The following is a 144,179-nucleotide window of genomic DNA, read 5'->3' on the forward strand; positions in this document are numbered from 1 at the left end:
GAAAATACTGTCTACATAAATAATGCAACCACCGTAGATGGCTCAGTAACAAGGGGCCACAATAAGCCTGGGAAATAGGATGTGTTGTATGTGACATTTAGGTTAGGGGGTCAGGGCTGGCCCCTAGTGTACAGGTATTGGAGGATTAGTAGAGGGGTTTGTCGGGTGGGTTTGACGAGTGGGAGGACTGGAGAGCTTTGCCGGACTAGGTTACAACACAGAGCTGAGGGTGCGAAGGGAGGGGAGAGGGACACAGGATCATCAGCAGTCATTAATCTGGGCTCAGACACGGGCTAAGAGGCCTCGCGAGCAGCGCGACTCACAACTGGGTCACTCACAGGGGGAGGCCACCCAGACCATCATGTGGCGAAGCGTAGGCAGACGGATGGAGGGGGAGAGAAGGGGGGGCAGCTGGGAGTTCAAATYAATTTACACTAAAACAGGTGTTTAACATCATCTATGTTTCATAGGTAATGTTATGACCACAGAGGTTTCAGTATGACTGTCATATTGGAGAGTGCATGTGGCAATGGTTTCGGTTACAGACATTTCTGGTCTAATGGCAATATTTATGTTTTATGATCCCTGGCAGAGGGCCTTCCAATCTTCCACTAATAAGGCATCAGGCAGCCCGAACACACCAGAAATATCTGGACCATCATACAAGGCAAGGAAATACCCCTGGCATACATTCTCAAGCATTAGTTCAACACAAACAACTCTAGTGTTATTTACCACTGTTGGTTATTTAGAAGCATTATCAGTAGCCCGAGCAGTGTTGTAGACTAGAGACTATAGTTGCTTATTTGCAGGCTTAGACAGTAGCCTGAGCCCAGTGTTGTAGACTAGAGACTATAGTTGCAGGCTTAGACAGTAGCCTGAGCCCAGTGTTGTAGACCATCTCACTAGCCTGGGCTGTCAGTTTGCCTGAGTGAGCAGAGGCCCTTTGCGTGCGTGCGTGCGTGCGTGCGTGCGTGCGTGCGTCCGTCTGTGTCTGTCTGTCTGTCTGTCTGTCTGTCTGTCTGTCTGTCTGTCTGTCTGTCTGTCTGTCTGTCTGTCTGTCAGAGAGCTGCTGGAGCAGACAGACAGGGTGGTGAGTGGGTGAGCATTAGTGTGGGGAGACTGTCTGTCTGTCTGTGGGCTGTGAAGGGGAGCAGAATGAACACTCACCGAGGACGGCAGGCCAGGGGGCTTGCGGATCTTCTTGGGTTGGGTGTCTACAGGGAGACAGAGAGAAGGTAAATCACATGGCTCGCTTCATCAAGGTCGACTGTTGTGTCTAGTTTGAAAATAACATCCTAATGATTGTGTATTGCTAGCGTTTTCACAGTTAGAGAATCATGCTACGCCTATTACTAATACCCTTGCACAAATCATCCGACAGAGAAGGCAAGAGCCTGGAAAACATTACAGAGAACTAATGTGGGCTTCTTCCCGAACCACCGTACCTAGCTGGCCATCGGGAGGCCTCCTCCTGGGGTTGTTGGGGTACGATCCGGGGTAGAACTGAGAGGTAGACTTTAGCCCAGAGGGGGACATGGCATCTGGACTGGGCATGGCGATGTCACTGGGTAGGAAGCCGGGCTGGCAGAACAACACAAAGAACAAGGGGTTAACAAACAACACATGCAGGAATGCATACAAAGCACACATGAATGCACAGTTCTGGGAAATCCAGAACGCTCTAATTCAATGTGTTTCGGATGAAAGGAGAAGTGAGAAAACGGGGTCGTCTTTATACTGAAACCAGACTTTAGCTCAAATCAAGTTAGAATTGGTGACATGGGAAACCTAAACCATGATCTTAACTAGGTTTAATAAGCAAAGGGGTCAGAAGCACTCTTACCTGGCCACCAAAGGAAGAGTATGGTATCCTCTCATTTTTACCTGTAAGAAGAAATTGACAATTATCGGGTTCCTTATGGAATGGTAGTTAAACATCGGGTATTTGGAGTATACTTTAACAATGACAAAAAGTCAAAATCAGTAGCTGTTTAAAATACAAAGTAGTGATACAAGTGCCCCCCCCCCCTTTCAGAGCGCTCAGCTGCTGGCCAGACAAAACCCAAGGGAGCATTTCTGCTCCAGTGCTCTTAACATCCAACACACACACGCTTCCTGGCACTTTGTCACTCAGATCATTTCATGGTTATAACAAAATACGTGCACACCAACAGTAACTCCACTACTTATTTACAACCTATCCCAATTACAACACTGAAAGACACAGAGACAAGCCATCAGAGACTCTGAGCGTAGCCTACCTCCGATTCCTGAGCTGAGGAAGGGGGATGACAGGCCCTCGTGCTCATTGTAGTGGGAGCCATCTCCGTAGCCCTGTGGGAAAAACACAGAGGGGAAGACAACATGGTAAAGAGTCAGTCAGCAGAGTTCAYTGATCAGTAATGAGTCCTTCCATGCCATGGCCAGTGCACTGGTTCATCCCTGTCTGTAAACTACCATGTGAGCTCAGGAAATGTGTACGGGAMCCAGTCTCTAGCAATTTCTTAATCATCAAGTTGTGGTAATAACAGTTTGCTGCAGACAATCTTCACCCCCTGTACACCGTTCCTTATATTTACAATGAGACGAGCCAAGACAGTTACCGTGGATGTGAAGCCGCAAATTACCGTTGGGCTTCCACAGAGGTAAAGACTAGTGCAGAGCCTGCCAACGCCTGACTCTGAGCCAGGCTATTAGGTACAAAGTAAAACTACCAGTCTGAATCAAATGCACAGTTTGCCAATGCACTGAGCTGTTGTGAAGTGAGTGTATGTGAGCCTGTGATGAGCCCCTGGTAGTGCTTACCCTTCCCTGGTTGAAGGGGGGGCTGTTTTGTTCTCCTGGGCCCCAGGATCCAGAGCCATTGCGCTCATCCAGAGCTGGGAGAGAGAGACATGAAAGGGTTAGACTCGCACTGACTGGCGAAAGTACAGAACGTCACCATTTATATGAGGCCAGGCTATTTTATACTTATCTGTTTTACCTTTTAGAAATGAAAGCACTTTCTGCATTTAGTCCCCCCATTTGAAGAGGTCATAGGTCATATCATGCTAGGAATATAAGACGAAATACTACAAATTTGACTACTTTAATATACAAGTGAATTTGTCCAAATACCTATGGACACCTTCAAATGAGGGGACTAGATACAAAGTGCTTTAATTTCTAAAATGGTAAAACATATATGTATGAAAATACAATCAAATAAAAGGTGACATTCTATACTGTCGCATCATATGAAACATTTAATCTCAAATCCCAAATGGTGGAGTATAGAGCAAAATTCTGTTTTAGCTTCACTGTCCAAATAAATATGTAGGGGTATATGTGTAGAAATGTAGCCATAATGCTAGCACCCATCACTCAGGTGAACTTGTCAGCACTGCAGGGTCCCTGAGCCAATGCATGTCATTCACAGGTCTTAAATGGCAACACCATTGGGACAACAGATCACCTTTAAGAGAATCTGTCATTGTCGCATTAAGGAGGGACCATTCCATACATGTCCATGTGAAAACCTCAAATGGAAGAAGCAGTGATGGGAACTGCTGTTTTAAAATCACCAGTCTGAAAGAGGGGGCATTTCACTGATTCTATAGTGGGCAATGATCCTGTCGTAGTTGACTGAGAAACCAAACGATAACAGAATGTGTCATTGTCCAGCTTCTCATTGCCATTTGTTTCACAGCAGTTGTGCAGATGCCATAATATCGTAAGCCATAAAACACCAAATAACATACATATTCAATACACAAATCATATATGAATATGTTAAATCATTTCACGAGTGGCGTCTGTGCGGCTGAGGAAAAACAAGCATTCTAAAGATTGGTGGAGCAGAAATTCCAAAATACCCCCATCACCCCTTTCTCCTTGTCTTATCCGTTAATGCTACCAAGCCTCTCTGGAGACACAGGGCTTAATTGCATACTGATTTGCATAATTGTGCATATTAATGCAGTTTCCTTATGAATATTCATATTTATCCTTTGATTTCTGCCTAATTAAAAAAATGTGTGAGAGAGAGTGAGGGGAGGGAGAGAGGGTCTGGGCGAGATGAGCGGCTGACGACTCAGAATGAGTGATGAGGCTAACAGAGCGGTGCAAGCACCTACACACGCCATGACAGCCATGATCTATGGAGCTGATGCCACTGGCATGGAGAAGCAGGGGAGCAGAGAGAGAGGCACCTCCAAATATCAGCCTTACTCAGTCACTGTCAGTGAGCTGAAAGGTCACACTGCTAAGACAGTCACATTTAGTCACAAGGACTGATGGACACAACTAAATATGAGCGACAGGCTTTGCATGGACACCACTTCAACAGCCCTGCTGGCAGAGTTAGTCCACTCAATACGGAAACACGATCAAATCCACATAAGTGGCACCCCAGGGCCATAAAATAAGGCTTCTTAAGAACCTTCTCCATTATCCAGTGTCTACAACGGCTTCGTTCCAACAGCCAGTCAATAGTAGTATTTGATGCCCACATAGACCTACGGCACTTAATAAAAGGCCTCCATTTGGCGAGCGGGTACTACATGAGATAGAGAGAGCATCGCCTTGCAGAGAAACTCTGACAACATTGTTTCACACTTTGTGGAGTAATTAACTTGGAGGCAATTAAACAAGGTGGGGAGCTGCTGAGGTGACACCGACGCACAGCCAGCTATATTGAGAAGTGAGAGCCAAACACTGAGGAGCCTACTGCCACAATGGAAGAGGGGAGGAGAGACGGAGGACGGGAGGACAGGGGTGAAGGAAAGAGGAAAAGGCATGGGCGATAAGAGGGGAGAAGGACAGGGCTCGGGGACTAAAGACAGACTTCATGCTGCAATAATTGTTTCATGTTCATTCTTCACGCTTTTACAGAAGATCTTCAATTTCATTGTTTATGTGTAATGATGTTATAAGTGTGGTTCCATTCTCTTCTCCCACTTTCTACCTGTTGAAACGTTGCGCTCCAACGTCTAACCTGATTCAGTAGATGAGAATCTAGTGAAGGCCATGGGGGCGATATTAACACCGTACAGGGCAGCCAGCCGCTGAACAAATAATCTGATTTTGAGGCACAAAATCTTCTCACTGGGCAAAATCGAATATGCCTCTGAAAAGGCAGCCTGGATCATTTCTTGCGTACGTGTTAAAACCACAAGCTATAGGCTAGGTCTATTAGACCAGCCATTTTCTAATGCCACCAGTATAGGACATATTAGATAGAAGTTGGCTGTTCAGATCATAAGGTGACAAACATCCTATGACAATCATCTGAAATAATATTTGTGTGGGAGTGTGTGCGCACAAGCATGTGTCTCTGCCTGTGAGAGAGGGTTGTTTGTTGTTGTTGGGGGGGAAATGTGGCCTGTCCTGGGTGGGTGGGTGACGGGGCCAGCAGCTGCAGAGGTGAGTGAGAGGATGCCTGGTGGAGCCCTGTGGGTGTTACTGCTCCCACAGCTCCAGCTCCCCTCTCCACACGCTCTGGGCTATGGGCTCTGACGAGGAGGGGAGGACGCCTAATGCAATTAGCACCCCTCCGAGTACTTTTGTGTTGGTGAATAGAGGCGGACTGGTAGGCCACAACTCCACCGCTGCCTTTCCCGCGCTGAGTCAGTCACCTACTAGTAGAACAGAAGCAGTGATGTCACAGGCTACAGTTGGGCCAGTCAAACAGGAAGTTGACCTGTTTGCAGGAGAACAATACAGAACAAACAGGCTGCTCTTTGTTATGGCAATGTGATCTTATCATAATGGAGGACTGAAGTCAAGTTGTCATTTCAGGAAAAAGTGGAAGAGGTGCGAAATACACATTTTTCACATACATTGCCTACTTCAACAGAAGTCTATTCTTCTCAGGTGAAAAACTGACGTAAAAACTGCTAAAGTGTGTAATTTAGACCTGTACCGATGCTACTCCCTGTTGATTGTATATCTAGTTATAACAAGGGATTTGGTGCAGCTTCAGAGTGGAAAACAGGAAGAAACGTATCCACAAGTCTGAATTGTAGCTTACGGATGCCCTAATCTCTCACTGGATTGATAAGCTTGTGTCATAACCTCGAACAGAATCTCTAGAGGTTGGCGGTGTGGCACTCGTGCTATTACGAGCTACCTGGAGTTCTCTGAAAGTTAAATGTGACATCTTGAAGTATCACATTCGAATGGTGTCAATGACCAAGGGGCACACTTAGGACAGGGGCAGGAATTAACTTCTCACTGCTAAGTAATTGCCTGCTGTAATAGAAACAAACTGAGTCCTGCCACTGATCCCCATTCAGAGGGTTCCCACTCTGGCCAACACTCCATGCTGGGCCAGTTAAGTGTTCCAGAGCTCGGGGTGAGGGGTATTGTCTCCGGCTGAAGCCATTTCCTGTGAGCCAAGTGGGGGGAAGAGCCCTGTGCCGAGTTGGGGGAGGAGTGTTTTATACTTCAGGGTGGGGGAGTCGTTTCAAGTCCATAAGCCCTTTTCTGCCTTTGTTCCTCTGCGGCTGAGTTCTTACTCTGGGGGCCGCACAGAGTGTGACTCCATTTCACACTGCAGGTTGGCAGGGTGACAGAGGAGGGAAGGAACATGTCTTACTAATAACATTCAGCAAAAGCTACTCGCACATTTCAGGTGTTCCGGGGTGGGAAAATACAAGCCATGTTGGTGGTAGAAGAAGATGCATCAGAAATATTTGAATTCGCTAAATAGAGACATATTGTACATCTAAACGGCCACCAAGATAGTTTTCTTCATCACCCCACCAAAAAACACGTTGGGTCTCATTCAACAACCAAAAATAAAGAAGACATTCTTCTGAATTACAGAGATTTTGTCATCCAACACACAGCGTTCAAAGGCACCAACGACGTTCTGAAGCTTTAGCACAGATGAATCATCTTGGTTAGATAAAAAGAGCGGGGGTTAAAAAGGGGAAATGTGCACACGGAGTGACAGAGCAGGCTTGAATATTACCACAGGAGAACTAGGATCAAACTAACCAGATCTGGACAACTTACTACCAGCAATAAAAGGTGATGAAATACCGTCCCACACAGCGGAAGTAGGAGGTCAATCAAAAATATATACAGTATCTTTAATTCTATTGCCAAGTGAATGGGTGAAGGCATAATGCAATAGAACAAAACCACTACTGCACCACTGCTCTAGTACTTTAAACGTATTATATAAGGACAATTAGCAATGTTGCAGCTACATATAAACAGCCATTATCCATTATTTACTGACCTTACCAAAACTAAAGCTTGATACAATAGAATTGAGGTGTAGCCCTGCAGGGTATTTAAGGCTCAAAAAGACAGTTTTACAGTATTCCGCATTCAGAACAGAATCTTACCTGATCCGCCAAACTGACTGCTAGCGAGTGTCGTCGGTCTGTTCTTCCCATTAGCCACAGGTGGTGCAAACATCTAGAATAGAGAAGAGGTGGGAAATAAATACTGACGTGAATATTCACATAGGCCACACCTTCTTTGAACATACAGTAAAGCTAGCTCATCGTCTGATGTGAAATGTGGGCTGGACACGGATGTTAGGAGTGATCTAGCCTAATCCCTGGTCACAGGTGCTTGCTTAACATGCCATCTCATGAGCCACTGTGTGCTTCTGCCTCTTGGCATCTGGGCCAGCAACAGCCATACTGTAACATTATCAGCCAATCCTGGCACAGAACACACACACACACACCTTTGTCTCCAATGGGTTTAGATTCCATACATAGCTACTGCTTACAGGACCATGGACACATTTCTGATTTGAGTGGGTGGCTACACAAATGGATGTGCATAGCAAACCTAAGTCTTGATTGAGGGCATGATATTTGATGCTCCACACACACTAGTGGCCCATTAAGTAAGAGAGGGAATAAAACCAATGGAATTTCCCTACACATAAGGCTTCAATAACACAGAGAGGAAATCAAATACCTGGGCAGATCTTATATTAATTAGTAAGCTGTGGTTAGTGGAGGAATATCAATGCGTGGGACATCAAGTCCGATGACAAGCGTTTACTTAATTAGGGTTCCTGGTCTTGAATCCACAGATATTTCTCCACGTATAGTAATTATCCATAACAATCAATTTACAGAGGCTCAGCTATTCAATTTATCCAGTGAAAAAAAAACAGACATGAATGTCAACTTAAAAGCCCAACAGAAATCATACGGTAAAAATGAATGAATACACAGGCTGATGCCAGCAAGTAGATGAAAATCAAACCCAAAATCTCCTATTAATCTGACCATTCATAAACACCTGCTATTCAAGAGACATAAACGACAGGGTTACCCCATTCCAAACAGCATGTATTGAGTTGAATATGATATGGGGTGTTTCAGCGCCAGAACCACTCAAAAGTATGGAGCGTCCCTTCAAACGCTTCCCATAAGTTATTATCAGCCATCAAAATATTGCAAGGTTGTGCACAAAATAAGAAAAACCAAACTCAGAGCAAAAATAAACATTACGGCAAAATAGGAATCAAATACATCTCGCTTMAATAAATCTTCAGGATTCAGGTCAGCCCAAACAATAAATCAACCTTACTGATGATTTTTCATGTTCAAACATTGGTTTAAAACCAATGAATAAACACCTAGGACTTGTGGTACATTCAGGTGACCTTGCTTTGATTTACTGAGGGTGGGGTAAAACAAAACAACAGTATTCAAATCAAATAACTTCTAGGAGGGATGAAGCTACTTCTGCCATGCTGGAGTTCAAGGATGGAAAAGAACATGGGGTAAGCAATGTGGAAAAATTATAACCTGCTAATGAATCGGGAACAAGGAGAACTGTTTAACGGTTTTGCTGTCATTATATTGGATATGTAACGGGCCCGTCCCTCCCCATTCAGCCGCTCTCTCTCTCTCCCACCCTCCCGGTCCAGCAGTCTATGTCCTGGTCCCAGACCCCTAGCCCACTCTCTCTTACCGCACTGAAATCCAGGAGGTCGTTGAGTTCCTTGTCTTGTGTTCCCACTGCAGTCATTCTCTGCTGCTGCTGCTCGTTCATGCCCCTCAGTCACTAACAACCCTACGAGAGAGATTCGCAAATAAGATAGACTGACTTTTAGTGGAACCAGACTAGAGAGCACAAACACATTGAATGTGACTGAAAAAATTAATAAAATAATTTAAAGAAATCAGGCTAGATATTACTGGCTGATATGCCTGAGGAATTTATGAGTTCTATCACTTGAGAAAATGAATGAACATACTGCTTTTTTCTGGCCATGTAATTCACTCTTACCTACCACTCACTATGAACACGGATGCGTAAAAAGTTGACGAAAGTTGAGCACCCAAACTAATAGTTCAAGATCCTTCCCCTCTTATTGTTGTCTAGATTATTTCCCAAAGGCACTACAACCTTAGGACTTCTTCATGGTAATAATAGTTGTCAGACATGGGTATTTTGGCATATGGGACACGGATATTCAAACAATATTCCGGGATAAAAAAATGGGCAACACTATTTTGTTATTTTGTTGTAACCGAGTTAAAATGGGTAGCACCATTTCCCTTGTRATATATAGGCCAGTGCAATAATTCATTGGGAATAATCACATATGAACAAATACAACATAAAGAAAGACCAGAGAGGGTCATTAACTCCTTTGGGCATGACCACATAGGTTACTAATAGTGAGGCATCACTACACAGGCTGCAAAGAAGGGAATCGGACACTCCATGTGAAGAATATAGGCCTGCCTAGTTAATGTATCCCTTATTCAACCTTTACCAAGACTAATCACTTCTCTTAGGCCATGTCTTCCACAACAAATCACATGCACGTTGATCATCCATTTCTACATGGAAGTAAAGTATATTAGGTTTACAATTAGACATAATTGGAGCTATTGTTAGACCTAGGCAATAGGGGTGAAAGGCAGAGCTAATGGATGTATGCAAACATGTCATTACCAAATTACCATATGTCAGCACAGAGGAACCTTGTCAAATGGCACAAAAAGCATGAATACTGGATTTACCCTGTGTTTTGCATTCCAACGGGAGCCTGAGGCAAAGAGGCAGAGCTCAGATGCTCAGCAGCACTACATGCCTCAGAATAAACTGCCAGTGCAACAGAGAAGAAGCACTAGGGCGCCAACAGGTGGTGTACTTTTACAACCTCCTTTGTAATCCATTTCTTGTGCAATTTGTTGTAAACAACCATTTGAAGGTTTGAACCACAAAATAAATGCAACTTGTCAGGTGTAAATGTAAACACCAGATTTGTAACAATACATCAACTGCCAAACGAAAGCTATTCTTACTTTCTTCATATGTCACACAACAACACGCTTATCACCACAAACACACACACACACACACACCCACACCACACAAGGCTAGTAGATCCTTTGAGCCCAGAGTGAATCAAGGAATTTCGTTTTTAAATACAAATTACGCTTTAGTATCTTCAACGTTGAATAAATTCCTTGGAGAAGACGTGTGGGGAAAAAAACACTTAAAAAATGCCTATAAACCATTCCAAAGGAGCCATCAGGATTAGGCCTTGGTATGAAAGTGAAGGCAGGTTTAGGCCTACATGACCTGACCCTTGAAAACAAGGACCCCCCCCCCCCCTTAAATATATTCAAATAGGCCCAATTTGTAAATATGCCTAATGTTGTCTTGTAACACACTTTGGATAATTTTTGGTGGTTAGCCAGGAGTCACACACTCTTGGGCTCAATAACAATAGGCAACCACCAAAAACAATTGTGTCCCTCCAAATGTGTCTCTTGGATGGTACATGACTTGAGGATATTTAAGGGAAGGGACGCTGGCACTGTGAGTACACACTTTTATTTGTAACACAATTTGTGTCTTTTGCTACCCAGTAGAAACAATATTCGGAAGCAATAGATTAGGGCTATGGTCGCCTTGTAACGTGAGCCCAGGACATTAGGAACCAAGGGCAAATTAGACGTCCTCATGTGCAAAACTATAGTCTGTATTCCTAAAAGGAACATATTTTAACGACAACTTTATGTTATTTAAATTAAACCAAAAACATTTTGTACAGTGGGCCTACTCTACCCATCACCTTGCTATATACAGCCTCTGTTGTCTGGAGCTAATACAAATCCAGTTGTGTGATGCCAACTTCCCAAAACCTGAACATATTGGCACAAGCACCACCAAAAAAACTAGTAGTAGAAATGTGAGCCATTGCGTCAATGTGTTGTTTCCTTTGAATAGACATTAACAGAAAATGTAAATATATGTCTTTGAGGTTTGAAAAAAACTCAAATACAACTGTTGCTTTCTCAGCAAGGCGAATATAAGTGTCTGGCTACAATCAGGATCCAACTAAAACGTTTACTATTATTGTCGGGAACATCATCGATGATCAACGATGTATTTCAGAAATTCTGGCTGGTTTGCAGAAACGATATTTTCGTTCAACTTAAATGTTTCCTATCGTTAAGGGTAGTTTCCCTAAACTAAAACAAGGTAAATATGTTATTCCTGGTTGCAAATCATGTCTTACTCCGCTCGCTAGCCGTTTCCAAAATACATAGGCCACGTCTAGGTCTATAGCCTACTGAAAGGGATGCTTTCCAGGCCGGAGGAGTATTGTCAGTTTCTCAAGGTTTATATGCTCGGAATGAAGAATGGGATCTCTCGCTACAAAAACGTAAAATAATTCCCATAACCATTGAGGAAAAGCAATAAAACAATCTGAAAAGACTGAAAAAACAGAATAATGTGCCCGTCTTGAAATCAACTGGTAAAGATAGGTTGAAATCAATTGTTAAATACGTTATTTCTTTTGAATAACGACACAACGTCAAGCGTTGAAGTTTGCATTTCAGTTCGTCCAAAGAAGGAGATGCGTGGGGGGGTGGGGGGAATAACGGAATCCTGCCAATGTGTAAATAAAATAAATTGAAAGTCTAGCCTGTGACCAGCCGCGCTTAACCACTTTCATAAAGAGTGGTTGTTTGTGTATTAGTGGTTATTGAAACGTCTCGTGTAGTTGCTTATACATTTTCTGATGAACTCTTGAAATGGCAGGGTGAACCAAATGAAAGTACAAGTTTATAATGCCACTCAACATTACTTGGCTATATAGCCAATTAGATTTAGTCGTCATTCCCATTGATCAAACATTAGGCTTCTTTATGGAAAATTGAGGACTAGTAAACACACAAAGTGAGTCAAATTCAGAATAACTATATCTTTATGGTGAACAAAGGACTAACCTTCCCCACTACACGGTTGGTGCGGAGACCATCACACACTTTAGGGCTGAACTCACCACCTTACTAGAAAACCAGACAAAAACTTGCATCCCCCGCTCCAAACCAACACATTCCCAAAACTTTTGAATAATCTGTAGAAGTCAGACGTTCTACAATTGGCACATCACACCTAATGAATTCGTGCAATTTTCCCGACTTATAATGCAGTCTGAAACAGAAGCATTTTTACCTTTAATCTTCAAATGTCTGGCATCCAGACGTAAATAAAACAAAATGAAGTGCTGTCTCTCCGCGGGGAAAAAACATAAACTTCAAGAGAAATTTCAACCTCAGCGCGTGAAACAGTTTGGGATCGGCTGTAGGTCTTCCTTTATTCCTCCTGAACCTTGCTTCGTTACACTGTCCACGTCATTAGTACAATGTAACCAGTTTGCATCCAAACAAATATTGTTATTAATCTCACGTCTTCCCTTTTTGTTGTTACAATTGAGATGATTTTCATTCTTCTAGAAGACATCTTAACCACCTCCGTCCACTCATTGTCAGAAGCAACAACGTATCCTTCCGCATAAAGAAGAGGGCCTCAAAGCAGCGGTGTCCAATTTCAAACGCCTATTATAGAGACAACCTATTTTGCTCCTCGGAAAAGAGAACAACTATAAGTTGTAACGAACTTAAATTGGATGTAACCGCCGCATATGTTAAATCGTTAGTCAACAGTTTTAATGTGTACTCTTCAAAATAAAGGAGATCTAAGGACTACGCCTTTTAGCGGAAGTATAGTAGGAAAGTTAGCTGCGATTACAACAGCAGCTTCACGAGATGAATGAATAAATCCGTAAAAGCATAGCCAATAGAAAAACAATATATGAGTGACAAGCAGACACGGAAGCCAATAGCTGACCGCAAATACATATTTGAACCTCCCTCTTCTTGACGCCTGGTTTGCTGTGTGCTCAGGGAGGCTGTGAGGGGGCTACAGTGTAGCCTCTGACATCATTTTAATGCTGTGGTTAACATTTTGCTCGGTCTACATTTTGTAAGCGTAGCCTAGGCTACTCCAAGCAGAAGGGTGAAATTGTCAAATAAATAACATTCATTGGCTAACTATATCACACTACTAATTGTACAAGGCTTGGCTACAACTATGTGCACTGTAGTGCCAACAGAGTAAGCATCACTAAATTGTTAATTCAGACTAGCCATAAGATCTAGCCTAGGAATAGGCTGTTTTTACCAGTTAGACTTTTACAATTTCTTGATAATCAAAATGTTCACCTTAAAACTGGTCACACCGTTGAGTATATCCCATTTTGGCAAAAATATTTTCTAAGAAATAGATAATAGATCATCAATAACTATTTTATTATTCGGGGCCTGAGTTTTTTAGACCAGGTGATATGACCAGGGAAACCTCAAGACTAGGTTGATTGGTTATGTTCATGCTATTTTCACTTGGACATAAAACTAAAGCGTCCTCTGTCTTTCTGCGCCTGATACATAGACCTGGGGTGGAGAGAGAAGGGAAAGGAAAGAGTATAGTATGGGATCATAACAGAGCATGAATGTGGGGGGAGGGGAGAGGTCTGGCTGCAGAGAGAGAGAGAGAGAGAAAAAAAAAACATGTGTTGAGAGAGAGAGAGCGCATAGCGAGGTCTAAGTTTGTTTGATGACGATATCCATAGTGATTAATCAATCAATCAATCAAATGTATTTATAAAGCCCTTTTTACATCAGCAGATGACACAAAGTGCTGTACAGAAACCCAGCCTAAAACCCCAAACAACGCAGATGTAAAAGCACCGTGGCTAGGAAAAACTCCCTATAAAGGCAGGAACCTAGGAAGAAACCTAGAGAGGAACCAGGCTCTGAGGGGTAGAAAGTTATCTTCTGGCTGTGCCGGGTGGAGATGATAAAAGTACATGGCCATTTAAGGTCAGATTGTTCTTCAAGATGATCACAGTGGTTGTAGAGGGTGCAACAGGTCAGTACCTCAGGAGTAAATGTCAGTTTGCTTTTCATAGTCAAGCATTCAGAGGTCAAGACAGCAGGTGCGGTAGAGAGAGAGAGAGTCGAAAACAGCAGGTCCTGAACAAGGTAGCACGTCCGGTGAACAGGTCAGGGTTCCCTACCCGCAGGCAGAACAGTTGAAACTGGAGCAGCAGCATGACCAGGTGGACTGGTTATAGCCAGGAGTCATCAGGCCAGGTAGTCCTGAGGCATGATCCTAAGGCTCAGGTCCTCCGGGAGGGGAGGGAGAGAGAATTAGAGGAAGCATACTTAAATTCACACAGGACACCAGATAAGACAGGAGAATTACACCAGAAATAACAGACTGACCCTAGCCTCCCGGCACATAGACTAATGCAGCATAGATACTGGAGACTGAGTCAGGGGTGGGTCGGGGGACATAGTGGTTCCATTCAATTGACTGATTAAGAGAAAGAGAAAAGAGAAAAGAGAAAAACTATATGAGTTAATAGCTTGATAGTTTGTATTTTCCATAAATTACCACAAAGATCCTTCGAATGATTCAATGATTTTAATAATCTTCACCTCCCCTGACAAAGGGCAAAATATTTGCAAACTAAGTGGACCGCATCTGTTATAGACAGCTTATATTCTTCATATAGCATGTCTTTCTGACGGCTAGCACTATGATGTTATTCTTTTTTTCCTTTTACCCCTTTTTCTCCCCAATTGGTAGTTACAGTCTTGTCTCATCGCTGCAATTCCCACACGGACTCGGGAGAGGCGCAGGTCGAGAGCCGTGCGTCCTCCGAAACACAAACCAGCCAAGCTGCACTGCTTCTTAACACAATGCCCGCTTAACCCGGAAACCAGGCGCACCAATGTGTCGGAGGAAACACCGTACACCTGGTGACCGTGTCAGCGTGCATTGCACCCAGCCCACCAGTAGAGCGCGATGGGACAAGACCATCCCGGCCGGCCAAACCCTCCCCTAACCCGGACAAAGCTAGGCCAATTGTGCACCGCCCCATGGGTCTCCCGGTCGCGGCTGGCTGCGACAGAGCCTGGACWCGAACCAGGATCTCTAGTGGCACAGCTAGCACTATGATGCAATGCCTTAGACCACTGTGCCACTTGGGAGGCAGGTTTTATGTTATTCTAATGTCAGTTTTATAATTTCTACTGAACAAATACATAAAACACAACATGTAAAGTGTTGGTCCCATGTTTCATGAGCTGAAATAAAAGATCCCAGAAATGTTCTGAACGCACAAAAAGCTTATTTCTCTCCAATTTTGTGCACACAAAGCCACTCTAAAATGTGCAGGTTTGTCACACAACACAATGCCACAGATGTATCAAGTTTTAAAGGAAGCGTGCAATTGGCATGCTGACTGCAGGAATGTCCGCCAGAGTTGTTGCCAGAGAATTGAATGTTAATTTCTCTACCATAAGCTGCCTCCAACGTCATTTTAGAAAATTTGTCAGTACATCCAACCTGCCTCACAACCGCAGACCACGTGTAATCACGCTTGCCCAGGACCTCCACATGCGGCTTCTTCACCTGCGGGATCGTTTGAAACCAGCCACCCGAACAGCTGATGAAACTGAGGAATATTTCTGTCTGTAATAAAGCCCTTTTGTGTGGAAAAACTCATTCTGATTGGCTGGGCCTGGCTCCCAAGTGTGTGGGCCTACACCCTCCCAGGCCCACCCACGGCTGTGCCCCTGCCCAGTCATGTGAAATCCATAGATTAGGGCCTAATGAATTTATTTCAATTGACTGATTTCCTTATATGACCTGTAACTCAGTAAAATCGTTGAAATTGTTGCATTTATATTTTTGTTCAGTATATGTGAGAGCCGCTGCCTTAAACCTTGGCATAGCACTTGCTATGCCAAGGAATGCTATGACCACCATTAATGAATTCAGGGTGGGTATCATATGGATGACCATAACTGATGACGACTATCTGTGTTTATGGTATAAGTTGTGACCAAACAGGGCAGTTAGAAAGCAAAGATTTTGTATGTAAATTATTAAAGGCGTTAACCAAATATCTAACTCTCCATTCAGAGAAAGAGGGATGGGCTGCCAATAGGAGATATAGGTAAATAATCATGTGTGTCCCCTGGGTAGGAGAGCCTCGGCAGCACAGTCTGCATTAATTAGTCCCAGAGACAGTCTGTGGAATGTAGTAGGGTTATTGCCTAGAAAAAATGCACATATGGGTCATAAATACCTTTACTAACACACTGAACACATTGACAGAAGACAGGATTTTTTTTTTATCCCGCTGTCAAAGAACATCTGACTCACTTATCTGACAACCACTTGAACAATCCTGTCTTAAGGTATCTATTAATCAAAAAGAAAAATTCTAACAGATGGAAACATCTGTTTGAAAATGAATTGCCAGAAAAAAAAATATTTTTCCAGTATTGGGCCCTGGGTAAGAATAGTGCTGTTGTCAGTGTTAACAATGAGATTTGTAAGCCCTCCAAGTAGTTTGTAGTAACAGCTGGGCCTGACACGGAGAGCATGTACAAGGGCAGCCAGAGAGAAGAGGGAGGGGGTGGAATAAAAAAAATAATATCTGAGAACCGTCAACTAACAGATAATAAACGTGAATTCATAGAATATTGAGAGTGGACAGTGAACTCCAAGAATTATAGGCGGAATGGAAGGGGRATTGCATAGAATTGTACATGGAGTATACATTTTTGTCAAGAGTACCTATAAATGTTTTATCAATATTGTGTGTTGCAGAGAAATAGAGCAGCATGATTTTAAATCACATAATTTAACCATCACTCATATTGCAGTGAGTTGTTTATGAGTAATAGGTTATATAATGGTATCACGACAGTCCCAGATTATTATCATCATATCATTGTCACTGTAAGAAAAAATGGATACCAAAATATCCAGTATATAATATACAATTTTAAAATAAATTAATAGTACAATAGATAGACCACATAGAATGTATTTGGAGAGGGAGACTGCCTTATTTGCCCCCATAACTTCCTTTAAGCCATTCCCCGCCTCCTCTCTGTAATTAACGACAGATGCACATGGAACATTTGCATATGTCTTGCACATTGGTGCTAATCGGTCATATATTTGTGCACATGTATCAAATATTAATACGTGTATGAATCTTTGAATATTGATCAATTCATGTAAGTAATAAGTGTGTACTAAGTGTACTAATTATGCCATTTTAGAAATATTACAGTACAGAAACGAATAAAGATAGGGGAATTATCCACTCCTGGMACAACATGGAATGAAGCACTGTATCAAATCAAATTTTATTGGTCGCATATACATATTTAGCAGATGTTATTGCGGGTGTAGCGAAATGCTTGTGTTCCTAGCACCAGCAGTGCAGTAATATCTAACCATTCACAACAATACACACATATCTAAAAGTAAAATAATGGAATTAAGAAATATATAAATATTAGGATGCCACTGTTCTTTGTTCCATTTTACACTGAACACATGGTAGCATTTACCTTTCCTTTTTATGTTCTGTGGTTTGGTGCTACCTGTCTCAACAGTCTCTTACATCTTTTGTCACATCCAGCCCTCTTCCCCAGCATCCTCTCTGTTCAGTCTATAGGAAGCCACTCATGCAAACCACATCACCTGGTTATATCACACAGCAGTGAGACAAGCTGCTCACTACCTTACACACTGAGTGCCTCACAGCCAATGGCTGCGAAACGGTAGAGGCTTTGGTTTGGGTGTGGGGGAAGGGCAGAGGTGCATAGGGTTCTGATCACACAAGAAACTAGGCCAAAGGCGACAACCCCTCAAACTCTAGCTCCTCCCATCACTGCAACTTATTACAGTCTCATGACAATCACTTGCAAAAATGTAATTAACCAGACATAAAAAAGTATTTGATCCACAACACGTGTGTTTAGAGAATAAACCGTACCTATTTTGGGGATGATTCATAATTTGGTACCCCTTGAAAGCCATGCTCCAATGAAAGGGCGGATGGTAGCAGGTTATATAGATTGATAGCGTTGGCTGGGTGCCCGTGTTCTGAGTCTATCTCTGCAGAAGGAAGGGGAGGAGAGAGGGACCTATCTGTTGTGCTCTCTGTGTTCATGGTAAACAGAACCCCACAGAGCCGAAACTGTCCAAACTCAGACTCCCACCTGTGTAATACCAGCAAGGTGCACAGAGAAGAGCAAGTGTTTAAAAAACTACAAGGTCAGCTAGCTATGGGGAAACACACAAGGTTAACATTGAATGTGATGTGAAGACACCTCAAATTAAAATAGTTGGTACATAATGTAACCTCATGGTACACAAAGAACCCTCATGTGAACKCAAATGTGTTATAAATTTTATTTCTAATAAAATACTGGGGCAGAGCTCCATAGAGCAGAACATTTGTTTTGTGGATTGACCTTAAAATGTATCTCACAGACATCCCAGAGCTAAATTGAACACAATGTTGAATGTCACAGACAAAAACAAATCAACAGTGTATTTACAAAAAACACAAACCCCATTGCCCTCCCCGTTTTCAGATGAGGTGGTTTCCTGACCACTGTATTTCTCTTGTGATTTCTATGTCACCCCTTCTGCCATCTTGGAATCCCATTATTGCTCAGTAGTTTCTAGGGTAGCCCCTGTTCTGCCACCCACGCCTTCAGGTACAGTTAACAGAACACTGGCTTCCTGTTTACAAAACCAGGCAGGCACATCAGAACCCCACCACGGAGCAGACTTGCAGTCGCATGAGCAAGAGCAAGAAGGAGAGCAAAAATGTGGCAGTGTAATGAAAGAGGGAGAAATATAACTGGGTTGAGAGAGAAAGAGAGGTCCCTGGCAATATCAACACTGCCCAATCTTTGGTCTCTTGACATTTTGTAAATATAATGTAATAAATAGTCAGATACTGAGTAGGAGGTGTAGGAAGGCAAAGTCATATAATTACAATCAGATCAAGGTTTGAATTGACTTAAAATCAATTGTAGCAGGCATGTCAGGGAGAGGACAGAAGGAGGAAAAGAAGGAGAGAAAGGGAGATGGATGGGAGCGAGTGGGGGAGGGAGACAGAGATTGTTGGTGTCTTGGGAGCACTGGAACAACAATAACAGCAGTGTGTGTGTGTGTCTGTGTGAGTGCCTGTGTGAGTGCCTATGTGTGTGTGTGTGTGTGTGTGTGTGTGTTGGTGTGTGTGTGGTGTGTGTGTGTGTGTGTGTGTGTGTGTGTGTGTGTGTGTGTGTGTGTGTGTGTGTGTGTGTGTGTGTGGTGTGTGTGTGTGTGTGTGGTGTGTGTGTGTTAAAGCGAGAAAGTGGAAGTGGGGGGTATTATTGCTCCAAAAGTGATGAAATGACATCTCCTCTACTCCACAACACAGCTGCTGCAGGCAGTAGAACACATTCTGACAAGATACCTGACCTTTTTTTGTTTTTCCCTGACACACGTCAGGTCATAACTGTGTTTGCCAGTGTATTCGGATCCGCTTAACTATGTCTATTGTTCTCCCATTACAAACACACCATACTGATACTCTATTGTTGAACACAACCTTTTTCAGTTCAAAACATGACCTTTGTTTAGGTTAAAATTACATCAGCAAAATATAACAAAAATGCTTAGGGCTATATTTAGTCTATCACTGAAGAGTTACAGATTGCACAATGAAAATGTAAAGGTAATTTTCGATCGAGCCAACATATTCAGCGTTTACTGTGAATCCAGTCCTCCGCTAACATGGGAACATTGCCTTTAAATTTCAATTACGCTGTAATGCTGAACTTCTGCGATACGGATTGATAGAGCCCTTAGTTTATCTTTCTTTGATCAAGTACATTTTGCTATTCTCCAAAAATGTTGTAACCTCTATGTACCATTTTGTTATTGGATAAAATATCAGAAATAATTCTCAGGTGTATGACCCAGGTAATAACTGATTTATAAAGTTAAATGAATGTAAGTAATTCAGGTTTTGGGCTTCTTTTCGTTGTTTCTCTATATTAGTTCATACTTTTTGTATCCCTCACCCTTTCTTTGCAGATTAGAATTAATTAGCAATCAAAGAGCCTCCAGAGAGCTCAGGCTCTTAATTACCTCCTCATTTGCATTTTTGCATATTAATGACTGCAGAGTTTTGGTGGGGTTTTTGCCGCAGTGGTTTAAAGGCACCTCAGTCCTCTCCTCTAGGGAAGGGAATGGCCAGAGGCGAGGCTCCAAGCCTCTCCCGTCCCCCAGAATGCTTCCTGGTGGGAGTTGGGTAGAGTGGGGGTGGACGTGGAGCTGGGCGGCAGGGTGCAGGGGTTAAGGATCAATGTCCCTGATCAACATAAGAAAGAACATATGTCTTCTGCAGCGCCTAATTATTGTTATATTGAGGAGTTAGGCACCTGATCTGAAAAAAGTATACCCTGAGAGGAAAACTGTCTGGGCATGTATATCACAGAGATACATATCTGAAAGAACTTAGAACAGTGCTGACTGTATCATGTTCAACCACATGTAAAGGACGGGGAATTTMTATGGCCACAGAACAAAGTGTCTATGAGGAAAATGAAGATAGCAGGTTTCCCTGTTTCTCTGTAAATGAACAACATTTCTAAGTGTTCATTGTAAAAACACCAGGGAGCCCAACTACCTCGGGTCATAACGAAGACGAAACACAAACGCACACCAACGCACACACACATATGCACGTACACGTGCGCACACTCAAAGTGGTGTCACCAGAGACGCTAGACAACAGCTCCCAGGCATTTCTTACCCCCCAGTGTTGCTATGCCTCTTATCCAATATGTTTAGACTATAACACATGGGCCTGAACATGGAAAATAACACCATATCCTATTGTGTCGGAGATACCTTACTCATTTCTTAATCGTGTCAAGCCTAAAGACATTCTGCACTTCGTTATAGTCATGAATTGGTTTTAGTATAGTGTACTGTAAGTGTACTCCATTCATTTTTTGTTATTTTAATATAGATTATGTAAGCTTCAAGTATTCCTGAAAAATACTAGATTCATTATGTGGCGGCAGGTAGCCTAGTGGTTAGAGCGTTGGTGTAACGGCAGTCTAAGTCGTCGTCCTCCTCAGACGAGGAGAGGCGAGAAGGATCGGAGGACCAATGTGCAGCGTGGTAAGTTTCCATGATTTAATAACATGAAAACAAATACACAATACAAAATAACAAAAGAACTAACCGTCACAGTCCCGTGTGGCACAAACACTGACACAGAAAACAACCACCCACAAATCCCCAACACAAAACAAGCCACCTATATATGATTCTCAATCAGGGACAACGATTGACAGCTGCCTCTGATTGAGAACCATATTAGGCTGAACACAGAAACAGACAAACTAGACACACAACATAGAATGCCCACCCAGCTCACGTCCTGACCAACACTAAAACAAGCAAAACACATAAGCACTAAGGTCAGGACGTGACAGTTGGACTAGTTACCGGAAGGTTGCAAGATCGAATCCCCGAGCTGACAAGGTAAAAATCTGTCGTTCTGCCCCTGAACAAGGCAGTTAACCCACTGTTCCTAGGCCTTCATTGAAAATAAGAATGTGTTCTTAACTGACTTGCCTAGTTAAATAAAGGTAAAATAAAAAAAATGTAACCTAAAAAATCTCAGATACTGTCGATGTTATCAAAAATCTTTTACAAATCAGAAGAAATTGTCCTTGTCCCCTAAGATCATGAACTTCTACAAATGCACCATTGAGTGCATTCTGTCGGGCTGTATCACCGCCTGGTACGGCAATTGCACCGCCCACAACCGCAGGGCTCTCCACAGATGTGAGGTAGAGCTCGGTTTGTGGTTTTGGAAAGTATTGAAAGTCTCTATAGAAAGTCTCAATAGAACACTCTAAAAGTGTTCCATTGACAAAGTTTAGTTACTAGCTAACTTACTAGCTTTTACATTTGGATCCCATGACACGGTTAGCATCAGTTGCTGGGATCGCTACGATCTGTCCAGGGATCCTGCAAACCAAAAGTCTGAAGATCTGCTTGGCATAGCAGCTAGCCTAGCTGCTAACTAGCTATCAAGCTAGCAAGGTTTTCTTGAAAGCTTGAACACAGCCCACAATGCGATTAGCCCTTGTGACTGGTACTGCTAATTGTCCTGTGCTTGTGGCTGTTTAAATCCCTGCTGTTTGTTGCTGTTTCCATCTGCGCTGCGACCTGCCCTGTCTGGAACTGCATGGAGTAAAATGAAATCAAATTCTATTCGTCACATGCTTCATAAACAACAGGTCTGGACTAACAGTGAAATGCTTACTACCAGTGTTAGCCTACTTTGCTACCATGTAATCCAAAGCCAAAGCCGGTGGGAGTAATGTGTTTCTCTATCACAGGTGAAGGATCTTTTAAATGAACAAAAAGGGTTCTACAACCAGTTGTTACAACAACAGCTAAATAGCTTCAAGAGCTTTGTCCAAATACCGATGGACTAAACTAATAAAAGAACGGACAATCTGACCAGATCTAATGTGTTATATTCTCCTACATTAATTTCACATTTACATAAACTTCAGTGTTTCCTTTCAAATGGTACCAAGAATATGCATATCCTTGCTTCAGGTCCTGAGCTACAGGCAGTTAGATTTGGGTATGTCATTTTAGGCAGAAATTGAAAAAAAGGGGCTGATCCTTAAGAGGTTGTTAAGAACAATTTGCAGTTCTCACAGAGGGAGGTGGATGTCCTGAAAGAGACCTGCAGCAAAATGACAAGAAACTATAAGTCCACGTGAGATGACAGCACTATCTGTGAATTATTATTACAGATTACTGGGAAAACAGACTATCTAGAGGGGCAATGCAGGAGGAATAACATCATTGTGGATGGCATACCAGAGTCCTCACATGAGAACTGAGCAAGTCTGAGGATAACATTTAAAAAAGGATCACTGAAACGGTGACAGACTCAGGCTGATAGGGGTCAAGTTCCAAAAGTTTAAGGACAAGATGGCTGTTCTGGAGAGAGCCAAGAACTTCAGAGGAACCATCTTCCTTATTAAAACCTGTTATGGACAGGTGGCAGTGTTTCCACTTTGAACAAATTGCGTACCCAAACGGAATTTCCTCCTACTCTGCCCCAGAAGGTAATACATGCATATTATTATTACTATTGTATAGACTATTGTATAAACACTCTGAAGTTTCTAAAACTGTTTGAATTATGTCTGTAAGTAGAACAGAACTCATTTGGCAGACAAAAACCTGAGAAGACTTCCACACAGGAAGTGAGAACTCGATTTTCAAAACAGTGCCAAATGATACCCCTTCTAGTTATTGATAAGCAAACACTTCCTAGGGCTTCCACTAGATGTCACCGTCTTTAGATTTTYGTTATATGATTCTACTATAAAGGAGGGGCTCATAGGAARTATTTTAGTGAGTGGTCGTCAGAAATCTCAGTCTCGTTTTGCGCGCGAGAGAGAGTGCTCTCGTTCCAATGCTCTTTCTTCAGACAATGAAATTCTCCGGTTGGATCCTTATTGATGATTAATGTTAAACACATCCTAAATATGGATTGCATACATCATTTGACTTGTTTTTACGACCTGTAACAGAACTTTTTGAGTTTTTGTCTGGAGGGATTGCTCGTGCGTCATGAACAAGTGGCTAAATGATGGGCTTTATGGAACTTTTCAGTCATTTCCTGTCGAACTGGGAATCCTGGGAGTGCCTTCTGATGAAGTTATTCGAAGGTGGCATATTTATAGTGTTTTTGTAGCTTCTGTTGACGCCAAAATGGCGACTATTTCTTGGCTGGATTGTGCTCTGAGCGCCGTTCTCAGATAATTATTTCAGTTAAGTTTATTTTGAAATCTGACACAGCGGTTGCATAGAGGATAAGTTTATCTTTAATTTTGTGAACAACACTTGCATCTTTTATCAATGTTTATTATGAGTATTTCTGCAAATCACCGGATGTTTTGGAATCAAAACATTACTGCACATAACGCGCCAATGTAAACTGAGATTTGTTTTAATATATATATGCACATTATCGAACAAAACACACAATACATGTATAACATGATGTCTATGACTGTCATCTGATGAAGATAATCGAAGGTTAGTGATTCATTTTAACTATATTTCTGCTTTTTCTAACTCCTATTGTTGGCTGAAAAAATGGCTGTGTGTGTTTTTGACTTGGCTCTGACCTAACATAATCATATGTTGTGCTTTCACTGTAAATCATTTTTGAAATCGGACACCAATGGGTAGATTAACAAGATGTTTATCTTTCATTTGCTGTATTGGACTTGTTAATGTGTGAAAGTTAAATATTTCTAAAAAAATATTTTTGAATTTCGCGCGCTGCCTTTTCAGTGGAATGTTGTGGGTGTTCCGCTAGCGGAACCCCGGGGCTAGAAAGGTTAAAGAAGACTACTGTGAGCCAGAAGAGGAAATAACTTATCCCAGCCATAAAGGCTGTCGGAGAGAGTGGGGACATTGCTTACATCCACTAAGACAGGCTCATTGTCCACCCTCCCTCACAAAAGACAGGGAGGAGTGAAGGAGCCTAGCTTCCGGGTCAGTAGCTTCAGCCCCACATCACACACACAGACATACACCAACTGACACTCACAAGTGCCTGATTGACTATTACCTGGAAAATGTTCTTGTCATGCTTTGTGTGTTTTTTTCTTTTTCCCATATTATGTTTTTTATTCTTTTTTCCCATATTATGTCTATCTCCAATAAGTTACCCAGGAAATGGCTAAAAATAGCCCATATTAATATATGTAACCTCAGAAATTAGGTTTAAGAAATCAGTAACTTCCTAACAWCAGATAACATTGATATACTGTATTTGCCATCTCAGAGACTCACTTAGATTGCCAGAGAGAGTGGGGACATGGCCAACAGTATGTGGACATCCCTTCAAATAAGTGGATTCGGATATTTCAGCCACACCCGTTGCTGACAGGTGTATACAATTGAGAACACAGCCATGCAATCTCCATAAACAAATATTGGCAGTAGAATGACCTGTAATGAAGAGCTCAGTGACTTTCAACATGGTACCGTCATAGGATGCCACCTTTCCAACAAGTCAGTTCGTCACAGCCCTGCTAGAGCTGTCTCCTGGCATCCGCCAAATCTGGGTTTGGTGGATGCCAGGAGAACGCTACCTGCCCAAATGCATAGTGCCAACTGTAATGTTTGGTGGAGGAGGAATAATGGTCTGGGGGCTGTTTTCCATAGTTCGGGCTAGGCCCCTTAGTTCCAGTGAAAGGAAATCTCAAAGCTACAGAATCCAATGACATTCTAAACGATTCTTTGCTTCCAACTTTGTGGCAAAAGTTTGGGGAAGGCCCTTTCCTGTTTCAGCATGACAATGCCCTTGTGCACAAAGCGAGGTCCATACAGAAATGGTTTGTTGAGATTGGTGTGGAAGAACTTGACTGGCCAGCACAGAGCCCTGACCTCAACCCCATCGAACACCTTTGGGATGAATTGGAATGCCTACTGCGAGCCAGGCCTAATCGCCCAACATCAGCGCCCGACCTCACTAATGCTCTTGTGGCTGAATGAAAGCAAGTCCCCGCAGCAATGTTCCAACATCTAGTGGAAAGCCTTCCCAGAAGAGTGGAGGCTGTTATAGCAGCAAAAGGGGTACTGACTCTATATATAACATCTACAGAAGAAACAGGAATGCCTATGGTGGAGGTGTTGCTGTACATGTTCAGAGCCATATTCCTGTACAGTTTAGAGAGAATCTCATGCCTAATGCTGTTGAAGTGTTATGGTTGCAGGTTCACCTACCTCATCTAAAGCCTCTTCTTTGGGGGTGCTGCTATAGGCCACCAAGTGCTAACATTCATTATCTGGATAATATGTATGCAATGCTTGATAATGTGTGTGATGTTAACAGAGAGGTCTATTTTCTAGGTGACTGGGTTTCATCAAGCTGTCCACTCAAGAGGAAGCTGCTCACTGTAACCAGTGCCTGTAATCTGGTTCAGGTTATTAATCAACCTATCAGGGTGTTTACAAACAGTACAGGAAGTATATCATCCACATGTATTGATCACAATTTTACCAATGCTGCAGAATTCTGCTCTGAAGTTGTATCCATACCCATTGGATGTACTAACCATAATAAAGTTCCAAAGGCTGGGCCTAAAATAGAGTTTAAGAGATAATACAAAACCTTTGGTACTAATTGTTATGTTGAAGATACAAAAAATATTTGTTGGTCTAATGTGAATAATATAGAGCATCCAGACCGTGCACTTGATCAAATCAATTTTTATTTGTCACATGCGCCAAATAAAACAGGTGTAGAACTTACTGTGAAATGCTTAATTACAAGCCCTTAACCAGTAATGCAGTTAAGAAAATAGAGTTAAGAAAATGTTTACTAAATGAACTAAAGTCAAAAAACGTAATAAAAAAAGTATAATATAAAGTAACACAATAAAATAACATTAATTAGGCTATATAAAGTGGGTACCGGTACCGAGTCAATGTGCGGGGGTACAGGATTGTCAAGGTAATTTGTACATGTAGGTAGGGGTAAAGTGACTATGCATAGATAATAAACAGTGAGTAGCAGCAGTGTAAATACAAAGGAGGGGGGTGTGTCAATGCAAATAGTCCAGGTGGCCATTTGATTAATTGTTAAGCAGTCTTGTGGCTTGGGGGTAGAAGCTGTTATGGAGCCTTTTGGACCTAGACTTAGCGCTCCAGTAACGCTTGCTGTGCGGTAGCAGAGAGAACAGTCYATSACTTGAGTCTTTGACCATTTTTTGGGCCTTRCTCTGACACCACCTAGTATATAGGTCCTGGATGGCAGGAAGCTTGGCCCCAGTAATGTACTGGGCCGTACGCACTACCCTCTGTAGCGCCGTACGYTTGGATGCCGAGCAGTTGCCATACCAGGTGGTGATGCAACTGGTCAGGATACTCTAAATGGTGCAGCTGTATAACTTTTCGAGGATCTGGGGAACCAAGCCAAATCTTTTCAGTCTCCTGAGAGGGAAAAGGCATTGTCGTGCCCTCTTCACGACTTTCCTGGTGTGTTTGGACCATGATAGTTTGTTGGTGATGTGAAACTCAGTCCTCCTTTTCCCGTAGTCCATGGTCATCACCTTTGTCTTGCTTACGTTGAGGGAGAGATTGTTGTCCTGGCACCACACTGCCAGGTCTCTGACCTCCTCCCTATAGGCTGTCTCACCGTTGTCGGTGATCAGGCCTACCACCGTTGTGTCATCAGCAAACTTAATGATGGTGTTGGCCACGCAGTCGTGGGTGAACAGGGAGTACAGGAGGGAACTAAGCACGCACCCATGAGGGGCCCCCATGTTGAGGATCAGCGTGGCAGATGGGTTGTTGCCTACCCTTACCACCTGGGGGCAGCCCGTCAGGATGTCCGGTATCCAGTTGCAGAGGGAGGTGTTTWGTCCCAGGGTCCTTAGCTTAGTGATAAGCTTTGGGGGTACCTTGGTGTTGAACACTGAGCTGTAGTCAATGATCAGCATTCTCACATAGGTGTTCCTTTTGTCCAGGTGGGAAAGGGCAGTGTGGAGTGCGATTGAGATTGTGTCATCTGTGGATCTTTTGGGGCGTTATGCGAATTGGAGTGGGTCTAGCATTTCAGGGGTGATGGTGTTGATGTGAGCCATGACCAGCCTTTCAAAGCACTTCATGGCTACTGACGTGAGTGCTACGGATCGGTAGTCATTTAGGCAGGTTACCTTTGCTTTCTTGGGCACAGGGACTATATGGTGGTCTGCTTGAAACATGTAGGTATTACAGAKTCTTAGGGAGAGGTTGAAAATGTCAGTGAAGACACTTGCCAGTTGGTCCTCGCATGCTCTGAGTACACGTCATGGTAATCCGTCTGCGGCCTTGAGAATGTTGACCTGTTTAAAGGTCTTGCTTACATCGGCTACGGAGAGCACGGTCACACAGTCGTCCAGAACAGCTAGAGCTCTCATGCATGCTTCAGTGTTGCTTCCCTCGAAGTGAGCATAAAAGGCATTTAGCCCATCTGGTAGGCTTGCGTCACTGGGCAGCTCGCGGCTGAGTTTCCCTTTGTACTGCGTAATAGTTTGCAAGCCCTGCCACATCCGACGAGCGTCAGTGCTGGTGTGGTAGGATTCAATCTTAACGCTGTATTTACGCTTTGCCTGTTTGATGGTTTGTCTGAGGGCATAGCGGGATTTCTTATAAGTGTCCGGATTAGTGTCCCACTCCTTGAAAGCGGCAGCTCTAGCCTTTAGCTCGTTGCGGATGTTGCCTGTAATCCATGGCTTCTGGTTGGGATATGTACGTACGGTCACTGAGGCGACGACGTCGTCGATGCACTTATCGACTGTTAAACAGCTTCAATCTCCAGGTCATCAGACTGGTAAACAGTCATCACTAGCCGMCCTCCGCCCAGTGCAATGCCCTGAAACTTAGACACTGTCACTAGCCAGAACTTTAGAGACTGCGGCTCTATGTACATAGTCATTGAACACTGGTCACTTTAATAATGTTTACATACTGTTTTTCCAACTTCATATGTTTATACTGTATTCTAGTCTTGGCTCATCCAATATAACTACTGCTGCACATACCTTTTCTACTCATATACTGTCCATACACCCCATATATACATTTATATAACATACTATGACATTGCTCGTTCTGATATTGCTCTTTCTGATATTTCTTCATTTATTTTTTGTTACTTTTTGGATTATGTATGTATTGTTTTGTAATCATAGGAATCATAGAGGTGTGGGGGCTGCCATAATCGACATCCACGTCTTCGGCGCCCGGGGAACAGTGGGTTAACTGCCTTGCTCAGGGGCAGAATGACAGATTTTTACCTTGTCAGCTCGGGGATTCGATCCAGCAACCTTTCAGTTACTGGCCCAATGCTCTAACCACTAGGCTACCTGCTAACATCTATAATTCTATGTACATGACCAATACAGTATGTAGGAAATCAAATAAAAAGTATGACATCATGGGCTAAAGCTAGGAAGCATATACTGTATATCCACATGAATAACACAAGAGAATGCAAACGCACTCACACTCACACATTCGCACAGTGGGCTCTTAAGCCTTGTTCACATTGGTTTGAATGACTCCAATCCAATTTTTGGGGAGTATGTTCTTTTTCCTGCAGTCTGAACAGCCAAAAAGCACATGGAATCGGATATTTGAAGCCACATTTCAAACCACCTTCGAAGGTGGTTTGAATTCTAATACATATCTGATTTCTGGCCATGCGACTTGTGTCTGAACGGTCAAATCTGATTTATTTGCTCTGAAGTGGTTTTTAGACTGTTACTTGGTATATCTTGTTGCTTGCTACTCTGTTGACAGTTTGACAAGAACATGTGGTAGCTAAACTAGCTTGACAATTGTTTACAAACAAATGAGCGAATGTCCTAGAAAGCTGAACAGCTACCTACCCAGTTGACTGCTGAGGCTAGCCAAAAATGACTCCTTATCCTTTAAGGCTTTAAAAGGTGTTCTGACACTTTGATTTTGAACATTCAAAGCAACTGGGAAACATCCATGGCAGGTATTGTTGTCACCTTAGCTTGCTGCATAACTTCTGAGTGATAGGAACCATGAGCATCACCACCAATCAGCCTACACCACTGTCCACCCTTCGTAGCTATGACAACTTGTGAAGCCATGCCAGCAAATGACTGCTGTCTGAACACACACAAATCCGATTTGGTCACTTGTAACTTGCAGTTTGGACAGTCAGTATTCCAAAATGGATTTGAAAAACAAAACTGATTTGAGCAGTAAGGCCTGCAGTGTGAACAAGGTTTTAGTCTGCTTAACTGTCATTAATGGAATATTAGATGTGTGTTAGTGTGTGTGTGTGTGGTGGGCAGGGCCGGGCTTAGCTGGGCCTGGGGACTGGATTGGGGCTGTTAGGGTGGGGTTAATGAGCTGTCACGTAACCCGCTCACACCACAGGACAGACACAGACAGACACACAAAGACAGAGGACAGACAGCAGGACTGTGTAAGCGGACATGGCGGAGTCCAAGACATTAGCAAACAGGGAGGAATGAATGTTAAACAAGAGTCAAAGTGCACACACTTCAGAATGTAAGAATACAAAGCATCCAAAAACATAATGGTGGTGTGTTTATGTATTTGCTTAAGTGGGTAAAAATACAGTACTGTATTTGAATGTTCAGCATGGCTGGACCTCCTTCCGTTGTGGTGGATCCAGCAGAATGAAAAGCAGCATGTTCGTGTATGCAGTAGCAAGTACTGGGATCGAGCGATAGTTTTGGTACTCATGTGTGTCATTATAGAAAGTATACTGCCATCTTGTGGTGGGACTGATGCCCTGAGTACTGCATTTGGAAACTAGTTGAGGTGAGAGCTCTTCACACCAGAATAAAATATAGTAATAATTTCTCTGATACTACATTGATAGATTAGGTACATGTGTAATTTATAATAATCTGAATTATTTTAAATTCACAAACATGTTGGATGATTCTGTATTTTCTAGTGGGACGATTTTAAAGTGACTAAATTTTGATAATAGAAATATCTTATTTTTTTAAAACCCGGACGCCAGACATTTTAGGATATATATATATATATATAAAAAAATAAAACAGAACAAAAACTGAAACAAATGGAATTATATGGTTTAGACTTTAAATTATTTGGATTTGTAGTGGTCTCATATACAATATATTTTTGTTGCCAAAAGTGCAAATCTCCAAAACCACCTATCCCCTTATAGCTTCTTCCAACAGACACTGACGGCCATTGTTAAGGAAAACAAGTTTTCAGGAATAAGACAGAGTTTTTAGCGTCCAACCTTGATAGACAGATTGAAATACTCGGATGTAAAATGTTGACTGACCCTCTCCCTCCACGTCTCCCTACGCCAAGACTCAAAAGTGGGAATTAGAATCGTGTCAAGCCTAAAGACATTCTGCACTTCATTGTATTCATGCATGGGTTTTAGTGTAATTTACTATGAGTGTTCTCCATTCATCATGTTTTGTTTTAATATAGATTATGTTAGCCTCAAGCATTCCTGAATAACACTATCATCATTATACTCAAAAATCCCAAATAGATGTTATCTCAATGAAGATGAAGAATAAGTGGACATTTGGACATGTTCCTACAGTATTAAATCACGAGCTGAGGCTAGGATGCATACAATGCATTCGCCAAGTATTCAGACCACTTGACTTTTTCCAAATTTTGTTACATTACAGCCTTATTCTAAAATGGATTAAATAAAAACAATTCCTCATCAATCTACAAATAATACCCCATAATGACGAAGTGAAAACAGTTATATATATATTTTTTTGCAAATGTATTAAAAATACACAAGTATTCAGACCCTTTGCTATGAGACTCGAAATTGAGCTCAAGTGCATCCTGTTTCCATTGATCATCCTTGAGATGTTACTACAACTTGATTGGAGCCCACCTGTGGTAAATTCAATTTATTGGACTTTTTTATTTAACTAAACAAGCCAGTTAAGGACACATTCTTATTTACAATGACGGCCTACCCCGGACGATGCTGGGCCAAATTGTTCGCCGCCCTATGGGACTCCCAATCACGACCGGATGTGATACAGCCTGGATATAATTTGGAAAGGCACACACCTGTCTATGTAAGGTCCCACAGTTCACAGTGCATGTCCTAGAGCTGGCCTCCCGGCAAAACTGAGCAATCGGGGGAGAAGGGTATTGGTCAGGGAGGTGACCAAAAACCCAATGGTTGCTCTGACAGAGCTCTAGAGTTCCTCTGTGGAGATGTGAGAATTTTCCAGAAAGACAACCATCTCTGCAGCACTCCACCAATCAGGCCTTTATGGTAGTGGCCAGATCCTCAGTAAAAAGCACGACAGCCCGCTTGGAGTTTGCCAAAAGGCACCTAAAAAATTATCTGGTCTGATGAAACCAAGATTAAACTCTTTGGCCTGAATGTCAAGCGTCACGTCTGGGGGAATCCTGGGACCATCCCTACAGCATTGGGGCAGGTAGCGTTCTCCTGACATCCACCAAATCCAGATTTGTCTGTCGGAATGCCAGATGGTGAAGCGTGTTTCATCACTCCAGAGAACGTGTTTCCACTGCTCCAGAATCCAATGGCGGCGAGCTTTACACCACTTCAGCCGACGCTTGGCATTGAGCATGGTGATCTTAGGCTTGTGTGCAGCTGCTCGGCCATGGAAACCTATTTCATGAAGCTCCCGACAAACAGTTGTGCTGACGTTGCTTTCAAAGGCATTTTGATACTCAGTAGTGAGTGTTGCAACCAAGGACATACGTTTTTTACGTTCTGCACGCTTCAGCACTCGGCTGTCCCGTTCGGTGAGCTTGTGTGGCCAACTACTTCTCAGCTGAGCTGTTGTTGCTCCTAGAAGTTTCCACTTCACAATAACAGTACTTACAGTTGACCTGGAAGGCTCAAGCGGGTCACAAATTTGCTGAACTGACTTGCTGGAAAGGTGGCGTCCTATAACGGTGACACGTTGAAAGTCACTAAGCTCTTCATTACAGGCCATTCTACTGTAAATGCTTGTCTATGGAGATTGCATGGATGTGTGTTCAATTTTATACACGTGTCAGCAACAGGTGTGGCTGAAATAGCCAAATACACTAATTGAAGGGATGTTAACATACTTTTGTATATATAGTGTATATAGCCACATGGGCCTTTAATCAAATACATTGCTCACCTCCTCCGTCATCTCTCCTCGTCCTCAGTCAGCGAGGAGAGTGAACGTGGCTGGAAATGCGCTTGCTTGAAATGAGAAGGTCCTTCTCCACTCAAGCGTCATTAGGAAAATTATGTTTACATGGGTGGATTCCAAATAGATGTGTAAAGTGCTCAAAACAAAGTTAGTTGTGCAATACATTTTATAGATAAAACAATAGGTTGCATATTGTTTTTAACGTGTGCATGTTTTTCCTCCTCTGACAAAACAAAAGCTGATTCAAAGAGGGTGTGGCAGATTTCAAAACACTTCCGCGGTAGGATAAACAGGAGTATGCTCGATGAAAGGTGGCTATCGAGGTGGGGATCCCTCCGTTTGGATACTAACGAATTGACATACTCTTCGACCACTTAGCCCTTTCCGGGTCACAGAGGAGAGAGGACCGTCTTTTTCCTAACGAGAATTTCCTCAAGTGTACCCTAGCGGGGCCGTTTGGGTCGGGATAACGACCTGTCACGTGACCCCGCTCACTCACCACAGGAAACCCTGAGGGAATCAGGCACGGAAAGACAAGAGAAGTGTTAGTGGACACTGCAGGGTCCAAGACCATAGCAAACAGGGAGGAATTCATGTTAAGAGTCAAAGTACACACTTCACTTCAGAATATGTTAGAAAGTATCAAAAAACGTAATGGTGGTGTGTTTCTTTCTTTGCTTTAAGTAGCTAAATACGGTAAATTATTTGAATGTTCAGCATGGCTGGGTCTGCTTCCGCGGTGGTGGATCCAGCAGAATGAAAAGCAGCAGTTTGTGTGTGTAGTACAGGTGCAGTAGCAAGTTACTAAAGGTATCTAGTTTTAGTACTCGTGTTATTTTAGAAAGTATACTGCCATCTTGTGGGGGGACTGATGTCCTAAGTACTGCATGTGGAAAAAAGTTGTGGGAGTCCTTCATACCAGAATAAAATATTGTAATAATTTATCTGATACTACATTGATAGATTAAGTACATGTGTAGTTTATAATATTCTTAATTATTTGAAATTCACAAACAGGTTGGATGATTGTGTATTTGTCAGTAGGACCGTTTTAAAGTGAAACAGATTTAAACTAAATATTGACATGTAAGACATTGTAAATGTACACATGTATGTAAACTATTACAGTACTTTGAACTGTTTTTGATCATATATGATGAGAAATTAATAATTATGAAGGCTACTTGATGTGGTTTTAGTGTGTGGGCATAACAAAAGAGAAACAATTTGCCTGACATTTGACGTGACAATAGCCAGAGACTTGCACTTGAATGCATTCTCTGCCTTTTCTTAGTTATAAACAAACACGAGCATGCACACACAAAGTCGCAACCATTGTTTTTTTTTAATAGAAAGATCTTATTTTCTTTAAACCAGGACAACAGACATTTTTGGATATATTAAAAAAGAAAAACAACAAAAACCGAAACAAATTAAGTTATATGGTTTAGATGGTATGGATTTAGTGGTCTCATATACAACACAATTTATTTTCGTAGCCAAAAGTGCAAATCTCCAAAACCACCTATCCCGCATAACTTCCAACAGACACTAACAGCCAATGTTAAAGGAAAATGACTTTTCTGAAGAGGACAGGGTTTTTAGCATCCAAGCCTGACAGACAGGAAATAATCTGCCTCCCCCAAATGTGCAGCAGCGTTCTAAACTAGTATGGATGATTATTGTCATTTTTTACAGTCAGAAATCATTCTACAATGATAACAACTCGTCTCCCTCACACCTGCTATATGTCTGCATACTATATTTTGCTGAAACTAATTTTGATTTGACAGAAAAAAACTCTATCAAGGCCAATCAATTAATCGATTCTGTAAAAAACCTTAACTCCAAAGGTGACAAAAATGGCATAATCATTTGGTTGTGTCTATTTTATACCAGATCCAGCAATTTACTTTAACTACACAAGGATCACCAGTGTAGGGCATAGACACCACATATATTAATGAACCAGAATCAATATGTGGCTACTACAGTATGTGTAAATGATGCGAGGGATACAAAATAAAACAGCTTTAAATCTGCATGTTTGACATTAAGTAGTACAGCACAGTTCGCCTTCTCAGAAAGCTTATGTTATGGATGTTTCTGTGCAATGCAACTCCCAATGAGATTATATGACTTGTTTTCCAAATATATTTGAGATTGTATGTGGAGATAGGGAGACCTTGCCTTTACCCTTCCACTCTGAGTATCTATCTATCAGCTGAGACGGTGTGTGTGCCAGAAATGTATGTATGGCCTAGTGGGGCGGCAGCTCAAATGGACCTAAACCCAAATATCAAATATTCAAGTTTTCATTTTTTCATGTAGCTTTTGCATTTAAATAATCATCCATAATGAGAACAAAAATATAAACAATAATAATAACAATWGTAATAACCAAAAAACAACAGCACACAATATTCTGGATGGCCTTTTGCAAAGTGCTTTGTTACAATAGCAGAAGCTGAGACAGACAGGCAGTTGGATGGCCAAGTCTGGAGAGGCCCAACTCACTGCCTGTCTGTCAGACTGGGGGTGGTAGAAGGGGGGGACGGACAGATTGAAACACTCGGCTGTAAAACGCTYACTGTTCCTCTCCTTCCACCCCCTCCGTCTCCCCACGCCAAGACTCAAAAGTGGAAATTACAGTATGAATTTATGGAATGTATCCTCTATTGGTTGGTGACTTTAAACCACAAGTCTCTCTCCCTCTCCCACCTAACTTCCCCTGCTGAGGGCCTGTGATCTGTAATCAAAGGCCAGTCAGTAGAGAAGTGGACACCAAGGTCTGGAGAGAGAACCCCCCCCCCCCCCCTGTGCTTTTTATACCCAGCTACTTTTATACATTTCAACCTGATTAACACACACTTCTCAGCACTCTCCCTCCCACAGACAAGCTATTGAATCAACATTAACAATAGTAACAGGGGGGGGGGGGTCACAGTCACATGGCAATGGGGAACCAACCGTTTCCGCACTCCGTGTTTTGAAAACCATTTCTTTAAACATTGGTACAATTTGCCAATTGTACATGGAAGGCAAAGAAAGAGATGTTAACTCTGAATCAAACCACAAACTGAACAGAAACAGGAACACAATGTATTTCAGTGTTGTTTTCCAACTTAGAAGCACAGAAAAATAGATCAACATTCCCCATCACCAGTTCTGTGACTCCCCTATGTCATCCACAATTTTGCTACATCATATCATTCCCAGTGAAACACAACAAGATGGGGCAACCTGAACCATTGCACCCTGATCTGGTCTCTCCCATGTCGTCGCTGCTGACCAATTTGGTCCCGTCCCGCCCCAATCCTGACACTCCCACGTTGTGCAAACCATTGTAGCCCACTGACGTAGAGAGACTCCTAAACTGGCCAACCAACCAGCCAACAGCCTCTCTGGCCCCAGGGATGGCTGTGTAAGTGCCAGTGCCACGCTGTGCATTATGCCATACTACATATGTCATCCTCAGCTTGCTGTGCTTCACCAGCCTGGACATTCAGGTGTGCAGCACCACTAACAAAACACACTCCTCCAACCACCACCCACTCCTGTACCATGATTATTACAATTATCATTGTTATCAAATGTTTTGTCGTTTTTAATGCTTTCAGACATTTTATTTTGTGTCATAGTGAATTAGGAACAAAACATCTGGTGGATTTTGGATTAACCCCAACGATACGTCTTCTCTTTAAGGAGCTGTGAGACATCTTCTCAGCGTAACGTGTTGGAGAACCGGTGGTCTGGGGCGGAGGCTGGGATGTCTCAGCAGGAATGGGAGCATAGGGCCACGAAGGAGGAGAGCTACACCACTACATCACCCAGTTGTACGTTTCTCTCACAGGGACACTTCTCACAATAACCAATTCATTCAAGTAAGTCATAGTAGTTTGGTCAAACACTACAGTGGGAGTTGGATTGAGAGTGTGGCTCACTAGAGATCAGCTTACAGACAGTTTAGTATATATTGTCTTTTGATTCTGTCCCCCACCTGCCAATCGTCCCAATGTTCAGTATGGAAAGGTTTACAGCCACATTTTAAACTCTAACTATGTGGAAGTTAGAGTAAGGCGCTCTAAAATTAGAATGAGGGAGAGAAAGGTTCTTCCATTCCTTCCATTTTAAGTCACGTTCTTGCCCATGACCCATGTCCACCTGGGAGCTAGACGGAGGCCCAGCCTCAGACTTCTACTGGACCCATTAAACAAAGCTTAGTCCTCAGACAAGGCCAGAGAGTCCCAGGGACACTCGCTCTAACTGAAGGACACCTGAATACATCTAGACCCTGAACACACTGCTCAGAGGGTTGTCATACCACCTCCCAGAGGCAGCATATATATATATATATATGGCCTGAATGTGTACAATATTTCAAACATGTAGTTTCAGATTCGCTGTTACAATAGTTTAGTCTCCTCTGTGTGTACCATCCTAAAACTTTCAAAGCACCTTCAGGTTTTGATGTATTCAAATCCCATACATCCAACATGTTGTGACGACTTATCAAAGTCTTTTTCTCTTTTGGTTTGGTTAAGTAATGTTGGTACACTTCTCAGAAGAACCTCTACATGATTAAGTCTGTTGGTTAGGGGAATGGATGGACTGTGTTGGACAGTTGAGTGTATAACACCCTGTGCCCACAGAAACTCAAGGGCCTTGCTGAGGTCTCACGCCCTCCTTCCTTTAGTAGTAGGACAAGGACTTTAGTGCAAACTCTTGCTGTCTCAGCTAAAGCACTATTTCCAGTGCTATCAGGCTTTATATCCCGGACCAAAACACCCCTTTAATCGAACTCAGAAAATACCCTACCCTCCCTAAACCCCGACCCACACACAAAACAGCCATAAAGTTGATTAGAAAAAAGTGAAGCTGTAGGGACACCTTTTTAAGAAGATTTGAACATAAAGACATAAAAGAGAAGCTATTCCATCTACACCATTGATTTTAGAGTCCACGGAAATAAAGAGAATGTGAACTGATTCTACACAATTTCCTGCATACATATCGGGGGGGTGGGTTTTGTTGACGTGTGGCTTGGTCAGAGGTGGTCTCATTCTGGATATGTTTACAATTACTTTCATACCTTTATATCATATACAAGACATGAATAGCAATTCAGGGAGAACTCTATAAGAGTGTACTATGTACAATCAGGGTAACTTTGGCTTAACCAAGATTAAAGAAATAAAATAGGAATACAACTTGAAATCACAATATTAAGGCCCAAGAACATAAGTTTTGATGGCTACATATACTTGAGTGATAACTTAGAACCCCTAACAGATCACCTGACTACGGCTTCTTTCATCAGACCTATTCATATACATGACTATACCCTGAGCTCCTGGCTGTCAGGCTATACATATCAACCCCTCTCATCTACCTCCTTGTCTTTTACTTGATCTATGTATATCAATACTGACAGACTATTGATTTGCATTCTTCTAAGAGAAGGAGTCAACATCCCAGGGAAATAAAGATTTCAACAGAATACAAAGCAGTGAAAAGCTATGGAAAAGATGGTTGAGGGTGTGTGGAAGTTTCAAGTATACTCACACACACCGTTAGTTAGCCACTACTTGGAAAAGGGACTATCTGTGTATGATTGAACTGCCGTGCAGTTGGTCTGAAAGCGTCTGACTGTGTTCTCTTCTCTGTGATAATATGTGGAGCTATGAAGGGAGCTGGTGAACAGATGGGTGAAGATAGAGTTTGTTTATCCAGGCTTGCCCTGAGACCCTCCAGCCATGCGCACACACTCACACTCCGTCCTCACCCCCCCCACCCCCCGCTCTGCATTAAGACATGAACATAGACAACTCACTAGAGCTTGTTTTACCAAACCTAACTTCAAGTGCAATCAGTTACATGGGGTTATTTTGTCTTTAAAAAAAAAAATTTAAGGTCACAAAACATTTTCGTTTTTTGAACCCGCCTGACTTCTCTTAAGAGACCCGAAACACGCATACATCTTTCTTTTTTGGCAGCTTGTCGTCAAAAACTGAACAAAACCAGAGAACAAGCTTAACGGAACCACTTGCGATGGGGATATTAAGCTAATTCGCCTTAGTTTGTTTCAAAGTACCCGTTTCTTTGACAAAAGTGCCTTTCTCAGTAACAAAGTGCATTCAGAACCTGCTTCTTTCCCATTAAGGTGCAAAGGACTGATACTCAGGACACAGCATTGCAGCAATGGCAGGGGAATTCAYTCTACAGTCACCGGCACGGCACACTCTCCTTTGCCCGAAAACCAGTGTACAAGTATGGTTAAAAACACAGAGTTGACTAGCCAAGCGACTCAAAACACAAAGACAAACGTGTTCAGATCTATGTGAACCAGTGGCCGTTTCCAAACACACGTCATAAGTCTGTGGAGCAACACCTCAAGATCTCTGGTGGCTGCACTCATGTTTTTTACCCACTATAAAGGCTGCCTGGCTTTTAGTGCACTGGCAGTTTGGGGGGCATGTTTCAACGTGTCCACAACTGGAGGAGCTGCTGACACTCCCAGCCCAAGTCTAGTGAGTGAGTCAAAGAAAAGACCCTGGCTGCCACACACCAACACCTAGCAGCAGTCCGGTCAGCCACCGACCAGACCTCCTCTACCCAGGGCTCTATAATACCCTGCACTCCACAGGCTGGTTTTGGGGCGTTGAAGAACTAAAGTGAGAGAGAGAAAACGTCTGATTTGAACCCGTTCTGCCTGGAAAAGTGGCTGTGCCGGGGAGATTATATTTTGGAATGCAACAGACATTGTGAAATCCCCCTCCCCTCAACCTGCCTCACCCTGCAGCTGTGTGCTTATTTGGCCTCCCAACTTGGACAGGTATTTATTGCTCTCTTCATCACACAGGTTGCCTCATGGTTTCGTGGTCCCTAGGGCAAAAAAGATTGGAATAAGCACTAATACACACCTTTTCTCAACAACCTCCTTTAAATATACCTCTCTCTGTTGGATATCTTTAGTGAAGCTGTGCAAACGTATATATCTCGGTCTATCCCTGCTTTTCGTCGTTCAACCTGCTGTTGGTTAGAGGGCAGATCCTGTCAGAACTGCACAAAGTTAACCACATAGTATCGCTTCTACCTTCAGGCAGGAACTCTATATACATCTCAATCAAGTGTTAAGTTTAGGACCAATGGGTTTCTAAATTCAATATATTCTAACATTCATATAGATTATTTTCTCTTTTACCCACAAGCTTCACTCTGTGAGAAATCTGACGTCAAGCCGAAGGAAACCCCGATTGGTAAGCTAATATACCTCAGCATTAAATCATCACCACGCATGTATACAAATGTAAAGTGTCAAGTACCCAAAGCAGTCACTCAAAAAGGGACAAACAACAATAAAGACAAATCAAAAATAAAATAGAAATGAAATGTCAGGGTTGTGAGGGCTAAGAGTCAACGACGTGGTCAAGCCGAACGGCACCATGGTAGTGCTTCAGAAACACACCCCTCCTCCCCTCGCGTTCCCTACCCCTGCAATGGAAGAGCCCCCCAAACGTGGATTCGACTCGACATTTAAAAAAGATGATCCATAGATTTTTAAAATATATTTTATCGAGTAAGTAACACTTAAATCAAACCCTTGTCTGATTCTTTCTGAAGCCTTTAGAAAAAAGGATGCTGCATCAGAGGTGTGGGTAAGTTAATCTTGCATATATTGCCATATTCTGACAATACTGTTTTTATGGTAACTGTACATTTTAGAACTGCAAAAGAATAGAAAAAGATTGGTTGCTTTCCATCTGAATATGAGAGATTACACTCAGTTCACCCCTGCAGCAGCCGGTAGGTGTGGGACACCTCATCGTTTGGCTCTGAATTCAAAACCTATTTTAACTGCATAGTTTGCTCAGGGTTTTCTGTTGTTTTGTTATGCATATAAAGCATTTTTGCCAAATGTATAAAAACCCAGATCAGACAGAAATGACCCAGAAAGGAGACATCATGGGTGTGTGATTTGAAGCGTTCCTTGCTCTTTAACAGAACACTGACTCATGTTTGTCTGTTGTGTCTACTGTTTCCTAAAGCAAAGGGATAAAATAAACAGAAAATATTAGATTTGTGACACCCTGATTTGGTTTATAGAGAAATAGTTAGTTTTTTTTTTTTTTTTTTTTCTCCTCTTGTTTCGGCAGCGGCCCCTTAAGGGGCCAAGTATGACTATGGCGTCCAGCGTCCCTCCCTGTCTCCCTGCCTCAGTGCCCCGGCTCCTCTGGGCTCTCCTGGGGTTGGGGACTGTGTGCATGGACCCTGGAGGCCCCCTCTGCCGAGGCTGCCTCCATGCGCCGTCTCTCCCTGCCACTGCGAGGGCCGGGGCCCACCAGCCCCATGGAGGCCTCCAGGAGCCCGGGGTCCCGTACCCGAGGCTTGCGGCCCCGGCGGGAGGGAATACCGTTGCAGCCGTCCTTCTTGAGATGGCGGTGCAGGTGGTCTGAACGCACAAAAGTCTTAAAGCAGCTGGAGCACTGGTAGGGCCGCAGGCCTGTGTGCACGCGCATGTGGTTCTTCAGGTCGTAGTTGTGGGCGAACGCAGCACCACACTGCGTACACAGGTAAGGCTTCTCTCCCGTATGCTTACGCATGTGAACCTTGAGCTTGTCCTGCCTGCGGAGGAAGAACACAGAGGCTCAGTCCAAGACAACAGAGAATTGATTAGTACAGTAGGAACTCTGATAGCAACAAAGGTAGTTAAAGTACTAAGCAAACTACTACTATTAACCAAACAATAAGAATCACAATCTTATACACATTTTCATAGCCATTTCTGTCTATTATATTTCAGAAAAACAACCATTTCAACCATGTCTGTGTTGACATTGATAAAAAAGTATAAAATGTTCCAAAACGTAGCTATTTATCTTTGCAATATATGACACAGTACACATTGTTATATTGAGGAACGTGTGATCTTAAAGGTATTTGCCTTGGGCAGGGTTCCCCAACTGGTGGCCCGCGGGTGATTTTATTTATTTATTTCTGAGTCCATTTAAAAAAAAAKWTTGTTTATCGTTGGACATATAAGACTGMAAAAACACCAGCAAATCAGCTCCAAGTGATTTTCATTTTTGGAAATCTGTTCCAAAGTATTCCAAAGAGAATCTATGTGATCGTATACAAATGTAAGCAAGGTTTGAAATTATTATGTTTTAGTCTAATATTTTATGTTTGGGCTTCTTGCGGTCAATTTGCAGTCTACAAATGACTTGCCATTATGTTCCGGCCCCCTGACCCTCCGCTCAATAACAAATTGGCCCGTGGCTGAATCTAGTTGATGGTCCCTGGCCTTTGGAGGTAGTTTGTCTCCCTGTGTCTATCTCCTTCACTATAACAGCTGATGGACCACTCCCAAGTATTTATTTTTTACTGCACTAGGGATATTATCGCTTGGATAACCTTACCTACTATTATGCATTGGGCACCCGAGTGGCACAGCGGTCTAAGGCACTGCATTTCAGTGCTAGAGGCGCCACTACAGACCCTGGTTCGATCCCGGGCTGTATCGCAACCGGCCGTGATCGCGAGTCCCATAGGGACTCCCATAGGGGAGGGTTTGGCCGGGGTAGGCCGTCATTGTAAAATAAGAATTTGTTCTTAACTGAATTTCCTTGTTAAATAAAGGTTAAATAAAAATTGTGATTATTGTTTCTTTTTCATTCTTTATGCAGAGTGCACTGCACAGAACACCTGAATAATTATCACTGTGAAATATGACTGAATTAATGTAATGCTTGTCTGTGTCAATTAATCCCCTAAGGGGTGGGTTGCCAAATGGCGAGATTGACACAGATTTTTGTATTTATTCATTCAGTCATTCATTCATTCCAGGTTGTTTACTCTGCCATGGCAGCCAGGTCATCTGAGGATAGACCATAAACTTCACGTCTTTATCTACACCATTTCTCAAAGCACACGTAGAGACCCGGCCCAGAGCTCAACGTTCAGTGTGGCTAGGTTCAGGGGAAATCRATTTCTGGAGCAGATACCTTCACACACTAATACCTGGAAAGTGGAAATCCAATAAATAAAAAATGCTGGTGAACGAAGCACGTATAGGCAGATGCACTCACTGACCTTAAACTACACACCACACACAGGCCACCCACCCACCCCACCTCTACACACACAGTGACACAAAGTAGCACAATGACAGAGGTGGATTATTTAAAGGGCAGGAGGAGTGATTTATTAGTGCGAGAGCAGCACACTCTTAACCCTGATCAAACAGGATTAAGATTACAATACCACCTTCCCTTCTCAGTGCACTGCCGAACGGCTGAATTTAGACGCCACATTTAGATCAGGCCCGCCCACCCGCCCGCCTGCGCAAAGGGTCCTGGGTATATCCAGTGTGCATCTATTTCCAATGCAAGTCCCTTGATTAATTAATTAAGGGGATGGTTTCAAGGAAAAGATGGTGCTCTTAAATACGGGAAAACTACCCTAAACCCCTCCCCTCTATCTCTGAAGACCATCCAGTTTGATTTCTATTTGCCATATATTTTTAACTGTGCTGTTTCACAAAAGGATGGGAATAAAAACAAACAAAAAATAACTATTGAAAAAAAGATTATATAGTATGTATAAACTGGAAGTAGAAACCTAAGTGTTGTTGTCAATTAGTTACCTCAAATTAGGGCAGGGGTGAAAGGGTTAGAGGAAAATAATAGAGGAACGTATATTTACAAAAAAATGTATATACAGTTGAGGTCGGAAGTTTACATACACTTAGGTTGGAGTCATTAAAAATCATTTTTCAACCAAACCACAAATTTCTTGTTAACAAACTATAGTTTTGGCAAGTCGGTTAGGACATCTACTTTACCATGACACAAGTAATTTCTCCAACAATTATTTACAGACATATAATTCACTGTATCACAATTCCAGTGGGTCAGAAGTTTACATACACTAAGTTGACTGTGCCTTTAAACAGCTTGGAAAATTCCAGAAAATTATGTCATGGCTTTAGAAGCTTCTGATAGGCTAATTGACATAATTTGAGTCAAGTGGTGGTGTACCTGTGGATGTATTTCAAGGCCTACCTCCAAATGCAGTGCCTCTTTGCTTGACATCATGGCAAAATCATAAGAAATCAGTCTGGTTCATCCTTGGGAGCAATTTCCAAACGCATGAAGGTACCACGTTCATCTGTACAAACAATAGTACGCAAGTATAAACACCATGGGACCACGGAGCCGTCATACCGCTCAGGAAGGAGACACCTTCTGTCTCCTAGATATGAACTTACTTTGGTGCGAAAAGTGCAAATCAACCCCAGAACAACAGCAAAGGACCTTGTGAAGATACTGGAGGAAACAGGTAAACGTATCTATATCCACAGTAAAACGAGTCCTATATCGACATAACCTGAAAGGCCGCTCAGCAAGGAAGAAGCCACTGCTCCAAAACCGCCATAAAAAAAAGCCAGACTATGGTTTGCAACTGCACATGAGGACAAAGATCATACTTTTAGGAGAAATGTCCTCTGGTCTGATGAAAAAAGAAATTGAACTGTCTGGCCATAATGACCATTGTTATGTTTCGAGGGAAAAAGGTGGAGGCTTGCAAGCCGAAGAACACCATCCCAACCATGAAGCACGGGGGTGGCAGCATCATGTTGTGGGGGTGCTTTGCTGCAGAAGAGACTGGTGCACTTCACAAATAGATGGCATCATGAGGGAAAAAAATTATGTGGATATATTGAAGCAACATCTCAAGACATCAGTCAGGAAGTTAAAGCTTTGTCGCAAATGGGTCTTCCAAATGGACAATAACCCCAAGCATACTTCCAAAGATGTGGCAAGATGGCTTAAGGAAAACAAAGTCAAGGTATTGGAGTGGCCATCACAAAGCCCTGACCTCAATCCCATAGAAAATGTGTGGGAAGAACTGAAAAAGCGTGTGCGAGCAAGGAGGCCTACAAACCTGACTCAGTTACACCAGCTCTGTCAGGAGGAATAGGCCAAAATTCACCCAACTTATTGTGGGAAGCTTGTGGAAGGCTACCCAAAACGTTTGACCCAAGTTAAACAATTGAAAGGCAATGCTACCAAATACTAATTGAGTCTATGTAAACTTCTGACCCACTGGGAATGTGATGAAAGAAATAAAAGCTGAAATAAATCATTCTCTCTACTATTATTCTGACATTTCACATTCTTAAAATAAAGTGGTAATCCTAACTGACCTAAGACAGGCAATTTTTACTAGGATTGAATGTCAAGAATTGTATTTGTATTTGGCTAAGGTGTATGTAAACTTCCGACTTCAACTGTACATACAGTACCAGTCAAAAGTTTGGACACACCTACTCATTCCAGGGTTTAATTTATTTGTACTATTTTCTACATTGTAYAATAKTAGTGAAGACATCAAAACTATGAAATAACATATGGAATCATGTAGTAACCAAAAAAGTGTTAAATCAAAATATATTTTACGTTCTTCAAAGTAGCCACCCTTTGCCTTGATGACAGCTTTGCACACTCTTGGCATTCTTTCAACCAGCTTCACCTGGAATGCTTTTCCAACCGTCTTGAAGGAGTTCCCACATATGCTGAGCACTTGTTGGCTGCTTTTCCTTCACTCTGCGGTCCANTCTTGAAGGAGTTCCCACATATGCTGAGCACTTGTTGGCTGCTTTTCCTTCACTCTGCGGTCCAACTCATCCCAAACCATCTCAATTGGGTTGAGGTCGGGTGATTGTTGAGGCAAAGTCATCTGATGCAGCACTCCATCACTCTCCTTCTTGGTCAAATAGCCCTTACATAGCCTGGAGGTGTGTTTTGGGTCATTGTCCTGTTGAAAAACAAATGATAGTCCCACTAAGCACAAACCAGATGGGATGGTGTATTGCTGCTGAATGCTGTGGTAGCCATGCTGGTTAAGTGTGCATTGAATTCTAAATGAATCACAGACAGTGTTAACAGCAAAGCACCCCCACACCATCACACCTCCTCCTCCATGCTTCATGGTGGGAACCACACATGCGGTGATCATCCTTTCACCTACTCTACGTCTCACAAAGACATGGTGGTTGGAACCAAAAATATCAAATTATCAAAGGAAACATTTCCACAGGTCTAATGTCTATTTCTCGTGTTTGTTGGCCCAAGCAAGTCTCTTCTTATTATTGGTGTCCTTTAGTAGTGGTTTCTTTGCAGCAATTCGACCATGAAGGCTTGATTCATGCAGTCTCCTCTGAACACTTGATGTTGAGATGTGTCAGTTACTTGAACTCTGTGAAGCATTTATTTGGGCTGCAATTTCTGAGGCTGGTAACTCTAATGAACTTATCCTCTGCAGCAGAGGTAACTCTGGGACTTCCTTTCCTGTGGCAGTCCTCATGAGAGCCAGTTTCATCATAGCGCTTGATGGTTTTTGCGACTGCACTAGAAGAAACTTTCAAATTTCTTGAAATGTTCRGTATTGACTGACCGTGTCTTAAAGTAATTATGGACTGTCATCTGTCTGATTATTTGAGCTGTTCTTGCCATAATATTGACTTCGTCTTTTACCAAATAAGGCTATCTTCTGTATACCACACCTGCCTTGTCAAAACACAACTGATTGGCTCAAACGCATTAACAAGGAAAGAAATTCCACAAATTAACTTTTAACAAGGCACACCTTTTAATTMAAATGCATTCCAGGTGACTACCTCATGAAGCTGGTTGAGAGAATGCCAAGCGTGTGCAAAGCTGTCAAGGCAAAGGGTGGTTACTATGAAGAATCTCAAATAGAAAATATATTTAGATTTGTTTAACACTTTTTTGGTTACTACARGATTCCATATGTGTTATTTCATATGTTTGGTGTCTTCACTATTATTCTACAATGCAGAAAACAGTACAAATAAATGAGTAGGTATGTCAATTTTGGACTGGTACTGTATATATTTACCAAAAAATATATGGGGGACTGGAAATGATGCAGACAGTTACATTGATGGAAGCTACAATCCATTTGCAATATTAAAGCTGATCTACCCCCTACATTTTTTAAATAATTATCATACGGGGAAACCAGTAACACAGCACTCTGGTCTAGTAGTCCACACTGGCCTGTAGCTAGSTGGGCTGTCTGAGCAGGGGCAGATTTCATTAACTGGCTAGGGACTGGGAGAGAGAGAAGGCCGGTCGGTTCTGCCTTAGGCAATAATCAACAAACTCAGGGATCAGTAAGTCCAAAACAAATTACGGCATTGGCACAGATAGGGCACCACTCTGCTTTTAACCCCACTGCCTGTATCAGAACAGAACATTTTATAGCAGCCTCCTCCTAGATAGCCTGTTATACCACCCCCTGTTAACATTCCAGGACTTTGCCATGAGCCCCGTCTCTATAAAACACATCTTTATGACACTCTGTCCCCATTCACTAGATGAAATATGAAACATGTTCATCTCTGACTAAAGTTTTCCAGAAAGGTCTTGCCAAAATTATCCATATTTTGACATGGGGCGGGGGAGGGACATCTAGGAGATAATTTGTTTCCTATGCTATTAACAATGTTTCTCACTTTGTTTTCAGGATAGTGAATTAATTAATTGACATATAGCAAACATTTGGCTAACGTAGCTATTGCCTGCAGGAGTGTCCTTGGCTGTGGGACAACAGTGGTCTTGTTTTTCCTCCAGCCCTCTTCCTGACCATGAGTAGGTGTGACATGGGTGGTCAGTGCATTAATTGTGGCGTACCTGGTGAAGCGCACTTTGCAGATGGCACACTCGTAGGGCTTCTCTCCCGTGTGCGTGCGGATGTGGCGGGGTAGCTTGCCTGCACCCTGGATGACCTTGGAGCAGATGGGGCACTTCTGGAAGGCCTTGGAGCGCATCTTCCTCTCCCCTCCGCCCCCTCTCTCTTCTCCTCCCTTTCCTCCCCTCTCTCCTCCCCCCCTCTCTCTCTCTCGGCTAGAGCTGCCCCGTGCCGTCCAGAGGGGCAGCAGTCCCTGTGAGACGGCGGCAGCGGCATCTTCGTGCTGCGTGCTATTAAAGTAATTCAAGTAAAACTCCACGTCCGGGTCCTCCCCCTCCCCCGGGTCCTCCCCGGCCGCGGCCCGCTCCTTCTGCCTCTCGATGGAGTCCATCATCTGCTGCAGGAGGGCGCTGGCCGAGCCTCTCTCCCCATCCCGCATGCCATCTTCCTCCTCTTCCTCCTCCGGCTCCAGTTTGGGCTCCGTGGGGAGGTAGAAGTGGCCGTTCTGGGCTGGGGRGTAGAAAGAGGCCCCTGGCCCCCCTCCGTTCCCCCTGGCCCAGGTCAGCATGTCCCTGTGATTCTCAGAGTGCTCCACCTTTACTTCGTCCTCCTCGTCCTCCTCCTCATCATCATCTGGGTCCTGTGTGGGGGCCTGGGCAAGGTCCAGGGGAGAGCAGTACTCGCTGGGGCCCCCGGGGGCCCCGTTGCTGTGGGCCCCGTTGCCATGGTTAAAGTGCAGGTGTGTGGGCATGTCCCTGAGCTCTGGCGTGCTGCAGCTGCTGCTCCAGTGGGCCCCTCTCTGGAAATATTCTAGATACTCCCGGGCCCGCAGTCGATTCCCCTGCTGCCCCCATCCTCCTCCACCCTTCCCCTCATCATCATCATCCTCCTCTTCCTCTCCTCGCTCACTGCCCGCCTATGAAAAATCAAAAACAGGATTTCATAACTCTCATACACTCACAATCATACTCAGACACACACAAAACAGAAAGACACATGACCATGAATATGACCACGCTACTTCTACATTTTAAAGCGTAGTATTTAACTGCAATATGCTTTGTCTGTATAATGCAGCTTGTGAAAGAGCACGCTGTCCTGAGACTCAGAGACTGGTGTTGGCCCAGCATGGTTAAGTGTTAAAAGTTCAGTGTTATTGTGACCCCAGGGTGTGGATATGTGTTTGGCAGTGTGAGAGTGAGAGCGAGAGATTAATGAAGAGCATGATGTAAGCGTGCTGACTATGTGATGGCCAAAGACTGATGATGGAGTGTTTGTTTGGTAGAGTGACGCGATGACAGAGGTTGTGTGGTACGTGGTCTGTGGCGGCGCAGTTGGATGAAAATCAAGAATGGCATTTTCAACACAATAGTTATAACTCAAAACAAGAGGTGTGACTGATTTCCACATAGGCCATACTGAATACATGTATTTTAACTGTAAGTCTTTGGATAAAATAGTTTGCTAAGTGACTATATTTCGATGCAGATCTACCCGCAGGGAGACATACTAGTAAAGGCCATGTGATGGGATGTAATGATAGGACAGAGACTGTTGACGGAATGTTAAGATAGTGTTGTCATGATGACCAGCCTACCGGCGGGGAGAGCACTTTGGTGTCCAGCAGGTGAGTGCAGACTTCCTGGACGGGCGGGATCTCCAGCAGGCGGGCGGCAGCCAGGATTTCTCCCACGGAGCTGTGACTGACCGTTAGCGTGGCTGTATAGGCAAAGTCCAGCAGGGCGCCCAGGGCCTCGGCCGCCACAAAGTCTATGGTGTAGACGTTCTGCTGGCTGGCGGTTGGGCCCGAGGTGAACAACTTGTGGAAGTAGGAGCTGCAGGAGGCCAGGACCGAACGGTGGGCAGTGAACTCCCTCTCCTGGGTGATCAGGAGCACGTCGCACAGCAGGCCGCTGAGGCGCTGCTTGTTCAGACTGCCAGGATGTCTGCGCTGTGCTCGGGGAAGGGAGCCCACTGGACCTCCTCCGCCGCCTCCCTCCCCCCCACCCTGAGCCGCCGCCCACCCCTCCCACCGGCTCCCGACGACATCTTCCACCAGCCTGCCGCAGAGCCGCCAATCACAGCCGCCGCCCGCGTGTCCGTCCTGCCGTCTGTCCGTCTGCCTGTCTGAGGGAGGAAGAGAAGGAGAGGATCAGTTCTCAGTCTTTAAGACACACATATGCCCAGTTCAATTCCTAGGCAATACTCCTTGGGATTGGGTAGGCACAGTATTACAGTAGCAATGCTAGGTGCCTCAGGGTAAGGGCTGGGGGTTATTTTGAAATTACAGTAATTTCAATGTGCTCCGACAGGCGACAATGTGCTCCGACTGGAGACCACATGAAAATAATATTGTCAAGAGTTGCATGTGGGCAATTTCACAGTAACGGAATTAGTCTGACTCCAATTTTATACTTTAAAAAGTTAAACAAACTGTAAAACTCTATGCGCAAGGACTACTTTGAACAATGTACACAGAACATTTCACAAAAACATATTTACTGGAAGAATTGAATTATGGTAAAATCCCCCTTTTTATGAGACTACGTTTTCCAAAAACTCAGAATTAAGATTCAAAGATGCCTGCAGAAAGAATGGGGTGTCAGCTATGTCATCTTGAGTAAAAAAAAAAMAGGTATATTTTGGTTATTCAACTACAGTAACTACAGTGGATTTACAACTGTTAATGGAATTACGGTAACAGAATTAGATCATGGGTCCCTGATCTGTACTATACAGAAATACATCATTCTGGATATGAATATAATTCTCTTCATTGTGATGTATCCAGAATAGGTACACAAAAGGTAGAAATATGCAATATCCTTCTTTTGCCTATTTGGTTGTTATTCTAATGAGCTCCTCCCCGAAATAAGACCACATTTGGTTGGTCCGGACCAGACTAAATCTGAACCAGTCATAGATATCTATGTTTCACAGTACAACACAGTAAAGTACAGTAAATATGTTCAGTACAGTACATTATATTCTACTCATGTGTTCTACTCAACTGTCTAGTACTGTACAGTGTTGGTTAGTGCCATTCAGGATTAGGTAGGACGATTTTTATTKCAGCATATTGGATGACTGTCGTTCATATTCCATTCACCAGTTCAATGTAACATCGATAGGTTTAGACTACTACATGATACTCTAATTTGCCCAATACCCATGAGGTTGCTACAACCTAGCCTATGAATTAAAGTTTACAACGTAAGTGCACAGGTCAAGAGACAAATTAGAGTAATCAAGGTGAAAGACAGTGGCACATTCAATACCACCTTGCACACTCTCACCTGCATCTAGCTGATCTAGGGTGTAATCATTAGCCCAAACCGTTACAAAACGTTCCGTTTCTATTGGATAAATTATTGTAGGTTCCTCCCCGTTTCGTTTGCTTCCATTTAAGAAATATTTTGCAACAGAATCGGCATTATGACTACACCTCTGATCACCCTCATACACAGTTGACTTTCATAGAGCCACATGATCACTTTGCTTGCTGTAAAATTCCTTCTAGCATCTACGCACTCTTTTCCTCTGACCATTTCACTCCGCTTGTGTACTCTACTTTTCTGTACTGTTCTCTGTATTGGTTGGTTCAGCTTTGGTCTGGCCAGAGCGGACCGACCAAATTTCAACTACTTTTCAACGTCCATGGACATCCGAGATCGGTCGGTGCTCAGTGGTTGAGGATGCTTGTTACGGAAAATGGAAAGAGGGTAGGTGGTAGCTGTAATGGTAGCTGTCAGTAAGAYCTGGGAGAGGTGACATTAACTGGAGAGAAGAGGCAGAGAGAGGTTGTCCAGACTGTTTTCACAGTCTTGCTTTGACCACCAGACGACAGTAAGAAAACAGTTATGAGCTGAACATAACAGTATGCCAGTGGAAGGGAGGACAGTAGCAGGTGAACCAACTGTGGTTTTTGGCAACTATGATTTCCCATTGTAGCCAATTCAATTGCAGTAATTCCGTTACTGATTTATTATTAGTAAAAAACAATTGGTAGGTCTACCTTTCCTTGTTACTTCTGTGGACTTTCATTGTCCTCCCTCATGAGGGAGAGAAATTACAAAATATCTTAAAGATATGTAGGTTTGTGGTAACGGAATTACAAGACTCAAGGCAATGTTTAAGGTAAATGATTTCTCCAAAATGAAATATACAGTAAGTGTTCATATTAGTTGGCAGGGGTCTTTTCGTCAACATTGTGTTTTAATGTAGAGTTGAAGTCGGAAGTTTACATACACTTTAGTTTTTCAAACACTACACAAATTTCTTGTTAACAAACTATAGTTTTGGCAAGTCAGTTAGGACATCTACTTTGTGCATGACACAAGTAATTTCTCCAACAATTGTTTACAGACAGATTATTTCACTTATAATTCACTGCATCACAATTCCAGTGGGTCAGAAGTTTACATACACTAAATTGACTGTGCCTTTAAACAGCTTGGAAAATCCCAGAAAAGATGTCATGACTTTAGAAGCTTCCGATAGGCTAATTGACATCATTTGAGTCAATTGGAYGTGTACCTGTGGATGTATTTCAAGGCTACCTCCAAATGCAGTCCTCTTTGCTTGACATCGTGGGAAAATCAAAAGAAGTCAGACAAAAATTGTTGACCTCCACAAATCTGGTTCATCCTTGGGAGCAATTTCCAAACGCCTGAAGGTACCACGTTCATCTGTACAAACAATAGTACACAAGTATAAACACCATGGGACCACGCAGCCGTCATACCCCCAGGAAGGAGACGCGTTCTGTCTCCTAGAGATGAACGTACTTTGATGTGAAAAGCGCAAATCAATCCCAGAACAACAGCAAAGGACCTTGTCTTCACAAGGAACAGGTACAAAAGTATCTATATCCACAGTAAAACAAGTCCTATATCGACATAACCGGAAAGGTCACTCAGCAAGGAAGAAGACACTGCTCCAAAACCGCCATAAAAAAGCCAGACTACAGTTTGCAACTGCACATGGGGACAAATATTGTACTTTTAGTAGAAATGTCCTCTGGTCTGATGAAACAAAATAGAACTGTTTGGCCATAATGACCATCGTTATGTTTGGAGGAAAAAGGGGAGGCTTGCAAGCCGAAGAACACCATCCCAACCGTGAAGCACGGGGGTGACAGCCTCATGTTGTGGGTGTGCTTTGCTGCAGGAGGACTGGTGCACTTCACAAAATAGATGGCATCATTGAGGAAGGAAAATTGTGGATATATTGAAGCAACATCTCTAGACATCAGTCAGGAAGTTAAAGCTTGGTCGCAAATGGGTCTTCCAAATGGACAATGACACCAAGCATACTTCCAAAGTGGTGCAAAATGGCTTAAGGACAACAAAGTCAGGGTATTGGAGTGGCCATCACAAAGCCCTGACCTCAATCCCATAGAAAATTTGTGGGCAGAACTGAAAAAGCGTGTGCTAGCAAGGAGGCCTACAAACCTGACTCGTTACCCAGCCCTCTGTCAGGAGGAATGGGCCAAAATTCACCCAACTTATTGTGGGAGGCTTGTGGAAGGCTACCTGAAACATTTGACCCAAGTTAAACAATTTAAAGGCAATGCTACCAAATACTAATTAAGTGTATGTAAACTTCTGACCAACTGGGAATGTGATGAAAGAAATAAAAGCTGAAATAAATCATTCTCTCTACTATTATTCTGACATTTCACATTCTTAAAATAAAGTGGTGATCKTAACTGACKTAAGACAATTTTTTACCAGGATTAAATGTCAGGAATTGTGAAAAACTGAGTTTAAATGTATTTGGCTAAGGTGTATGTAAACTTCCAACTTCAACTATGCCTTCATTTCTCAAAAATATAGACTCAGCTCTAATGAACTTCCCGTCAGTGCTCATCGGTCCTTATAGATGGAAATACCCATGTGTTGAAATGTTGCTCACTAATATCACAATAAAGTGGCTTGTCATTGCAAGTAATGGACCGGTTGACTCTGCTCACCAGCTCTATGGGCTGGTTACTGTGAAGAACCCAAAGTTCTTCACAGTATGACACACTGTTTTTTATGAACTCAATCCGGCTTTCAACTTACTCTTGAAAGTTGTAATAGTAGAATGCCATTTCGAAGTTGGGTATAATCAGCTTACCTCATGTCTGTCACTTTATACCTTAAACACCAGGCCCCAAAGTCCACTAAAGAGCCTGGAGGTGAGACATGTTGAAACATCATCAACGTACAACACTACAGTTACCATGATTTCACTGACGAACAGCTATTGGCAGACTTACTGTATTTACAGACCAATCTAATAGAACAAAAACAGTATAGCTATGGCATACATCCTTCAGTGTTGAATTAGCTGTATCTGGAATGCTGGATATATTGGCCCACTGCTGAACCTATTACCATGAGAGAGAGTGGGGCAGTTTAAGGGAGAGCAGGGAGGATCAGAGTGTATGCTGGGAGGAGGAGCAGAGGCGGGGCTGTGCAGCAGCGTGTGCATCGCTCTGTCAGTTAGGGTAGGGGGAGGCTGCCGGTTACAGACCCCGTGGAAAACCCCCCCCGGAGGACGACACGCACAAGCTGCAAGGGATCGCTATTAAAAAGGGAGGTTGTCAATCCAGTCTGAGCCGGTTACCCCACCCTGTATACTGTGTGCCAAGTTTCAGGAAAGGCTGTCCCCTCGCTCACGTGTGCAGGGGGGATTAAAATTATAGACTGCAGCTTGCCTGCGTGGGGGAGGCGGGGGGCTCAGCAACGCAAGCCCTCCCTGATTTGTCCATTTACACACATACACACAAAAGCCAGCCCCTCCATTCTCCATCTGCCAGGGAGACCCAGCAGGGGGTGAGGCCAGGGGGATTATTCTCTATAAGAGCAATGCATTCAAATGACATTCCTTCAGATCAAGCCTCTTGGTATGTACACTAGACCTGCTCAACCTGGCTGCCTCTCCTCTCCCCTGCTTGGCTCTTTCCCACACCTCCTCACAAAGCTCCACCTCTCTCCACACCTAGATCTCTGGCACTGTGTCAGCACTAACCACAGGTCATACTTAGGTAATTGCCTTCTGAGAAGTCAACTCTGGGTAGTGCTACGAACATAACTGCCCTTACTCTGCTATTAACTCCACTCCAACACTGTTGACAAAGGTTCAAATCCTTAAAACAGACCTGTCAGTCATGTCAACTCATGTGTGACATACATGCAGTGGCCAGTTTATTAGGTACACCACCCTGTTTAAGAAAATGGTTTGCTCCTACAGTGAGTCACGTGGCCATGGCTTGCTATATAAAGCAGGCAGAAATGCATTGAGACATTCAGTTACTGTTCGATTGAATGTTAGAATGGGCAAAACGCGCGACCTAAGGGACTGAGCGTGGTATGATCGTCGGTGCCAGGCACGTCYGATCCAGTGTCTCAGAAATGTCCGGCCTCCTGGGATTTTCACACACAACAGTGTCTAGGGTTTACAGAGAATGGTGTGACAAAAAACATCCAGTCAGCAGCAGTCCTGTGGGCGAAAACAGCTCCTTGATGAGAGAGGTCGAAGGAGACAGGCAAGAATAGCGGAAGCTAAAAGGTGGGCCACAAACAGGCAAATAACAGAGCAGTACAACAGTGGTGTGCAGAACAGCATGTTGGAACGCACAACTCGTCGGCCCTTGTTATGGATGGGCTATTGCAGACCACACCAGGTTCCACTCCTTTCAGCTAAAAACAAGAAGAAGCGGCTCCAGTGGGCACAACATCACCCACACTGGACAATTGAGGAGTGGAAAAACCATTGCCTGGTCCGACGAATCCCAGATCCTGTTGCGTCATGCTGATAGTAGTCAGGATTTGGCGTAACAGCAAGTCCATGGCCCCATCCTGCCTGGTGTCAATGGTACAGGCTGGTGCCGGTGGTGTAATGGTGTGGGGAATGTTTTCCTGGCACATGTTCGGTTCCTTGATACCAATTGAGCAAAGGTTCAGTGTCCCGAATAATTCAGGCTGTTCTGGAGGCAAAGGGGGGTCTGACTCGGTACTAGATGGGTGAACCTAATAAACTGGCCATTGAGTGTATAAACACTTTTCTAAGTATGGAAAACCGGTCCATCTGTCTCGTGGTAATCTTAAAACAACAAGCTTGCAGCCTTGCACATGCAAATAATACTGTCCCACTTGGTCCCATTCAGAGTAGTGTGTGTCTTTTATTCATGACACAATGGCCTTTCATTTTGGCTCAACCCCAGTTAGCCTACTCTTTCTCCTTTAACCCTCTACCATTTTGATATGCAACTGACCACACCGCCACTACAACCTCTCCCATTGTCTTCCTGATAAAATTGCCCTGTCTGACATGGGCAAATGTTATTATCCTCCAGCTCTCATCTGAATATGCTGTGGGAGGGGAGTGAGGGGAGAGAGAGAGGGATAGGGAGAGTCAGAGAGGGCAACGACAGGGATAACGGTCACGTCCTTCACAGTGTGGAAATAGATCCTGGGTGAGCCTACAGAGACTCAAGCCGAGTCAACCTGCTCTCACTGATGCTGCTGTTTACTGCACCAGGCTGCTGGGCTGGTCCCTGGTGCAAACCTGCTTACACATTATCCCCGGGACATGTATGCCTGACCCTGGTCACACACAGCTCTGTGGAGGGGAGAGGAGGCTGAAAGGAGTTAAAACAGCCCAGCATACAGTCCACTGAGGCATCCAGCTGCTCTGTCATGTCCTTTAACACAGGAGCTATAGGGAGAGTAAAGGCCCAGGCCAGGAATAACCCACAAAGATGACCCAAGAAAGAAAGAGGAAAAACTGTGCAAACAAACCTGATCCTGACACCTTCTCATGGCTTGAAACATTCCTTATCACTTATTCATGGCTGTGGGTGAGAGGCTGCAGCACCACACCGTCTCAGTTCCCAGGGCCGCCACCGACCAAGAGCTGCCTGCCTAGTTCACTGGGTCCCACTCCGCACGCACAGAGCGCTGCTTTGCAAGTCAAACCACTACTTACTGCTGCAGATCCCACTCCTCCCCCACCATCACTCAACACTAACCCTTGCGCTTGCGCCAAGTAAACGTTGAGAGCCGCTATCAAGATTAGATTTCGGGGATGATCCAACGCAAGACTAGGACAGGGATCATCAACTAGATTCAGCTGTGGGCCGATTTTTTCTTGAATGGTTGGTCGGGGGCCGGAACATAATTACAAAATATTTGCAGACTGCAAACTGACCGCAAGAAGCACAAATCGATATATTTGACAAAAACAATCATTTAGAACCTTGCTTACATTTGTATATGATCACATCTCTCTATTCTGTGTGGGAATACTTTGGAACACATTTCCAAAATGTAAAATCACTGAGACAATTTCTTGGTGTTCTTGGTCTTATGTTCAACAATGAAAACAATGAAAATTCTCAACAATGAAAATTCTCAAAAATATTAATTCTATATTTTTGCTTTTGCTCAGAACACTTGGTGGGCCAAATAAATCCACCGGGCCGCAAGTTGGGGAACCCTGGACCCGAACGTCAACTTTGTTTCAGTTCAATTGGGCTTTTCTTAAAACCTGTGAGAGATAGATGGGCTTCTCCCCTAGTTACAGTAGTTCCCTTCTTATTTAATGACCAAAACAGTGAAATGTTGTGGTTAAACCGGTAGTTATAAACGTGGTTATAAACTGGGTGGTGAGTTTCACTGGAAATATCATCTCAGGTCAACTGAAACCCGTATCAAAGGATCTACAGTCTGTCCTACACATACCATTCAACCTGGAGTACAATGACTAWCAACCTTACCCAGATCAACCTCAGGTGTTCCTTACATGACAAAAATGTATGTCACTTAAACTAAGTTCTTTACTATGATGCTTTAAAAGAGTAGTSAACACCACAATACTTTGTTGCTCTGCTGAAGGGAGTAACATAGAGCCCAGAAAACGAGCATCTTTAGCAGTGCAAATGTGTGGGGGATAAGTAGCATATCTGTGAATAACCAAACCAGAGTGAAACAACGACAGCAGACGCCAGGGTCTAACTCCTAGAAGCATAGATTGAGTAATATAGATGGACAACAGAGTTCAAGCAGGCTGTCTCTCCCTGGCTGACTGTCAGGGGATAAGCAGAGCCCCCTGATGATTAGTGACAGGAGTGCATGCAGCCCAGAGAAAGGGAATCACTGGATCGGGTCACAAGGGTTCAAGGTCAAGTCACAGAGGATATTACAGGATAATCGGAAAAGCTATGTGGAGAGGTGAGGGGGGGGGGGGGGGGCTGGACAGTTCCAAGAAGAATGAGATTCTGACTGAGGTTGAGCCTGCCTGGTCTAGTGCTAGTGTGGCTGTGTGAGTCATTACTGCCATGCTTGCTAGGATAGGAAGCTTGATTGGTCGTATTGGGAGCAAGCAGGAAGAGGGTGAGCAACTGATAAAACTGGAGTTGTGGGGCTTGGCTACTCGACTTGAAACACGTCCGACGTCTGCCAAAAATCAGACAATGCCCCTGACTGAAAGGTATTGGGTGAGGCAGTCTTAAACTCACAACCTTGACATCAGACCACGGAATACTGTAAATTGAATGTGTTTCAAAAGTGTCTCAGACTTGAGAAACCTTAGCCACTGTAAGAAACTAACCCCTCACTGCAGGAAGGGTTTGACACCATTATCTTAAATCTTTATATCATGTTTGTCAATAAAAGTTTAGTGCAAGGGGAAGTGGGAGATTTTTATGATTTAATTTCAAAGGTCTAAGTTCCTTTAAGGGTACCATTACCCCAGAGATCACGAGATAGCTGGTGGAGAGCCACTGTCGGGAATCACTGACTACTGTATGGGTTTACTGTACCATCCCCCTCCTCCTTGCAAAGTAAAGTAAACCAAAGTGAAGGCTCTACTTGGCTTTCCTTGCCTCCCTCCTCCAGCCTGACTTAGCTGGTCCAGAAACAGCCGTGCACATCTGGCAGCAGTGTTACAGAGACACAACTTCTGCTGCTGGAGCTAGACTTTCCTAACGCTGCCATGCTGTCAGTCAGGAAGTAGCGGATCCAAACTCCCACGTGGCACCAGAAACAGAACCCCTAGTAGGCCGTAAGCTACACCCATAGTGCCAAGTCCAGCAGCAGCTCCTCCCCTGAGCCCTGTGCCAATCTGTGAGTGCTACCGTGCATTGTGAGCAGAGGACTTCCTGTGTGTCTGTGACAGGCGTGTAACAGAACCTGCTCTGTTATCAGATGACCATCCCTCCTTCTCCCTCTCGCAGACACCTGTCTCTTATACACATCTAGATGTGTATAAGAGACAGGATTCGCTGTCTGTAGGAGCAATCCATTTTTCGTGAATGGGGTGGTGTACCTAATAAACTGGCCATTGAGTGTATAAACACTTTTCTAAGTATGGAAAACCGGTCCATCTGTCTCGTGGTAATCTTAAAACAACAAGCTTGCANAGACATCAGCCCACCACATTGCCCACTTCCCCCTTCAGCTTGCTGAGGAAGCTGAAACACTCACCCACCAGCCCACGTCTAGAGATGAGATGGGAACTCACCAACCATGAGATTGTCATATGGTACCCTCCCATGATCACAGGAGAGTTTGGCTAACTCTCTTTGATCCCTACGTAGTGCCTTAGGTCAACGTGGGATTACTCACTCAAACATCTGTTTTTTCTGACAACTATTGTCTAAGGTTGTCTAGAGTCTAATGTATGAAAACAACGACAGCATCCAGCAAAGCCAGAAAAAGGTGTGACATCTTGGAGACCCACCACCATGAAAGTAAACCATGTAAGTGAAGTCAGACTCACAACACAACGGCCTAGTCTAACCCAGGGCTGCATCTCAGCCTCTAATTTGATCAGGTTGTGTGAACTGCTTGCTTCATAAACCAGCAGGCCCAGAACAGCCCCTATGACTCCCCCAAGACAACAACACACAGAGCCCTGTCTGTCTGTTTGTCAGCTTGGGCCAGGAGCAGTGGGACATTTAACTGCTGACAAGGGGAGTTCACCCTTAATAACGGGGTAGCTTATAGTTTAGCGCACCACCCAAAAGCAACACAACCCCAAAACTAGTCCTTCCAAGGCCTGGCAGTGTAATAGCACGCAACCTGTCTCCTCCTGCCGCTGTGGACCTGCTAGTTTGGGGCATTATGGTGCATAACATACAGGAATATCAAACTGTATTCAACATGCTCACCGCCAAATTGATGGGTGGTGTCTAAGGCCTACCCACAGCCACTGAAGTCCCCTACAATTCCCCTTGAGTCTATTGTGAGTAGCATGGAGTGTCCCAACTTAACCTCTTAGTGGAATTTACTCAGGCTGAAAGTACAGCCTTCTGCAATTGGCACTCAGGAGTGGCACGAGTAACATAATGACATCAACACTGACATTTGACAGAATGAATAATGTTTCAAACTCTGCATCTGAAAGCTAACCAAACACTTCCCTGAGTCTGGGCGTCTGACAATAAAATACTCCCATCCCTCTCTCGGTCTACCCGCACGCTTCAAAACAAGTCCAACAAGTATGTGTTGCCAGGAATACGCATCTGTGAATTAGAAAAATAAGTTACGCTCCTTTAACGTCTTTTGACAAACCACCAACGTACGGACAGATACCGTAGACTAAATGATGTTGTGACGCAAATCACACAGTGCCATAGGGGCTACTTGAGGCAAGAGGGATGTAGAGAACGACAAAAAGGGTGTGGGCAGCCGTGGAGAAGAACTGAAAGTTAATAAACGAATAAAGGAGTTCCCGAGGGCAGAGGGTAAAGTTTCCAGTTGCTCAAGATTCCATGTGCTATGATTGTGTTATGGCAGCTCGTTTACTACACCTCACTAACGAGGTGAAATTGTCCACAAGAGGTGTCACATTTTCTTCTATCCAGTCACAGTCGAGCATTGGGGGTAAGGATATATAAAGGATCTGCAGTTGGCTCATTTATTCCTAGTTTCCTATATTAATAACAATAACTAACATTACACACAATAACAACAATTCAGATGATTAGATTAACAACTGTACTAATTTTAAATCAAACCAGTAAGTAAAGGGTTAAAAGGGCACAGTGTGTATAGCCAAAACTTTAAGACAACAGTTTCTCTAAACATGATGTGCTCAACCTGCTCTGAGCAGTGCCCCATTTGCCATCTATTTTTTATATGCAAGTGGGTCAGGAACTCTGAACTCTACCAAGCCCCATCTCCCTCGCTCTCTTACACACGCAGGTCCTGGTATTTATTTCCTAAGCTCTCCCCTCTTTCACTCTCCTCAGTGTCAGGAGAGAGTGCAGTTTGAGCTCTTACCAGCTGGGCAGAAGCGTGTCCCTTCCCCAGGCCCTATCCGGCTCTCCTGCCTGCTCTCCTGTCTTCGTGTCTGAGCAGGGCCCTGCCTGGTGCCTCAGTACTGGAGCTTTGCAGACAGGAAACTTCCGAGTGGCCCTAGTCATACAGGCAAGCCCTTGCCTGATCCCAAACAAGCAGACACCTACCACCCCCCTCTATTTTCAGCCCACTGCTCCGCTCTGGCATCTCTTCCCCCTCTGTGATTGGCTTGACAGCTGCTCACTCACCACACCTCCTTGCTGGGATAGGCTGGTAGGTGTTCCCTTTCCTGTATGGCCAAGGGCAAGGCACTCTGGGATGTGGAGTCCTTAAATGCTATTTGACCTGCTTCACAGCCCCTGCTGCGAACTACGAGTCCCAGCTTTCCGTCCCTCACCACCCCCACTTCTCCAAGCCTGTTCCAACGTAAGCACTCAGGGCAGAATTATACACTTCAGTATGTTGCTAGCAGAATGCCAGGTATTAAAAGTACAGACCAGCCATCAAACAGGGTTGTGCTGCACARGAAAAAAAGGGTCTCGACCAAAACTGTCTAAGCCACAGCCAAACACTGGGGTAGCATTCTGTGACAACCCCTCTGTCTATGTTTTAAACCCACTTCAAGACTCCTGACCTAAATTAAGACATTCTTATTCTGATAAATTCCAAACCAGTAGGAAAGAAWGAACAATGCAAGTGGGTCAGGAACTTTTCCCTCCAAGCATGATTTCTTAGTGAATGACACCATCCCAAAAAGTAATTCGCTTGTCATCGTACCTTGTCCTATAAAATTAGTTTTGGTTCCTCCTTCCTCTTCTTCAGAACCCACCCCCCCGAACGCCCCCATCCTCCTCCTCTAAGTTCTTCCACCTGCCCGTAAAGTTAATGCCTCAAACACGGCAAATAAAACAATCATAGCAAGCACAAAAGGTAAAAGCAGGAATCAGAGAAGTAGTTTAGCAGGAATAAAAACAGAACCTATTTCACCCCCCCCGCCAAGTATATCTCTGTCCCCTTCCCTCATTCTCCTCTCCTCCTATGCTTGCTCCCTCTTGTCGACAGGCCCTGGGTGGACAGTGGGGGGTATGCGGGGGTGCCTTTAGCTCACCTGCGATGGCCGTGATGGTGCTTGTTGTGGGTTAGCTCAGCCCTCCTCCTCTCTGGAGCTCTCTCTCTCTCTCTAACTGTCGTGCTGCTCAAAGCCCCATATGCGCTAACCAAGCAGCAGCAGATCAACTCAATTCCCTTCCTGGTTTCTGGAGGGCAAAGAGGTCCCTCCCTTTCTCTTGCTCTCCCTCCCTCTCTCTTAAAGAAACAGCATTCCCCTCYATGTTTCTCTTCCTCTCCTCTCTGGGGGAGCAAAGTAAAAGAGATATTCACCTGCGATCAAGAGTGGACATTCATCATATCGATCACATAAAAAATGACAAATGAGTACTTGACTTCATCCTCTTGCTTTTGAAAGTATATGTTGATACAGTTGTAAACAGCATTCAGATTAATTGGTTATGATCTGATTATGGTTGTTACTCTTGTCTTTTCTCTTCTCTCCTACTGTATCTCTCTCTCGTGCCTTGAGATGAGTCGCACCCACCCATCCCATAGCCTGAGGTCCTAGTGTCCCACCCCAAAAACAAGCCTTGGCACATTCCAGGACACAGGGGCTGCCAGCAACCCCCTCGACACCCATACCTTCATCTCTCCCCCTTCTCACGTTGTACAGCAACACCTTTACCACATGCCTCACCTCTTCATTCATACCAAGCCCACTTTTACCAATGTTTCTTCGGCGGCGTGTAAGACACCAGTCAAAATCAATCAGCTTTATAACACTTATAAGAACTCATTTTGACTGATTTCTAACACGCCTACGCACTTTACATTTTCTACACTGTACACCTGGACCGTCACGCTGCAGTGGACTGGGGTGGAGATCTTCCATACTCTAAACGATCTTTAACAGGCCTACACACAGAGTAGGAATGCATGTATCATATATGTAGTGAAACGGCTTACCTTGGTGTAATGTGATGAAACAGCTAGCCATGAAAGGTGTCTCTTCGGTCTGACTGGAAGCTGATGCACCCCATTGTGTGGCATGGCTTGGCACTGTGGGGAGAACTAGGCTAGGCATGCTCTGACAGCATGGGGAGAGGCAGTAACACACACCCAGCCTAGAGGGCAGTGTCAGCACTTCAGTAGGTACCAGAGGTAGTTCACGATCAGAAAAAACACATACTATAAAAACATTTTAACTGCAGGATCATTTCGGTTGATCAGGATCTATGCTGTACATGTTCCACACTTATTAGAAACAATTTTCACGGCAAAAAAAAACATTGTTTCAATAAACAAATAAATACAATTCTACTTTGCTTAAAAAGACAGCTACAATACATAGTTTTCATACAAATCTGAAATAATTAACAAACCGTCAAACTGGTTAATTTTCCCTTCTGGTAGCTCTCCAGAGGATGTCAGCCATGTTTATTACAAGTCTCAGTCCAATATAAACTAGTTCTCCCTCCACCAGACACCCACCAACTACTCTGCTTTTGTAATTTGTGGCTGAGCCATGGTTTTGATTTAATTCAGGCCCAAGGCGAGAGAAACTTCAGTCAAACTATACTGAAGAACAATGCTGAGATAAATATCCTAGAAGAGGTTGGTTTTAATAGAATTATCGAAAGCAGTTATCTGGGTGAAAGCTATTGTAATAGTACGTAGATCGACTTGGGAAATATGTAGACATGCCGCATAGATCTGCCTTAGAGGATGTGTAGCATGTTTTAACCTGAGTAAAGTACATCCTCTGGCACTTGTTACCTCCAGTCTTTCCTCGGTAAGCCTCAGGTAGGGTCCTCGGAGTGCTTGCTACACGTCTCTTCTAAAGGAACGCTCCTGCAAGGAGGGCAACGCCATTCAGTTCTCCCAATAACTAACCACAAAATCCTCCAACATAAAAACAAATTGCCATATACATTCAAAGTTTTATTTTTTACATTAACCGTATCCAACACATTTTCTTAAAATAAAAAGAGATCTCTTCCACTTCCCCCTAAACGAGTCAAAAACATGTTTTTCTTAAGACTGCTAAATAGTACTTGCGTACTGTTTATATAGCTTTATACACATACAGGCGACAATGCATCCACTTTGTTACCAACAAATGCAAGTCTGTTGAGAATGATCAAATCAGCCAGAAGCAGAGAATACATACAGTACATGGGCTCTTATAGTCGACAGGCTAATACATGTTACAACCACCGCCTGCTCAAAGCCAGTCACCACGCTGGGGCTTCACAAAGAGAACGCTTGAGTGTAGGTTACACTTACTCACGCAAAGAAAAACAGTGGAGCAGAACCGAAAAACACTCTGGGGAATAAATTGAGTAGACTGGCAAAAATCGGAACCTTTCAGAGCATCTGCAGTCACGGTTTGCGCGATTCTAACTTGACACTTGAGTTTCAGGCAGTTGATACAAATACAAGTAAAAAAAAAAAAAAAAAAATGGCCTCAGGTGTCTGGAAAATATATGGTAAATCATTCCATTTTGTAAAATGAGCACATTTGATGTTCATTTTACAGTGTTTAATGACCATTAAAATCAAATCAAAATGTCAACATTGAAAGTACTCCTCTCAAAAATGTACTGGTCATGAATGTACAAAACTAAGTACTTTGCTCAGGCATGATATCCAAAACATTAGTAGTCACGATGAGAACCTTCTTTGGTTTGCAGTCCTCCTGTACCTTCAAAGCACTTAACTTGATTTCTGTCATGGACACTTTCATTGTCAAAGATAGCTCCTCTACAGCCTACACCAATATGCTGTTGCACAAACCATGAACATAATACAGAACTTATCAATACAAGTGGTAAGTTGATATCAATGGCAATTCATGAAATGATAAACTGGCAGTCCTTCCATACTTTGTACCTTATCTTTAATATGATAGGAGAAAATAGCATGTGTGTGACTCTACCATGACACTGGTATGGGAAACCTGTGGTCATACAATGAGTAAATGGGCCCTGTTGATGATAAGTATACTTAAGAGCTGAAACCTCTTAAGAGCAAGACGAAAGGGGAGCCAAAGTGTGTGTGTTTGTGTGTGTGTGTGTGAGAGACAGTGAGGCACTGGGGATCCTCGTGTGGGAAGCAGCTGGCGTTGGGTTTCTCATTCAGTGCCACGGGTGGGGGTGCTGGGTTGGTTGAGGCCCATTGTTTTACACATCCAGCCAGCAAAGTCCACCTCCTCCACCTCAGCACGCTTGATAAACGTGTGGTTCTAAACAATAACAAACAGTAAACGCAAGTTAGTAAACGCATCAATATTAGTCCATGGCTGATATTGAAAGGGCATGTACAGTAGGGAACATAGCCAATAATAAATATAGTATAATACGTCATCTAGGAGGCGCTTTGATTCAAAGCGACTTAGTCWTTTATGGATGCATACGGGTGGTCCCGCGAATATAACCAAATTATCCTGACGTTGCAAGCGCTGTGCTCTACCAACTGAGCTAGAGGAAGATGAGCTACAGAGGACCAATGAACAATCAGAGCTGAACTGTCCAACTACATAGATGCACTTCAAATAACAGTCAACAGCGATAACAGTTAATAGCTACTCACCATCAGCATCTTCAGGTCAGCTCGCTCAGCTGGATTCTTGATCAGACTATTAACACAAACAGAAACATTTGATAATCTCCATGACTCCAGAGAAATCATTAGCCCCCCCCCCCAAAAGAAGAATAGAAAGGAAAGCCTTGATTAAGCTGCACAAGAAATCTCATTCTGCTGACGTAATTTTCTCAACCCTTGAGAATGATGGCCACCTTTAAAATGTACGTTTGCTCCACATTGCTCTACGCTGTGCCTATTGCCTACAATAATTCACAAGACATGTGTTGAGTCCACACACAGCCAAAAAACAGAGAAAAGTCATGGTAAAACAACAAAAGGTGCTGAGGTAATGGGCACTATTCTTATATGATGAATGCTTGGGCTCACCATTTTGTCACAAACTCGTTGAAATCGTTGGTGAAGACACCAAGTGGCAGCCTGGGAGGAGGCTGGGAATGAGTAAAAAGGTGTGTAAGACAAATGTTWTATCAAAATCCCCAGAGCACACAGACAATGAGAATTGGTAATAAGGAGAATAATATGTGGAGTCAGCAGTTCATCTGACCTCATTGACAATGTAGTCCAGCAACTCAAATATCGCCATGGCTGGTCGACTGTCCATCCCATGTCCTGAGGAAGAGGAGAATATGGAGAGATATTTAGATATCATAAATAAAATACTTAAATGTTTTATTCTTTTTGATTCCAGTTACTTTTTTATTGAGAAGCAAAAGGAAATCTGTTTGAAAAGCACTAATATCATCTATATTGTATTATGTGTGAGGAGGAGGGGATTCAGGTCAGTTCTCACCGCTGACTGGTCGCCCTCCTGGTGGTCTGGGGAGGCGGTTGGAGATGGTGTGTGGTTCCCCCTCGGCTCCGTCCTGTACGGGCCGGCCAAAGATGGCCTCCAGCTCCTTGGCATCAGGCGGGGGGATGGGGTAGCGGCCGATGGCCAGCTCCACCAGGGACAGGCCCATGCTCCACACGTCCGACTGCACAGAGTAGTGTGTGCCCTGCAGTCTCTCCGGCTGTTGAGGAACACACACGTACGTCACACCCAGGCAGAGCTGGCCAAGTGGGCGGGCGTCTCTGTGCACTGCACCCTCCAGGTGTCTGAGGGGAGGGGGAAGGGCTGGCAGAGCCTGCCTCCGTGCCACACGGCCCTCTACTGGGCACGGCCTCAGCTCTTGGCAGGGCGTCCTGGGCAGGGAGGGAGAAGGAGAGCTGACTCACCGACATGTAGGAGCGCGTTCCCACGAAGGAGTTGGCCATGGAGTCGATGAGTTGGCCACTCACGCCGAAGTCACACAGCTTGATCTCCCCGCGCGAGTTCACCAGGATGTTGGAGGGCTTGACGTCTGCGTGGCAGATCAGGGAGGACAGGTGAGGTCCCAGAGAGAGAGAGGGCTGAGGTCCCAGAGAGAAAGAAGGCCGAGGTCCCAGACCCAGCAGCACCAGCTGCCCCTTCCCCACGTCCCTGTCCAAGCCCCTCTACCATGCCAGACACCTCAACACTGACACATTTCACAAAGCTACTCTGTGGTAGCTAGAGCTTAACACTAGTTACAGTTGAGACCATACAAACAAGCCAAATCCTCCTCAATCCCCCTAGTCACAAACAGTCTGGAAAATTGAAACTGAATAATGGGGTTGTAGACCTGACATCCATCCTCTGTGGTGACCCCCTCCCACTTCAGAGGAGACACAGGGGCGAGTATGAGAGAGGGAGACAGGGGCGAGAATGAGAGGGAGAGACGGAGGGGGCTGCAGGGCGCGGCTGCCATGTAATCACATCTGAGAGCCTGTAATTACCGCCTGGGCTCCCGGACAGCTCTGCCTCAGCCCTGCCACAACACACCACAGCCCAAAACACTGTACCATGGACCTCAGCTCCAGAACAACACTATACCACGACACACCAGAGCCCACCCATCGGCTCCACATACAACCACCACACACCAGGGCCCTCAATTCAAAACACTGTAAACCATCACCCTCAGCTCCAGAACACTATTATACACCAAACGTTAAACGTTACATCCCCTCAACTCAAGATACACCCAAACACACTATTTTACTATGTCCAAATAAAACACTACATCAATGGTCTTAAATCATATCGTTTATGTGCACAAAAACACAGTACAATCTATATGGAAAATAATAGTCCATATGGAGAGCTGTCTTACCTCTGTGCATGATCTGGTGCTTCTCCCGCAGATAGGCAAGTCCTCGGAGTACCTTTAAGAGTGATATGCAAACATTTTATTTAACACAACATACTTTGACAGCGTATCATCCACACTTCCTGGACCTGAAATCCTACACAAAGACCAGCTGAGACYTTTTACCCTGCCTGGGTCCATAGTTATATCCATACAAGATATCACACCAAAACACGCACTGACGCCCACAGTGTTAATGGTGAGAACAGTGAGAAGGCCTTGCATGTTGAGCTTCCTGTGACTCATGATTATCACAATGACAGGAGAAAAAGCAGTCCATTGAGAAACAAAAAAAAACTCCTTAACCACAAGGGAAAGGAACAGAGTGCACTTGATCACAGTTGTGACAAACTGCCAAGTTGCGTTTAGATCAACAATAGCAAATCAAATATTATTTGTCACACGCACCAAATACAACAGGTGTAGGTAGACCTTACAGTGAAATGCTTACTTACAAGCCATTAACCAACAATACAAGCCCTTAACCAACAATACAGCTAAGAAAATACCAAAAAAAGTGAGAAAAGTAACAAATAATTAAAGAGCATTTTATATTATATAATATATATATATATTTTTTTTTAACTCATCTAGTCATAATAAACTTACCTTGGGTATTTATGAAAAAAATACCAAATGAATGCAAACACCAAACAATTAAGGACAAACAATTAATTGAAATCTTAATTAAGTTGAGTAATACTTACTGCTATGCTGACTTTGCCCAAGATCTCCTCAGGGATTCTCCTAGCTTCCTTCAGCACCTGATCCAGAGAGCCTCCATCCTGTACCCAACAGGCAACGGTTTAATGTCTGTACATTGTACGCATTTTGTAATGCACAATTGCTCCAGCTGCATGACATGATTAATATATCATAACCACTGCAACATTTTAACTTGTTAAAACAAAGTTACAACTGATTTGTTAGTGTTACGCCACAGGTCCTTTAATAAGCACCATTGCAGTCTCAAAACCACAAACAAATATTCCTACTCCCGGCCAAAACTCAAATTCACACATCAGCTTTTTTGCCACTGACCCCCAATGTCTCCGATATTCCAGCACAATGCTAGTCCTACGACTGATCCACCCCCTCAACTCAAACCGGTCTCTATCAGAAGCTCACCATGTGCTCCATACAGATACTGATCTCTCCGTCGCTGTAGAAGGCCCCGTAGAAGCCCACGATGTAGGGAGAGTTGCACTCATGCAGCACCTGCAGCTCTCTGATGATCTGGTTCCTGATGGCAGGCTTAATCTCCAGGTGGATGAGCTGAGGGGGAGGGGATCAGATGATAACAACATAAGAATAATCAAGTGCTCATCTAGAATAACAGTTTGAGCCATAAACCAGAATTAAAACAGACTTGTTTGTGTGGACCTGGTTTCCTTCAACGGCTATATGTCTCAGCCTAGAAGCCTGGCACCTAAGGATAGTAGTGTAGCGTGGATCTACAACTGAGTTATTAAGGGAGAAATATCAAAAATTGATACAAGGGTAGACTCACCTTTCGGGCCATGACCAGTCTGGAGGGTTTGTGGCGGACCTTGTTGACCACTCCACCGTTGCCAGCGCCCAGCTCACATATGGGGTGGAAATCATCATCTTTCAGCTCGCCCACTTGGGCTTTCTGGGTGAGGAAAGCCTCCAGACGTTTCCTCTGCTGTTCGTCCAAATCTAGTTCTCCTAGCTTCTTTTGTAAGGCCTCCAGATTGGCTCTGAGAAGTGGAGATGCATTGAGGGAGCTTGCCATAGATCAATATTAAACAAACATACTTTCAATCCTGGTCCTGTGGACATATGGGTGCACATGGATACGACTAATCACTGAGCCCATGATTGGTTTGAATCAGGCGAGTTAGGCTAGTGTTATATAGGTAAGTGTTCGACTGGAACAAAATTGTGCATCTAGTCCCCAGAACCATAATTTACCGGATATCAGTACAGTACACAATAGACATGCTCTCGGCCCTCCCGAGTTACTCACTCGGACGCAGCATCGATGGTTGTGGAGATGGACTGCCCCTCTCCAATGGGCGTGATATTTAGGGGAACGGGTCTTCTCTTCGGAGCCATATCGAAATATTTTACAGTGCCCTGGACGACTTTCCGAAGCAAATCAGTACAAGGAACTGATAATTCAAAGTTGTTCTAAAACAGCAACAGGGGTAAATGTTGCTGGTTGTTAGTGGCTTAGCCAGTTACTTACTTTGCGAGCATGACAGATAGATGTTTGTAAGGACAATCACACGTCACCATCAGGTCAGGTGCATTTGACTATTTTAGATATCTAACGAGTAAGGTATATATATTTTTTTAAACTAGCTATAATAGTACACTAGATTTGTACACATTACTGTTCCTTTCGCTTCTTGTCCAGCTAGCACCACCTCCCCTACGGAAATCGTGTACTGCGTTCCTCAAATCAGAGCGGCCCTCGCCACAAGGACAACGGCTGTGGTTGACAGGACTGACTGGTCACTGACCGAGGATTGTTAGCGTTCGAGGGTTAAAGGGATACACTTGTAGACCTTCCCCTGTATGGAGCCGGGGTGTGAAGCTTGGTTGCAGACTGCGGAGACGGAATTCGGTGTTTCAGTACAGGAAGCAGCAACATGGGGAGTCTTCCAAAAATCGCGAGTCTGAGCCATCATGCCATGGCAATTGAACTATCGCGGGATTTTAACAGCCATGTTTAATGGTAGCGACCTCCAATGGCACATTGTAGAAATTACTATCAAGCAGATTTCTACAACTAGGCCTAGCTACTCAACTACTACGTAAATTACTCTCCTAAATTTACAAACATCAGTTTAAGAGGTTTGACTTGATTAATGTTTAATTTTAGTATTTAAACTTGAGGGAAATCTACCCATGGGGAAAAACTGGCAAAAGTAATTTGATCATGATTTCGGTTTTGAATAACTTTATTTTTCCAGAAGGAACTTGTTACTTTTCAAGCTAACATGACTTAGCAGACAATTCGATAAAAAAAGAAAAAAAAGGTTTAATTAATTCCACAAGTCAATAACAGGTGTTAGAATATGATTTTGAATTGTACAGTTCTTTTTGAAAAGGAGACAAATGTGTCCCTGAGGCCCCAGCATCAGGTAAAGGATGTCACACCAATCTACACCTCAACCATCTGGTTGTCACTAGTTACCACAGCCAAAGTCAAATGGCTATACAGTAAAAACTCATGAAAACAAACATTTGCTTTTTGGTCTTAAGGTTAGGCATAAGGTTAAAGTCAGATTTTAATAAGTTAAATTGTAGAAATAGGCGATGATTAGCCATAATTGACTTTGTGGCTGTGGTAACTAGTGACAACCCAACCACCTCTTACCCCTAAAGTGGCATCAGTTCCAATACTGGTATTTGTGATTTTATTGTGTCTGACTTTTGTAACAACTGGAGGCGATTCGAAGCTTAATAAAATATTTTAATTGTATTGTCTTTTAATATGAAGATATAAAAGACAAACAAAACATTTACATAATGGATTGCAAGCCCTGCCCATGCTACCTTAAGCATTGTTATAATAAGGAATGCCACCATCAAGACCTGATCCACCATTTGCTTAAAACCCACTCTGGACCCTAACCCAGATTTCACCATCTGGCTCAGTTCCTCAGAAACAACCTGTACTTCAACTCTCTCTCGCAATATGAAAAAGCTTGAGGAAATCTATCTGCGCAGTGATGTTCTACACTTATAAATTAAAACAACGTGATTCAAATCTGTGGAGTAATTTGTTGGATAGATTGGCTTAGTTGAAGATGAAATTCTGCTAGACATAATAAGATGTTGCTTAAAATACATGAATCATACAACTATGGTCATATTCAGGGACAACGCTACAGTTTGGGGTTCTTTGACAYAAAGTGCCATCAAACAATGCGGGTTACCTATAATTGTTTCAGAACTCACCTAAATCGGTATAACATCCGCAAGCTAGAAATATATGGAAATGTCATGAGTACTGCAGAAAAGTGGAAGACAAGATCCCATACGTTTCCCCAGTCAATACCATCTCATTATTAGATTAGGTATACTACTACATCTTCCACAAAATGGCTTACTCATACAGTACTGAGTGTCTATGCAAGTCTGAATTCAGGATGATCACAAAATGTCAATATGCTTACGCTATAGTCAAATGCATGTATTACCAATGCCATTTGAGAGATTCTAGGAATTTACAACAGACTCTGTTCTATAAAATCCTGAAAGTAGACAAATGCCATAAACAGCACAAATTTAAAAAAAATGGGGACTATCGCTGGGGTGAGGAATCTAATGACCAGGAACGAAAATATTAAAACATTTGTAAGTCTCAGCAACCGTTGTAACCCAAAAGATGAACAATGTTTACTACAATTTAAACAGTGCCTGTGGAAAAAGCTAATCTGAAGCAGTCATTACTGATGTCTTGTTTAAACTACCTGTAGAGAAGACATTCATCTAGGGCCTATGCAATAATAAAGGCTAATTTGAGTGTAATATCGTTGAACTGGGAAGAGGCAGAATGTGTTATTGGTTAGAACTCAGTTTACTCAGATGGAAAGGGACATGTCTAACGATGGCAGTGAGCCTGGATCATTCAGTTTGCCACGTATTCATTCACAAAAAAAGTTCCAGCTTCGTAAGTGTTCTGCTACCCCTTACTGGGAACTTGTGCACAGTACAAAGCCATATATAAATGGCTCTGGTACAGCACTCTTGATTGCCACATATGTACAATTTAATACACACTGCCTTTCAAATAAAACAAAGTTGTGACGCAATCAATTATCAATAAATACTATACTTTAGACAAAGACAATTAAGTCAAAAGGATGTCGACACTCACAAATCGATATCATTCCGCATCTGGAGATACATCCCTCCTTAAGTCCCCCACTCTGTAAAATAAAAAAAAACAGTAAATAATGACAAATCGTCTTAAATAATGTATTTTCTTACTGGGACTTCCTGTGTAGACCAGGTCAAATAGCCAAACAACTGTGGGCTCCAGCCTCCACCAATCTAAACTCAAAACAAAAAAAGGCACCCAAATCTGACCTTGCAACAAGAGATAATTGACACAAATCTGCTTTGGCACAATTGCCTCAACATGGTTTTGACCAGTTTTGTGTAGATACTAATATTTGTGACATTCTTTAGTCAAGTGCCTTGTTCAATAAAAAAAATTATCAACAAATGTAAGAAACTGAAAGAAAAACAAATCTGGTTCAAAACACTGAAGCGCTCATGATTTAAGGGGAAGAAGGTTGAATGCAGCAGTGTTTAGTCTCAGACTATCCAACTGTTAAACTGACAATAAATGGGCAGGTGAAAATAATCCATGCTGTATTAGTTTCCTTGATCAATCTGAACAACACTGGCAACACAGAACATTGGGCAGAATCTGAAAAGATTATGTTCCAAAACCTCAAATGATAACTGCTGGTCTCTGCTTACCCGCCACTATGACAATTGCTTGTCATACTGTGTAGCTATTCAGACACCAACTGAAATCATATATTTCAATGCAGTGGGGAGTACTTACAAGAACTTCTCAAAGATACAGCACCCCTGGGTCATATTCAGCACAAAACAAAAACACTCAAACGGAGTGAAACAGGGAAGTACTCGTTTTCCATTACAAACCATAAAATAAAAAGAAACATGTTGCTATTGTGCCCTAATGAACACGACCCTGCTTCCCATAACCTATTCCCTATTTGGGCCGTACAAGTTGTATAAAATGTTTAATGGATTTCTTTATTCTTTTAAGTGACGCGAGCGAAAAAAAGAAAAAAAAAGTAGACCCTCTTGTTAAAATACTATAGCCACCATAGTTCAGGTGCTACTCTCTCTGTTCAAGCAAGTTCGCTATGTATGACTGAGGTAGGTTGTCATCATCTAAGGACAAAATTAAATGGGGGAAGTATCAAACCAATAATTTTTAGGGATTTTCTGACTTAAACAATTTGAAATACTAAGAGCCCATTTTCTTTGTCTTCATTGTCTGAATGAATTAGAAACAAAGTTGGGGTGTTCAATTTCATCATATTCCAGAAAAATCTAGTCTGTGGCTCAAGTCACAAATTCTTCATATAGGTTATCTTGACCTCTTACTACTGAACAACGATGATGCTCCATATCTCCTTTTGCCTCCAATCACAAAAAGTGGCGAAACACCAAATGCTTGTGGCTTTGAGAGCCTTAAATTCAAGTCAAATACAAAGTACAAGGAGATGGAGGGGGAATAGTTTGAGAGGAGGTTACCATTTTAAATTGTCTCTAAGGAGGCAGGATACAGAATGCTGGGAGGGGTGAGCCACAAGTGTTAGGGAGTTGTTGTTTCCAGTGGTGTATAGATGAAGCCTAACCACTCCAGAGGTTGACAGTGCATGTATGAGAGTGTGCCTGTGTGTGGATAAACGCCAGAGAAGTGGGGGCAGGTGGGCGGGCTGGGGATGCAGTAGGGACTAATGATTTCCTGTCCTCCAATCAAGCCCAACCCTCTCTCTCAGTTTGTGGGGTCAGTCCGCCAGTCAGTAGGCAGTGACCAGGTCCTTGTCATAGTCGTATCGGCCCCTCTTGGGGGCGGGGCTGTCCTGGCTGTCCTCAGTGTCGTCGCTGTCTCCTCTAGCCCCTCCCCCCTCCTCCTCCTCAGAGTCCAGAGTCAGATCTACCACCACTCCTCCGCCCGTTCCCCCCGCCGTGGACCCTGCTCCTGACTTCCCTGTCTGGCTGGTGCTGCTGTGGGCTGGGGAGTGGCCGTTCGCCTCAGGAACACCTGGGAGGGGGATGGGGGGGACAAGTGAACACTATTACAAACCAATGCTATAAAAAAATATATCTAAAATAAATTACCTACAAAGCATGGCGTCTAAATTACAGAGCATTATGAAAGTATTCAGAAACCCTTGACTTTTTCCACTTAAAAGTTACACCCTTATTCTAAATAGTTCCCCCCCCCCCATCAATCTACACACAATATCCCATAATGACGAAGCAAAAACAGGTTTAGAAATTGAAATATCAAAAATAAAAACGGAAATATCCTTCAGGTGCCTTTTGGCAAATTCCAAGCGGGCTGTCATGTGCCTCTGAGGAGTGACTTCCGTCTGGCCACTCTACCATAAATGCCTGATTGGTAGAGTGCTGCAGAGATGGGAGAACCTTCCATAAGGACAGCAATCTCCACAGAGGAATTCTAGGTCGACCATTGGTTTCTTGGTCACCTCCCTGACCAAGGCCCTTCTCCCCGATTGCTCAGTTTGGCCGGGCGGCCAGCTCTAGTAAGAGTCTTGGTGGTTCCAAACTTCTTCCATCTAAGAATGATGGAGTCCACTGTGTTCTTGGGGACCTTCAATACTGCAGAATTATTTTGATACCCTTCCCCAGATCTGTGCCTCGACACAATCCTGTCTCGGCGCTCTACAGACAATTCCTTCAACCTCATGGCTTGGTTTTTGCTCTGACATGCACTGTCAACTGTGGGACCTTATATAGACAGGTGTGTGCCTTTCCAAATCATGTCCAATCAATTGAATTTACCACAGGTGMACTCCAATCAAGTTGTAGAAACATCAAGGATGATCAATGGAAACAGGATMCACCTGAGCTCAAGTTTGAGTCTCATAGCAAAGGGTCTGAATGCTTATGTAAATAGGGTATTTTTTATTTCTTATACATTTGCACTTTGTCATTATAGGGTATTGTGTGTAGTTTGCTGAAGATTATTATGTTTATTTAATCCATTTTAGAATAAGGCTGTAACAAAATGTGGGAAAAGTCAAGGGGTCTGAATACTTTCCGAAAGCACTAAGTATCAACATCAGTCTGCAAGAGCTAAAAAATGGAAATATTTGACATTAGGGCTGGGCGGAATACCATATTTTACTATATACACCGGTATTGATGCACGGACCGGTTTGGGTTATTACTTTACCTTCTATAACGGTATTTCAATGTTTGGTTTGTTAAATGTGATACGCCACCAGTTTTTATAGTTTACTCCATTTGCTACTTGAGTTGTTTCTCACCCTACTCCTGCTGCACGTACACACCAAGCCCTTCCCAGCCACTCGAGACACGTTTTTGCTCGACCACAGTCACGAGCACTTGCTGCATGGTCAGATGTTGGTGACAACGATACGGCGTTACGCTTCGCTTCTTAAAATATAAATCCACAAGCGTTCTATAATTACAAACTGATAGTGTGTCGTACTGTCTGCAAATAGCTAGTTTGTCTTTTCTTCGTCTTTTCAGTGTCAGAGCAAACGTAGCTAACTAAAACAAACGGATAGCAGTGCTGGTGTAGGCCTAGATCAGCATTTTTGTGCAACAGTATCTAGCTACATGAAGTAAGAGAAACCATGTAAAGTAACATCTAAATTAGGGTCTCCTGGGAAACACTGAGCCTAACTTGGTTACTACCCTGTCAAAATAATTCCTCCCTGGCTTTATCATTTTTCATTTCATTCGTTGTCATTTCAAACACTGTATTCAAAGTACTGCCCACTATAACATTAGAATAATTATTTTATGGCCATGATTCCAACAGTTCACTCAAGTGTTTTGATCTAAATTGCAAAGTCAAATCGCAATATTAGGGCTTGATTTTTTTGCCAATATCATGCAGCCCTACGTGGCACAGTGTGGAAATGATAACAAATGAGTGCAGGCAATGTAGAAATTGATGAAAATGCAGACATTGTTGGCGGTTGAAGTTAAATTGAACAGTATAAAACAAATCAGAATGGAGAAAGACCCATGAAATCACTTAGAATGTATGTGTTGCCCCCCTAGGGTCATGGACTACTCAAATAATATTTAGAACTTTTATAATTCAAAAACAAAATGCAGACATACCTTTTTTTCCTACAAATATTGTAATGATATTTTGCCCATACCACCCAGCCCCATTTGACATGCACTTACATATATCCACTACAGGATAGTCAGGAGTGTTGCTCCGTTCCCTCTCCCTCTCCTTCTCATCTCGAATGGGTCTCCATGAACCGTCAGTCAGATATTCAATCTCCTCAATATCCTCATGGGTCTCCTTTAAGATCTCAGATGCCAGCCTGGACAGACGGAGACAAAGAGTCAGTCAAATAAGTACATATCATATCAGGACACACAAGCAGGGATTGGAGGTGTCCCATAACACACAACTCTCAAATATTAGATATACATTTAAAGGAAGTTTGTGGAAATAAGCTATATATAGTTTCTATTTGTACTGGACATTGACTCAACAAATCAAAAGCAACAGTATCAAACGAGATGCTCTATTGATTGTTTCCTCGTGGCAGAGTCTGCACAGGGCTGACTGTTCAATGCCCCATATATTGAGCATTACTTTGTGGCGAGAAATGTATATAATAGTTTAAATTGAAAAGAACGGATTGATGAGTCAAATACATTTAAAAAATCTGATAAACCCGATGCCATGGTATTGGGACATCAAATCGGTTCCTAACTATCTTGAATTTGATGCAGTATAGTTGTCAAACCTGTCGACTTTAAGTGGTACTGATACATTTTGCGATTTATACTAGTCATTTTTAGCCATGCATGTTTTTTGATTGGCGGCAGACAAACATTCATTCTTTTCTCTTTTGAGTAAATGCCTCTTCCATGTTTGTGGCAGAGCTGTGATGAGTTGATTATACTTTTGTATTAAGTATACATCTCCATACCTGAGGCGTACAGCAACTCCCCAGCCCACAGCAGCACCAGCCAGAAGGGGAAGTCAGCAGGGTCCACGGCATGGGGGACGGGGTTGATTGTGTCTAAATGATGCATGTCTATGGTGTATGTATTATGTAGGAACGTGAGCTGAGCCATAAGGCATTTACCACCCTACTACCAGATTAGGGGGGGGGGCGGGGGAATGTAGCATATGTTTTTGTACTCCCACTTTGGTTGGAGAATTTGTGCAGATTGTGTTTTAGCTACTAATGTATCAATATTTATCATTCCCAAAAATGACCTATGACCTAGCCAATGAAGACATAGCACAACTTTGGATTTCACCCCCCAATATCAAATGTTTTTTACAGTTTGGAAGTTTACAGAAAACTTCTCTTCTCTTGCTTCAGTAATTTGCAGTGCGCCTTGCAAAAGTGATTGCTGTCTTCAATATGAAATTATCAACTTCACCCTGTATATATAAAAATGACCATTTAAACAGATTCTCTATAAACTATCAAACCTATTGCTGAACCTGAACCATCAAAATAAAATCTATTGTAAGCCCTCTTTAGCAGCTATAGGCAGATGAGTTGTCTCCAGTATCTTACCGGAATAAAAGTAAAACACATTTTCAACAGCGGATAGATAACATTAACCTAGCAAATTACACAGGTTGTTACTCAACTAATAAAGCCTAATATCATGCAAGCCATTTTAGCATTTGAATGCTGAAGGTACCGCGCAGATGTGCTAGATCAGGAACAGGCTGCCTACCTCGTGTTGGTCAGTGCGCAAAGCTGGGCACAGTGCGCAGTTTGACTAGGCCTGGGGTTGTTCGGCATGCAAAATGACTTAAAGATCAATGACTGTCTACACAGTTGAATGGAGTTTGACACTGAATGAGAGAGGACGCATCAGTTGTCACAAAAGAGGAAGTATTTTCAGAAAGTAGAAATAATATGACATGAGCAAATCATTTTTTTGTGAACCGGCAATTCATAACGTTTGAATAGATCAGATTATTTTATTTGTTTTATTGGTTTGGGTCCGCAGATCGATGCACTTGTATCTTAACTTTCTCTAAATATAAAATCCCCCGTTTAGGTGACCTGCATGGTTCTGGTACTAGTTCCGTTGTGACACCGTAGATCGAAATGGCTTTCATTGAGCGGTAGCTCTGATTCTCACGGACACAGGAGTATATCTCATCCGCCTATGTGAAGTAGGATGTAAAATTTAACACCACTTGAAGCTGGGATGTCCCTCTTACCATTTAATTTGCTCTTCTGACTGTCCAACTCCTTGCTGAACCCTACGTCACATCGTAGCACAGCAGGAAAGTGGTTTCGTCCCTCTATCACATTCGATTTATAGCCAACTTTATCAAATGTAGAATTAATCGATTTTAAACAAAAACACTGTCATAGACGGACAAGATCAATATGAGATGAAAGGAGAGTTCCTAACGAGTTCAGGTACCCAAGCTAGAGCTATGTGTGACGTTCACAGCGATAGGGCCAGACATTTTGATCATGGGAGACCTTTAGAAAATATGTACCTTCTAACACTAAACATACAAATATAAATAAGTATGTTACAGTTATAAGGAAGGTGAACTCTTATAATTAGGTCGTTTTATAAATTTGATTATATTTAGAAAGCACAAGTCGTTTCAAGCCTTAATCAGTTGTTAAAAATGAAATATTTGATGTATTTCCTATTCATCACATTTGTACTGTGTACTTGAGCTTGTCCTCAAATGACTACACTACACTATTTTTACCAGAAAGGTGAGATTTTAACCTTTCTTGGAGTATGCAGCATTACTAGTTATAGTTTATGGCCTTCTAAATAATTACCTTTGGGTATTACGTAGATTACATTTAACCAGTTAAACATTTGAATCGGGGACCAATGCGCATTGGTGATATTACATWAAAAAAATATATATAATTTTAACCAGCGTTGTAAACATTGTAATTAGGATAAAACTTCAATTTAAATACATTGACTTAAGTGTTTTCCATTAGCGCCGGCTAATCAGTGGGTTACATTTTCTACTTCATATTAATTAGGCTACATTTCATTTAAAAGTTTAATTCGCTAATCCGTCGAGCCCTTCCGCTGGAATGAATGATATGCATCTTCTAGCCATCTATTGATAGGATAGGCGCCTGTCTGTCACATAGCTAACGATGACAAAGAAACGCAGCAGAGAGGAAGAGGCGAAGCGAGAGATTTCACTCTCGCCAAAATCTTTCCAAAATAAGCCCAATGTGTTTCTATTAGCTTTATTTTGGACCTAAACTTGTCGCCTGCCTTCGGGACAACGACTCCCATTGCTTGGGCAGAGAAATGAGTATCTCGTCATTATATACAGAGCTCTGGTTGCTAAAGTGAGTGACTCATTTTGTCAATCAGTGTAGCCTACCAAATTGCATCGGTGAGTGTCGTTCATTTGGCAATCTAATTTGCATAGGCTACTGGTAGGCCTAGGCTTTAGTGGTGATTAGCTGCCGATAAATTATGAAAACATTTGACGAAGATGGTGAATCACTGCAGGAACAACAGAGCCTCATTCTGGTTCAAATATGATAATTAGCACACTCACGGAATCCAGGCATTAAAACGGAATTCGAGAATATATATATATATATAATTTTTTTAGCAGGGATTCAACTAAATGTAGTATTAAATTACATTTGCCCAAGTTTATCATAATACATGAACAGAATGCATTGCACTCAAAGTATGAGACTCCTTTACTTCTTCCACATTTTGTTACAGCCTTATTCTAAAATGGATTAAATTGTTTTTCCCCCTTATCAATCTACACACAATACCCCATAATGACAAAGCAAAAAACTTTTTTGTTGTTGAAATGTTTCAACATCACATTTACATAAATATTCAGAACCTTTATTCAGTATTTTGTTGAAGCACCTTTGGAAGCGATTACAGCCTGGAGTCTTCTTGGGTATAAAACTACAAGCTTGGCACACCTGTATTTGGGGAGTTTCTCCCATTCTTCTATGCAGATCCTCTCAAGAGCTGTCAGGTTGGATGTGAGCGTTGCTGCACAGCTATTTTCAGGTCTCTCCAGAGATGTTGGATAGGGTTCAAGTCCGGGCTCTGGCTGGGCCATTCAAGGACATTCAGAGACTTGTCCCGAAGCCACTCCTGAACTGTCTCGGCTGTGTGCTTAGGGTCGTTGTCCTGTTGGAAGGTGAACCTTCCCCCCAGTCTGAGGTTCTGAGCACTTTGGAGTAGGTTAATTGAGGATCTCGCTATACTTTGTGCCGTTCATCTTTCCCTCGATCCTGACTAGTCTCTCAGTCCCTGCCGCTGACACACATCCCCACAGCATGATGCTGCCACCACCATGCTTCACCATAGGGATGGTGCCAGGTTTCATCCAGATGTGACGCTTGGCATTCAGGCCAAAGAGTTCAATCTTGGTTTCATCAGACCAGAGAATCTTGTNAAAAAAATATATATAATTTTAACCAGCGTTGTAAACATTGTAATTAGGATAAAACTTCAATTTAAATACATTGACTTAAGTGTTTTCCATTAGCGCCGGCTAATCAGTGGGTTACATTTTCTACTTCATATTAATTAGGCTACATTTCATTTAAAAGTTTAATTCGCTAATCCGTCGAGCCCTTCCGCTGGAATGAATGATATGCATCTTCTAGCCATCTATTGATAGGATAGGCGCCTGTCTGTCACATAGCTAACGATGACAAAGAAACGCAGCAGAGAGGAAGAGGCGAAGCGAGAGATTTCACTCTCGCCAAAATCTTTCCAAAATAAGCCCAATGTGTTTCTATTAGCTTTATTTTGGACCTAAACTTGTCGCCTGCCTTCGGGACAACGACTCCCATTGCTTGGGCAGAGAAATGAGTATCTCGTCATTATATACAGAGCTCTGGTTGCTAAAGTGAGTGACTCATTTTGTCAATCAGTGTAGCCTACCAAATTGCATCGGTGAGTGTCGTTCATTTGGCAATCTAATTTGCATAGGCTACTGGTAGGCCTAGGCTTTAGTGGTGATTAGCTGCCGATAAATTATGAAAACATTTGACGAAGATGGTGAATCACTGCAGGAACAACAGAGCCTCATTCTGGTTCAAATATGATAATTAGCACACTCACGGAATCCAGGCATTAAAACGGAATTCGAGAATATATATATATATATAATTTTTTTAGCAGGGATTCAACTAAATGTAGTATTAAATTACATTTGCCCAAGTTTATCATAATACATGAACAGAATGCATTGCACTCAAAGTATGAGACTCCTTTACTTCTTCCACATTTTGTTACAGCCTTATTCTAAAATGGATTAAATTGTTTTTCCCCCTTATCAATCTACACACAATACCCCATAATGACAAAGCAAAAAACTTTTTTGTTGTTGAAATGTTTCAACATCACATTTACATAAATATTCAGAACCTTTATTCAGTATTTTGTTGAAGCACCTTTGGAAGCGATTACAGCCTGGAGTCTTCTTGGGTATAAAACTACAAGCTTGGCACACCTGTATTTGGGGAGTTTCTCCCATTCTTCTATGCAGATCCTCTCAAGAGCTGTCAGGTTGGATGTGAGCGTTGCTGCACAGCTATTTTCAGGTCTCTCCAGAGATGTTGGATAGGGTTCAAGTCCGGGCTCTGGCTGGGCCATTCAAGGACATTCAGAGACTTGTCCCGAAGCCACTCCTGAACTGTCTCGGCTGTGTGCTTAGGGTCGTTGTCCTGTTGGAAGGTGAACCTTCCCCCCAGTCTGAGGTTCTGAGCACTTTGGAGTAGGTTAATTGAGGATCTCGCTATACTTTGTGCCGTTCATCTTTCCCTCGATCCTGACTAGTCTCTCAGTCCCTGCCGCTGACACACATCCCCACAGCATGATGCTGCCACCACCATGCTTCACCATAGGGATGGTGCCAGGTTTCATCCAGATGTGACGCTTGGCATTCAGGCCAAAGAGTTCAATCTTGGTTTCATCAGACCAGAGAATCTTGTTTCTCATGGTCTGATCAAATCTTATTTGTCACATGCTCTGAATACAAAGGGTGTAGACCTTACCGTGAAATGCTTACTTACAAGCCCTTAACCAACAATGCAGTTTTTGTACATGTTGGTAGGGGTAAAGTGATAAACAGTGAGTAGCAGCAGTGTAAAAACAATGTAAATAGTCCGGTGGCCATTTTATTAATTGTTCAGCATTCTTATGGCTTGGGGTAGAAGCTGTTAAGGATCGCTTGCCGTGCAGTAGCAGAGTGAACAGTCTATGACTTGGGTGACTCGTGTCTGACAATTTTTGGGCCTTCCTCTGACACCGCCTAGTATATAGGTCCTGGATTGCAGGAAGCTTGGCCCCATTGATGTACTGGGCTGTACGCACTACCCCCTGCAACTGGTCAGGATACTCTCGATGGTGTAGCTGTAGAACTTTGAGGATCTGGGGAGGTGTTGCCATGCCCTCTTCACAACTGTCTTGGTGTGTTTGGACCATGATAGTGTGTTGGTGATGTGGACACCAAGGAACTTGAAGCTCTCAACCCGCTCAACTACTGCCCGGTCGATGTGAATGGGGCATGTTCAGTCCTCTTTAAAAAGGTCTTGCTTACGAGAAGGTAATCACAGTCGTCTAGAACAGCTGGTGCTCTCATGCATGCTTAACTTCTCTAGGGTAGGGTTGCAGCATTCGGAATTTTGGATGAAAAGCATGCCCAAATTAAACTGCCTGCTTCTCGGGCACAGAAGATATGATATGCATATAACTGGTTGATTTGGATAGAAAACACTCTAAAGTTTCCAAAACTGTTAAAATAGTGTCTGAGTATAACAACTGATTTGGCAGGCGAAAACCTGAGAGAAATCCAGTCGGGAAGTATTTTTTTTTTGGTTTTGTAGTTTTCTATTCAATGCCATTACAGTATCTATTGACTTAGGACTTAACTTGCAGTTCTTATGCCTTCCACTAGATGTCAACAGTCTTTAGAAATTGTTTCAGGCTTGTATTCTGAAAAATGAGGAAGTAAGAGCAGTCTGAATGAGTGGACCCTAAAGTGTCACAGAGCTTTTTCATGCGCGCGACCTTTTATATTGACGACGTTATAGTCCGGTTTAAATACTATTGATTATTTAGGCTAAAAACAACATGAGGATTGAATATAAACATCGTTTGACATTTTTCAATTAACTTTACGGATACAATTTTGATTTTTTGTCTGCGTTTGAGCCTGTGGATTACTGAAGAAAACACGAACACAACTGAGGTTTTTGGATATAAAGAGACTTTATCGAACAAAAGGAACATTTATTGAGTAAATGAATGTCTGCTGAGTGCAACCATATGAAGATCATCAAAGGTAAAAGATGAATTTTATCTCTATTTCTGACTTGTGTAACTCTTCTACTTGGCTGGTTACTGTTTGTAATGATTTGTCTYCTGGGCTATGTTCTCAAATAATCGCAAGGTATGCTTTCGCCGTAAAGCATTTTTAAAATCTGACATCGTGGTTGGATTCACAAGAAGTTAGGTTTAAAGATGATGTAAAATATGTTTTGTTTTCAGAATTTTTATAATGAGTATTTCTGTATTTGAATTTAGCGCCCAGCAGTTTCACTGGCCGTTGAAGAGGTGGGACGCTAACGTCTCACGTACCCAAGAGAGGTTAAGTGTTGCATGCCTCGAAGTGAGCATAAAAAGGCATTTAGAGTGGTAGGCTGGCGTCACTGGGCAGCTCGCGGCTGGGTTTCCCTTTGTAGTCCGTAATGGTTTGCAAGCCCTGCCACATCCGTCGAGTGTCAGAGCCAGTGTAGTAGGATTCAAATCTCAGTCCTGTATTGACGCTGTGCCAGTTTGATGGTTATTTTGAGGGCATAGCAGGATTTCTTATAAGTTTCCGGATTAGTATCCCGCTCCTTGAAAGCGACAGCTCTAGCCTTTAGCTGGGTGCGAATGTTGCCTGCAATCTATGGCTTCTGGTTAGGATATGTACGCACTGTCACTATGGGTATGACGTTGTCGATGCACTTATTGATGAAGCCAGTGACTGAGGTGGTATACTCCTCTATGCCATTAGATGAATCACATAACATATTCCATTCTGTGCTAGCAAAACAGTCCTGTAGCGTAGCAGCCGCGTCATCTGACCACTTCCATATTGAGCGAGTCACTGCAACTTCCTCCTTTTGCTTGTAAGCAGGAATCAGGAGAATAGAATTATGGTCAAATTTGCCAAATGGAGGGTGAGATTTGTATGCATCTCGGTGTGTGGAGTAAAGGTGGCCTAGAGTTTTTCTTCTTCCCCCCTCTGGTTCCACATGACATGCTGGTAGAAATTAGGTTAAACAGATTTAAGTTTGCCTGCATTACAGTTCCCAGCCACTAGGAGCACCGCTTCTGGATGAGCATTTTCTTGTTTGCTTATAGCCTTATACAGCCCATTCAGTGCAGTCTTAGTGCCAGCATTGCTTTGTGGTGGTAAATAGACTGCTAAGAATAATATAAACTCTTGGTAGATAGTCTGGTTTACAGCTTATCATGAGGTACTCTACCTCAGGCAAGCAATACCTCGAGAATTCTTTAATATTAGATGACATCGCACACCAGCGGTTATTGACAAACAGACATCCCTACCCCTCGTCTTACCAGACTTAACGGTTCTGTCCTGCCGATGCACGGAAAACCCAGCCAACTGTATATTATCTGTGTCGTCGTTCAGCCACGACTCAGTGAAACATAAGATTACAGTTAATGTCCAGTTGGTAGGATAATCTCTAACGAAGATCAGCCAGTTTATTTACCAGTGATTGCATGTTGGCCAATAGAACGAATGGTAGAGGCCACTCGCCGACAAATTCTCACAAGGCACCCCGATCTCCTCCCCCTGTATTTCTGTCTTTTCTTGACGCGAATTACGGATTTGGGCCTGGTCTCGAGGAAGCAGTATATCCTTCACATCAGCTGCATCAGACAATTAAATAAATAAATATTTGCCAAGTTCGAGGTGAGTAATTGCTGTTCTGATATCCAGAAGCTCTTTTCGGTCATAAGAGATGGTAGAAGCAACATTACATACAAAATAAGTTACAATGCGAATAAAAACTAAATTGCATAGTCGGTTAGGAGCCCGTAAAACTGCAGCCATCACCTCCGGCGCCATTATCAGAGTGAGCCGGAGCCATTATCTGATAGTCCTTTAGTTGCCTTTTGGCAAACTCCAAGCGGGCTGTCATGTGTATTTTACTGAGGACTGGTTTCCTTCTGGCCACTCTAACATAAAGGCCTGATTAGTGGAGTGCCAGAGATGGTTGTCCTTCTTGAAGGTTCTATCTCCACAGAGGAACTCTGGAGCTCTGTTTGAGTGACCATCAGGTTCTTGGTCACCACCCTGACCAAGGCCCTTCTCCCCCAATTGCTCAGTTGGGCCGGGCGACATCAAACATGATCAATGGAAACAGGATGCACCGGAGTTCAATTTCGAGTCTCAAAGCAAAGGGTCTGAATGCTTACAGTACCAGTCAAAAGTTGACACACCTACTCATTCAAGGGTTTTTCTTTATTTTTACTATTTTCTACATTGTAGAATAGTGAAGAAAAACTACAAAAACACACATGGAATCATGTAGTAACCAAAAAAAGTGTTTAACAAAACAAAATATATTTTTATATTTGAGATTCTTCAAAGTAGCCACCCTTTGCCTTGACAGCTTTGTACACTCTTGGCCTTTTCTCAACCAGCTTCACCTGGAATTATTTTCCAACAGTCTTGAAGGAGTTCCCACATATGCCGAGTACTTGATGGCTGTTTTTCCTTCACTCTGCAGTCCAAACCATCTCAATTGGGTTGAGGTCAGGTGATTGCCGGTCCTCATCATAGAGCTTGATGATTTTTGCGACTGCACTTGAAGAAACGTTCAAAGTTCTTGAAATGTTCCGGATTGACTGACCTACATTTCTTAAAGAAAAGATGGACTGTCGTTTCTCTTTGCTTATTTGAGCTGTTCTTACTATAATATGGACTTGGTATTTAACCAACTAGGGCTATCTTCTATATACCACCCCTACCATGTCAAAACACAACTGAATGGCTCTAACGCATTAAGGAAATAAATTCAACAAATTAACTTTTACCAAGGCACACCTGTTATTTGAAATACATTCTAGGTGACTGCGTTATGAAGTTGGTTGAGAGAATGCAAAGCTGTCATAAAGGCAAAGGGTGGCTACTACCTCAAATATAAAATATATTTTGATTTGTTTAACACTTTTTTGGTTACTACATGACTCCATGTGTTGTTTTATAGTTGATGTTTTCACTATTATTCTACAATGTAGAAAATAGTAAAAACAAAGAAAAACCATTGAATGGATAGGTGTGTCCAAACTTTTTAGTGGTATTGCATGTAAATAAGGTATGTTTMTATTTTATTTTTAATACATTTGCAAACATTTCTGAAAACCTGTTTCCGCTTTGTCATTATGGGGTATTGTGTGTAGATTGAAAAAATTTAATTCATACAGTTTGTATCTTTTAGAGACTCCATCCGTAATATACCATAGTTGGGTTTTAGTCCAGAGAAACTGGAGAAATTATCCAATTATAAGGCTCTTTTTTCTTTTTTTTTGTCATTTAGCAGACGCTCTTATCCAGAGCGACTTACAGTAGAGTGCATACATTTTATTACATTTTTTCTTTTATTTATTTTTTTACATACTGAGACAAGGATATCCCTACCGGCCAAACCCTCCCTAACCCGGACGACGCTATGCCAATTGTGCGTCGCCCCACGGACCTCCCGGTTGCGGCCGGCTGCGACAGAGCCTGGGCGCGAACCCAGAGACTCTGGTGGCGCAGCTAGCACTGCGATGCAGTGCCCTAGACCACTGCGCCACCCGGAAGGTTGTACTCAAGATAACTTAGCGTGCATCGATACTTTTGTCTCTAAATCATACATTTTTAGCCCCATAATATCCTTAATGAAAATGAATTGAGACCGACTTATTGAACCTGCAATAGCCTTATTGGGACAATAGCCTTATTGAAAATGTAGTCCAGTGTAGGTAGGCCATTGCAAGTTTTAGGAGTCAAAGAAATTGCTCCAAAAAATTCTAACCCATGCAAAGACCCGTAAAAGGAAGAGTGGTTCTCAAATTCCTGGAGTGAGTAGTAGTGGTGCTGTTGGTAAGTGACAAGCCTCAGCATGCCTTACTTACCCATCGATGGTGAGCAGCTCAAAGGGAGCCTGTTTGTCACACACAGGGCAGGTCCACGTGGGCTTCTTTTCATTCATTTGCAGGAAGTAGATGGCATCGAAACACTGCAAGTGGGCACAGGTGAGCACCCGACACGGCACTCCTATCCGCATCTTCACTAGCTGAGAGGAGGAGGAGGAAAGGGAGGTATGTTATTAGCATTAGGCTGTAGACAAATGGTGGGTGGTAGCCTGTTCCTCGTGTTGTGGTTTTCTTTGTTTTGGTCAGTAACAACTGAAAGGTTTGAGACTTTAATAAGAAATTAAAGCATGACTGGGTGGATATGGCTTGTGGTGAGAGTGCAGATCCTCACAGGACAGATGAGGGACACCCGTAGCCCTGTGGTGGCGATCTCGTTCTCTGGATCAAAGCGTAGCTTGTCCTGGACTGGACACAGCAGAAAGAAACTAGTTCAACATCACAGGTGTAAAAATTACTAAAACGCAATAAAGCATGAAAGACAGAAATGCTGAGGCCACTTACTGCGTTCACGACAGCGTTCTGCACTCTCCACTGAGCAGTGTTTAAGTTGGCTGAAGAGCTCTGCTGATGTGAAGACCCGCACTAAATACACTGCAACCGAGTAGCGCTGCACACAGGACAAGAGGACATGAGTGAGCACTGAACAGAATGAACACACTGGAAATAGCAGCAGATATCATCTGAAGCTGTCAACATTTAGACAGCTGCCAAAAACAACCAAACCATTTCAAATACTTGTCATGGAAATTAATCAAAACAGCTTGCAATTACATTGCGTACATCACAGAGTTTACTTTAGATGTGCAAAAGGTGTCGCCTCTTGGCAAGGTTCTAAAATAACAGTGTAAAGTTTCAACCAGAGACTGACCTTGCCGAAGTTGCCCCATGTGACAGTGGCCCGGTTGGTGGCAGTGGAGAGGTGTAACCAGGGTGTGATGTTGACTGGGCGACAGGGACGACGCGGTTCCACACCTGGCTTATTAGACGGGTAGTAACCCTGTACAGAACAAATATAGACATGTTTAGCAACAAAGATATAGGCATTTTCTTCTGATTTGTTGGTTGGTTGGTTTGTTTGCCTGAGGGCATGGGATTCCCCAGCTTGACTACTTACTGGTACATGACAGTAGGACTGGTTGACTTTGACAGCAATATTGGGAGGGTACTGATCTTCCTGGACACCGATGGAGTCTGTATAACAGATTCTGTAAAGGATCATAGCAACAGCACAGGAGGTTATCAATGGTTATCAGTGTTAGATGGCAACATATGTAATCCTCTTAAACACAGACATTCTCAATGAATGGTTGTGGTGGTCAGATTTGTCCTTCAATACACACACAAAATGTACACTGTTTTGTTGGGACTTGATAAAGTTGATAAAGAACACAGTAGAGGAAACTTTCCAAATGTTGACAGAACAAACTACAATAGACGTGTGAATAATTTTTCTAATCTGTGAAATAGACCATGTGACAAATGCAGTAGAAATGCTTTGATGCACATTTTTTGATAGAATAACCATGTTGCAGTCAAGAAATGCTACACTATATATACACACACAAAGGTATGTGGACACCCCTTCAAATGAGTGGATTTGGCAATTTCAGCCAAAATTGTTGCTGACAAGTGAATATGGCAGAGTAGCCACACAAGCCTAAGATCACTATGCGCAATGCCAAGCATTGGCTGGAGTGGTCTAAAGCTCAACCACCATTGGTCTCTAGAGCAGTGGAAACGCGTTCTCTGGAGTGATGAATCACGCTTCACCATCTGGCAGTCCGATGGACGAATCTGGGTTTGGTGGATGCCAGGAGAACGCTACCTGCCCCAATGCATAGTGCCAACTGTAAAGTTTGGTGGAGTAATAATGGTCTGGGGCTGTTTTTCATGGTTCGGGCTAGGCCCCTTAGTTCCAGTGAAGGGAAATCTTAATGCTACAGCATACAATTACATTCTAGACGATTCGGCGTGTCCAACTTTGTGGCAATGCCCTCATGCACAAAGCGAGGTCCATACAGAAATGGCTTGTCAAGATCGGTGTGGAAGAACTTGACTGGCATGCACAGAGCCCTGAACCTCAACCCCATTGAACACCTTTGGGATGAATTTGGAACGCCGATTGCGAGCCAGGCCTAATCGCCCAACCTCACTAATGCTCATGGCCGAATGGAACAAGTCCCCGCAGCAATTTTCCAACATCTAGTGGAAAGCCTTCCCAGAAGAGTGAAGGCTGTTATAGCAGCAAAGGGGGGAGCAACTCCATATTAATGCCCATGATTTTGGAATGAGATGTTGGAAAAGCATTCACAGTGCAGTGTATTAGGCTAAATATTTATAAAGCTATGATGAACTTCACAGAATGGTGAAAGTGCACGAGCTTGATGCTCTAGAGTGGCACAGCAGTCTAAAACACCGCATCTCAGTGCTTGAGGCGTCACTAGAGGTGTACCGATAATGATTATTGGAGGACCAAAAAAGCAATTACAACAATACTGAATTACCTTAATATAATACATCAATAAAATCAATTTATCCTCAAATAAATAATGAAACATGTTCAATTTGGTTTAAATAATGCAAAAACAAAGTGTTGGAGAAGAAAGTGCAATATGTGCCATTTAAAAAAGCTAACGTTTAAGTTCCTTGCTCAGAACATGAGAACATATGAAAAGCTGGTGGTTCCTTTTAACATGAGTCTTCAATATTCCCAGGTAAGAAGTTTTAGGTTGTAGTTATTATAGGAATTATAGGACTATTTCTCTATATACCATTTGTATTTCATATACCTTTGACTATTGGATGTTCTTATAGGAACTTTAGTATTGCCAGTGTAACAGTATAGCTTCCGTCCCTCTCCTCGCCCCTACCTGGGCTCGAACCTGGAACACGTCGACAACAGCCACCCTCGAAGCATCGTTACCCATCGCTCCACAAAAGCCGCGGCCCTTGCAGAGCAAGGGGAACAACTACTCCAAGTCTCAGAGCGAGTGACGTCACCGATTGAAACGCTATTAGCGCGCACCCCGCTAACTAGCTAGCCATTTCACATCGGTTACACCAGCCTAATCTCGGGAGTTGATAGGCTTGAAGTCATAAACAGTTCAATGCTTGAAGCATTGCGAAGAGCTGCTGGCAAACGCACAAAAGTGCTGTTTGAATGAATGCTTACGAGCCTGCTGCTGCCTACCATCGTTCAGTCAGACTGCTCTATCAGACTGCTCTGTCCCGTGTGGCTCAGTTGGTAGAGCATGGCGCTTGCAACGTCAGGGTTGTGGGTTCATTCCCCACGGGGGGACCAGGATGAATATGTATGAACTTTCCAATTTGTAAGTCGCTCTGGATAAGAGCGTCTGCTAAATGACTTAAATGTAAATGTAAATCATAGACTTAATTATAACATAACACACAGAAATATCAATAACCAAATAGCCTTTGGTTATTGATATGGTCGAATCCGGTAACTATCATTTTGAAAACAAAACGTTTATTCTTTCAGTGAAATACGGAACCGTTCCGTATTTTATCTAACGGGTGGCATCCCTAAGTCTAAATATTGCTGTTACATTGTACAACCTTCAATGTTATGTCATAATTATGTACAATTCTGGCAAATTAATTACGGTCTTTGTTAGGAATAAATGGACTTCACACATTTCGCAACGAGCCAGGCGGCCCAAACTGCTGCATATACCGACTGCTTGCACAGAACGACAGAGAAGTGACACAATTTCCCATATTATAAGAAATTCATGTTAGCAGGCAATTTTAACTAAATATGCAGGTTTAAAAATATATACTTGTGTATTGATTTTAAAGAAAGGCATTGATGTTTATGGTTAGGTGCAACGGCAGTGCTAAATCATCACCCGTTTGGCGAAGTGCGTTGTGATTCGATGAGAAATTAACAGGCACCGCATCGATTATATGCAACGCAGGACACGCTAGATAAACTAGTAATATCAACCATGTGTAGTTAACTAGTGATTATGTTAAGATTGATTGTTTATTATAAGATAAGTTTAATGCTAGCTAGCAACTTACCTTGGCTTCTTGCTGCCCTCGAGTAACAGGTAGTCAGCCTGCCATGCAGGCTCCTCGTGGAGTGCAATGTAAGGCAGGTGGTTAGAGCGTTGGACTAGTAACCGGAAGGTTGCAAAAACGAATCCCCAAGCTGACAAGGTAAAAATCTGTCATTCTGCCCCTGAACAAGGCAGTTAACCCACCGTTCCTAGGCCTTCATTGAAAATAAGAATGTGTTCTTACCTGACTAGCCTAGTTAAATAAAGGTACACTATTTTTTTATTTTTTTAAATGCTCCTTTCCAATAAAGAGGGCCTTAAATGTTATGCTGTTGGCATGATGATTGATGCTTGACTGTCAATTGACACATAAAAAAAATTAAAACTCACTGTTCCATAATCTCATAATGAAGCCTACCCTCTGTGCTGTATCTGCAAGCTGTTGGCTAGAGCGCATGTGCCAAGACCAAAGTGGGCACACTTGCTGTGTATTGCAGACTTTTGTGCCAAAACCATCTAAAGTGTTAAAAATGGGATGGAAACACATCATACTTCTGTTTTTTATTCTCTAAATGAACTTACAGCGTAATTACGCACAGCTTTTAACAAAAACATTTTTTTGGGGGGGGGGTTATAATTGTCCTGCTACACGTTTGTATAAATGTGTAATGAAAATGTGTTCTTGCATATTCCAACTCCCACTGAGACACGCGTAGGGAATGGGATCATGCCACAGTCGCCATTGTCCACCGCCCCTGGAACAATTGGGGTTAAGTGCATTGCTCAAGGGCACAGCAACAGATTTTTCACCTTGTGGGCTCTGGGATTCAAACCAGCGACCTTTCAGTGACTGGTCCAACGCTCTAATCTCAAGGCTACCAAGAAGACAATTTGATGGAAAACCACTACTGCAGGTAAAATGTGCATATTTTTTGTTTGAATGTTAGAATATTCACCTGAATATCATTGAACAAATTGATGGAAGCCTAGCTACTGATCTAGAAAAGGCTTCAACTGTATGTACCGGAAATTACCTATGCAATTGTGGGATTAGTGTGCTGTTATGTGTAGAACAGTTGAACTCTTGTAAACTCACCTAAGAACCACCTGGATTGCCTTCATTCCTGGTCGAAGCTCACTAAAACAACAAGGGAGGGAATGTTATGGTACCCCTCAGTGTCCATTCAAAGTCACAAGCAGTAGAATAAACACAGTTAACTTTGAATAAAAGTGTTATGCTCACGTTGCGTTTCTGACTTGGTCCGCTTGGCTCTGTGTTAATTCAAATATGCATTGACTGTCCTGCAGTTTCTCACTGTTCTGGGCAACTACAAGGACAGATGCAGAAGAAAAAACATACATACACATACCACAACTTCCCTATGCTTCGCAATGTCCAAAATGTCCTTAGCACTTAATTGTAATGTCATGTTTCTGTCATTAATATACAGTGTCATCAGAATGTATTCAGACCCCTTAACTTTCTCAACCTTTTGTTAGGTTACAGACATTTTCTCTCATCAATCTACACATAATACCGATAAGGACAAAGCAAATACAGTATTTTAGAAATGTTTGCCAATTTATAAAAAATGTCAAGTGTAAATATTACATTTACATAAGTATTCAGACCCTTTACTCAGTATTTTGTTGGCAACGATTACAGCCTCGAGACTTCTTGGTTATGACGCTACAAGCTTGGCACACCTGTATTTGGGGAGTTTCTCCCATTCTTCTCTGCAAATCCTCTCAAACTCTGTCAGGTTGGATGGAGAGTGTTGCTGCACAGCTATTTTCAGGTCTCTCCAGAGATGTTCGATCGGGTTCAAGTCCAGGCTCTGGCTGGGCCACTCAAGGACATTCAGAGACTTGTCACAAAGCCACTCCTGCGTTGACTTGGCTGTGTGCTTAAGGTCGTTGTCCTGTTTGCAAGGTGAACCTTCGCCCCAGTCTGAGGTCCTGAGTGCTCTGGAGCAGGTTCATTGAGGATCTCTGTACTTTGCTCTGTTCATCTTTCCCTCGATCCTGACTAGTCTCCCAGTCCCTGCCGCTGACAAACATCCCCACAGTATGATTGCTGCCACCACCATGCTTCACCGTAGAGATGGTGGCAGGTTTCCTCTAGAAGTGACGCTTCACATTCAGGCCAAAGAGTTCAATCTTGGATTCATCAGACCAGAGAATCTTGTTTCTCATGGTGTGAGAGTCTTCAGGTGCCTTTTGGCAAACTCCAAGTGGGCTGTCATATGTCTTTTACTGAGGAGTGTCCCCTGTCTGGCCACTACCATAAAGGCCTGATTGGTTGAGTGCTGCAGAGATGAGAGAAACTTCCATAAGGACAACCATCTCCACAGAGGAACTCTAGAGCTCTGTCAGAGTGACCATCGGGTTCTTGGTCACCTCCCTGAACAAGGCCCTTCTCCCCCGATTGCTCAGTTTGGCCGGGTGGCTAGCTCTAGGAAGAATCTGGCGGTTCCAAACTTCTTCCATTTAAGAACGATGGCCACTGTGTTCTCAGGGACCTTCAATACCTCAGAATTGTTTTGGTACCCTTCCCCAGATCTGTGCCTCAACACAATCCTGTTCGATTGGGTTCCTTCGACCTCATGTCTTGGTTTTTGCTCTGATATGCACTGTCAACTGTGGGACATTATATAGCCAGGTGTGTGCCTTTCCAGATCATGTCCAATCAATTGAATTTACCACAGGTGGGCTCCAATCAAGTTGTAGAAACATCTCAAGGATGAACAATGGAAACAGGATGCACCTGAGCTCAATTGAGTCTCATAGCAGTGTCTGAATACATATGTAAATAAAAAGGTATGTTTTTCATTTTTAATACATTTGCAACAACTTCTAAACCTGTTTTCACTTGTCATTATGGGGTATTGTGTGTAGATTGCTGGGGATTTTGTATGTATTTAACACATTTTAGAATAAGGCTGTAACATAACAAAACGTGGGAAAAGTCATGGGGTCTGAATACTTTCCAAAGGCGAGTTTTTTTTACTGACCATAAAAGCTGACCAGGAACTTTTTGGCCTCTTTTTACAAGAACTTGACTAGACCGAAAGCTCTCTACATCTCACTGACAAAAATCACTCACTTAGCTCTGTTGGCGGCAACAGAGTCTCCAGAGTTTGGTAGAAGGGCAGCGACACCAGCTTGACCTCAGCCGCAGGTGTGGAGGACAGCTTGGGGATGCCATTGAGGTAGTCTGCGCCCTGAGTGCCTGTGGGGGACGAGCTGAGGGAGGAGTAGGCCACCGGAACCCCCTCCGGGCGCCGAGCAGCCAGCCAACCCGACGCCTTGGGGAAGCGTGACTCGTACAGCTGCCGCACGTTCTTCAGCAGCTCTGGGCTGTACTCTGTCTGCACCAGCCTCAGCGCCCGTCCCACCAGGTCATGCTTTAGACCGCTCTTACTGCGGCCCATGGAGGCCAGCAGCGTCTGCAGGTCAGATACCCGGAAACTCTTCACCATGTTCTGAAGGGAAGACACAAAGGAGAGAGTGATAGGAAGAGGGGAAGTTTTGGATTACCATCTGGATTCCTTGAGCTAGGCAAGTGCCAATAACTTAAAAAGGTAGCCTACACTAGTTACTCAACCCTGCACGTTAAGAGGCTGCTGCCCTATATACATGAAATCACTGATCACTTTAATAATGTTTTACTCATTTCATATGTACAGTTGAAGTTGGAAGTTTACATACACCTTAGTTTAAATGTATTTGGCTCAGTTTCACAATTCCTGACATTTAATCATAGTAAATATTTCCTGATTTAGCCAACTGCATTAAAAGGTTAAAGAAGGATTTTTAATCCTTGAGACATGGATTGTGTATGTGGGGCCATTCAGAGGGTGAATGGGCAAGACAATATTTAAGTGCCTTTGAATGGGGTATGGTAGTAGATGTTAGGCGCAGGACTGGCTTAATGCAGGGGTTTACCGGGGCTGAAGCCCCTGGGCCCAGGAGGCAGCAAAAATATATAGAAATAAAGGAACTATATCCAGTATATATGTACAGTATATATTACACACACATACATATATATAGATTTGAAGTCGGAAATTTACATAAACTGAGTTTAAATGCATTTGGGTCAGGTGTTTCACAATTCCTGACATTTAATCCTAGTAAAAATTCCCTATCTTAGGTCAGTTAGGATCACCACTTTATTTTAAGAATGTGAAATGTCAGAATAATAATGAGAATTATTTATTTTAAGCTTTTATTTCTTTCATCACATTCCCAGTGGGTAAGAAGTTTACATACACTCAACTTGTATTTGGTAGCATTGCCTTTAAATTGTTTAACTTTGGTCAAACATTTTGGGTAGCCTTCCACAAGCTTCCCACAATAAGTTGGGTGAATTTTGGCCCATTCCTCCTGACAGAGCTGGTGTAACGGAGTCAGGTCTGTAGGCCTCCTGGCTCAAACAAGCTTTTTCAGTTCTGCCCACAAATTTTCTATAGGATTGAGGTCAAGGCTTTGTGATGGCCACTCCAATACCTTGACTTTGTTGTCCTTAAGCCATTTTGCCACAACTTTGGAAGTATGCTTAGGGTTATTGTCTTGAGATGTTGCTTCAATATATCCACATCATTTTCTTTCCTCATGATGCCATCTATTTTGTGAAGTGCACCAGGCCCTCCTGCAGCAAAGCACCCCCACAACATGATGCTGCCACCCCCATGCTTCAGGGTTGGGATGGTGTTCTTCGGCTTGCAAGCATTCCCCTTTTTCCCTCCAAACATAACGATGGTCATTATGGCCAAACAGTTCTATTTGTTTCATCAGACTAGAGGACATTTCTCCAAAAAGTACGATTTTTGTCCCCATGTGCAGTTGCAAACCGTAGGCTGGCTTTTTTTTTAATGGCGGTTTTTGAACAGTGGCTTCTTCCTTGCTGAGCGGCCTTTCAGGTTGTCGATATTGGACTCGTTTTACTGTGGATATAGATACTTTTGTACCCGTTTTCTCCAGCATCTTCACAAGGCCCTTTGCTGTTGTACTGGGATTGATTTGCATTTTTAGCACCAAAGTACGTTCATCTCTAGGAGACAACGCATCTCCTTCCTGAGCAGTATGACAGTTGCGTGGTCCCACGGTGTAGATACTTGCGTACTATTGTTTGTACAGATGAACGTGGTACCTTCAGGCGTTTGGAAATTGCTCCCAAGGATGAACCAGACTTGATTCCACAAGAGCATTAGTGAGGTTGTGCGATTAGGCCTGGTTCAGTCGGCATTCCAATTCATACCAAAGGTGTTCGATGGGGTTGAGGTCAGGGTTCTGTGCAGGCCAGTCAAATTCTTCCACACCGATCGACAATCCATTTCTGTATGGACCTCACTTTGTGCATGGGGGCATTGTCATGCTGAAATAGGAAAGGGCCTTCCCCAAAACTGTTGCCACAAGGTTGGAAGCACAGAATTATCTACAATGTCATTGTACGCCGTAGAGTTAAGATTTCCCTTCACTGGAACTAAGGGGCCTAGCCTGATCACACCAGAGAACATGTTTCCACTGCTCCAGAGTCCAATGGCGGCGAGCTTTACACCACTCCAGCCGACGCTTGGCATTGCACATGTTGATCTTAGGCTTGTGTGCAGCTGCTCGGCCATGGAAACCCATTTCATTAAGCTCCCGACAAACAGTTCTTGTGCAGACGTTTCTTCCAGAGGCAAACAAGGACTGACAATTTTTACGCTCTACAGCACTCGGCGGTCCCGTTCTGTGAGCTTGTGTGGCCTACCACTTCGCGGCWGAGCCGTTGTTGCTTCTAGACGTTTCCACTTCACAATGACACCCATCAGTTGACCGGGCAGAAATTTTACATACTGACTTGTTGGAAAGTGTGCCATTCTAATACAAATGTTTGTCTATAGAGATTGCATGGCTGTGTGCTTGATTTTATACACCTGGCACCAATGGGTGTGCCTGAAATAATAGCTGAATCCACTCATTTGAAGGTGTCCACACACTATATTTACACAAAGGTATCTGTGCACTTGCTTCAAGTAATATTTTCCTCCCTCCCCTCTAGAATTCAGTAGCATGACCTATGAGCCCCTTCTGTTCCTAACACCATGCATAGAATATTTTTCCTGCAAACAAAACCTAGACTGGTCCCTCCTTTAAGTAGTGTAGGACACAACACCATCGGTGCATTTGAAGACCCAGCAATGCATGTAGCTAGCTAGTCACTATCTACACTGAACAAAAATAGATGCAACATGTAAAGTGTTGGTCCCATGTTTCATGAGCTGAAATAAAAGATCCCAGAAGTGTTCCATACGCAGAAAATACGTATTTCTCTCAAATTTTGTGCACATCTCTGTTAGTGAGCATTTCTCCTTTGCCAAGATGATCCATCCACCTGACAGGTGTGCATATCAAGAAGCTGATTAAACAGCATGATTACACAGGTGCACCTTGTCCTGGGGACAATTAAAGGCCAATAAAAATATGCAGTTTTGTCAAACACCACAGATGTCTCATGTTGAGGGAGTGTGCAATTGGCATGCTGACTGCAGGAATGTCCACCAGAGCTGTTGCCAGAGAATTTAATGTTTATTTCTCGGAGAGAAAAAAAATAAACCCGCACACTGCTCTTGATAGCATCAGTGCTCTTTAATAAGCTTTACGTATCGGCCTCAAGGCCTTCGTCAGAGCTTTTGTGATTTATTTCAATCTTTTTTTTAATTAGCACCCTTATGTAGACATAGCTTTACCCACATCCATTCCATGCATCAAATGTGGTTCGAGTCGAGGGAAAATAAGTAAGTGTTACCAAATATAACATTGTGAATTTCATAAATATTCTAATATTTATTTCAATAAAACATATCAATAAAACATATTAAACACGTCTGTAAAACCACAATGAGGACATCAACCCACCAAGCAAGTTTTCATAAATCATTGGTTACAGCGCAATAAAAAAAGAGTAATCTGAAATGTGAGCATTCATTCATGTTCAAAACGGTTCCCAATAAATGACATTAATACGTGCTCCACCACCCATGTTATCTACATGATTAAATGTCCATGTGGATTTTGTTATGTAGGTAAAACCTCTCGTTCTCTCAAACAGAGAATTTGTGAACATATAAATTAAAAACCAGGACAAACGACAGGGATTATCCAGTCCCAGTAGATTTTAAATGACCAAAAATATGACATTTCTACCTTTAGATTTTGTGGCATTGAGAAAGTCAAGATATCAGACAGGGGAGGTGACATAAATAATACTCTGAGCAAAAGAGAATGTTTTTGGATTTTCACCCTCCAGACATAATTTCCAAGGTGTCTTAATGATGAAATGCCAATGTATGTTACGTTGTAAATTTGATCAATTAATGCCCACATTTCAGATAACTCTGACGTCACACTATTTTAATATTTATCAAATGCACATTGTTATTTTTGGTAACGCTTACTTATTTTCCCTCAACTCTAACCCCATTTGATGCATGGAACGGATGTGGGTGGAGCCATGTCTACATAATTATTGTGTCTTTTTTTAACTCAAAAGCTCTGACGAAGGCCTTGAGGCCGATACGTAAAGCCTATTAAAGAGAAGTGATACTATCAAGAGAAATGTGCGGGTTTCTTATTTTTTCCCTCATCTTATTCAACTGTTACCATGCACCTTAAAAAAAAAAGACAGCTCAGATGTGCGAGTGCCCTTTGAATTTTGAATGTTCATTTCTCTATCATAAATCGCATCCAATGGTGGTACATCTAACCTGGGTTGCTCCTCTTTTCAGTTCGCTGCAGCTAGCGGCTTGGACGAGCTGCAAAAAAAAAAACACTCAAACTCCACCGTTTTATCTCCATCTCTTCATTCAAAGACTCAATCATGGACACTTACTGACTGTTGTGGCTGCTTCGCGTGATGTATTGTTGTCTCTAACCTTCTTGCCCTTTGTGCTGTTGTCTGTGCCCAATAATGTTTGTACCATGTTTTGTGCTGCTGCCATGTAGTTATGTGTTGCTACCATGCTGTGTTTTCATGTGTTGCTGCCATGCTAGGTTGTTGTCTTAGGTCTCTCTCTTTATGTAGTGTTGTGTGACTTGCCTAGTTAAATAGAAGGTTAAATAAAAAATAACCAGCCTCACAACCACATGTAACCACGCCAGCCCAGAACCTCCACATCTGGCTTCTTCACCTGCAGGATCATCTAAGACACGCCACCAGACAGCTGATGAAACTGTGGGTTTGCACAACTGAAGAATTTCGGCACAAATTGTCAGAAACCATCTCAGGAAATCTCATCTCCGTGCTTGTCATCCTCACCTGGGTCTTAACATGACTGAATTTTGGTATTGTAACAGAGTGGGCAAACGCTCCCCTTCGACGGCCACTGGCACGCTGGAGAAGTATTCACTTCACGGATGAATCCAAGGTTCAACTGTACCGGACAGATGGCAGACAGAGTGTATGGCATCGTGTGGGTGAGCGGTTTGCTGATGAACACTCTGTTCACAATGTTGACATGGTGGCGGTGGGTTTATGGTATGGGCTGGCATAAGACAGAAAACGAACAATTGCGTTTTATCAATGGCTATTTGAATGCACAGAGATACCCTGATGAGATCCTGAGGCCCATTGTCGTGCAATTCATCTGCCGCCATCACCTCGTTTCAGCACGAAATGCACAGCCCCATGTCGCAACGATCTGTACACAATTCCCTGAAACTGAAAAATGTACCAGAATTTCGATGGCCTGCATACTCACCAGACATGTCACCCATTGTGCATGTTTGGAATGCTCTGAATCGACAGCGTGTTCCAGTTCCCGCCAATATCCAGCAACTTCGCAGAGCCATTGAAGAGTAGTGGGACAACTTTCCACAGCCTGAACAACTATATGTGAAGATGTGTCGCTCTGTATGAGGCAAATGGTTGTCACACCAGACACTGACAGGTTCTGATCCACGACCCTACCTTTTTTTAAAGGCATCTGTGACTGACAGATTAATCTGTATTCCCAGTCATGTGAAATCCATAGATTAGGCTTTATTAATTTATTTCAATTGACTGATTTCCTATATGAACTGTAACTCAGTCAAATATTTGTTGCGTCTATATTTTTGTTCAGTGTAGTTAGAAAAGTCTTGCAAACTAATTACATCAGTCAATCTCATCAATTCAGGTTCATTTCTACAACTAGTGTATCAGGCTTACAGCGTGTAGAGGTGGACAGCGGCATTGACAATTGCCTTGTCTGACAAGAAGCTAGGCTAGTGGGTAAGCTAACGTTACCTCCACTTGCTTTGTTGTTATCCCAACAGTGAAAATACGTCCATTTGACAAGTCAAAGTGCCAGTGGATGGACCGAATGTGTAATGCAATCTCCCGCTTAAACATTGAATGATACAATTTCGCACTGACTCCCTGCTGGCGAGTGTTTTTATGGCCTCATCATTCATTTTCCATGTCCCTGCTAGCTAACGTTAGCTAGACGCACTTAGCGACGAAGAGAAACCAGTTTCAATATAGCTACCAATTAATCAACCATCACTAAATTAAACACTTTTATACAGTATTCATGGGAAACATTTACAGTTTCCCATACTAACCGGCCATCTCCCACGCAGGCCCTTTCCTATCAAACCGGTCGAGCGGATCTCTGCTTACCATCGCTTCCACCAGTTCGCCCGCCATCTTTGTACAGCAGCCCCGCGAGAGGCAGAGCCGAAAGGTAGTCCTTCACCAGTGAGAAGCAGACGGGTCGCTCGCTGCTCGACGCTTCTCTGCTTCCAATCACAGCGCAACCACACTACGAGCTTCAAGGAGTACGTTGAAAGTAGGCGTGTCATCATTGTTTTAAAGTGACAGTACAACTTTTTTTAAACACTCAGAGACAGGCCTCCCATCTATGTAAGGCCTCACTTATAAGAAAACATAACCAGCCACTAAGTAGCTGAACGCTTGAGTTTGCTGAGTTTTATACTATCGAATCAAAGAGCATATGCATTGTGAAAATAATTCAAATTCAAAACAAGAGGAACGCATGACCTGTTAAATGGGGAGGAGCGCATGGCCCAATCAACTCCTGTCCGAGTGAAATATTCCGCTTCGGGAAATGCAACGAACCATTGGATATCGAATAAACTCTTTATCTATTTTGAACAATAATCTAAATATTCACAGGGAGCCAAGTCAAAATGCAGTACACAGATGTAGTGCACTGAAGTCACATTGGAAGAGAGGTTATACATGCTTCTCGATTTTAAAATGCAGTCCAATGAATAAGAGCAGTCCTGTGTTAATTATTTTCTCTTGATTTCACACCCTCCCCTGGTAATCCATTTCTGGATTTCCAAACTTCTTGATTTGTGCTGAAGAACAGAGCTCGTAAACCAAAACCATTTATGTTTAAAATCAAATGAAAGGATAATATAAACTCTAATATATAATCTTTGCATGATTTGACTTTCACCCCAAGTTTGCATATTAACTGTGATAAGTAACAGATAATTGGAACAATATATATTGTCCCAGCTCTGCTCTATGTTGGCCTACTTTAATACCATTCCTGTGTGCTTTATCATAAGTTGTTTGCTTGCACACATACAAATTTGAGCAAAAATTATATTCACAGGACAGTCAGTGTCTTACAAAACCTCCAGTTCTGTAAAATATCAGCTCCATATTATAATCAAACAGTGTTGGCTCTAAGGTTGACAGGCTACTACATGATGTTGGTATTGTAAATTAAAATAGAGGTGTATGTTCTCTTGACAATGACATAATTATCTTCAGTATTTTTTTATTATGGAATAATTTCTATTTAATGATACATTTTACCACATGTCTCATTCAGGCTACTTGGATGGTGTAGGCAGGGTGTAGTAGTAGTTCTTCAACTTGGACAGACGAGGGCAATATAGTCCACCGGGGGTTCATTTCTCTCATTCTTGAACAGCCCCAATTCGTCTGGACATGGACTTTACAAGGTGTCGAAAGTGTTCCACAGGGAAGCTGGTCCATGTTGACTCCAATGCTTCCCACTGTTGTTTCAAGTTGGCTGGATGTCCTTTGGCACTCACGAGAAACTGTTGAGTGTGAAAAACTCTGCAGCGTTTTTATTTTTATTTTTAATTTTTTCACTTTTATTTAGCCAGGTAGGCAAGTTGAGAACAAGTTCTCATTTACAACTGCGACCTGGCCAAGAATAAAGCAAAGCAGTTCGACACATACYACAACACKGAGTTACACATGGAATAAACAAAACATACAGTCAATAATACAGTTGAAGAAAATCTATATACAGTGTGTGCAAATGAGGTAAGAAAAGGGAGGTAAGGCAATAAATAGGCCATGGTGGTGAAGTAATTACAATATACCAATTAGACACTAGAGTGATTGATGTGCAGAAGATGAATGTGCTAGTAGAGATACAGGGGTGCAAAGGAGCAAGATAAATAAATAAATACAGTATGGGGATGAGGTAGTTGGATGGGCTATTTACAGATGGGCTATGTACAGGTGCAGTGATCTGTGAGCTGCTCAGACAGCTTGTCCTTAAAGCTAGTGAGGGAGGCAAGAGTCTCCAGCTTCAATGATTTTTGCAATTCATTCCAGTCATTYGCAGCAGAGAACTGGAAGGAAAGGCGGCCAAAGGAGGAATTGGCTTTGGGGGTGACTAGAGAGATATACCTGCTGGAGCGCGTGCTACGGGTGGGTGCTGCTATGGTGACCAGTGAGCTGAGATAAGGCGGGGCCTTTACCTATCAGAGACTTGTAGATGACCTGAAGCCAGTGGGTTTGGCGACGAGTGTGAAGCGAGGGCCAGCCAACGAGAGCGTACAGGTCGCAGGGGTGGGTAGTTTATGGGGCTTTGGTGACAAAACGGATGGCACTGTGATAGACTGCATCCAATTTGTTGAGTAGAGTGTTGGGGGCTATTTTGTAAATGACATCGCCGAAATCGAGTATCGGTAGGATGGTCAGTTCTTGACACAAACCAGTGAGCCAGGCACCTACTACCATATCCAGTTCAAAGGCACTTAAATATTTTGTCTTGCCCATTTCCACTTTGAATGGCACACATACACAATCCATGTCTCAATTGTCTCAAGGCTTAAAAATAATTTTTTAAATACTGATTGAAGTGGATTTGACAAGTGACATCAATAAGGGATCATAGCTTTCACCTGGATTCACCAGGTCAGTCTATTTAATGGAAAGAGCAGGTGTTCTTAATGTTTTGTATACTCAGTGTAAACATTATACACATCATTGGTGTAAAACGGTTTGCATGCCCCACCTTGTTCTATTACAGTAACTACAACCAGAGAGACAGAGGCGAGAGGGTCGACTCCGCTCCAAATCTGTCCTAGTTAAAATAAGCGCTAAGCAGACCGAGGGAGAGTTTTTGTATGGGGGGATAGAGAGTGTCAAATTTGGTGAAGATAAAAGGGAATTGCTATTTTGATAGATTAGACGTATTTGATCAAATAGAAGTTTCATAATGCTTAAGTTGTTACAAGTGTACTTATCTGTGCATGTGACATTCCTGAATCTTTGCGATTTTTTTTAAAATATCGGAATTGTGCCTGTTGTTCACTGTTATGTCTCGAAGATTTCATAACCACATCTTTAATCAATTCAACAATCATGAGACGGGAGACAGGAAACAGGAATTCAGTTCAACCTTTGTCTGGAACGTGCTCAACTCAACAAACAGTACCAGTCAAAATTTTGGACACACCTACTCATTCAAGGGTTTTTCTATATTTTTTTTATATTTTCTACATTGTAGAATAATAGTGAAGACATCAAAACTATGAAATAACGCATATGGAATCATCTAGTAATCAAAAAGTGTTAAACAAATCAAAAAATATTTTAGATTTGAGATGCTTCAAAGTAGCCAGCCACCCTTTGCCTTGATGACGGCTTTGCACACCCTTGGCATTCTCTCAACCAGCTTCATGACGCAGTCAACTGGAATGCATTTAAATTAACAGGTGTGCCTTGTTAAAAGTTTATTTGTGGAATTTCTTTCTTCTTAATGCGTTTGAGCCAATCAGTTGTGTTGTGACAAGGTAGGGGTGGTATACAGAAGATAGCCCTATTTGGAAAGAAGAACAACTCAAATAAGCAAAGAGAAACCACATTTCAAGAACTTTGCAAGTTTCTTCAAGTGCAGTCGTGAAAACCATCAAGCACTATGATGAAAGGACCGCCACATAAGCATTTCGCTACACTCGCAATAACATCTGCTAACCATGTGTATGTGACCAATAAAATTTGATTTGATTTGATTTGAAAGGAAGACACAGAGTTACCTCTGCTGCAGAGGATAACTTCATTAGAGTTACCAGCCTCAGAAATCGGCAATTAACTACACCTCAGATTGCACCTCACAGAGTTCAAGTAACAGACACATCTCAATGAATTAGGCCTTCATAGTCGAATTGCTGCAAGGAAACCACTACTAAAAGACATCAATAACAAGAAGAGACTTTCCTGGGCCAAGAAACACGAGCAATGGACATTAGACGGTGGAAATCTGTCCTTTGGTCTGATGAGTCCAAATCGGGTTCCCACCATAAAGCATGGAGGAGGAGGTGTGATGGTGTGGGATTGCTTGCTGATGACACTGTCAGTGATTTATTTAGAATTCAAGGCACACTTAACCAGCATGGATACCATAGTATTCTTCAGTGACACGCCATCCCAACTGGTTTGCACTTAGTGGGACTATCATTTCTTTTTCAACAGGACAATGACCCAACACACCTCCAAGCTGTGTAAGGGCTATTTGACCAAGGAGAGTGATGGAGTGCTGCATCAGATGACTTGGCCTCCACAATCACCTGACCTTAATAAATCTTCTTCAGGATCAGTGTTCCATCTGCGGGACGGTTGAGCTAATGTAGGCTAATGTGATTAGCATGAGGTTGTAAGAAACAAAAAAATTCCCATGACATAGACATATCTGATATGGGCAGAAAGCTTAAATTCGTGTTAATCTAACTGTACTATCCAATTTACAGTAGCTATTAGAGTGAAAGAATACCATGCTATTTTTTGAGGAGAGTGCACAATTATGAACTTGAAAATGTATGAATAAACCAATTAGGCACATTTGGGCAGAATTGATACAACATTTTGAATAGATACGCAAGATCTCGCTGGATCACTCTAAAACGTTGCACATACAGGGCTGCCATCTAGTAGCCAAAGTCTAAATTGCGCCTGGGCTAGAATAATTAATTATGCCCTTTCTCTTACATTTCAAAGATGATTGTACAAAATAAATACAAAAAAGGTAGTTTTTTCTTTGTATTATCTTTTACCAGATCTAATGTGTTATATTATCCTACATTCCTTTCACATTTCCACAAACTTCAAAGTGTTTCCTTTCAAATGTTATCAAGAATATGCATATCCTTGCTTCAGGGCCTGAGCTACAGGCAGTTAGATTTGGGTATGTCATTTTAGGCGAAAATTGAGGTGGATCCTTAACCCAATTGAGATGGTTTGTAAATGCAGAGTGGACCGCAGAGTGAAGAAAAAGCAGCCAACAAGTGCTCAGCATATGTGGGAACTCCTTCAAGACTGTTGGAAAAGCATTCTTCATTAAACTGGTTGAGAGAATGCCAAGAGTGTGCAAAGCTGTCATCGAGGCAAAGGGTGGCTTTGAATAATCTGAAATATCAAATATATTTAGATTTGTTTAACATTTTTTTGGTTACTACATGATTCCATATGTGTTATTTCATAGTTTTGATGTCTTCACTATTATTCTACGATGTAGAAAATAGTACAAATAAAGAAAAACCCTTGAATGAGTAGTAGTGTCCAAACTTTTGGCTGGTACTGTAATTTAGCCAACAAAAGTCTCAACAATGACTTCAATGTCTCAACAAAATGAAACAAAATACTTGTTGCATAGGCTATTTCAAGAACTGGTTCAGATGATTAAATAGGCCTACAATAATAATAATAATAACAATTTACAATAATAATAATGACTACACATTTTCTAATAAATACAAAAATAAATAAATGAAAGTTAGAAAATTGCATCAAATCTGAATAACGATTTASACACAGTCCATTTGGCCACAACAACGTTCTTTTCATCTTTGTCTACTAAAATATTAAAACTTTTCCCAGAGGACATTCCCCTTGTCGGCTTCTTTTCACTATACTTTTTACTATACTGTTTCTTTACTAACTTTCATCACTTAGATGAAAGTAGACGAGGCCAAGGCTAATTTTACTCGCTCTCTCTCTTCTCAGCAGCAGGCACACGGGAGGTAGCAGCCAGAACCAGTTTCAGCTGGACACAAGCTATACGTTTTATTAAGTTGCAATTGGCTGTCACAGATAACGAGCTCACATAGTTCTCATCACACAAACACTAAATTAACAGAGGACAGGTCCAATCGTTTCCAGTCGGTAAATCAATTTTAATTGCACATACCCGAGACCGTGGAAATTATATCAGACCCGACCAGGTCCGTGACAAAAGTATGAATTCATGGCCCAGACCTGTTCGGGTCCCGGTTCGGATCTCGGAATTGTGTGTCTGTTGAAACCGTGAAAACCTCTAGTGCCTGCCTATCTTTCATAAGGTAATGACAGTCAACCTGACTCTTAACAACAATGTCTTTAGACTGTGGCGTTGACACAGCTGTAGGCATGTGAGTAGCCTGTGTCACAGTCTTGTTTGGGTACGGCTGAGTCAGTGTCCTGAGAAAGTGACTGTGAGCCTCAACTGTAGGTCAGTGTTTCCCAGTCCTGGTCCTTGAGTACCCCCAACAGTACACGTTTGTATTGTAACCCTGGACAAGCACACCTGATTCAACTTGTCAACTACTCATCAAATCAAATCAAATAAATGTTATTAATCAGATGTGCCAAATACAACAGGTGTAGACCTTACATTGAAATGCTTACTTACAAGCCCTTTACCAACAATGTAGTTTTAAGAAAAATAAGTGTTAAGTAAAAAATATATAATAAAAAATATATATATAATAAAATAAATATTACAAAAAAAAAAATATAAAAAATAATTAAAGAGCAGCAGTAAAATAATAGTAGCGAGGCTATATACAGGGAGGACCGGTACAGAGTCAATGTGTGAGGGCACAGGTTAGTTGAGGTCATTGAGGTAATATGTACATGTAGGTAGAGTTAAAGTGACTATGCATAGAAATAAACAGAGAGTAACAGCAGCGTAAAGGGGGGGGGGGGGCAATGCAAATAGTCTGGGTAGCCATTTGATCAGCTGTTCAGGAGTCTTATGGCTTGGGGTAGAAGCTGTCAAAAAGCCTTTTGGTCCTAGACTTGACACTCCGTACCGCATGCCGTGCGTAGCAGAGAGAACAGTCTATGACTATGGCAACTGGAGTCTTTGACAATTTTTAGGGCCTTCCTCTGACACTGCCTGGTATAGAGGTCCGGATGGAAGAAGCTGGCCCAGTGATGTATTGGGCCGTACGCACTACCCTCTGCAGTGCCTTGCGGGGGAGGCCGGGCAGTTGCCATACCAGGCAATTATGCAACAGTCAGGATGCTCTCGATGGTACACGAGGTAGAACTTTTGAGATATCTGAGGACCCATGCCAAATCTTTTTAGTCTCCTGAGGGGAATAGGTTTGTCGTGCCCTCTTCACAACTGTCTTGGTGTGTTTGGACCATGATAGTTTGTTGGTGATGTGGACACCAAGGAACTGAAGCTCTCAACCTGCTCCACTACAGCCCCGTCGATGAGAATGGGGGCTTGCTCCGTCCTCTTTTTCCCTGTAGTCCACAATCATCTCCTTTGTCTTGATTACGTTGAGGGAGAGGTTGTTGTCCTGGCACCACACGGCCAGGTCTCTGACCTCCTCCCAACAGGCTGTCTCATCATGTGTCATCGGCAAACTTAATGATGGTGTTGAAGTTGTGCCTGGCCATGCAGTCATGAGTGAACAGGGAGTACAGGAGGGGATTGAGCATGCACCCCTGAGGGGCCCCAGTTTTGAGGATCAGCGTGGTGGATTTGTTGTTGCCTGCCCTTACCACCTGGGGGCGGCCCGTCAGGAAGTCCAGGATCCAGTTGCGGAGGGACGTGTTTAGTCCCAGGGTCCTTAGCTTAATGATGAGCTTTGAGGGCACTATGTTGTTGAACACTGAGCTGTAGTCAATGAACAGCATTCTCACATAGGTGTTCCTTTTGTACAGGTGTAAAAGGGCAGTGTGGAGTGCAATAGAGAATGCATCATCTGTGGATTTGTTGGGGATATGCAAATTGGAGTGGGTCTAGGGTTTCTGGGACTATGGTGTTGATGTGAGCCATGACCAGCCTTTCGAAGCACTTCATGGCTACAGATGTGAGTGCTACGGGTCGGTAGTCATTTAGGCAGGTTACCTTAGTGTTCTTGGGCACAGGGACTATGGCGGTCTGCTTGAAAAATGTTGGTATTACAGACTTAGTCAGGGACAGGTTGTCAGTGAAGACACTTGCCTCTTGGTCAGCGCATGCTCGGAGTACACATCCTGGTAATCTGTCTTGCGAATGTCGACCTGTTTAAAGGTTTTACTCTCATCCGCTACGGAAAGCGTAATCACACTGTCATCTGGAACATTTGATGCTCTCATCAGTGTTGCTTGCCTCAAAGCGAGCGTAGAAGTTATTTCTATCATCTGGTAGGCTCGTGTCACTGGGCAGCTCGCGGCTGTGCTTCCCTTTGTAGTCTGTAATAGTTTGCAAGCCCTGCCACATCCGACGAGCGTCGGTGCTGGTGTAGTACGATTCAATCTTAGTCCTGTATTGATGCTTTGCCTGTTTGATAGTTTGTCTGAGGGCATAGCGGGATTTATTTTAAGCTTCCGGGTTAGAYTCCTGCTCCTTGAAAGCGTTAGCTCTAGCCTTTAGCTCAGTGCGGATGTTGCCTGTATTCCTTGGCTTCTGGTTGGGGTACATACAGTCACTGTGGGGACGATGTCATCGATGATGAAGCCAGTGACTGATGTGGTGTACTCCTCAATGCCATCGGAAGAATCCCTGGAACATATTCCAGTCTGTAATAGCAAAACAGTCCCGTAGCTTAGCATCTGCTTCATCTGACCACTTCTTCATTGACCGAGTTACTGGTGCTTCCTGGTTTAGCTTTAGCTCGTAAGCAGGAATCAGGAGGATAGAATTATGGTCAGATTTGCCAAATGGAGGGCTAGGGAAAGCTTTGTACGCGTCTCTGTGTGTGGAGTAAAGGTGGACTATAGTTTTTTCCCTCTGGTTGCACATTTAACATAGATAGAAATGAGGTAAAATGGAATAAAGTTTCCCTGCATTAAAGTCCCCGGCCACTAGGAGTGCCACCTTTGGGTGAGCGTTTTCCTGTTTGGTTATGGCCGTATATAGCTCATTGAATGCAGTCTTAGTGCCAGCATCGGTTAGTGGTGATAAATAGACACCTACGAAGAATATAGATGAAAACTCTCTTGGTAAATAGTGTGGTCCACAGCTTATCATGAGATACTCTACCTCAGGAGAGCAAAACCTTGATACTTCCACACTATTAGATTTTGTGCACRAGCTGTTTTTTTTTTACAAACGTACACAGACCGCCACTCCTTGTCTTACCAGAGGCGGCTGTTCTATCTCGCTGATGCAACGTAAAAGCCGCAAGCTTTATGTTATTCATGTCGTTGTTCAGCCACGACGCAGTGAAACATAAGATAATACCGTTTTTAATGGCCCGTTGGTAGGATATACGTGATCATAATTAGTCTGTTTTGTTATCCAATGATTGTACGTTAGCTAATAGGACTGATGGTAAAGGCAGATTACCCACTCGCCTTCGGATCCTTACAAGGCACCAAGACCTACGTCCAAATATCTCTGTCTCCTTCTCCTGAGAATGACAGGGATGAGGGCCTCGGGTGTCTGAAGTAAATCCTTTGCGTTCGACTCGTTAAAGAAAAAATCTTCTTCCAATACAAGGTGAGTAATTGCTGTCCTGATATCTAGAAGCTCTTTTCAGTCATAAGAGACGGTGGCAGAAACATTATGTACAAATTAAGTTACAAATAATGCGAAAAAACACACACAATAGCACAATTGGTTAGGGGACCGTAAAACAGCAGCCATCTCCTCCGGCGCCATTATCATTATCAAGCCCTTGATGAGTTTGTCCAGGGTTACAACAAAACTGTGTTTCTGTTCGGGGTACTCGAGGACTGGAGTTGGGAAACACTGCCCTAGGTGACGACTGCTGGGTCAGGGTGTCACCCAGTAACAATTATGGACCACTCTGGTGATTCTGTCGGTGTGGCTTTACTCAACAGTAACTGATCTGTGTGCCTTTTCCAGATGACGTCCTCTGCAGTCTGGACAGTGTACAGTAGAACACAGAACCAGTCTGAGCAATGACTGTAGCAGGAACCCACTTTGGTCCTCTGAGGTAGTTCCTAGCTAAGACAGTTTCTCCAGAATTGAAAGCGATGTCCTTTGCTCTCAGTTCAAAACGTTTGACTTGGCTCTCCTGTCAACGTCGCACTGTCTCCTTTGCATTCCCAAGGTTTGAGTAGGTCAAAGCTTGTGTGTAGCTCTCTCTTCAGGAGAAGCGATGCAAGCGAAGCCTTGGTGGGTGAATGTGGCGTGTTCCTGTCGGATAGCAGGAAGCTGTGCAGACATTGGTGCTGTGTCCCTTGACCCTGAGATGCTTTTAAGGCATGTTTCATGGTATGTACAAGCCTCTCTGCCAGCTTGTTGGTAGATAGATGACACAGTGCAGACCTGATGTGCTGTCTGCCATTCACCTGTAGGAACGTGGCCAATTTGTGGGACACTATCTGCGGTCCGTTGTCGCTAACAAGTTGGAGTGGCGATCCAAACCGATGAAACACTTCTCCCAGCTTCTCGATGGTCTTCTCTGCAGAAATAGACTTCATGATGGCTATGAGCATCCACTACTACAAGAAACATTCTGTCTTCGAATGGACTTGTGAAGTCGACGTGTATGCGTTGCCACGCCTCCTCCAGCCAATCCCACTAATGAAGAGGTGCAAGTTGAGGTATGTTGTGAACCTTCTAACATGAGGAGCATGTTCTTGCTTTCTCCTCAATGCTTCCATCCAATCCTGGCTGCTCGCTTTGTGAGATCTCCTTCATGTGAATCATTCCACATTGACCTGAGTGTAGCTGTTGCAACACTGGTTTCCTCAGCGAAGGCAGAATGGTAACTCTCCTCCCCCACAGCAGAAAACTGGACTGTACTGACAGCTCATTTCACTTGGAAAGGTAAGGTTTCAGTTCCGTAGCATCTCCTGCAACTCTACAGTATCTTTGATGATGATCTCCATTACTTCAGATAATACTGAGTTGTTTCAAGTGTTTCTTCACACTTGTGTTGAAGTGACTGGTGCACTTTCCCTTTGACTGAAGTAGGAGATGTCCACTTGGCGTGACTCTGGCTTGACCACAGTTAGTGGTAACCTGGAAACGCCATCTGCAGTTCTGACTTGCGATACTTGATGCCGTAGGTTTGTGTTGACAACAACAAAGCCCACCTTTGCATTGTGCTTGCATCAAGTGACGGAATGCCAGTATTCGGTCCAAAGATGCTCATTAGTGGACGATGATCTGTAAGAAGGGTGAACTTACACACTCCAAAAACGATGCCTAGGGCTTCTCGTTCTATCTGTGCGTAATTACTTTCTGCTTTTTTCAATGTCCTCAATGCGAAAGTGACTAAAGGCATGACTAAAGTTCAGGAGTAAAAATTTGCTTAACAAGTCACATAAGCTGCATGGACTCACTCTGTGTACAATAATAGTGTTTAAAACAATATTTTTTTAATGACTACCTCATCTCTGTACTCCACACATACAATTATATGTAAGGTCCCTCAGCCGAGCAGTGAATTTCAAACACAGATTCAACCACAAAAAACAGAGAGGTTTTCCACTCCCTCGGAAAGAAGGGCACCTATTGGTAGATGGGTAAAAAAAAAAGCAGACGTTACAAAATCTCTTTGAGGATGGTGAAGTTATTAATTACACTTTCGATGGTGTACCAATACACCCAGTCATACAAAGATACAGGTGTCCTTCCTAACTCATTTGCCAGAGAGGAAGGAAACCGCTCAGGGATTTAACCATGAGGTCAATGGTGACTTTAAAACAGTTACAGAGTTGTGGTAGGAGAAAACTGAGGATGGATCAACAAAACTGTAGTTACTACACAATACTAACCTAATAGATGTAGTTTATCACGGGGCTGTAGTGGAGCAGGTTGAGAGCTTCAAGTTCCTTGGTGTCCACATCAACAACAAACTAGAATGGTCCAAACACACCAAGACAGTCGTGAAGAGGGCACGACAAAGCCTATTCCCCCTCAGGAAACCTAAAAGATTTGGCATGGGTCCTGAGATCCTCAAAAGGTTCTACAGCTGCAACATCGAGAGCATCCTGACTGGTTGCATCACTGCCTGGTACGGCAACTGCTCGGCCTCTGACCGCAAGGCACTACAGAGGGTAGTGTGTATGGCCCAGTACATCACTGGGGCTAAGCTGCCTGCCATCCAGGACCTCTACACCAGGCGGTGTCAGAGGAAGGCCCTAAGAATTGTCAAAGACCCCAGCCACCCCAGTCATAGACTGTTCTCTCTACRATCGCATGGCAAGCGGTACTGGAGTGCAGAGTCTAGGACAAAAAGGCTTCGCAACAGTCTTTACCCCCAAGCCATAAGACTCCAGAACCGGTAATCAAATGGCTACCCAGACTATTTGCATTGTGTGCCCCCCCCAACCCCTCTTTTTACGCTGCTGCTACTCTCTGTTTATCATATATGCATAGCCACTTTAACTATACATTCATGTACATACTACCTCAATTGGGCCGACCAACCAGTGCTCCCGCACATTGGCTAACCGGGCTATCTGCATTGTGTCCCACCCACCACCCACCAACCCCTCTTTTATGCTACTGCTACTCTCTGTTCATCATATATGCATAGTCACTTTAACCATATCTACATATACATACTACCTCAATCAGCCTGACTAACCGGTGTCTGTATGTAGCCTCGCTACTTTTATAGCCCCGCTACTGTATATAGCCTGTCTTTTTACTGTTGTTTTATTTCTTTACCGACCTATTGTTCACCTAATACCTTTTTTGCACTATTGGTTAGAGCCTGTAAGTAAGCATTTCACTGTAAGGTCTACCTGTTGTATTCAGCGCACTTGACAAATAAACTTTGATTTGATTTGATTATCACGGTGCCATCCGTTTTGTCACCAAAGCCCCATATACTACCCACCACTGTGACCTGTATGCTCTCGTTGGCTGGGCCTCGCTTCATATTCGTCGCCAAACCCACTGGCTCCAGGTCATATATAAGTCTTTGCTAGGTAAAGCCCCGCCTTATCTCAGCTCACTGGTCACCATAGTAACACCTACCCGAAGCACGCAATCCAGCAGGTATATTTCACTGGTCACCCCCAAAGCCAACTCCTCTTTGGCCGCCTTTCCTTCCAGTTCTCTGTTGCCAATGACTGGAACGAATTGCAAAAATCACTGAAGCTGGAGACTTATATCTCCCTCACTAACTTTAAGCATCAGCTGTCAGAGCAGCTTACCAATCACTGCACCTGTACACAGCACATCTGTAAATAGCCTACCCAACTACCTCATTCCACAAATTGTTGTTTAATTTAGCTCTTTTGCACCCCAGTATCTCTACTTGCACATCATCATCTGCACATCTATCACTCCAGTGTTAATGCTAAATTGTAATTATTTCGCCACTATGGACTATTTATTGCCTTACCTCCCTWATCTTACTTAGATTTTTCTATTATGTTTTTGACTGTACGTTTGTTCATRCCATGTGTAACTCTGTGTTGTTGTTTTTGTCGCACTGCTTTGCTTTATCTTGGCCAGGTCGCAGTCTCAACCGGCCTACCTGGTTAAAAAAAGGTGAAATATATATATTTTTTTAAATTGACACGGAGTGAAAAGAAGGAGGCCTGTATAGAATAAAATTATTACAAAACATGCATCCTGTTTGCAACAAGGCACTAAAGTAATACTGCAAAAAAAGTGGTAAAGCAAAATCCTGAATACAAAGTGTTATGTTTAGGAAAAATCCAATACAACATATTACTGAGTACCACTCTCCATACTTTCAAGTATAAGGATGGCTGCATCATCTTATGGGTATGCATGTAATTGATAAGGACTGTGGAGTTTTTCAGGATGAAAAATAAATGGAATGAAGCTAAGGACAGGCAAAATCCTAGAGGAAAACCTGGTTCAGTCTGCTTTCCACCAGACACTGGGAGATTAATTCACCTTTCAGCAGGACAATAACCTGAAACACAAAGCCAAATCAAAACTGGAGTTGCTTACCAAGAAGACAGTGAATGTTCCTGAGTGGCCGAGTTACTGTTTTGACTTAAATCTACTTGAAAATCTATTCCAAGATCTGAAAATGGTTGTCTATTAATGACCAACAACCAATTTGAAAGATCTTGAAGAATTTTGAAAAGAATAATGGGCAAATGTTGCACAATCCACATCTGGAAAGTTATTAGAGACTTACCCAGAAAGACTCACAACTGTAACTGCTACCAAAGGAGTTTCTACAAAGTATTAACTCAGGGGTGTGAATATGTAAATAACATGTTTATTTATTTCATTTTTCTAAAAACATGTTTTCACTTTGTCATTATGAATACATTTTCATCCATTTTGAATTCAGGCTGTAAGACAACAAAATGTGGAATAAGTCAAGGGGTATGAATACTTTCTGAAGACACTGTATTTGTAGAATATTCTAACTCTGGAAAGGGTACAGTATGTGTCAACATGCTGACATATCTAAGCCTTTATACTTAGGCATGAACGAATCCACATCTTTTCACATAGCCGCGGGAATTAGGGGTGCTGATGGTGCTGCAGCACCCCCAGAAAAAATATAAATAATATAGGCCAGCACCCAACCCTAACCCGTTAACAGGCTATAGAAAATGCCAAACAATTGTTTGACAGGGGGTGCAGGATTTTTTGGTCTGATTTAGATACGTTTCTGCTTATAATTTCCAGCATTTTGGTTGGCTGTTCGTCACTCAACTTGTCTATAGTTACATACATGCAGCTTCTCTTCTGTCATTAGCCTATACAGTGCATTTGGAAAGTATTCCACATTTTGTTACGTTACAGCCTTATTCTAAATTAGATTCAATTATTTTTTRCCCTCATCAATCCCATTAATGACAAAGTGAAAACAGGTTTTTAGAAAGGTTTGCTAATTTATAACAAATAAAATACAGAAATACATTATTTACATAAGTATTCAGAGCAATCAGGGGAGAAGGGCCTTGGTCAGGGAGGTGACCAAGAACCCGATGGCTCTCTGACAGTGCTCCAGATTTCCTCTGTGGAGATGGGAGAACCTTCCAGAAAGACAACAATTTCAGCAGCACTCCACCAATCAGGCCTTTGTGGTAGAGTGGCCAGTCGGAAGCCACTCCTCAGTAATAGGCACATGACAGCCCACTTCTTTGGTCTGATGAAAACAAGGCCTGAATGCCAAGCGTCACTTCTGGAGGAAACCTTGCCCCATCCTTACGGTAAAGCATGGAGGTGGCAGCATCATGCTGTGGGGATGTTTTTTGATTGTAGCACATAATTTATGATAAAGGTATTACTGTTTTATAACAGAATCTCTTACAGTAACTCTGATAATGTGCACTATACGGAGCATCCTCTGTCCAAACCCATTTAAGTAGGGATAATGCTGTTTAAATGCCTTTTGGTGCTGCTGAAGCACCCTCTGAACACCATGTCCTACTAAATCAGTGTTTAATCTCCCGTAATTACAAAGATTTGCTGTGGTTTAATAAAATTAATCCGCCTTGATTAGACCCCCTACCTGTGCTTCTCCTGTCTCTATTGCCCCTCACTGTGAGGGATACATTTACGGACGTTTAAATAGTGGTACCATCACAACTCTGATCCATTCTGATCTAGTATTCACAAAATACATTTGAGCAAGGAAATAACACTGCATAAATTATTTTTTTCTTCATTTTTTTCTTCTTCTATCAGATCAATGTGGTATAACACGTTTGATTGTCCTTAAGCTATACAGGCTTTGGCATCACATTGAGTTGAGTTATCAAACAATCAGGGTAAATTGGGACTATCCCATTTAATTGTACTAACTTGATCTTGTGACCAAAGAGACTGCAGTCATTAACTTACTTAGCCCAAAGGACATTGAAGAGAGGCATCTTACTTGATGCACAGCAGTGTCATAGACCATTACTGGGAAACTGAGAAACAAAAACATCTGTGAAGAATCTGAGGATTGCCTATTGTGGTGGAAATAGGTCATCTACATTTAAAGTGTTTTAAGCAACTGCCTTAAAAGTCCAATAAGGCCCATGGAGGACAGAAGCAGCTGCAACACTGGCCGGGAGCGCTTGGGACTACGCTTCACCATAGACTACCTGCTGTACAACAAGGACAGTAAGAGCATGAGAGAGGAGGCAAAGAGTCCCCCAGCAGAGCAGACCCTTCATAGTTCAGTGGAGGAGCGGAGTCCTGACATCCTCTCAGGGAGGGAAAGTATCGAACTTGGGAGCCCTGAGAAGAGGCCAGAAGGAGAAGAGGGGTCAGAGGAGGAGGATGAAGAGGAGGAAGAGGTCAAAGTGGAAGACGATCAAGAGGCGACCACTACAGACAGTCCACGGGACAAGCCCACCCAGTCCTACATTGCCCTTATCTCTATGGCCATACTTGCTTCAGAGGAGAAGAAGCTGTTGTTGTGTGACATCTATCACTGGATCATGGATAGCTACCCCTACTTCAAGAACAAGGTATGTCCAAGTGATTCAATTCAGGGTTCATTCCAAGTTGAATATTTGTCTGAACTAGGGTTGGGATCAGTTTAATTTAAATTCAGGAGATACATTCCAATTCCAATTCAAGAATTGAAAAAAGTGCCATTTATTTTCAAAGCAGATTGTTTTTGATTCTTGAAATTCAATTTCAATTCACTTCAAACACGGACTGAATTGAATTGGAATTGACATGGCCAACTCCCTGTATTGGCAATAGTCTGTAATTCTAATCAATTTAACTAGATTACATTAGATACTCATGAGAAAAACCTTTGCAAAGCTGTTTGATCAAGAAATGACTAGTGCGTGGAAAGTTTCCAAAACCTAAAGTACTATTCTGGGACATTACGCACATCCTCCACTGTAGTCAAAAGACAGCATTTTAAAATAAAGAGCGTGAAAAAGTATATCTGCCGTTTTCTCTTTTCACTATATTCCCATTGTGAACTGTTGAAAAAGGGTGCTCTGGCACGGTAATGGGTAGAATTACTGCATGCATGAACCTGGCTCAGCTGATTCTGTTGTTGCATGGAAGGTTTAACTGAGTAACCTAAAGGCTGTAGGTAATTCTGTTGATAGCCGCAACGGGTTAAGAACTAAAACTAGGTCTTTAACAGGTGTAACAACAGGTTTACCTCATGGAATTAGGGGAATTAAACAAGGTGAACGTGGTGGTTTCGTCTGTCAAACGTCACTATGGCCCTTTTACATGGCCTGGCACCAATGAAATAAATGCAAGGGAAAATTGTTAATATTCTCTGTACAATGTATACGATGGATTCAGCCATGGGAGAATACCATTTCTGGTTTCTAATAATTGAGTACAAGGATGATGTTGGATCATTTCTGTTCCAGGGCCACATACAACACTTAATTCATGAATCACCTTTATTCTTCATGTCTCATATGTAAACATTATTGTTGTCCTATAGGATAAGAACTGGAGGAACAGCGTCAGACACAACCTGTCCCTGAACGAATGCTTTGTGAAGGCTGGTCGGAGTGACAATGGTAAAGGCCATTTCTGGGCCATCCACCCCGCTAACTTCCAAGATTTCTCCAATGGGGACTACCATCGCCGCCGAGCTCGCCGCAGGATCCGCAGGGTGACAGGACAGCTCCCGTATGCCCTGCACGCACCCTATTACCCCCTCAACAGGCCCAGGGGGGTGCCGTACTGGTGCTGCCCCCTAGCCCACCCTCTGTCCTGCCTCTCAGCCAGGATGTATTGGAGCTGGGCTAGCCAGTATGCCAGACGACACCCATCCCTCCACGCTCCGGTTCAATAGCACCACATAGAATTGGATGCATGTTTGATGTTGAACTACTCTTTGTATGACAGGTGGCTGAGAGAGATGTATTGAGTATGATTGTGAAATCTGTGGCTGGCTGGCACAAATACGAGTACCAAAGCACCAAAGTTCTATATTGCACTATTTATTGTTTGAAACGTGATACACCAGATTTGTACTGTAATATTATGTATATTGTATTTGATGAGTACTGTATATGAAGAAATGGAATTGTAAATATATTGATGAACATATTGCATTATTTTATATATCTTCAACAATTTCAAATAAACTAAACAAAAAAACCTAACCAACCAAAGTGTCAATGATTTCTGTCAAACATGAGAAAATGCTTACACAGAATGACAATATTTTAAATCTATAAATAAAGCACTTTACAGCAAGGGTTGGAACTGGTTGACCAAAAAACGGAAACTAACAAAATGATTTGAAGAACAGAACACTCACCGAAAAAAAGTGATCTATACTGTTCTGGAACAGAACCGTTATTTTAAAAGCATGGGAACCGGTTAATAACATTCCGGGCATTTTTTCCAGTCCCACACAACAAACAAAGTGCCAACAAAGGCCCTATGTAAAACCTTCACTCTGTTACTCAGAAACGTATTCCAGCATCTGCCTGACAACTAGAAATCTTTGCTAGTAGGTGTGCGTGTGTGTGTAGGCTACCTGCCCCTCCCCTCTGAAACATAGGTTACTGAAGCCTACTGACAACGGTACAAGCGTAATTCAGAAATTAGGGAGAGATGTTAAATTAGAGAAGAATAGGTTGACTTTTTCAATGCTAGTTAAGGATGCTATAGTTATCACGTTTCACATTGGATTTATTAACTACAAAAAMGTAAGATGTGTTTTTATTTCTAGTGCCGCTCTGCACAAACAAGCTAGCTAGCTAACGCTTGCTCTGGTCCACCTTTAAACCAACTCGGAAGTTCAAAGACATTTGAAGTTCCTCTATAGAAGCCGCTCCTCCGTAGGTATAATTCTGTGGGCCTAATTCAGGTAACAAGATGCCCAGCGCTTCAAGGGAAGCTTCCTCCATCCTCTCTCGCTCTCTCCTCACCCTCAACATTTCAGTTGCATCTCGTGCCCTACACTGTGACTGGTAGCACAGTGTGTATGTTTGTCTTTCATTGTGATTAAACTATGCTGTTACGGCAAAATACAATTTGCTCTTAACGACTTTCGTGTACAGATTCAATCGCTTACCCACTCTACAGCAAGCTGCTCTATCCGCACTGATTGGTGAAGAAATTTAATTTCGAGCTAAATGTAAAGAAAACGAACAGAAAGGAACGATAAACACTGGTTCAGAACTTTATTTCGCTGGTCGGAACAGTGGAATGAAAAAAAAAAAATTATGGTTCTGTTCAGAATGAAACGATTGGAAAATATTTTTGGTTCCAACCCCTGCTTTACAGTAACTTATATGTACAGAATATTGTACCGTACAGATGACTGTACTGACATATTACTGTACAGATGACTGTTCTGAGAAGATATTTGGTACTCCAGGTGGTACAGTTCATTAACTGTGCATGTGCATGCTTGAATACGTGCATGCTAGCTTCTACCTTTGTGTGTCTGTGTGTATTTTTGTGGTTGTGTGTTCCTGTGTGTTCCAATGTGTGGTTGTGTGTGAATTCAGGGTGTTAAAAGTGAGCCCACTCCTGAAGCCCGGCCTAGTTTAGATGCTAATTAGTCAGAGATGCTGGGATGCCAAATCTTGTGCCCTAAGAGACTAAAGCAGGCTTCCCAAAGTCGACTCAGGGGATAAGCACCCGGATAATCCCAGAGATCCCAAGGAGTTTCGAAAAATAGGAAGCTTATCACACAGTGTAATCTGTTACCGTTCCTGTGGTGAGGAGACACTGCAGGAGGTGAGGGGGAAGGGAGGGTAGGGAAGGGAAGGGGGAGGGAGGTAAAGGGAAGGAGGTGGCAGAAGGGTCGGGGGAGTGGGAGTGGGTGGCGCGGAGAAGTGAATGTGCAGGTGTGAGCGTGTAAAGGGGACCATTGTCAAAGTCTTCACTGGCAACAACAAGTAAAAGATATAAAGGGATGAGTCCAATCAGAAACAACAGTTCAACTGGAAATGTGAAAGGTATATTATACAGTATACAATAATACTGATCTTTATACCGGTCTGAGAATGTATAGAGAACTGGCTCCATATTTCTTTATCAAAGGGCAAAACGTGTTAAAATATGCAGTAGCATGGTCAGATAATTATATCTGGAGAATACAACAAGATTATCATAAAAAAAGAAAAGTCAATCATCAGCTGTCAGTTATTCCATCGATAGGAAATTCAGATGTAATTTCCAGAGGTTGGCATTTAAATTCACAATACTTGAGCATGTTTTTTTTGTTGAGTGGATTAGGTCAGAGATCGACTTTTTATACTGCTTGTTTATGTCAATTCATGTGCGGTTTTTGTCTACCAATTATTGAATATTTGGATAAGGCAATACATCTGAAAGGTAGATTAGAGTACATTCTAAAAAGAAAAGAGAATGTATTTATTTATGGGAAAAGACAAAAATACAGTAGACTAACATGTCAGAACCCCATTTTCTTCTCTGTTTATTAGAGCGATGACAAATCCATCTAATTAATTTTTGTTCACCAAATCTCTCTGTTCATTGTGGACAAGCTAATTGGACCACTAATTTGTTTAATTCCCATGAATTGCACTCCGCATTAAATCCTCTTCAATTCGCAAGCTTTAGGGCTTTAATTCTGTTGCATATGTTTTCTGCATGCTGGCAGGAAACAAGGCTTTGAACAGGTTGCATCCATCACACAAACACACACACACACACTGTAAAGGGGTAACCATTAATTTGACAGTAATATACTGGCAGCTTGGTGGCAAGTACAATTCTGTATTTAATATTAAAGTACACCTACTGTAATATAAATATGGTATCAAAGCAAGTACTGTGACTGTATTGTATTGACTGTATTGTATTGACTGTATTATACTGTAAAAGTAAATGCAACCGTAATCGGAATGAATGAATGAATGGATGAATGACATTTACTGAGGGGAGAGGCTTGTGTTTCACAGTATTTTTTGGAAATTATATGGGATTGGTGCAAGCAGGTTGGCTGTTACACTCAAAAAATGAGGGGTTCAACAAGCGTTCTTCTAAGATCCTCAAAAGTCTTAGAAGAACCTTAGGGTTCTTGGCACTGAAAATTCCCCCAAAAATGTTATTCAAAAGGTTATTTGAGGATCCATTTGAAGAAAACTTTTAAAAGGTTCTTCGAAGAACTTATATGGGTTCCCCCACAGTTTCAATTTGAAGAACCCCTAAAGGATACTCCAGGAACCTTTTATTTTTAGAATGTAGGTAAAGTGCTTACGCATTACAGCATATTAATGAATATTTGGTGTTTTATATCACTTGCACTTCTAGAGGCCTTAACAAATGGTTTCCAAACAGGCAGCGACTAAAGGAGAAACAGACCAAAAAGATATGGAAAAATGCTTAACCYTTTAAGGTTTAAGACTAGCTCCCACTCCAATCTGTCCCCTATACAATTTAAATTGATGGGGCACTGTAACCACATAGGAGTTAAATTGCTAAAGCATTCTCACTGCAACAAATATAATCTCTTACAAGGCACACCTCAAAATATGTCAATACGCCGGAAACAACAATACCATGCACCCACTAGTGGTCAAAATTGTTTGGGCAGTCTGGTACGGTACTGTATTCTGTGGGGTGGAATTACAGTATCATTCAAAATACAGCAGTTTTCCCACAATGTATTATAATTTACAGTATGATGCAGTAAAACGTTTCAGAGTTTTTTTTACTGCTAATAATACTTAAAATTACTGTATAAATTACACTTTTCCATTACAGCGCACGCACACACACACACACACACACACACACACACACACACACACACACACACACACACACACACACACACACACACACACACACATACACACACACACACACACACACACACACACACAGTTGCCAAAAATGTGTAATGGTGTAAGCACTCCTTGTCGAGTGTAATGTATAAAATGAACAATGGGAAAACTACTGGGCTACTGTATGCTGATCCACTTCTCTTTAAAAAAAAAAATCTCTACACAAAACACAAGTTGACAAGTTGTTACAGTGTTAGTAATGATGTACACCCAAATTGAGGGTGAATGCAATGTTGCATTCAAGCATTTCTCTCATTATCATTCTTTCAGCTGTTTCGTAATTCATTGTGGCACACAACTAGATGCCATACATGTTAGGAATATGTGAACGTCCATCAACATCAGATTTTTCAGTTTACCAAAGAATGTCTCCATTCAACGCATTATGGCCACAAGTTATGTGTTTAAGTTGACCAAGGCTATCAGTGTAGCCACAGCTTGTAGGGCCATGGCAGAGGGAGGCGTGTTAGGTTGTGTGCTTTATCTTCTTAATCTAATAGGATAGGCGGAAGGGTGCAGGGACCTGGGATTACTGTCCACGATTTGCCCCTGATTAACAAATCTGAGAGTGAGGTAAGAAGATGAGTCCTGCTGTGATGATGATGAAGACTTATGGCCATGTTATGGCTACATTATAGCATTCCAAAGCTGCTTTTATTGCTCTGTTGTAGTGTCTCTTGGATTGATTATGGATTAACAAGAGACATTATTGATGAATGTTGACAAAACATTGGTTGATGTCTGACTCCACAGAGCGTCAAAAAGGACATTCAAACTGTGGATGTGACTGATAAGACAGGAAGCACAACTTCACCACCAAAAAATATAAACATATGCTTTTAATAAACATGTCAAAACTGTTAGATTGTTTGAATTAGTCAACATTTACATTACCCAAATTTAGTCACGGTTTAACTTGGCTGAATTGTGCACGACCTATAGAACGAATTCTACACAGAATTACGCAATTTTGAGGACTCTTGAATAGTTATAGACCAAAAATGACTTCAGCCTCTTGTATTACAAACGTTCAAAAGAAAATGATATGGCAGATGTGCCTGCAAGAACGTGGAGTTTTGGAAAAGGTCGAAACAGCGTTTTGTAAAGCTGTTGAATAGATAGAAACAGGTAGATTAGACGTCAGCATTATGCTGGAACCTCTATCTCTATGGTGTAGGAATAATAGCCCAGGCTGCCTGAGCATCAAAGGCCCCATAATAGTCAATCGATCATCATGAATGCAAGGCGCTATTCTACACATTACTGTTAACAATAATTTGCTTCCCAGTGCACCGTTGCCATCTTTGAAGCAATGTTTTATTGCCTTTCTTTTCATCTGCATCTGTCATCCCTGAGGTACACTGTTTGATCTCTCCCAACAACCCTCCCTCTCTCCCCGAGGTCGCGTTGACCTGTTGATTGGCAGCTGGGCTCAGACATATGGTAGGACGAGGCATCGACCGGCGCTCCCGGGAGACTGAGGCAGACCGAATTATTTCTTTCTGCGGGAGGAGCAGTGAGGAGAGCGGAGACGGTGAAGGGCCAATTGTGCCGCGCTGCGTAAAGAGCAATACGGTATTTCGCCTCTAGATGACGCAAGATGCCAGTAAACCTCAACATTGTTTTGATCATTTGGAACAAATATTTCAGTGGGCCTCATATTCATCACACTTAGGCTATATTGAAATCCTACATGCGCAGTATTTAGACTTGCATGTCATTTTCTGGGTATAAAATATAAGTGACATAACAAGACATCTTAGTAAGACAAGGAAAACAATACTTCACAGAACAAGATACAAATGTCCAATTTGTCAGATGAGAATCTCAAGAGATCAGCCCTTTCTCTCTGGGAGAGTATCAGATTGCTTGAGAGTGTCACTCCCAATCCTCATTTGATTGGAAATAGATCATGATAATGGTCACTTACTAGATGCCTTGTGTCTACTTTTCCTACTGTAAGCCTAAGCGATACAACTCTCTGCTAGTCCAATGTGTGCCATAGGGGCAGCTGAAATCTCTAAAAGCAGCACAGATGTGATGGAGCCCCTGGTTGGGGGAGATGGTAGATGTTAGAGCAGTCCAGTGCCCTTTCCCTTTCTTCCTCCCCAGGGACAGGGTTGCTATGGTGATGGTTCTCCAGCCAGGCCAGCAGTGATCCTCTTGTTGGTGACCCTTAACCTTTAGGCCATGGCCAGGGTCAAGAGGTTAGTGGTGGCCGGAGGGCAATGAGAGCGCTTCCATGATTGGCACTCTGACATGCTCACTGCCCCCTCATCTGCAGTCGTCACCTTTCTCCCAGATTTCAACTCCAATTGGCATTTATAATGGGAACATCTGCTGAATAACATTCCATGTTTTAACATGTTTGTTTCTGTAGGTATTCAGAATACGGGCTCAATAGTGTACAATTTGCATTTGGTTCTATACATCCTCATACATATATTGCACATACTGTATGAACAACGATGCACATACTGTATGTATTCTGTGAGTGTATTGATAGGCTAATACCAATAGTAATGCACAATATTCAGCTCTAAACCATGTAAGATGACATGATGAATATGACAGCAATAATGATCATCAGTATTCCCCACAGCCCCCTGTAATCCACTGTACGTGTGGATGTTTATAGACCAATGTGTGAATGTATGGATGGGGGGATGGGTTATGCACTAGCATACTCGCAGGGAATAATTACAGAATCCTGGGTACTAAAAGTCATATGACCCAGGCCTTCTGCTCCCAAATAATTTATCCCCCGGCTGATAGCTCGTCAATATCAATTTATTAATTTAACAGCTCTGGACTGATAAAAGGTACAGCACACGGTTAGCCTGCTGAAGCAGGGAATAAGGACAAATTTTACAGTGAGGCTAGAGGATGGAGGGAGGTTAGAGGTGTGAAGAGAAAGATAGCCGAGGGAGAGAGAGACTGGGGATGTGGAGTGATCAATGATGATGTGGAGAGAGTGATGGAGATTTGTGATGTAAAAGTGGGATATCATCGCTCATGATACAAGGCTATTGAGCAAAGCATATGAAAATGAATATGGTTATTATCACGAGATTAAGGATAAAGATGAAAGAAGACCATCATTTCATGACATTCAATGACATTAAAATGTCTGGAAGGTCCAAGTATGATACTTAGAGACACATCCTCTTTAGGTAAAACAGAATGATAATAATACTTCCCCAAAAATATATAAACATTGACCCTGACCCTCTTGACCTCTGTGCACTCACTTTGAATCCAAATAAAAAAAGAGTAATAAATATGCATCTGGCAAAGTGCATGTACATTCTCCTAGCTAGCACCCCTTCACCCTGCTAGCCAAACTAGTCCCCGAGCCATTACATAACATCCCTGAAGGAGGCTAAAAGGTATTTTAACAAGACCCACTGCTCGGTGACCTTTCACCTTCCTCCACTGACCGTCACCCCCTGACCCCACTTACACTGGCCAGTGACAGTACTGACACCCCTCTCTCTTCCGTTGGGCAGCTGTACAGGAGAAGGACACATTTGAATAAACAAATTTGCATTGTTTCTGGGGTAATACAGATGGATGCTGTTTTTCACTTCATCACTGGCCCTTCAATCCATCTTTTTATCATCCATCCATCTATCTGTCCATCTATCCATCCATCCATTTGCACGATAAATGAATAATAAGAGTGAAGGTGACAGGCATGCAGAGAATGGTCATGGGAGCTGAAAGTCATTATACTTCATTTTCATCTTTTATAATCTATATTTTTACAGAACGAATCAGCGTCTCCTAATTTTCCTTGATCTTTTTGAATTCATTACAATGTAATATCCCGGGGGGTTCTGATACAATACAGGGCCTTCGGAAAGTATTCAGACCTCTTTACTTTTTCCACATTTTGTTACATTACAGCTTTATTCTAAAATGCATTAAAATGTACTCCTCATCAATATACACAAAGTACCCCATAATGACAAAGCAAAAACAGGTTTCTAGAAATGTTAGCAATTTTTTTTTTTATAACAACTGAAATATCACATTTACATAAGTATTCAGACCCTTTACTCAGTATTTTGTTGAAGCACCTTTGGCAGCGATTACAGCCTTGAGTCTTCTTTGGTATGACGCTACAAGCTTGGCACACCTGTATTTGGGGAGTTTATCCTATTCTTCTCTGCACATCCTCTCAAGCTCTGTCAGGTTTGATGGGGAGCATTGCTGCACAGTTATTTTCAGGTCTCTCCAGAGATGTTTGATTGGGTTCAAGTCCGGTCTCTGGCTTGGCCACTGAAGAACATTCAGAGACTTGTCCRAAAGGCACTCCTGCGTTGTCTTGGCTGTGTGCTTAGGGTCGTTGTCCTGTTGGAAGGTAAACCTTAGCCACAATCTGAGGTCCTGAGCACTCTGGAGCAGGTTTTCATCAAGAATCTCTCTGTACTTTGCTCTGTTCATCTTTGCCTTGATCCTGACTAGTCTCCCAGTCCCTGCTGATGAAAAACAACATCCCCACAGCATGATGCTGCATCCCTAAGGTGAAGCATGGTGGCAGGTTTCCTCCAGATGTGACACTTGGCATTCAGGCCAAATAATTAAATCTTGGATTCATCAGACCAGAGAATCTTGTTTCTCATGGTCTGAGAGTCTTTAGGTGACTTTTGGGAAACTCCAAGCGGGCTGTCATGTGCCTTTTACTGAGGAGTGGCTTCCGTCTGGCCATTCTACCATAAAGGCCTGATTGGTGGAGTGCTGCAGAGATGGTTGTCCTTCTGGAAGGTTCTCCCATCTCCACAGAGGAACTCTAGAGCTCTGTCAGAGTGACCATTGGGTTCTTGGTCACCTCCCTGACCAAGGCCCTTCTCCCACGATTTCTCAGTTTGGCCAGGTGGTCAGGTCTGGGAAGAGTCTTGGTGGTTCCAAACTTCTTCCATTTAAGAATGATGGAGGCCACTGTGTTCTTGGGGGCCTTCAATGCTGCAGACATTTGTTGGTACCCTTCCCCAGATCTGTGCCTCGACACAATCCTGTCTCGGAGCTCTACAGACAATTCCTTCGACCTCATTGCTTGGTTTTTGCTCTGACATGCACTGTCAACTGTGGGACCTTATATAGACAGGTGTGTGCCTTTCCAAATCATGTCCAATCAATTGAATTTACCTCAGGTGAACTCCAATCAAGTTGTAGAAACATCTCAAGGATAATCAATGGTAACAGGATGCACCTGAGCTCAATTTCGAGTCTCATAGCAAAGAGTCTTAAGGTATTTCTATTTTTTAAATTTGCAAACATTTCTAAAAACCTGTTTTCACTTTGTCATTATGGGGTATTGTGTGTAGATTGATGAGATTTTTATTTATTTAATCCATTTTAGAATAAGGCTGTAACGTAACAAAATGTGGAAAAAGGCAAGGGGTCTGGATACTTTCTGAAGGCCCTGTACAGTTCATACCATGCACATGCTTTACTGTTCTGAACACTGTCTTACGCTAACAACCCCTGTAGTGGACTCTCAGCCTTTGGAGAGGGTACGTTGTACGGGGGTGGCAAGTGTCAATGGAGAGGCCGTGTCGGTGTGATAGATGATAGACTGGGGTTAAGAGGTGTCAACGCACAGTGAGAGGGCTTGAGGACACTTCAACTGAGCTGCCTGACACTCTCCAGGCCTCTCCTCTGATTAACTCACTAAAGACAGCCATTCAGACACACACTCCACACACTACTCTCAGAGCCTCTCTCTCACCGTCTCTCTCTCTCTCTACTTCTCTCCATCTCTCTCTCTCTCTCTCTCTCTCTCCTCTCTCTCTCCTCTCTCTCTCTCTGCTCTCTCTCTCTCTCTCTCTCTTCTCTCTCTCTCTCTCTCTCTCTCTCTCTCTCTCTCTGCTCTCTCTTCTCTCTCTCTCTCTCTCTCAGTTCACACACTCACACACATCCTCTTGTGAGAGTCGAACACATCACACTGCAGTGGGTTGCCTGTGTGTGTGGCTGACATACAGGAGGTGAGGGCGTGTTCACAGAGGCCCTCTGAAAGGTTCTTACAGACCACAATGGATTTCTCTCACATCCAATGTGAGGTATATGTCCAGTGGAGTGCGAAATACAATACGCTCAATTCTACAGGGCTTTGCTCCTGTCAGACTGTGTCGAGCAACATAAAACGTCTCGAACGCACACACACACACACACTCTTTTCCTCTGTTGCTCACGCACATACATACAGAAGAAAATAATGCACTTTAAAAGTGCTTCAAACTCATTTAACTTATTTTAGTTTTTGTTGGTCACTAGAATATTTGAAAGTAAGTAAGACTCTTTACCAATAAGTTGTACCATTCCAATCATTTGGCCAATAAATGTACCTAAGTTGTGTGAAACTGGGCCCTTTTATATGTCCCTTTGCATTTCCTAAAAGCTCACTTTGAATATCTCTTGCGTCATTTGGGGTCTATTGCTTTCTTTTCAGGTTGCTGAGGAAACCACTCCTTATTTGTTCCTGCCATGACCTCTGACCTCAGACACGTGTGGTTGGACTCTGCTCTGAAAAGATGATGGTAGACCACTCTCTATGTGGTAGGCCTCTCTCCATGCTTCTACATCTGTATTGCTTTCTGTTTGGTGGTTTTAGGCTGGGTTTCTGTATAAGCTCTTTGTGACATCTGCTGATGTAAAAAAGGGCTTCATAAATACATTGATTTGATTCACCTTCTAGGTCGCCCTAAACAGCTGCTGAGGAGTGGGATGGAGGGAGATAAAGAGTGGTAGAGACGGAGTGGTAGATGGAGTAGGTAAGCATCATAGAGAATGGTCCCTATATGCTTTTCTTGACCTACTCTCTCAAATGTTCTTTTATTAGCCCTGTCAGATTGTAATTTTCCCAACTGTAAACACACAGAACGGGCTTAATTAAGAATTTTTGAAAGGGGATACAGTAAAGTCCGGAAACATTAGGTAGATGCAACCGGGTGTCGTAAAGATTGATTAAGACAAAGAGGATGGAAGGTCAGGGAGAAACAGTTTGTGGAAGGAGGGGGGTCAGGAGTGGCATATTCTTGTGTTGCTCCGGGCAGGGCTCAGAAATGGGTTTGTAAAGATAGGGAGAAACGATTTTTAATGCATTAACAGCCTGCTTGTGTAGGGCAATAACAAGGACAAGATCCGTGCTAAAATGTTTGACATCCTGCACAGAGATCAATGGATCCTGGCTCTGCGCATTAACAGGGCACACACACCTAGGCCCATGTATCCGCCTCGGATACCGGTCTAGATAACACACACACATGAACCCCAACCAGGGCAAGAAACATGTGGGCGCACAAGTTTATTGTATGCAAACCTGAGGGCAAAATGGAAAAATAAGACTACATATATTTATAGGCCTTACCTGTGGATATGGATTTGGATAGACTGCTGAAATTATAATGGAGAATGAAGCTGGAAACCGATCAGTCTGAACCTTCACTGCATAAATAAGCAACCAGAAATAATAATAAGCACATCCATTGTTCCCTCTGGACCTTAAGGTTCCATTCAATACATTATTTACAGCTGCATTTTTACTGAGGTATGGGGCCTCTCTCTCAGGGAGACTTACTTATAGACCAGGGCTCTAACCACTTACCAATGCCTTACCAATGGCTCCCGTGGACCTGGGTTACCAGCTGGTCCTGTCCACCACAGCCAGTATACCCACTGAAACTGAGGAGGTAGCCTACATGCCCCCTCAATGTAATCCATTTGTATGGTAAAGATATACTCTTTCTTTCCACACAAAATGAGTTGATCATCAGTGCCCCCTTTTTGGTGTGCCTCTGCTATCCACTCCTCCAGTGTCGGGTGTACGGTTATAGGACCTGGTCAATGTGTTCTGTGTGTGTGGAACTATTCCCTAAGTGTGTCTGTGTATCCCCTGGGGTTCCAGGCACTCTTGCACCCTGGACATCAGTACAAATCCCTAGACTATATGTGCTTGCAGTGCTTTAAAACACTGCTGGATGGATCTGAAAGCCTTTAAACAGAGATCCCCACACACAAGCTGCTGTGGCCTTAAAAGCCTGCATCGCTTTGTAGTAGATTCAGCTCAGATCCAAGAGACAACTTCTGGGAAACCCAGTCTGTCTGATCTCTGTTCAGACAGAGTGCATACTGGAAGGAGAGGCTTCAGCTCTGCCATTCTCCACTCGTTTCAAACAGACTATTTGTCATCTCTGAAATAGAGCATTTGAAAAAATTCAACCTGCAGCCAGCCCCCACCCCGACTCCCTCCTATTTTCACTCTCAATTCCCCTGACTATGGCCAGCTACGATCAATAGCCTATTGATCAGCTCTCTCCATTTCCATTACACACAAGTGCCAAAAGAGCCAGCCATTCACAGCACTAAAACATATTTGGTGAGCATTTGCCATTGTAAGGCCTGTCAAATGTTCTTTCATATCACAAAATGTATGTAGACAGTAGGCTATAATGGTACATATTTATACATGCATACATATTGTACATGTTCACTCCCTGTGCTGTTGGACAGTGCAATGGAGAAAATTTTTACCAACTTAGTGGGATTACTATTATGTTGTAATGTACAGTACCATGATGTTTCAACAGGCTAAAGTACAGCATACAAAAGGTGGGAGCATCACCAGACACAGACTAATCCTTTCCCCTTTTTTCCTGCTAGTTAATTTATCTCCCCCTCCCACTCTCCTTCTCTCTTTCTCCTCTCCCTCTCTATAGACAATGCTACGGGCAAAATCAATACTCTCCAGAAAAAAAGGCATATTTTTAGCTCCTTATTATATGAGCTGTAAGACGAAAACATGTTTGTGGGAAAGGCAGAAACAGCATGTCGGCTTATAAGGGAGAGGAGGAGAGTGAGGAGAGAGACAAAAGAAGGTGAAGAAGAGTGAGAGTGATGGTGAGGATGGAAGCGATAGTCTAATGGAGATGAATCAAACGAAGGTGGAGATAACAGGATGCGACTGTGAGAAAATGGCCGATGCCCCGAGCAGAGACTTGGCTGCATGGGAGGAGGAGAGGGTGGGCTATCTGGGCGGAGCAAGCAGAAACGGTGACCATATGATACTTGATGATATTGTCAAATGTTTCCAGTAACTCGTGTGCTTTGTGTTATCAATAGACTCAACAAACATATTCATTCCTATTAGATGTATCTGAATATTTTGTCAACTAGTTCTCTGACCATAGATAGCTTCTTATGCAGTCGTTTCCCACTCCAACTTTGCCAGTACTACACAGGGCACTCTGTAGCTCTGTGTATTTAGCGCTCACTCTATTCCATCCAGCTCAGTAACAATTCTCCTGCCAATGGCTTTCTGATTGACTCTCCCCTGGCCGTAGTAGGGTTAACCTCTATGCTGCTGTCTGTCAGTCTCCCTCCCACCTGCCTCCCTATTGGCCAGGGAGCCTCTGTTGATCAAACGATAAGTCCTCCAATTGGACAGATGAGCTCCAGGGGAAGGCAGGAATTGATTTATCGGTGGTATTAGGGGATCAATTAATCCCCATTGTGTGTGCCAGCACAGATAGTCGGCCGTGTCTTATTTGGTATGGCTTGTTTTCTGCTCAGCCAAGATAAGAGTCTGCCATCACTTCCTTCTATGAACAACAAATCAAACCGKATGGAATGGTGGGGTGACGGCATGCAGCAGGTCCTCCCCAAGGCAACCAATGCTTAGCTAGTCACAATAAAGAAAGCCCATCAATAACAAAGACTTCCACAGAGAACAAATGCTTCCCATTTCCAGGCTGAAATGTCAGTGACACTAGGATGGAAATGACATGTACATATATATCAAGCTTGAATATTTATTTGGTATTATGCGCAAATCAGAAATCAGCAAATCACATACGGCAAAGGATGATTCTCAGGAGATGTTTGATGAGTTAGGTGCTAATTTTTGGTTATATCAGATACTATATGACTGAAACTCATATGATCTTTCTGTCGCTATTACTCTCTCTTTCTCTGTCACACAGACACACAAACAGCACCACAATCATTACCAGCACACTGAAAGACAAACCGGGTTGGTGGGGGGAGTAAGTTAAATGTGGATGGGCAGAAAGAGAAAGACAGAAAAGGAGGAATGGGGTTCAGTGATGTGTTGACTACCTGGAGAGGAGGGTGAAAAGGATGGGGAAGGAGTAGCTGGAAGGGAGTGAGTGCTAATTCCTGCTTTTCAGTTTAAATAAAGATTGGAGCTGGATAAAAGCCATTAAGGGAGAAATCAGACAGGGCATGCTATGTAGGACAAGAGCTGACTGCAGGGAGGTGAGTGGAGAGATCAATACTCAGTCGATGCGCTCAACACCAAGCTCTGCACAGACACACATACACTGGGGGAGATGTGCTACTGCCTGGCGGGTGTGTCGTGTGTGTGTGTGTGTGTGTGTGTGTGTGTTGTGTGTGTGTGTGTGTGTGTCGTGTGTGGGTGTGTTTGGTGTGTGTGTGTGTGTGTGTGTGTGTGTGTGATGTGTGTGTTTGTGGTGTGTTTTGTGCTGTGTGTGTGCTCACCTGTGTTGTGTGTGTGTGTGTGTGTTGATAGAAAAGACTGAGAGAGTATAACAGTTAAAATTATACTCTCTCATGAATTGGTGAATATTCAACATAGGGTGGTTGAATAGATTATCATTTGTAGTGATAAACGTATGAAAGTGGAATATTTGATAAGAGATTGCGAGGCGGACAGTTTTAGAGATGGATTTATTTGCCAAGGCAAGATACTGTTAAGAAAGCTATATTTTTCAAAGGATCATCTCGAACCCCTCTCTGCAACTCAAAGCAGGAATATGACTGCAATCACTCTGCATTTTGCCTTTCTCTCCTCTCCCCCTCTCCTCTTTCTCTGGGTCACTCTCTCTCTCTCTCTCTCTCTCTCTGCTCTCACTCTCTCTCTGTAGAATTGATCGACTATGCCTTCTCAATCCATCTCTCCCTCTGTCGCTTAGCAACCAGTGCACTATCAGTGTGTGGAGGTTGGGTATTTTAGAATGGGTGGGGGGGTTGGAGGGGGAGGGGAGCAACAGCTTATTGTACATTGGTGAGCTTGTTGATATTGATGAATATTAGGATAACCTTTCCAATTTCTTTATTTCATGGAATAGCCTTACTTCTATAGTATTTTGCTTGACTGTTATGAGAGGTCTAGACATGATGCCATGTACTCTACACAACTGCCATGACAGTACCAAATGTAGCCTATACTGTACATTACAGGGGAACAGTAAACACATAATGAGTGACAACTTTGACAGTGTGATTTTCTGTCCATTTTATGAGACTGTGAATCAACAACAAAATCCTATCCAGTCTGTGATGTCACTGCTCTTATTAAACATTGATATTGTTTATTTCATAAAGTGTTTAGGTGAAAGAACAAAAAACCTATGGATAATATTTAGAAATAAAGTGCAAGTTTGGAATCTCTTCATTCAATAATATCCATCAAGTATTTAGGATTTGGTAAATAAGAGAGTAATTAGGGCTCTATTCAATCCGCATTGCAGAAGTTCGACTTTACAACTTTAAAGGCAATGTTCCCACTTTAGCAGTGACTGCATTCACGGTAAACTCTGCATATGTCGGCTCAATCTGATATGACCTTTACATTTCTATCATTTCTATGGTGGTACAGATTGAATAGAGCCCTTTAACAGTGTGAAAATGCTGTGTGGTATGAGGGGGACTTAAGGATAGAGAGAATACTCTAGGGACATTCATATCAGGAGGGAGGTGCACGTTATCAGCTGACTATGACTGAGATAGACATGGCAACTGTAATTACATTTCAAGTCTAATTGGTAACAAACAAAGGTCTCAGTCGTCACTATCCCCCTGTGAGATAATAACCGTCATTATACACAACAAAAGTGTCCATTGGAAAATTGTTAGAAACTGGATCCAGTCTCCTGTTCATTTCCTTATCAGCTTAATAATGACATCATGTTCATACAAAACCACCTAAGTTCGTTGATGATTTATAAAAAAAGCAAGATGTTACAAAATAGTTTAATTTGTGAGTTATGCAGTAATTTTGAGTTTTAGTTTCAACCTGGAATATAAGATTACAGATGATGGGTTCTCCATGGGTTCATAAAACCTATTGCCTTCCTTAATAAAGAATGGGACATTAATTGCACAATCCCGACAAATCCGATATCATATAAATGTAGCCTATCATGTGCAGGGAAATGGGATGTGTTGTTTTGGAACATAGCATCAACTTTATTTATTTGTTTACTCATCAGAAAAAGGGCCAAAATGAAGTTAGACCTGGGATGATTCAATCAATCCACCCAATAAGATCGATGCTCTAGATAAGGATGTCGATGATGACATGCTATAGGCCTATCCAAACAGGGCTGTGGTTACGTTATACAATTACACACAAACAAAAAACATTTTAAAAGTTTTCATTTAGATCAAACACAAAACCACATTTAGACAAAATGTCTGTTTTAAAAAAAGTATAGTCACAATTCAATGTGCATATCCCTTATAGCCACAGTCCCGACTGATGGGAGTGCAATCAAAAAATGCATGTTCGATGTTCAGTGACTCAAGCAGACTCAAACTCACATGCATAGTAAAAGTACCAAAAAATTCAAAAATGCTATATTTTTCGAATTCGGCTGGCATAGCTCACATAGCAGAAGAAGAATCTATCTGAAGTGTCGACAGGCGGCTAAATATGGGTTACATCATCAGTCATTACAAGTAGTCAGTCGACTAATCAACAGTAAGACACATTCTGGATATCACAACTGTATTTGGAAAATAACATCCATGTTCATCTTACTATAGGCTTAGACTTCTCGTACATGCCCTTCACAAATTCGAAATAGTCAACAATCAGATTAACACACTTTGAGGATTTAAAAAGTATTCCGTTCGGGCCAATGAAATCATTATATGTAGGCTATTTCTATATGCGTATTATTATTTATGCTTATGTCGTATCTACATGATGTAATAAGCGACCCCCTTATACATTTCAGTGTTAGGCAAAAGGAAAAAGAGTTGACATGTTTTATTATGCTGTTATAACGCCTTATTTTTGTTATTATAAAATTAACTATATTATTATTATTATTCAAAAATGTGCCATTATATAATTTACCATTAAATACGAATTAAGGTAGGAATAGAAAAAAACAATGTTTTCAAAATAAAATATTTTATTTCAGGTTGTGTTTTATTTGTTAAGTGTAGCCCACAGTGGATGTTTCTGTTTTCCCTCTAAGCATTTCATCTTAAAAATGAAACTCCTCTCTGATCTGGCTGATTAATACGATGCCAATAAACATCCCTGGCATGGCTAAATATATAGATTATCGATAGATTCACAGCTGTAAAGAATKATTTTCTTAATTTTCTTGTTGTTTTTGGGGCAACCGAAAATATTTACTGTCCCACCTTACATTACTTACATTACTATCGTAGGCTACGTCATATAAGTAAATGATGCATACATGTAAAATCCAAGTTACATAATTCGAGTAAAACCAACCATAGTGTCCCTAAGCATTCTAGGCCCTATACTGCCTGCCAGTTGATCAGAATTGGGGATAGAGCGATATGGCACCAGTGCTATTGTTCACCGCAAATCCTCTATTGCAGGACGCTTTCAAATGCAAATGTACCTAAATAATAATCTATAGCAACACACTAATATTTCTTAACAAACTGAACGCAAACGCTTTACAAACACTGAAATTCAATGAGAGCAAGTGGAGCCTTCACACATGTACAAATTCAACTATTATGCAATGGTAGAAATGTAGAAAAACTAAATATTTTCAAGATATGATCCTTTAAGCCACATTATTTTACAAGTAAAAAACAACATTACTTAAAAAAAAACTTGAGCATGGACAATATAGATTACAAAACATAAGCCTATAATATTGATTACTTGAGTGTCCCTGCAGAGGGACAGGCCCGTTGTTTTGAAGGTAAAACATTAGCGTTGGTACAGGCCTATGTGCCGATGTGTGAAAAGAATAGATTGACAAAAAATAGAAAGAGAGAGTGAGAGAGACGGAAATAGAATGGTTATCCGGGGAAGCAGTTGTCAATGTGTTTCATTTGTCGCACGTTGAGATATATGAGGACATTCCAGCACAATACAGAAATGCAAAACAAATAGCCAGTTTGAAATAATACAAAATAGCCAACTAAAATAAACTAGGCCTATTATAAATTATTATGAAATTTCAGAATCAGGACACGACATAATGCTACACATACACTGAGTATAAAAAACATTAAGAACACCTTCTCTTTCCATGACATAGACTAACTTATTGATGTCACTTGTTAAATCCACTTCAATCAGTGTAGATGAAGGAGAGAAGACAGGGAATCCCTTTCCTGCAGTCAAATTACCTAGTGGCCTCATGGGTGGAATGTTATTAATATTTTTCATAATTTCATAATTAATTTAAAAAATATATGTTAAACAACCGAAAATCCGGTGTTTCTATGTCAAACAGTTTTGTTATATTTCAGTCTTCTGTGATGTATATAAAGTGTAATATTGGGATGCAAACTCAACATTGAATACATTTCAACTATATATCTGACATGGTACGGTGTCTTCCTTTTTAAAGCCCATAACCATGTGTGTGAGGTGTACACTTTAGTTTCAAAGTAGATTTGTTCACAACTACCAAGAACACTGATTTAGCCAACTGCATTAAAAGGTTAAAGAAGGATTTTTAAGCCTTGAGACATGGATTGTGTATGTGGCCATTCAGAGGGTGAATGGGCAAGACAATATTTAAGTGCCTTTGAACGGGGTATGGTAGTAGATGTTAGGCGCAGGACTGGCTTAATGCAGGGGTTTACCGAGGCAGCAAAAATATATATAAATAAAGGAACTATATCCAGTATATATGTACAGTATATATTACATATATATATATAAAGAGAGAGAGATAGAGATAGAGTTGAAGTCGGAAGTTTACATACACCTGAGCCAAATACATTTAAACTCAGTTTTTCACAATTCCTGACACTTAATCCTAGTAAAAATTCCCTATCTTAGGTCAATGAGGATCACCACTTTATTTTAAGAATGTGAAATGTCAGAATAATAGTAGAGAGAATGATTTATTTCAGCTTTTATTTCTTTCAATGCATTCCCAGTGGGTCAGAAGTTTACATACACTCAATTAGTATTTGGTAGCATTGACTTTAAATTGTTTAACTTGGGTCAAACATTTCAGGTAGTCTTCCACAAGCTTCCCACAATAAGTTGGGTGAATTTTGGCCCATTCCTCCTYACAGAGCTGGTGTAACTGAGTCAGGTTTGTAGGCCTCCTTGCTCACACACACTTCAGTTCTGCCCACACATTTTCTATAGGGTTGAGGTCAAGGCTTTGTGATGGCCACTCCAATACCTTGACTTTGTTGTCCTTAAGCCATTTTGCCACAACTTTGGAAGTATGCTTGAGGTCATTGTCCATTTGGAAGACCCATTTGCGACCAAGCTTTAACTTCCTGATTGATGTCTTGAGATGTTGCTGCAATATATCCAAATCATTTTCTTTCCTCGTGATGCCATCTATTTTGTGAAGTGCACCAGGCCCTCCTATAGCAAGCACCAACACAACATGATGCTGCCACCCCCGTGCTTCACGGTTGGAATGGTGTTCTTCGGCATGCAAGCATCCCCCTTTTCCCTCCATACATAATGATGGTCATTATGGCCAAACAGTTCTATTTTTGTTTCATCAGACCAGAGGACATTTCTCCAAAATGTACGATCTTTGTCCCCATGTGCAGGTGCAAACCGTAGTCTGGCTTTTTTTATGGCGGTTTTGGAGCAGTGGCTTCTTCCTTGCTGAGCGGCCTTTCATGTTATGTCGATATAGGACTTGTTTGACTGTGGATATAGATACTTTTGTACCTGTTTCCTCCAGCATCTTCACAAGGTCCTTTGCTGTTGTTCTGGAATTGATTTGCACTTTCGCACCAAAATATGTTCATCTCTAGGAGACAGAAGGTGTCTCCTTCCTGAGAGGTATGATGGCTGCGTGGTCCGATGGTGTTTAAACTTGCGTACTACTGTTTGTACAGATGAACGTGGTACCTTCAGGCGTTTGGAAATTGCTCCCAAGGATGAACCAAACTTGTGGAGGTCTACAACATTTTTTCTGAGGTCTTGGCTGATTTCTTTTGATTTTCCAATGATGTCAAGCAAAGAGGCACTGAGTTTGAAGGTAGGCCTTGAAATACATATGATGAAATTGACTCAAATTATGAAATTGACTCCAATTGACTCAAATTATGTCAATTCGCCTATCAGAAGCATTTTCTGGAATTTTCCAAGCTGTTTAAAGGCACAGTCAACTTAGTGTATGTAAACTTCTGACCGACTGGAATTGTGATGCGGTGAATTATAAGTGAAATAATCTGTCTGTAAATAATTGTTGGACAAATTACTTGTGTCATGCACGAAGTAGATGTCCTTACCGACTTGCCAAAACTATAGTTTGTTAACAAGAAATTTGTGGAGTTGTTGAAAAATGAGTTTTAATGACTCCAACATAAGTGTATGTAAACTTCCGACTTCAACTGTATATATATATATTTTTTTACTGCAACCACCAATGACAGGATGATTCAGGATCCCGCTCTCCTGCTGCTGCCTGCTGATGCTCTGCTAACTGCCAGATGGGGAGAGTAGAAGAGATAGGGTACACACATGGGTAACTGCCTTGATTGGGTAACTATTAATAAAAAATAAATAAATAAATAAACTGCCTAATAAATACATGTGACTGGTCAATTGTGTGAGTTGGGGGCTGGGCTCAAGCCCATAAGGGGACCAAGAGGCAAAACAAATATATATAAAATGTTTTATCTAACCACAGAAGCAACAGGATTCCGCTCTCAATGTTCTAAATACACCAGAGAGCATAATTGAGCCACAGAGGGTCAATAGATACCCCCCAAAATAACTGTGAATAGCATTTTATCACAAGCGCATACAGGTAACTGACAAAATAAAGGAAACACCAACATAGTGTCTTAAAGTGTGCTTGAGCACCATGAGCTGCCAGAACAGCTTCAATGCGCCTTGGCATAGATTCTACAAGTGGACCTAAACCATGCCAGGAAAATGCACCGCACACCCTAACATATTACTTGTATCCCTCATTTACTCAAATGTTTCCTTTGTTTTGGCAGTTACCGGTTGCTTACGGTCGGGAAGTCCACAATTTGGCCAGCATGCGAGCCAAATATACAGCTTGTTGCATTGTGGCCATATACATATAATCCATAGAAGGGTTTTGGAACCTCTTGCCCTGGCAATTTCACTATTAAACTCATGGGAAAACTAGCCATGTCTGTCAGTCCTGATATGAATGGAAACTGCCATCTATGGATTAGGCTTACATTTCTGTCGTTAGTTGTGGGCTTGTCTTTTGCAAATTTCAAAATACAATCATGGGAAAAACATACTGTTTGCAAAACAAATGCCTACAGCTGAAAAGAGAAGACTAATCTGTCTGAAGAACCAATATTAAAAAAAAAATCTTAACTCCCATTTATTTTAGAACAGAAACACTGTTTTTCAAAGTACCTCATCTTGAGATAGGTTATTGCCAAGACGGGCACATCTGCCATCACCATGAGTAGCCTATGGCTTCATCTTCATCATTAGGTGAGTCAGTGTGCCATTGGAAATTGTATTTAGTAGCCGACTGTAGTATATATATATATATATATATATATATATATATATATATATATATATATATATATATATATATATATATATATATATATATATATGTGTGTTTTGTCATTGTCCTGTTGAAAAACAAATGATAGTCCCACTAAGTCCAAACCAGATTGGATGGAATATTGCTGCAGAATGATGTGGTAGCCATGCTGGTTAAAATGAAGTGTGTCTTGAATTCTAAATAAATCACAGACAGTGTCACCAGCAAAGCACCCACACACCATCACACCTCCTCCTCCATGCTTCACGGTGGGAACCACACTTTCGAAGATCATCCGTTCACCTACTCTGTGTCTCACAAAGACAAGGCAGTTGGAACCAAAAATCTCAAATTTGGACTCATCAGACCAAAGGACAGATTTCCACAGGGTGGCAGGTAGCCTAATGTGTAGAGCATTGGGCCAGTAACTGAAAGGTTGCAGGATTGAATCCCCAAGCTGACAACATAAAAATCAGCTGTTCTGCCCCTGAACAAGGCAGTTAATCCACTGTTCCCTGGTAGGCAGTCATTGTAAATAAGAATTTGTTCTTAACTGACTTACCTAGTTAAATTAAGGTTAAATAATATTGCTCATGTTTCTTGGCCCAAGCAAGTCTCTTCTTGTTATTGGTGTCCTTTAGTACTGGTTTCCTTGCAGCAATTTGACCATGAAGGCCTGATTCATGCAGTCTCCTCTGAACAGTTGATGTTGAGATGTGTCTGTTACTTGAACTCTGTGAAGCATTTATTTGGGCTGTAATTTCTGAGACTGGTAACTCTAATGAACTTATCCTCTGCAGCAGAGGTAACTCTGGGTCTTCCTTTCCTGTGGTGGTCCTCATGAGAGCCAGTTTCATCATACCATTTGATGGTTTTTACAACTGCACTTGAAGAAACTTTCAAAGTTCTTGAAATGTTCCGGATTGACTGACAGTCATGTCTTAAGGTAATGATGGACTGTTGTTTCTCTTTGCTTATTTGAGCAGTTCTTGCCATAATATGGACTTGGTATTTTACCCAGTAAGGCTATCTTCTGTATACCACCACTACCTTGTCACAACAACACTGATTGGCTCAAATGTATTAAGAAGGAAAGAAATTTCACAAATGAACTTTTAACAAGGCACGCCTGTTAATTGAAATGTATTCCAGGCGACTACCTCATGAAGCTGGTTGAGATAATACCAAGAGTGTGCAAAGCTGTCATCAAGGCAAAGGGTGGCTACTTTGAAGAATCTCAAATATAAAATATATTTTTATTTGTTTAAGACTTTTTTGGTTACTACATGAATCCATATGTGTTATTTCATAGTTTTGATGTCTTCACTATTATTCTACAATGCAGAAAATAGTTTAAAAAATAAAAACCCTGGAATGAGTAGGTGGGTCCAAAGTTTTGACTGGTACTGTATACATTGCCTACTAATATTGTACAATCTGTGTGTCGCTTCATTGACCTGGCTATTGTTTGTTTGAATTCAAGACCAGATTGATCTCAGTTTGTCAGTGTCAGAGTAGCCACTCATTTCTGTAATTTGTGTGGTATTAAAAAAAATATTCAGCTAATGTCATATAGCATGTAATTGACGTTGAAATGCATGAAATCGTTTTTTTAAAAGGCAATTGTTTTCCTGATCCTGCTAACAAATGTTCCACATGTGTGGAAATCCTATATTTCCATTTGTGGAAATATATATAAAAAAACTAAGCCCTGGGGCCTATGATTTCTTAATCCGGCCCTGGCCAGGCGCACCGGTTTGTGTCAAGAACTGCAACGCTGCTGTGTTTGTATCAAGAATGGTCCACCATCCAAAGGATATCCAGCCAACTTGACACAACTGTGGGAAGGATTGGAGTTAACATTGGCCAGAATCCCAGTGGAACGCTTTCGGACACCTTGTAGAGTCCATGTACCGACCGATTGAGACTGTTCTGAAGGGGGGGGGGGGGGGGTTAAACTAAAACGGTGTTCCTAATGTTCAGTGTATACAGATCATTGATATTGTGACACATATTGATGGTAGTGATACACACCACACAACACACACACACACACACCACACACACACACACACACACACACACACACACACACACACACACACACACACACACACACACACACACACACACACACACACACACACACAACACACACACACACACACACACACACACACACACACACCAAGTTTCATAGACACACACAGACTTACTTAAAGTAGAGCTAGTCAAACAACCGAGTTTCTGAGTTTCTCACACCCAAGGCCACCAAGCGTCTGAGGCTCTGTGGCATTGCAGAGTGCTCCATCCCGCTGACTTGCTCAGAGGCCTGATCAATGCGACATTACTAAACGCCGGTACTTAACTATTGCCAATAGCCAGATTCAAGTAAATATACTTTAGAATACATTAGTGTGATCAATCAGCGATGGAGTCTTTCAAGAAGCCATGAAAAGATTAGTCTGTCTCTATATCGAGTGATTTTTTTAAAGACCCGAAAAATAGAGTTTGTGTGAGGACTTGTACGAATTCTCTTTCATTGGTTTCAAACAGCTAATGTGGTCAGGAATTTTATGTAGGCCTAATACAGTACAAGCAAGAAAACAAATGCTCAAATCTCTTTGAGGAAACAAAAACAAAAACCTATTTTAATATTAATTTTCGTACTATTTAATTGTGTATAAAAACACTATATTCCAATATTTTTCCAAACGACATGCAGACTTTGTAAACTAATTATTTTAACATGGTATTACAAAAACAGGTGCGCTAAATTTATCGTTTGTGAATACAGAAATCAACCATCCCTAGTCCTTAATATAATAATAATAATAATAATAATAAGACGATAAAATCCGATAAAAAGTGTTCATATTAGCATTAGTGTATTAGTCTATTCCAAAAATAAAAACTGGGGGAGATGTTAACAAAAACCTCGACACATTATAGTAAATTCAAAGGTCACATAAAACGTTCTTTAAATAATATAGACTAATATTTATCATATTTGTGAAGGTCTAACAGAGAGCCAGAGAATAAGTCCTTATATTTTTTGATGACTAAACTCGTTTGGTAAGGCTGTTCTACTTAACAACAGGTGCTACAAAAAAAGAACAGTGTAAGGCACCCTGCATATCTCACAGAAGGGCATAAAAGTTGTTTATTTCCTACCAGTCTGCGTCTGTAAGTCTGTTATTAACCGGAGTATGTAGGCGGTAGCAGCACCAGCGTGGCTGAGTAAAGTCGATGCTAGTGTGGTGCTGAAGCCACCGACCTACCCGCTGTTAATAATGTGAAATAAATGTCTGGGCTCCGCGCATCGCCCCTCTCACACCGCATATATCGACAACGTTAATATTTCATATTGTATTTGCCATAGGATATGCTTATTTGGACATTCGAAAACCGTAGATTAAAATACAAATTAAAACCAAGCTCTAGGCCAATACATATAGATTTTGAAGAATGAGGGGGGCGAGGCATCGTTTGCAT

General features: G+C 42.4%; 5 protein-coding genes across 16 annotated transcripts in view; 1 reads left to right on the forward strand and 4 right to left on the reverse strand.

Annotated features, from left to right (window-relative positions):
• The window catches only part of LOC111975991 (transcription factor E2-alpha), a 23,139-nt gene extending 10,540 nt beyond the window's left edge, over window positions 1–12,599 (reverse strand). For 10 of the 11 annotated variants that reach the window (XM_024004673.2, XM_024004670.2, XM_024004667.2 and 7 more), the window contains exons 1-8: window positions 12,451–12,599; window positions 8,938–9,039; window positions 7,341–7,413; window positions 2,809–2,882; window positions 2,265–2,337; window positions 1,847–1,887; window positions 1,449–1,584; window positions 1,171–1,217 (exon numbers count right to left, since the gene is read on the reverse strand). In XM_024004673.2, the coding sequence (XP_023860441.1) occupies window positions 1,171–1,217; window positions 1,449–1,584; window positions 1,847–1,887; window positions 2,265–2,337; window positions 2,809–2,882; window positions 7,341–7,413; window positions 8,938–9,018 (525 nt within the window). In that variant the 5' untranslated portion in view covers window positions 9,019–9,039; window positions 12,451–12,599. The remainder of the gene's footprint in view (window positions 1–1,170; window positions 1,218–1,448; window positions 1,585–1,846; window positions 1,888–2,264; window positions 2,338–2,808; window positions 2,883–7,340; window positions 7,414–8,937; window positions 9,040–12,450) is intronic. The other variant, XM_024004674.2, reaches the window with a different exon arrangement.
• Window positions 12,600–34,271: 21,672 nt separating this feature from the next.
• On the reverse strand, window positions 34,272–61,080 carry LOC111975935 (zinc finger and BTB domain-containing protein 7A-like). Its single transcript, XM_070447541.1, is given in 6 exon segments — window positions 34,272–41,570; window positions 47,666–48,579; window positions 49,261–49,604; window positions 49,607–49,790; window positions 60,938–61,044; window positions 61,047–61,080. Coding segments are annotated over 6 exon segments (1,992 nt in total). The 3' UTR covers window positions 34,272–41,161.
• A 3,369-nt stretch (window positions 61,081–64,449) lies between these two features.
• On the reverse strand, window positions 64,450–70,476 carry LOC111975763 (dual specificity mitogen-activated protein kinase kinase 2). Its single transcript, XM_024004332.2, has 11 exons — window positions 69,809–70,476; window positions 69,329–69,539; window positions 68,947–69,093; window positions 68,526–68,603; window positions 67,783–67,834; window positions 66,827–66,951; window positions 66,402–66,621; window positions 66,156–66,220; window positions 65,978–66,039; window positions 65,597–65,642; window positions 64,450–65,249 (listed from the first exon to the last, which is right to left on the reverse strand). The coding sequence occupies exons 1-11, from the start codon at window positions 69,895–69,897 to the stop codon at window positions 65,139–65,141; spliced, it is 1,206 nt and encodes a 401-aa protein (XP_023860100.1). The 5' UTR covers window positions 69,898–70,476; the 3' UTR covers window positions 64,450–65,138.
• Window positions 70,477–70,730: 254 nt separating this feature from the next.
• On the reverse strand, window positions 70,731–101,582 carry pias4a (protein inhibitor of activated STAT, 4a). Of its 2 annotated transcripts, none has more exons than XM_024004330.2 (11): window positions 101,446–101,582; window positions 94,903–95,281; window positions 93,040–93,124; window positions 92,893–92,934; window positions 88,889–88,979; window positions 88,643–88,771; window positions 88,276–88,381; window positions 88,106–88,179; window positions 87,754–87,914; window positions 76,759–76,904; window positions 70,731–74,608 (listed from the first exon to the last, which is right to left on the reverse strand). In XM_024004330.2, the coding sequence occupies exons 1-11, from the start codon at window positions 101,470–101,472 to the stop codon at window positions 74,364–74,366; spliced, it is 1,485 nt and encodes a 494-aa protein (XP_023860098.1). In that variant the 5' UTR covers window positions 101,473–101,582; the 3' UTR covers window positions 70,731–74,363. The 2 variants fall into 2 exon arrangements, with proteins under 2 accessions (XP_023860098.1, XP_023860099.1); XM_024004331.1 differs by having other exon boundaries at window positions 101,388–101,475.
• Window positions 101,583–116,817: 15,235 nt separating this feature from the next.
• On the forward strand, window positions 116,818–119,210 carry LOC111975955 (forkhead box protein unc-130-like). Its single transcript, XM_024004628.1, has 2 exons — window positions 116,818–117,648; window positions 118,605–119,210. Exons 1-2 carry the CDS (start codon window positions 117,214–117,216, stop codon window positions 118,959–118,961), a joined length of 792 nt encoding a protein of 263 aa, XP_023860396.1. The 5' UTR covers window positions 116,818–117,213; the 3' UTR covers window positions 118,962–119,210.
• Window positions 119,211–144,179: the final 24,969 nt, after the last annotated feature.

This window comes from Salvelinus sp. IW2-2015, linkage group LG16 (assembly GCF_002910315.2).
Source record: "Salvelinus sp. IW2-2015 linkage group LG16, ASM291031v2, whole genome shotgun sequence".
NCBI lineage: Eukaryota > Metazoa > Chordata > Actinopteri > Salmoniformes > Salmonidae > Salvelinus > Salvelinus sp. IW2-2015.

Coding starts and splice junctions, on each gene's coding strand:
- LOC111975763 (XM_024004332.2), bottom strand. CDS start 69,897: ATGGCTCCGAAGAGAAGACCCGTTCCCCTAAATATCACGCCCATTGGA. Junction 67,835..68,525: donor TGGGCAAAGTCAGCATAGCA/GTAAGTATTACT, acceptor TCACTCTTAAAG/GTACTCCGAGGACTTGCCTA. Junction 65,643..65,977: donor AACGAGTTTGTGACAAAATG/GTGAGCCCAAGC, acceptor TTGTGTTAATAG/TCTGATCAAGAATCCAGCTG.
- pias4a (XM_024004330.2), bottom strand. CDS start 101,472: ATGGCGGGCGAACTGGTGGAAGCGATG. Junction 95,282..101,445: donor GCGAACTGGTGGAAGCGATG/GTAAGCAGAGAT, acceptor TCTTCCCTTCAG/AACATGGTGAAGAGTTTCCG. Junction 74,609..76,758: donor CTATCCTGTAGTGGATATAT/GTAAGTGCATGT, acceptor TCCCCCTCCCAG/GTGTTCCTGAGGCGAACGGC.
- LOC111975955 (XM_024004628.1), top strand. CDS start 117,214: ATGGAGGACAGAAGCAGCTGCAACACTGGCCGGGAGCGCTTGGGACTA. Junction 117,649..118,604: donor ACCCCTACTTCAAGAACAAG/GTATGTCCAAGT, acceptor GTTGTCCTATAG/GATAAGAACTGGAGGAACAG.